This window comes from Zeugodacus cucurbitae, chromosome 3 (assembly GCF_028554725.1).
Source record: "Zeugodacus cucurbitae isolate PBARC_wt_2022May chromosome 3, idZeuCucr1.2, whole genome shotgun sequence".
Taxonomy (NCBI): Eukaryota; Metazoa; Arthropoda; class Insecta; order Diptera; family Tephritidae; genus Zeugodacus; species Zeugodacus cucurbitae.
Window position 1 is genome coordinate 48,548,530 of NC_071668.1, and position 144,179 is coordinate 48,692,708.

Below are 144,179 nucleotides of genomic sequence, written 5' to 3' on the forward strand. Positions count from 1 at the left end.
TATAAATATATAAATGTAAAATGTGTAAAAATAAACAATCGCCTAGCGACTTCAGACGCATTCTGCAATTATTGCTGAGAAATGCCCTCCAATTCTAATGCTCGGAAAATCTTCGAAATCGAGTAAATAAAGGCGGCGGTGCGTAAATCATTGCAGTGGTGAATGCCACCAAAATTGGCGTAGTAAGTGGGTAGGGGTTTTTTTTTTAATTGTTAAACTGTTGCTGTCAAGAAGCCATTCTGTTTGTGTTTTTGTAAAGAAATATTTATTTAAAAATTTAAGAAAAATATACAAAAGGATATTACACTTTGGATCTTATAAATATATAAATGTAAAATTTGTAAAAATAAATAATCGCCAAGCGACTTCAGACGCATTCTGTAATTATTGTTGAGAAATGCCCTCCATTTCTAAGGCTCGGAAAATCTTAGAAATCGAGTAAATAAAGGCAGCGGTGCGTAAATCATTGCAGAGACCGAATTCATTGGCCACAATCTTAATGCCTGCCCCCGCAGTTTCCATAACTGTTTGTAGTCCTGCGTCTACAATATCCGCCTCCTTCGTACAGTCTCTTATGAGCTTTAACTTTTTGTTTGGCTTGAACTTATCCTAAATAAATAAATTAAAAAAATTCATATTAACAAATTAACTTATTTGCACGGTGGTCAAAGTTCACTTACCTCGCACTCATTCATGGAGTTAAAGATCTCGTTGATTATGGCTTTCTCGCGTTTAACATTCATTTTGCCATAAGATACATGATTGATATTCTTTAAGTACTCAAAGTAGGATACCGTTACACCGCCAGCATTGCAAAACAAATCCGGTATAATGAGTACATTCTTTTTACGTAATATTTCATCGGCAGCTGGCGTCGAAGGACCATTAGCGCCTTCTAAAATCATCTTGGCTTGTACACTGTTAGCATTTTCGACAGTGAGAACCTTTTGCGTAGAGCAAGGCATTAGTATATCGCATTTTTCACCCAACAAACTGCCCACTTTTTCGGTGGCTTTGGTATAGCCCTTGATTGATTTATTATTTTTTGCATAATACTCCATTAAGTCCTAAGTATATGAAGAAAATTAAAAAAATATTATCATGGAGATATTTATTTTCAATACGCCACATACCTTTGGATCAATGCCATTCTCATTTACTAGAGACACGTCAAATTCTTGAACACCGATCAGTTTGGCACCGGCTTCCACTACAAAAACGGATGCATGGGAACCGACATTGCCAAACCCTTGTACGATCACGGTTTTATCTTTCCAACCAGTCTTCCAGCCTAATAAATCCATCCAATCTTTATCCATAGTAAAACATTCAGCCGCCTTAAATAGACCACGTCCCGTGGCGGCGGTGCGACCATTTATACCGCCTATTTCTACTGGCTTACCAGTCGTGATGGCCAATGCATCTACATCGTTATAGCCTAGAAGAACAATTTATTTGTCTATCAAGACGTTTTCTAATATTTCATAAAAAAAATTACCAAAAGTTTTAATATATTGATCCACCAACCAACTCATCTCGCGTTGGCTGGTATTCACATCTGGTGCCGGTATATCTATACCCGGACCTATCATATTGCGACGTAATAGCTCCATTGTATAGCGACGCGTAATTGTTTGCAATTCTTGTGCAGTATACTTCTTCGGGTCGATACGTATGCCACCCTTGGAACCACCAAACGGTACATTCACGCAAGCCGTCTTAAACGCCATCAGATAAGCCAAAGCGCGTATCTCATCGGCGTCGACGTCCATGGCAAAACGTATGCCTACAAAAGAGGAACGGATATGATCAGTCAGTTATATATATCATGCTAGACATCAGCAGTTGAAGCATTGAAAAGGAAGAACATTTTCTTGAAACACACAACTACATGCATATATTCTAGAAAATTCGTTGAGAAATTTTTTGAATATACCAGCTTTTCTAGAAAAATAATAGCCAATAATATAATTGAACCCACCGCCTTTGAGTGGTAATCTGTGTCTAGTGTGGTGTGCGCGATAGCCGTTGATTAGCTCGTAATTGCCATCACTTCTTATTATAGGGAAGGTAACTTCCAATAGATTTGTAGTGCAGCCCATCAATTTAAGCATGGCGGAAACACGTTGTTCACGCTGTTCCTTCTTCATGTAAGGATACTTTTCCAGCTCCTTTATCATCATCGGCTCCATTAGCTGAGCGGCCGAGTGATAATAATACTCAACCATGTGTGCAAATGGTGGGTCTTTGTCTTTATTGATTTTTTCCAAATGCTTGGGCATCACGTGCTTTTCACGCGTAGCCCCAAGTCCGGTCCAGTTTTAAACTGTCTTCGATAGTGAAGATCGTAAAAGTTTACCATTTAAAAGGAAGGACATATTGCCTTGCGATAATGCAATCCCAGTTATGATTTTTTTTGTGTGTTTTTGTAAGAAATTTTTTGCACTCACTTTTTCGGCAATTATTTTGGTATCCGCTGATTTTGTTGTATATTGTATATATACAATTGTATTACGAATATATAAATATTCCACAATATTCAGTAAGAAAATATTTTTTGTTTATTTATTATTTGCGTCAGGTTTTTTTTTGTAATTATTTTCTTCGAGAACAAATTCAAATCGCTCCGTTCAACACAACTGTTCTTATGAAAATCTCAATATCAACTGAACTGAGAAAAATAAATTTGACAATATTGACTGTTTATGTTTTGAAGTTTTGATTTTTTCTGTTGAAAATATGTTAATGTTAATGTTTTTTTAATGTTAATTATTTTATTCTGGCAAAAATTTTGGATTTTGGGGATCGTAAAAAATGACGAATAATGCATAATAACCCCTACCCACTTACTACGCTATTTTTGGTGCATTTGGTGGATGGATTTTTGGTACCATTCACCACTTTTTTGGTGCATTTTGGTGCATTTGATGCATTGGCGCGTGGTGAAAACCCGATTTTTTCACGGCGCGCAAATGGGGTTATACAGGTCGTATGAGTACCATATTACCAAAAACAGAAAAACAGATATAAGGGTACCAAAAACAGAGGTAAGTGGGTAGGGGTTTTGTTTTTTAATTGTAAAACTGTTGCTGTCAAGAAGCCATTTTGTTTGTGTTTGTGTAAAGAAATATTTATTTAAAAATTGAAGAAAAATATACAAAAGGATATTACACTTTGGATCTTATAAATATATAAATGTAAAATGTGTAAAAATAAACAATCGCCTAGCGACTTCAGACGCATTCTGCAATTATTGCTGAGAAATGCCCTCCAATTCTAATGCTCGGAAAATCTTCGAAATCGAGTAAATAAAGGCGGCGGTGCGTAAATCATTGCAGTGGTGAATGCCACCAAAATTGGCGTAGTAAGTGGGTAGGGGTTTTTTTTTTAATTGTTAAACTGTTGCTGTCAAGAAGCCATTCTGTTTGTGTTTTTGTAAAGAAATATTTATTTAAAAATTTAAGAAAAATATACAAAAGGATATTACACTTTGGATCTTATAAATATATAAATGTAAAATTTGTAAAAATAAATAATCGCCAAGCGACTTCAGACGCATTCTGTAATTATTGTTGAGAAATGCCCTCCATTTCTAAGGCTCGGAAAATCTTAGAAATCGAGTAAATAAAGGCAGCGGTGCGTAAATCATTGCAGAGACCGAATTCATTGGCCACAATCTTAATGCCTGCCCCCGCAGTTTCCATAACTGTTTGTAGTCCTGCGTCTACAATATCCGCCTCCTTCGTACAGTCTCTTATGAGCTTTAACTTTTTGTTTGGCTTGAACTTATCCTAAATAAATAAATTAAAAAAATTCATATTAACAAATTAACTTATTTGCACGGTGGTCAAAGTTCACTTACCTCGCACTCATTCATGGAGTTAAAGATCTCGTTGATTATGGCTTTCTCGCGTTTAACATTCATTTTGCCATAAGATACATGATTGATATTCTTTAAGTACTCAAAGTAGGATACCGTTACACCGCCAGCATTGCAAAACAAATCCGGTATAATGAGTACATTCTTTTTACGTAATATTTCATCGGCAGCTGGCGTCGAAGGACCATTAGCGCCTTCTAAAATCATCTTGGCTTGTACACTGTTAGCATTTTCGACAGTGAGAACCTTTTGCGTAGAGCAAGGCATTAGTATATCGCATTTTTCACCCAACAAACTGCCCACTTTTTCGGTGGCTTTGGTATAGCCCTTGATTGATTTATTATTTTTTGCATAATACTCCATTAAGTCCTAAGTATATGAAGAAAATTAAAAAAATATTATCATGGAGATATTTATTTTCAATACGCCACATACCTTTGGATCAATGCCATTCTCATTTACTAGAGACACGTCAAATTCTTGAACACCGATCAGTTTGGCACCGGCTTCCACTACAAAAACGGATGCATGGGAACCGACATTGCCAAACCCTTGTACGATCACGGTTTTATCTTTCCAACCAGTCTTCCAGCCTAATAAATCCATCCAATCTTTATCCATAGTAAAACATTCAGCCGCCTTAAATAGACCACGTCCCGTGGCGGCGGTGCGACCATTTATACCGCCTATTTCTACTGGCTTACCAGTCGTGATGGCCAATGCATCTACATCGTTATAGCCTAGAAGAACAATTTATTTGTCTATCAAGACGTTTTCTAATATTTCATAAAAAAAATTACCAAAAGTTTTAATATATTGATCCACCAACCAACTCATCTCGCGTTGGCTGGTATTCACATCTGGTGCCGGTATATCTATACCCGGACCTATCATATTGCGACGTAATAGCTCCATTGTATAGCGACGCGTAATTGTTTGCAATTCTTGTGCAGTATACTTCTTCGGGTCGATACGTATGCCACCCTTGGAACCACCAAACGGTACATTCACGCAAGCCGTCTTAAACGCCATCAGATAAGCCAAAGCGCGTATCTCATCGGCGTCGACGTCCATGGCAAAACGTATGCCTACAAAAGAGGAACGGATATGATCAGTCAGTTATATATATCATGCTAGACATCAGCAGTTGAAGCATTGAAAAGGAAGAACATTTTCTTGAAACACACAACTACATGCATATATTCTAGAAAATTCGTTGAGAAATTTTTTGAATATACCAGCTTTTCTAGAAAAATAATAGCCAATAATATAATTGAACCCACCGCCTTTGAGTGGTAATCTGTGTCTAGTGTGGTGTGCGCGATAGCCGTTGATTAGCTCGTAATTGCCATCACTTCTTATTATAGGGAAGGTAACTTCCAATAGATTTGTAGTGCAGCCCATCAATTTAAGCATGGCGGAAACACGTTGTTCACGCTGTTCCTTCTTCATGTAAGGATACTTTTCCAGCTCCTTTATCATCATCGGCTCCATTAGCTGAGCGGCCGAGTGATAATAATACTCAACCATGTGTGCAAATGGTGGGTCTTTGTCTTTATTGATTTTTTCCAAATGCTTGGGCATCACGTGCTTTTCACGCGTAGCCCCAAGTCCGGTCCAGTTTTAAACTGTCTTCGATAGTGAAGATCGTAAAAGTTTACCATTTAAAAGGAAGGACATATTGCCTTGCGATAATGCAATCCCAGTTATGATTTTTTTTTGTGTGTTTTTGTAAGAAATTTTTTGCACTCACTTTTTCGGCAATTATTTTGGTATCCGCTGATTTTGTTGTATATTGTATATATACAATTGTATTACGAATATATAAATATTCCACAATATTCAGTAAGAAAATATTTTTTGTTTATTTATTATTTGCGTCAGGTTTTTTTTTGTAATTATTTTCTTCGAGAACAAATTCAAATCGCTCCGTTCAACACAACTGTTCTTATGAAAATCTCAATATCAACTGAACTGAGAAAAATAAATTTGACAATATTGACTGTTTATGTTTTGAAGTTTTGATTTTTTCTGTTGAAAATATGTTAATGTTAATGTTTTTTTAATGTTAATTATTTTATTCTGGCAAAAATTTTGGATTTTGGGGATCGTAAAAAATGACGAATAATGCATAATAACCCCTACCCACTTACTACGCTATTTTTGGTGCATTTGGTGGATGGATTTTTGGTACCATTCACCACTTTTTTGGTGCATTTTGGTGCATTTGATGCATTGGCGCGTGGTGAAAACCCGATTTTTTCACGGCGCGCAAATGGGGTTATACAGGTCGTATGAGTACCATATTACCAAAAACAGAAAAACAGATATAAGGGTACCAAAAACAGAGGTAAGTGGGTAGGGGTTTTTTTTTTTTAATTGTTAAACTGTTGCTGTCAAGAAGCCATTCTGTTTGTGTTTTTGTAAAGAAATATTTATTTAAAAATTTAAGAAAAATATACAAAAGGATATTACACTTTGGATCTTATAAATATATAAATGTAAAATTTGTAAAAATAAATAATCGCCAAGCGACTTCAGACACATTCTGTAATTATTGTTGAGAAATGCCCTCCATTTCTAAGGCTCGGAAAATCTTAGAAATCGAGTAAATAAAGGCAGCGGTGCGTAAATCATTGCAGAGACCGAATTCATTGGCCACAATCTTAATGCCTGCCCCCGCAGTTTCCATAACTGTTTGTAGTCCTGCGTCTACAATATCCGCCTCCTTCGTACAGTCTCTTATGAGCTTTAACTTTTTGTTTGGCTTGAACTTATCCTAAATAAATAAATTAAAAAAATTCATATTAACAAATTAACTTATTTGCACGGTGGTCAAAGTTCACTTACCTCGCACTCATTCATGGAGTTAAAGATCTCGTTGATTATGGCTTTCTCGCGTTTAACATGCATTTTGCCATAAGATACATGATTGATATTCTTTAAGTACTCAAAGTAGGATACCGTTACACCGCCAGCATTGCAAAACAAATCCGGTATAATGAGTACATTCTTTTCACGTAATATTTCATCGGCAGCTGGCGTCGAAGGACCATTAGCGCCTTCTAAAATCATCTTGGCTTGTACACTGTTAGCATTTTCGACAGTGAGAACCTTTTGCGTAGAGCAAGGCATTAGTATATCGCATTTTTCACCCAACAAACTGCCCACTTTTTCGGTGGCTTTGGTATAGCCCTTGATTGATTTATTATTTTTTGCATAATACTCCATTAAGTCCTAAGTATATGAAGAAAATTAAAAAAATATTATCATGGAGATATTTATTTTCAATACGCCACATACCTTTGGATCAATGCCATTCTCATTTACTAGAGACACGTCAAATTCTTGAACACCGATCAGTTTGGCACCGGCTTCCACTACAAAAACGGATGCATGGGAACCGACATTGCCAAACCCTTGTACGATCACGGTTTTATCTTTCCAACCAGTCTTCCAGCCTAATAAATCCATCCAATCTTTATCCATAATAAAACATTCAGCCGCCTTAAATAGACCACGTCCCGTGGCGGCGGTGCGACCATTTATACCGCCTATTTCTACTGGCTTACCAGTCGTGATGGCCAATGCATCTACATCGTTATAGCCTAGAAGAACAATTTATTTGTCTATCAAGACGTTTTCTAATATTTCATAAAAAAAAATTACCAAAAGTTTTAATATATTGATCCACCAACCAACTCATCTCGCGTTGGCTGGTATTCACATCTGGTGCCGGTACATCTATACCCGGACCTATCATATTGCGACGTAATAGCTCCATTGTATAGCGACGCGTAATTGTTTGCAATTCTTGTGCAGTATACTTCTTCGGGTCGATACGTATGCCACCCTTGGAACCACCAAACGGTACATTCACGCAAGCCGTCTTAAACGCCATCAGATAAGCCAAAGCGCGTATCTCATCGGCGTCGACGTCCATGGCAAAACGTATGCCTACAAAAGAGGAACGGATATGATCAGTCAGTTATATATATCATGCTAGACATCAGCAGTTGAAGCATTGAAAAGGAAGAACATTTTCTTGAAACACACAACTACATGCATATATTCTAGAAAATTCGTTGAGAAATTTTTTGAATATACCAGCTTTTCTAGAAAAATAATAGCCAATAATATAATTGAACCCACCGCCTTTGAGTGGTAATCTGTGTCTAGTGTGGTGTGCGCGATAGCCGGTGATTAGCTCGTAATTGCCATCACTTCTTATTATAGGGAAGGTAACTTCCAATAGATTTGTAGTGCAGCCCATCAATTTAAGCATGGCGGAAACACGTTGTTCACGCTGTTCCTTCTTCATGTAAGGATACTTTTCCAGCTCCTTTATCATCATCGGCTCCATTAGCTGAGCGGCCGAGTGATAATAATACTCAACCATGTGTGCAAATGGTGGGTCTTTGTCTTTATTGATTTTTTCCAAATGCTTGGGCATCACGTGCTTTTCACGCGTAGCCCCAAGTCCGGTCCAGTTTAAAACTGTCTTCGATAGTGAATATCGTAAAAGTTTACCATTTAAAAGGAAGGACATATTGCCTTGCGATAATGCAATCCCAGTTATGATTTTTTTTTGTGTGTTTTTGTAAGAAATTTTTTGCACTCACTTTTTCGGCAATTATTTTGGTATCCGCTGATTTTGTTGTATATTGTATATATACAATTGTATTACGAATATATAAATATTCCACAATATTCAGTAAGAAAATATTTTTTGTTTATTTATTATTTGCGTCAGGTTTTTTTTTGTAATTATTTTCTTCGAGAACAAATTCAAATCGCTCCGTTCAACACAACTGTTCTTATGAAAATCTCAATATCAACTGAACTGAGAAAAATAAATTTGACAATATTGACTGTTTATGTTTTGAAGTTTTGATTTTTTCTGTTGAAAATATGTTAATGTTAATGTTTTTTTAATGTTAATTATTTTATTCTGGCAAAAATTTTGGATTTTGGGGATCGTAAAAAATGACGAATAATGCATAATAACCCCTACCCACTTACTACGCTATTTTTGGTGCATTTGGTGGATGGGTTTTTGGTACCATTCACCACTTTTTTGGTGCATTTTGGTGCATTTGATGCATTGACGCGTGGTGAAAAACCGATTTTTTCACGGCGCGCAAATGGGGTTATACAGGTCGTATGAGTACCATATTACCAAAAACAGAAAAACAGAAAAACAGATATAAGGGTACCAAAAACAGAGGTAAGTGGGTAGGGGTTTTGTTTTTTAATTGTAAAACTGTTGCTGTCAAGAAGCCATTTTGTTTGTGTTTGTGTAAAGAAATATTTATTTAAAAATTGAAGAAAAATATACAAAAGGATATTACACTTTGGATCTTATAAATATATAAATGTAAAATTTGTAAAAATAAATAATCGCCAAGCGACTTCAGACGCATTCTGTAATTATTGTTGAGAAATGCCCTCCAATTCTAATGCTCGGAAAATCTTCGAAATCGAGTAAATAAAGGCGGCGGTGCGTAAATCATTGCAGTGGTGAATGCCACCAAAATTGGCGTAGTAAGTGGGTAGGGGTTTTTTTTTAATTGTTAAACTGTTGCTGTCAAGAAGCCATTCTGTTTGTGTTTTTGTAAAGAAATATTTATTTAAAAATTTAAGAAAAATATACAAAAGGATATTACACTTTGGATCTTATAAATATATAAATGTAAAATTTGTAAAAATAAATAATCGCCAAGCGACTTCAGACGCATTCTGTAATTATTGTTGAGAAATGCCCTCCATTTCTAAGGCTCGGAAAATCTTAGAAATCGAGTAAATAAAGGCAGCGGTGCGTAAATCATTGCAGAGACCGAATTCATTGGCCACAATCTTAATGCCTGCCCCCGCAGTTTCCATAACTGTTTGTAGTCCTGCGTCTACACTATCCGCCTCCTTCGTACAGTCTCTTATGAGCTTTAACTTTTTGTTTGGCTTGAACTTATCCTAAATAAATAAATTAAAAAAATTCATATTAACAAATTAACTTATTTGCACGGTGGTCAAAGTTCACTTACCTCGCACTCATTAATGGAGTTAAAGATCTCGTTGATTATGGCTTTCTCGCGTTTAACATTCATTTTGCCATAAGATACATGATTGATATTCTTTAAGTACTCAAAGTAGGATACCGTTACACCGCCAGCATTGCAAAACAAATCCGGTATAATGAGTACATTCTTTTCACGTAATATTTCATCGGCAGCTGGCGTCGAAGGACCATTAGCGCCTTCTAAAATCATCTTGGCTTGTACACTGTTAGCATTTTCGACAGTGAGAACCTTTTGCGTAGAGCAAGGCATTAGTATATCGCATTTTTCACCCAACAAACTGCCCTCTTTTTCGGTGGCTTTGGTATAGCCCTTGATTGATTTATTATTTTTTGCATAATACTCCATTAAGTCCTAAGTATATGAAGAAAATTAAAAAAATATTATCATGGAGATATTTATTTTCAATACGCCACATACCTTTGGATCAATGCCATTCTCATTTACTAGAGACACGTCAAATTCTTGAACACCGATCAGTTTGGCACCGGCTTCCACTACAAAAACGGATGCATGGGAACCGACATTGCCAAACCCTTGTACGATCACGGTTTTATCTTTCCAACCAGTCTTCCAGCCTAATAAATCCATCCAATCTTTATCCATAATAAAACATTCAGCCGCCTTAAATAGACCACGTCCCGTGGCGGCGGTGCGACCATTTATACCGCCTATTTCTACTGGCTTACCAGTCGTGATGGCCAATGCATCTACATCGTTATAGCCTAGAAGAACAATTTATTTGTCTATCAAGACGTTTTCTAATATTTCATAAAAAAAAATTACCAAAAGTTTTAATATATAGATCCACCAACCAACTCATCTCGCGTTGGCTGGTATTCACATCTGGTGCCGGTACATCTATACCCGGACCTATCATATTGCGACGTAATAGCTCCATTGTATAGCGACGCGTAATTGTTTGCAATTCTTGTGCAGTATACTTCTTCGGGTCGATACGTATGCCACCCTTGGAACCACCAAACGGTACATTCACGCAAGCCGTCTTAAACGCCATCAGATAAGCCAAAGCGCGTATCTCATCGGCGTCGACGTCCATGGCAAAACGTATGCCTACAAAAGAGGAACGGATATGATCAGTCAGTTATATATATCATGCTAGACATCAGCAGTTGAAGCATTGAAAAGGAAGAACATTTTCTTGAAACACACAACTACATGCATATATTCTAGAAAATTCGTTGAGAAATTTTTTGAATATACCAGCTTTTCTAGAAAAATAATAGCCAATAATATAATTGAACCCACCGCCTTTGAGTGGTAATCTGTGTCTAGTGTGGTGTGCGCGATAGCCGGTGATTAGCTCGTAATTGCCATCACTTCTTATTATAGGGAAGGTAACTTCCAATAGATTTGTAGTGCAGCCCATCAATTTAAGCATGGCGGAAACACGTTGTTCACGCTGTTCCTTCTTCATGTAAGGATACTTTTCCAGCTCCTTTATCATCATCGGCTCCATTAGCTGAGCGGCCGAGTGATAATAATACTCAACCATGTGTGCAAATGGTGGGTCTTTGTCTTTATTGATTTTTTCCAAATGCTTGGGCATCACGTGCTTTTCACGCGTAGCCCCAAGTCCGGTCCAGTTTAAAACTGTCTTCGATAGTGAAGATAGTAAAAGTTTACCATTTAAAAGGAAGGACATATTGCCTTGCGATAATGCAATCCCAATTATGATTTTTTTTTGTGTGTTTTTGTAAGAAATTTTTTGCACTCACTTTTTCGGCAATTATTTTGGTATCCGCTGATTTTGTTGTATATTGTATATATACAATTGTATTACGAATATATAAATATTCCACAATATTCAGTAAGAAAATATTTTTTGTTTATTTATTATTTGCGTCAGGTTTTTTTTGTAATTATTTTCTTCGAGAACAAATTCAAATCGCTCCGTTCAACACAACTGTTCTTATGAAAATCTCAATATCAACTGAACTGAGAAAAATAAATTTGACAATATTGACTGTTTATGTTTTGAAGTTTTGATTTTTTCTGTTGAAAATATGTTAATGTTAATGTTTTTTTAATGTTAATTATTTTATTCTGGCAAAAATTTTGGATTTTGGGGATCGTAAAAAATGACGAATAATGCATAATAACCCCTACCCACTTACTACGCTATTTTTGGTGCATTTGGTGGATGGATTTTTGGTACCATTCACCACTTTTTTGGTGCATTTTGGTGCATTTGATGCATTGGCGCGTGGTGAAAACCCGATTTTTTCACGGCGCGCAAATGGGGTTATACAGGTCGTATGAGTACCATATTACCAAAAACAGAAAAACAGATATAAGGGTACCAAAAACAGAGGTAAGTGGGTAGGGGTTTTGTTTTTTAATTGTAAAACTGTTGCTGTCAAGAAGCCATTTTGTTTGTGTTTGTGTAAAGAAATATTTATTTAAAAATTGAAGAAAAATATACAAAAGGATATTACACTTTGGATCTTATAAATATATAAATGTAAAATGTGTAAAAATAAACAATCGCCTAGCGACTTCAGACGCATTCTGCAATTATTGCTGAGAAATGCCCTCCAATTCTAATGCTCGGAAAATCTTCGAAATCGAGTAAATAAAGGCGGCGGTGCGTAAATCATTGCAGTGGTGAATGCCACCAAAATTGGCGTAGTAAGTGGGTAGGGGTTTTTTTTTTAATTGTTAAACTGTTGCTGTCAAGAAGCCATTCTGTTTGTGTTTTTGTAAAGAAATATTTATTTAAAAATTTAAGAAAAATATACAAAAGGATATTACACTTTGGATCTTATAAATATATAAATGTAAAATGTGTAAAAATAAACAATCGCCTAGCGACTTCAGACGCATTCTGCAATTATTGCTGAGAAATGCCCTCCAATTCTAATGCTCGGAAAATCTTCGAAATCGAGTAAATAAAGGCGGCGGTGCGTAAATCATTGCAGTGGTGAATGCCACCAAAATTGGCGTAGTAAGTGGGTAGGGGTTTTTTTTTTAATTGTTAAACTGTTGCTGTCAAGAAGCCATTCTGTTTGTGTTTTTGTAAAGAAATATTTATTTAAAAATTTAAGAAAAATATACAAAAGGATATTACACTTTGGATCTTATAAATATATAAATGTAAAATGTGTAAAAATAAACAATCGCCTAGCGACTTCAGACGCATTCTGCAATTATTGCTGAGAAATGCCCTCCAATTCTAATGCTCGGAAAATCTTCGAAATCGAGTAAACAAAGGCAGCGGTGCGTAAATCATTGCAGAGACCGAATTCATTGGCCACAATCTTAATGCCTGCCCCCGCAGTTTCCATAACTGTTTGTAGTCCTGCGTCTACAATATCCGCCTCCTTCGTACAGTCTCTTATGAGCTATAACTTTTTGTTTGGCTTGAACTTATCCTAAATAAATAAATTAAAAAAATTCATATTAACAAATTAACTTATTTGCACGGTGGTCAAAGTTCACTTACCTCGCACTTATTCATGGAGTTAAAGATCTCGTTGATTATGGCTTTCTCGCGTTTAACATTCATTTTGCCATAAGATACATGATTGATATTCTTTAAGTACTCAAAGTAGGATACCGTTACACCGCCAGCATTGCAAAACAAATCCGGTATAATGAGTACATTCTTTTTACGTAATATTTCATCGGCAGCTGGCGTCGAAGGACCATTAGCGCCTTCTAAAATCATCTTGGCTTGTACACTGTTAGCATTTTCGACAGTGAAAACCTTTTGCGTATAGCAAGGCATTAGTATATCGCATTTTTCACCCAACAAACTGCCCTCTTTTTCGGTGGCTTTGGTATAGCCCTTGATTGATTTATTATTTTTTGCATAATACTCCATTAAGTCCTAAGTATATGAAGAAAATTAAAAAAATATTATCATGGAGATATTTATTTTCAATACGCCACATACCTTTGGATCAATGCCATTCTCATTTACTAGAGACACGTCAAATTCTTGAACACCGATCAGTTTGGCACCGGCTTCCACTACAAAAACGGATGCATGGGAACCGACATTGCCAAACCCTTGTACGATCACGGTTTTATCTTTCCAACCAGTCTTCCAGCCTAATAAATCCATCCAATCTTTATCCATAATAAAACATTCAGCCGCCTTAAATAGACCACGTCCCGTGGCGGCGGTGCGACCATTTATACCGCCTATTTCTACTGGCTTACCAGTCGTGATGGCCAATGCATCTACATCGTTATAGCCTAGAAGAACAATTTATTTGTCTATCAAGACGTTTTCTAATATTTCATAAAAAAAAATTACCAAAAGTTTTAATATATTGATCCACCAACCAACTCATCTCGCGTTGGCTGGTATTCACATCTGGTGCCGGTACATCTATACCCGGACCTATCATATTGCGACGTAATAGCTCCATTGTATAGCGACGCGTAATTGTTTGCAATTCTTGTGCAGTATACTTCTTCGGGTCGATACGTATGCCACCCTTGGAACCACCAAACGGTACATTCACGCAAGCCGTCTTAAACGCCATCAGATAAGCCAAAGCGCGTATCTCATCGGCGTCGACGTCCATGGCAAAACGTATGCCTACAAAAGAGGAACGGATATGATCAGTCAGTTATATATATCATGCTAGACATCAGCAGTTGAAGCATTGAAAAGGAAGAACATTTTCTTGAAACACACAACTACATGCATATATTCTAGAAAATTCGTTGAGAAATTTTTTGAATATACCAGCTTTTCTAGAAAAATAATAGCCAATAATATAATTGAACCCACCGCCTTTGAGTGGTAATCTGTGTCTAGTGTGGTGTGCGCGATAGCCGGTGATTAGCTCGTAATTGCCATCACTTCTTATTATAGGGAAGGTAACTTCCAATAGATTTGTAGTGCAGCCCATCAATTTAAGCATGGCGGAAACACGTTGTTCACGCTGTTCCTTCTTCATGTAAGGATACTTTTCCAGCTCCTTTATCATCATCGGCTCCATTAGCTGAGCGGCCGAGTGATAATAATACTCAACCATGTGTGCAAATGGTGGGTCTTTGTCTTTATTGATTTTTTCCAAATGCTTGGGCATCACGTGCTTTTCACGCGTAGCCCCAAGTCCGGTCCAGTTTAAAACTGTCTTCGATAGTGAAGATCGTAAAAGTTTACCATTTAAAAGGAAGGACATATTGCCTTGCGATAATGCAATCCCAGTTATGATTTTTTTTGTGTGTTTTTGTAAGAAATTTTTTGCACTCACTTTTTCGGCAATTATTTTGGTATCCGCTGATTTTGTTGTATATTGTATATATACAATTGTATTACGAATATATAAATATTCCACAATATTCAGTAAGAAAATATTTTTTGTTTATTTATTATTTGCGTCAGGTTTTTTTTTTGTAATTATTTTCTTCGAGAACAAATTCAAATCGCTCCGTTCAACACAACTGTTCTTATGAAAATCTCAATATCAACTGAACTGAGAAAAATAAATTTGACAAAATTGACTGTTTATGTTTTGAAGTTTTGATTTTTTCTGTTGAAAATATGTTAATGTTAATGTTTTTTTAATGTTAATTATTTTATTCTGGCAAAAATTTTGGATTTTGGGGATCGTAAAAAATGACGAATAATGCATAATAACCCCTACCCACTTACTACGCTATTTTTGGTGCATTTGGTGGATGGGTTTTTGGTACCATTCACCACTTTTTTGGTGCATTTTGGTGCATTTGATGCATTGGCGCGTGGTGAAAAACCGATTTTTTCACGGCGCGCAAATGGGATTATACAGGTCGTATGAGTACCATATTACCAAAAACAGAAAAACAGATATAAGGGTACCAAAAACAGAGGTAAGTGGGTAGGGGTTTTGTTTTTTAATTGTAAAACTGTTGCTGTCAAGAAGCCATTTTGTTTGTGTTTGTGTAAAGAAATATTTATTTAAAAATTGAAGAAAAATATACAAAAGGATATTACACTTTGGATCTTATAAATATATAAATGTAAAATTTGTAAAAATAAATAATCGCCAAGCGACTTCAGACGCATTCTGTAATTATTGTTGAGAAATGCCCTCCAATTCTAATGCTCGGAAAATCTTCGAAATCGAGTAAATAAAGGCGGCGGTGCGTAAATCATTGCAGTGGTGAATGCCACCAAAATTGGCGTAGTAAGTGGGTAGGGGTTTTTTTTTTAATTGTTAAACTGTTGCTGTCAAGAAGCCATTCTGTTTGTGTTTTTGTAAAGAAATATTTATTTAAAAATTTAAGAAAAATATACAAAAGGATATTACACTTTGGATCTTATAAATATATAAATTTAAAATTTGTAAAAATAAATAATCGCCAAGCGACTTCAGACGCATTCTGTAATTATTGTTGAGAAATGCCCTCCATTTCTAAGGCTCGGAAAATCTTAGAAATCGAGTAAATAAAGGCAGCGGTGCGTAAATCATTGCAGAGACCGAATTCATTGGCCACAATCTTAATGCCTGCCCCCGCAGTTTCCATAACTGTTTGTAGTCCTGCGTCTACAATATCCGCCTCCTTCGTACAGTCTCTTATGAGCTTTAACTTTTTGTTTGGCTTGAACTTATCCTAAATAAATAAATTAAAAAAATTCATATTAACAAATTAACTTATTTGCACGGTGGTCAAAGTTCACTTACCTCGCACTCATTCATGGAGTTAAAGATCTCGTTGATTATGGCTTTCTCGCGTTTAACATTCATTTTGCCATAAGATACATGATTGATATTCTTTAAGTACTCAAAGTAGGATACCGTTACACCGCCAGCATTGCAAAACAAATCCGGTATAATGAGTACATTCTTTTCACGTAATATTTCATCGGCAGCTGGCGTCGAAGGACCATTAGCGCCTTCTAAAATCATCTTGGCTTGTACACTGTTAGCATTTTCGACAGTGAGAACCTTTTGCGTAGAGCAAGGCATTAGTATATCGCATTTTTCACCCAACAAACTGCCCACTTTTTCGGTGGCTTTGGTATAGCCCTTGATTGATTTATTATTTTTTGCATAATACTCCATTAAGTCCTAAGTATATGAAGAAAATTAAAAAAATATTATCATGGAGATATTTATTTTCAATACGCCACATACCTTTGGATCAATGCCATTCTCATTTACTAGAGACACGTCAAATTCTTGAACACCGATCAGTTTGGCACCGGCTTCCACTACAAAAACGGATGCATGGGAACCGACATTGCCAAACCCTTGTACGATCACGGTTTTATCTTTCCAACCAGTCTTCCAGCCTAATAAATCCATCCAATCTTTATCCATAATAAAACATTCAGCCGCCTTAAATAGACCACGTCCCGTGGCGGCGGTGCGACCATTTATACCGCCTATTTCTACTGGCTTACCAGTCGTGATGGCCAATGCATCTACATCGTTATAGCCTAGAAGAACAATTTATTTGTCTATCAAGACGTTTTCTAATATTTCATAAAAAAAAATTACCAAAAGTTTTAATATATTGATCCACCAACCAACTCATCTCGCGTTGGCTGGTATTCACATCTGGTGCCGGTACATCTATACCCGGACCTATCATATTGCGACGTAATAGCTCCATTGTATAGCGACGCGTAATTGTTTGCAATTCTTGTGCAGTATACTTCTTCGGGTCGATACGTATGCCACCCTTGGAACCACCAAACGGTACATTCACGCAAGCCGTCTTAAACGCCATCAGATAAGCCAAAGCGCGTATCTCATCGGCGTCGACGTCCATGGCAAAACGTATGCCTACAAAAGAGGAACGGATATGATCAGTCAGTTATATATATCATGCTAGACATCAGCAGTTGAAGCATTGAAAAGGAAGAACATTTTCTTGAAACACACAACTACATGCATATATTCTAGAAAATTCGTTGAGAAATTTTTTGAATATACCAGCTTTTCTAGAAAAATAATAGCCAATAATATAATTGAACCCACCGCCTTTGAGTGGTAATCTGTGTCTAGTGTGGTGTGCGCGATAGCCGTTGATTAGCTCGTAATTGCCATCACTTCTTATTATAGGGAAGGTAACTTCCAATAGATTTGTAGTGCAGCCCATCAATTTAAGCATGGCGGAAACACGTTGTTCACGCTGTTCCTTCTTCATGTAAGGATACTTTTCCAGCTCCTTTATCATCATCGGCTCCATTAGCTGAGCGGCCGAGTGATAATAATACTCAACCATGTGTGCAAATGGTGGGTCTTTGTCTTTATTGATTTTTTCCAAATGCTTGGGCATCACGTGCTTTTCACGCGTAGCCCCAAGTCCGGTCCAGTTTAAAACTGTCTTCGATAGTGAAGATCGTAAAAGTTTACCATTTAAAAGGAAGGACATATTGCCTTGCGATAATGCAATCCCAGTTATGATTTTTTTTTTGTGTGTTTTTGTAAGAAATTTTTTGCACTCACTTTTTCGGCAATTATTTTGGTATCCGCTGATTTTGTTGTATATTGTATATATACAATTGTATTACGAATATATAAATATTCCACAATATTCAGTAAGAAAATATTTTTTGTTTATTTATTATTTGCGTCAGGTTTTTTTTGTAATTATTTTCTTCGAGAACAAATTCAAATCGCTCCGTTCAACACAACTGTTCTTATGAAAATCTCAATATCAACTGAACTGAGAAAAATAAATTTGACAATATTGACTGTTTATGTTTTGAAGTTTTGATTTTTTCTGTTGAAAATATGTTAATGTTAATGTTTTTTTAATGTTAATTATTTTATTCTGGCAAAAATTTTGGATTTTGGGGATCGTAAAAAATGACGAATAATGCATAATAACCCCTACCCACTTACTACGCTATTTTTGGTGCATTTGGTGGATGGATTTTTGGTACCATTCACCACTTTTTTGGTGCATTTTGGTGCATTTGATGCATTGGCGCGTGGTGAAAAACCGATTTTTTCACGGCGCGCAAATGGGATTATACAGGTCGTATGAGTACCATATTACCAAAAACAGAAAAACAGATATAAGGGTACCAAAAACAGAGGTAAGTGGGTAGGGGTTTTGTTTTTTAATTGTAAAACTGTTGCTGTCAAGAAGCCATTTTGTTTGTGTTTGTGTAAAGAAATATTTATTTAAAAATTGAAGAAAAATATACAAAAGGATATTACACTTTGGATCTTATAAATATATAAATGTAAAATTTGTAAAAATAAATAATCGCCAAGCGACTTCAGACGCATTCTGTAATTATTGTTGAGAAATGCCCTCCATTTCTAAGGCTCGGAAAATCTTAGAAATCGAGTAAATAAAGGCAGCGGTGCGTAAATCATTGCAGAGACCGAATTCATTGGCCACAATCTTAATGCCTGCCCCCGCAGTTTCCATAACTGTTTGTAGTCCTGCGTCTACAATATCCGCCTCCTTCGTACAGTCTCTTATGAGCTTTAACTTTTTGTTTGGCTTGAACTTATCCTAAATAAATAAATTAAAAAAATTCATATTAACAAATTAACTTATTTGCACGGTGGTCAAAGTTCACTTACCTCGCACTCATTCATGGAGTTAAAGATCTCGTTGATTATGGCTTTCTCGCGTTTAACATTCATTTTGCCATAAGATACATGATTGATATTCTTTAAGTACTCAAAGTAGGATACCGTTACACCGCCAGCATTGCAAAACAAATCCGGTATAATGAGTACATTCTTTTCACGTAATATTTCATCGGCAGCTGGCGTCGAAGGACCATTAGCGCCTTCTAAAATCATCTTGGCTTGTACACTGTTAGCATTTTCGACAGTGAGAACCTTTTGCGTAGAGCAAGGCATTAGTATATCGCATTTTTCACCCAACAAACTGCCCACTTTTTCGGTGGCTTTGGTATAGCCCTTGATTGATTTATTATTTTTTGCATAATACTCCATTAAGTCCTAAGTATATGAAGAAAATTAAAAAAATATTATCATGGAGATATTTATTTTCAATACGCCACATACCTTTGGATCAATGCCATTCTCATTTACTAGAGACACGTCAAATTCTTGAACACCGATCAGTTTGGCACCGGCTTCCACTACAAAAACGGATGCATGGGAACCGACATTGCCAAACCCTTGTACGATCACGGTTTTATCTTTCCAACCAGTCTTCCAGCCTAATAAATCCATCCAATCTTTATCCATAATAAAACATTCAGCCGCCTTAAATAGACCACGTCCCGTGGCGGCGGTGCGACCATTTATACCGCCTATTTCTACTGGCTTACCAGTCGTGATGGCCAATGCATCTACATCGTTATAGCCTAGAAGAACAATTTCTTTGTCTATCAAGACGTTTTCTAATATTTCATAAAAAAAAATTACCAAAAGTTTTAATATATTGATCCACCAACCAACTCATCTCGCGTTGGCTGGTATTCACATCTGGTGCCGGTACATCTATACCCGGACCTATCATATTGCGACGTAATAGCTCCATTGTATAGCGACGCGTAATTGTTTGCAATTCTTGTGCAGTATACTTCTTCGGGTCGATACGTATGCCACCCTTGGAACCACCAAACGGTACATTCACGCAAGCCGTCTTAAACGCCATCAGATAAGCCAAAGCGCGTATCTCATCGGCGTCGACGTCCATGGCAAAACGTATGCCTACAAAAGAGGAACGGATATGATCAGTCAGTTATATATATCATGCTAGACATCAGCAGATGAAGCATTGAAAAGGAAGAACATTTTCTTGAAACACACAACTACATGCATATATTCTAGAAAATTCGTTGAGAAATTTTTTGAATATACCAGCTTTTCTAGAAAAATAATAGCCAATAATATAATTGAACCCACCGCCTTTGAGTGGTAATCTGTGTCTAGTGTGGTGTGCGCGATAGCCGGTGATTAGCTCGTAATTGCCATCACTTCTTATTATAGGGAAGGTAACTTCCAATAGATTTGTAGTGCAGCCCATCAATTTAAGCATGGCGGAAACACGTTGTTCACGCTGTTCCTTCTTCATGTAAGGATACTTTTCCAGCTCCTTTATCATCATCGGCTCCATTAGCTGAGCGGCCGAGTGATAATAATACTCAACCATGTGTGCAAATGGTGGGTCTTTGTCTTTATTGATTTTTTCCAAATGCTTGGGCATCACGTGCTTTTCACGCGTAGCCCCAAGTCCGGTCCAGTTTAAAACTGTCTTCGATAGTGAAGATCGTAAAAGTTTACCATTTAAAAGGAAGGACATATTGCCTTGCGATAATGCAATCCCAATTATGATTATTTTTTGTGTGTTTTTGTAAGAAATTTTTTGCACTCACTTTTTCGGCAATTATTTTGGTATCCGCTGATTTTGTTGTATATTGTATATATACAATTGTATTACGAATATATAAATATTCCACAATATTCAGTAAGAAAATATTTTTTGTTTATTTATTATTTGCGTCAGGTTTTTTTTGTAATTATTTTCTTCGAGAACAAATTCAAATCGCTCCGTTCAACACAACTGTTCTTATGAAAATCTCAATATCAACTGAACTGAGAAAAATAAATTTGACAATATTGACTGTTTATGTTTTGAAGTTTTGATTTTTTCTGTTGAAAATATGTTAATGTTAATGTTTTTTTAATGTTAATTATTTTATTCTGGCAAAAATTTTGGATTTTGGGGATCGTAAAAAATGACGAATAATGCATAATAACCCCTACCCACTTACTACGCTATTTTTGGTGCATTTGGTGGATGGATTTTTGGTACCATTCACCACTTTTTTGGTGCATTTTGGTGCATTTGATGCATTGGCGCGTGGTGAAAAACCGATTTTTTCACGGCGCGCAAATGGGATTATACAGGTCGTATGAGTACCATATTACCAAAAACAGAAAAACAGATATAAGGGTACCAAAAACAGAGGTAAGTGGGTAGGGGTTTTGTTTTTTAATTGTAAAACTGTTGCTGTCAAGAAGCCATTTTGTTTGTGTTTGTGTAAAGAAATATTTATTTAAAAATTGAAGAAAAATATACAAAAGGATATTACACTTTGGATCTTATAAATATATAAATGTAAAATTTGTAAAAATAAATAATCGCCAAGCGACTTCAGACGCATTCTGTAATTATTGTTGAGAAATGCCCTCCAATTCTAATGCTCGGAAAATCTTCGAAATCGAGTAAATAAAGGCGGCGGTGCGTAAATCATTGCAGTGGTGAATGCCACCAAAATTGGCGTAGTAAGTGGGTAGGGGTTTTTTTTTTAATTGTTAAACTGTTGCTGTCAAGAAGCCATTCTGTTTGTGTTTTTGTAAAGAAATATTTATTTAAAAATTTAAGAAAAATATACAAAAGGATATTACACTTTGGATCTTATAAATATATAAATGTAAAATTTGTAAAAATAAATAATCGCCAAGCGACTTCAGACGCATTCTGTAATTATTGTTGAGAAATGCCCTCCATTTCTAAGGCTCGGAAAATCTTAGAAATCGAGTAAATAAAGGCAGCGGTGCGTAAATCATTGCAGAGACCGAATTCATTGGCCACAATCTTAATGCCTGCCCCCGCAGTTTCCATAACTGTTTGTAGTCCTGCGTCTACAATATCCGCCTCCTTCGTACAGTCTCTTATGAGCTTTAACTTTTTGTTTGGCTTGAACTTATCCTAAATAAATAAATTAAAAAAATTCATATTAACAAATTAACTTATTTGCACGGTGGTCAAAGTTCACTTACCTCGCACTCATTCATGGAGTTAAAGATCTCGTTGATTATGGCTTTCTCGCGTTTAACATTCATTTTGCCATAAGATACATGATTGATATTCTTTAAGTACTCAAAGTAGGATACCGTTACACCGCCAGCATTGCAAAACAAATCCGGTATAATGAGTACATTCTTTTCACGTAATATTTCATCGGCAGCTGGCGTCGAAGGACCATTAGCGCCTTCTAAAATCATCTTGGCTTGTACACTGTTAGCATTTTCGACAGTGAGAACCTTTTGCGTAGAGCAAGGCATTAGTATATCGCATTTTTCACCCAACAAACTGCCCACTTTTTCGGTGGCTTTGGTATAGCCCTTGATTGATTTATTATTTTTTGCATAATACTCCATTAAGTCCTAAGTATATGAAGAAAATTAAAAAAATATTATCATGGAGATATTTATTTTCAATACGCCACATACCTTTGGATCAATGCCATTCTCATTTACTAGAGACACGTCAAATTCTTGAACACCGATCAGTTTGGCACCGGCTTCCACTACAAAAACGGATGCATGGGAACCGACATTGCCAAACCCTTGTACGATCACGGTTTTATCTTTCCAACCAGTCTTCCAGCCTAATAAATCCATCCAATCTTTATCCATAATAAAACATTCAGCCGCCTTAAATAGACCACGTCCCGTGGCGGCGGTGCGACCATTTATACCGCCTATTTCTACTGGCTTACCAGTCGTGATGGCCAATGCATCTACATCGTTATAGCCTAGAAGAACAATTTATTTGTCTATCAAGACGTTTTCTAATATTTCATAAAAAAAAATTACCAAAAGTTTTAATATATTGATCCACCAACCAACTCATCTCGCGTTGGCTGGTATTCACATCTGGTGCCGGTACATCTATACCCGGACCTATCATATTGCGACGTAATAGCTCCATTGTATAGCGACGCGTAATTGTTTGCAATTCTTGTGCAGTATACTTCTTCGGGTCGATACGTATGCCACCCTTGGAACCACCAAACGGTACATTCACGCAAGCCGTCTTAAACGCCATCAGATAAGCCAAAGCGCGTATCTCATCGGCGTCGACGTCCATGGCAAAACGTATGCCTACAAAAGAGGAACGGATATGATCAGTCCGTTATATATATCATGCTAGACATCAGCAGTTGAAGCATTGAAAAGGAAGAACATTTTCTTGAAACACACAACTACATGCATATATTCTAGAAAATTCGTTGAGAAATTTTTTGAATATACCAGCTTTTCTAGAAAAATAATAGCCAATAATATAATTGAACCCACCGCCTTTGAGTGGTAATCTGTGTCTAGTGTGGTGTGCGCGATAGCCGGTGATTAGCTCGTAATTGCCATCACTTCTTATTATAGGGAAGGTAACTTCCAATAGATTTGTAGTGCAGCCCATCAATTTAAGCATGGCGGAAACACGTTGTTCACGCTGTTCCTTCTTCATGTAAGGATACTTTTCCAGCTCCTTTATCATCATCGGCTCCATTAGCTGAGCGGCCGAGTGATAATAATACTCAACCATGTGTGCAAATGGTGGGTCTTTGTCTTTATTGATTTTTTCCAAATGCTTGGGCATCACGTGCTTTTCACGCGTAGCCCCAAGTCCGGTCCAGTTTAAAACTGTCTTCGATAGTGAAGATCGTAAAAGTTTACCATTTAAAAGGAAGGACATATTGCCTTGCGATAATGCAATCCCAATTATGATTTTTTTTTGTGTGTTTTTGTAAGAAATTTTTTGCACTCACTTTTTCGGCAATTATTTTGGTATCCGCTGATTTTGTTGTATATTGTATATATACAATTGTATTACGAATATATAAATATTCCACAATATTCAGTAAGAAAATATTTTTTGTTTATTTATTATTTGCGTCAGGTTTTTTTTGTAATTATTTTCTTCGAGAACAAATTCAAATCGCTCCGTTCAACACAACTGTTCTTATGAAAATCTCAATATCAACTGAACTGAGAAAAATAAATTTGACAATATTGACTGTTTATGTTTTGAAGTTTTGATTTTTTCTGTTGAAAATATGTTAATGTTAATGTTTTTTTAATGTTAATTATTTTATTCTGGCAAAAATTTTGGATTTTGGGGATCGTAAAAAATGACGAATAATGCATAATAACCCCTACCCACTTACTACGCTATTTTTGGTGCATTTGGTGGATGGATTTTTGGTACCATTCACCACTTTTTTGGTGCATTTTGGTGCATTTGATGCATTGGCGCGTGGTGAAAAACCGATTTTTTCACGGCGCGCAAATGGAGTACCATATTACCAAAAACAGAAAAACAGATATAAGGGTACCAAAAACAGAGGTAAGTGGGTAGGGGTTTTGTTTTTTAATTGTAAAACTGTTGCTGTCAAGAAGCCATTTTGTTTGTGTTTGTGTAAAGAAATATTTATTTAAAAATTGAAGAAAAATATACAAAAGGATATTACACTTTGGATCTTATAAATATATAAATGTAAAATTTGTAAAAATAAATAATCGCCAAGCGACTTCAGACGCATTCTGTAATTATTGTTGAGAAATGCCCTCCAATTCTAATGCTCGGAAAATCTTCGAAATCGAGTAAATAAAGGCGGCGGTGCGTAAATCATTGCAGTGGTGAATGCCACCAAAATTGGCGTAGTAAGTGGGTAGGGGTTTTTTTTTTAATTGTTAAACTGTTGCTGTCAAGAAGCCATTCTGTTTGTGTTTTTGTAAAGAAATATTTATTTAAAAATTTAAGAAAAATATACAAAAGGATATTACACTTTGGATCTTATAAATATATAAATGTAAAATTTGTAAAAATAAATAATCGCCAAGCGACTTCAGACGCATTCTGTAATTATTGTTGAGAAATGCCCTCCATTTCTAAGGCTCGGAAAATCTTAGAAATCGAGTAAATAAAGGCAGCGGTGCGTAAATCATTGCAGAGACCGAATTCATTGGCCACAATCTTAATGCCTGCCCCCGCAGTTTCCATAACTGTTTGTAGTCCTGCGTCTACAATATCCGCCTCCTTCGTACAGTCTCTTATGAGCTTTAACTTTTTGTTTGGCTTGAACTTATCCTAAATAAATAAATTAAAAAAATTCATATTAACAAATTAACTTATTTGCACGGTGGTCAAAGTTCACTTACCTCGCACTCATTCATGGAGTTAAAGATCTCGTTGATTATGGCTTTCTCGCGTTTAACATTCATTTTGCCATAAGATACATGATTGATATTCTTTAAGTACTCAAAGTAGGATACCGTTACACCGCCAGCATTGCAAAACAAATCCGGTATAATGAGTACATTCTTTTCACGTAATATTTCATCGGCAGCTGGCGTCGAAGGACCATTAGCGCCTTCTAAAATCATCTTGGCTTGTACACTGTTAGCATTTTCGACAGTGAGAACCTTTTGCGTAGAGCAAGGCATTAGTATATCGCATTTTTCACCCAACAAACTGCCCACTTTTTCGGTGGCTTTGGTATAGCCCTTGATTGATTTATTATTTTTTGCATAATACTCCATTAAGTCCTAAGTATATGAAGAAAATTAAAAAAATATTATCATGGAGATATTTATTTTCAATACGCCACATACCTTTGGATCAATGCCATTCTCATTTACTAGAGACACGTCAAATTCTTGAACACCGATCAGTTTGGCACCGGCTTCCACTACAAAAACGGATGCATGGGAACCGACATTGCCAAACCCTTGTACGATCACGGTTTTATCTTTCCAACCAGTCTTCCAGCCTAATAAATCCATCCAATCTTTATCCATAATAAAACATTCAGCCGCCTTAAATAGACCACGTCCCGTGGCGGCGGTGCGACCATTTATACCGCCTATTTCTACTGGCTTACCAGTCGTGATGGCCAATGCATCTACATCGTTATAGCCTAGAAGAACAATTTATTTGTCTATCAAGACGTTTTCTAATATTTCATAAAAAAAAATTACCAAAAGTTTTAATATATTGATCCACCAACCAACTCATCTCGCGTTGGCTGGTATTCACATCTGGTGCCGGTACATCTATACCCGGACCTATCATATTGCGACGTAATAGCTCCATTGTATAGCGACGCGTAATTGTTTGCAATTCTTGTGCAGTATACTTCTTCGGGTCGATACGTATGCCACCCTTGGAACCACCAAACGGTACATTCACGCAAGCCGTCTTAAACGCCATCAGATAAGCCAAAGCGCGTATCTCATCGGCGTCGACGTCCATGGCAAAACGTATGCCTACAAAAGAGGAACGGATATGATCAGTCAGTTATATATATCATGCTAGACATCAGCAGTTGAAGCATTGAAAAGGAAGAACATTTTCTTGATACCTTTGGATCAATGCCATTCTCATTTACTAGAGACACGTCAAATTCTTGAACACCGATCAGTTTGGCACCGGCTTCCACTACAAAAAACGGATGCATGGGAACCGACATTGCCAAACCCTTGTACGATCACGGTTTTATCTTTCCAACCAGTCTTCCAGCCTAATAAATCCATCCAATCTTTATCCATAATAAAACATTCAGCCGCCTTAAATAGACCACGTCCCGTGGCGGCGGTGCGACCATTTATACCGCCTATTTCTACTGGCTTACCAGTCGTGATGGCCAATGCATCTACATCGTTATAGCCTAGAAGAACAATTTATTTGTCTATCAAGACGTTTTCTAATATTTCATAAAAAAAAATTACCAAAAGTTTTAATATATTGATCCACCAACCAACTCATCTCGCGTTGGCTGGTATTCACATCTGGTGCCGGTACATCTATACCCGGACCTATCATATTGCGACGTAATAGCTCCATTGTATAGCGACGCGTAATTGTTTGCAATTCTTGTGCAGTATACTTCTTCGGGTCGATACGTATGCCACCCTTGGAACCACCAAACGGTACATTCACGCAAGCCGTCTTAAACGCCATCAGATAAGCCAAAGCGCGTATCTCATCGGCGTCGACGTCCATGGCAAAACGTATGCCTACAAAAGAGGAACGGATATGATCAGTCAGTTATATATATCATGCTAGACATCAGCAGTTGAAGCATTGAAAAGGAAGAACATTTTCTTGAAACACACAACTACATGCATATATTCTAGAAAATTCGTTGAGAAATTTTTTGAATATACCAGCTTTTCTAGAAAAATAATAGCCAATAATATAATTGAACCCACCGCCTTTGAGTGGTAATCTGTGTCTAGTGTGGTGTGCGCGATAGCCGGTGATTAGCTCGTAATTGCCATCACTTCTTATTATAGGGAAGGTAACTTCCAATAGATTTGTAGTGCAGCCCATCAATTTAAGCATGGCGGAAACACGTTGTTCACGCTGTTCCTTCTTCATGTAAGGATACTTTTCCAGCTCCTTTATCATCATCGGCTCCATTAGCTGAGCGGCCGAGTGATAATAATACTCAACCATGTGTGCAAATGGTGGGTCTTTGTCTTTATTGATTTTTTCCAAATGCTTGGGCATCACGTGCTTTTCACGCGTAGCCCCAAGTCCGGTCCAGTTTAAAACTGTCTTCGATAGTGAAGATCGTAAAAGTTTACCATTTAAAAGGAAGGACATATTGCCTTGCGATAATGCAATCCCAATTATGATTTTTTTTTGTGTGTTTTTGTAAGAAATTTTTTGCACTCACTTTTTCGGCAATTATTTTGGTATCCGCTGATTTTGTTGTATATTGTATATATACAATTGTATTACGAATATATAAATATTCCACAATATTCAGTAAGAAAATATTTTTTGTTTATTTATTATTTGCGTCAGGTTTTTTTTGTAATTATTTTCTTCGAGAACAAATTCAAATCGCTCCGTTCAACACAACTGTTCTTATGAAAATCTCAATATCAACTGAACTGAGAAAAATAAATTTGACAATATTGACTGTTTATGTTTTGAAGTTTTGATTTTTTCTGTTGAAAATATGTTAATGTTAATGTTTTTTTAATGTTAATTATTTTATTCTGGCAAAAATTTTGGATTTTGGGGATCGTAAAAAATGACGAATAATGCATAATAACCCCTACCCACTTACTACGCTATTTTTGGTGCATTTGGTGGATGGATTTTTGGTACCATTCACCACTTTTTTGGTGCATTTTGGTGCATTTGATGCATTGGCGCGTGGTGAAAACCCGATTTTTTCACGGCGCGCAAATGGGGTTATACAGGTCGTATGAGTACCATATTACCAAAAACAGAAAAACAGATATAAGGGTACCAAAAACAGAGGTAAGTGGGTAGGGGTTTTGTTTTTTAATTGTAAAACTGTTGCTGTCAAGAAGCCATTTTGTTTGTGTTTGTGTAAAGAAATATTTATTTAAAAATTGAAGAAAAATATACAAAAGGATATTACACTTTGGATCTTATAAATATATAAATGTAAAATGTGTAAAAATAAACAATCGCCTAGCGACTTCAGACGCATTCTGCAATTATTGCTGAGAAATGCCCTCCAATTCTAATGCTCGGAAAATCTTCGAAATCGAGTAAATAAAGGCGGCGGTGCGTAAATCATTGCAGTGGTGAATGCCACCAAAATTGGCGTAGTAAGTGGGTAGGGTTTTTTTTTTTAATTGTTAAACTGTTGCTGTCAAGAAGCCATTCTGTTTGTGTTTTTGTAAAGAAATATTTATTTAAAAATTTAAGAAAAATATACAAAAGGATATTACACTTTGGATCTTATAAATATATAAATGTAAAATTTGTAAAAATAAATAATCGCCAAGCGACTTCAGACACATTCTGTAATTATTGTTGAGAAATGCCCTCCATTTCTAAGGCTCGGAAAATCTTAGAAATCGAGTAAATAAAGGCAGCGGTGCGTAAATCATTGCAGAGACCGAATTCATTGGCCACAATCTTAATGCCTGCCCCCGCAGTTTCCATAACTGTTTGTAGTTCTGCGTCTACAATATCCGCCTCCTTCGTACAGTCTCTTATGAGCTTTAACTTTTTGTTTGGCTTGAACTTATCCTAAATAAATAAATTAAAAAAAATTCATATTAACAAATTAACTTATTTGCACGGTGGTCAAAGTTCACTTACCTCGCACTCATTCATGGAGTTAAAGATCTCGTTGATTATGGCTTTCTCGCGTTTAACATTCATTTTGCCATAAGATACATGATTGATATTCTTTAAGTACTCAAAGTAGGATACCGTTACACCGCCAGCATTGCAAAACAAATCCGGTATAATGAGTACATTCTTTTCACGTAATATTTCATCGGCAGCTGGCGTCGAAGGACCATTAGCGCCTTCTAAAATCATCTTGGCTTGTACACTGTTAGCATTTTCGACAGTGAGAACCTTTTGCGTAGAGCAAGGCATTAGTATATCGCATTTTTCACCCAACAAACTGCCCTCTTTTTCGGTGGCTTTGGTATAGCCCTTGATTGATTTATTATTTTTTGCATAATACTCCATTAAGTCCTAAGTATATGAAGAAAATTAAAAAAATATTATCATGGAGATATTTATTTTCAATACGCCACATACCTTTGGATCAATGCCATTCTCATTTACTAGAGACACGTCAAATTCTTGAACACCGATCAGTTTGGCACCGGCTTCCACTACAAAAACGGATGCATGGGAACCGACATTGCCAAACCCTTGTACGATCACGGTTTTATCTTTCCAACCAGTCTTCCAGCCTAATAAATCCATCCAATCTTTATCCATAATAAAACATTCAGCCGCCTTAAATAGACCACGTCCCGTGGCGGCGGTGCGACCATTTATACCGCCTATTTCTACTGGCTTACCAGTCGTGATGGCCAATGCATCTACATCGTTATAGCCTAGAAGAACAATTTATTTGTCTATCAAGACGTTTTCTAATATTTCATAAAAAAAAATTACCAAAAGTTTTAATATATTGATCCACCAACCAACTCATCTCGCGTTGGCTGGTATTCACATCTGGTGCCGGTACATCTATACCCGGACCTATCATATTGCGACGTAATAGCTCCATTGTATAGCGACGCGTAATTGTTTGCAATTCTTGTGCAGTATACTTCTTCGGGTCGATACGTATGCCACCCTTGGAACCACCAAACGGTACATTCACGCAAGCCGTCTTAAACGCCATCAGATAAGCCAAAGCGCGTATCTCATCGGCGTCGACGTCCATGGCAAAACGTATGCCTACAAAAGAGGAACGGATATGATCAGTCAGTTATATATATCATGCTAGACATCAGCAGTTGAAGCATTGAAAAGGAAGAACATTTTCTTGAAACACACAACTACATGCATATATTCTAGAAAATTCGTTGAGAAATTTTTTGAATATACCAGCTTTTCTAGAAAAATAATAGCCAATAATATAATTGAACCCACCGCCTTTGAGTGGTAATCTGTGTCTAGTGTGGTGTGCGCGATAGCCAGTGATTAGCTCGTAATTGCCATCACTTCTTATTATAGGGAAGGTAACTTCCAATAGATTTGTAGTGCAGCCCATCAATTTAAGCATGGCGGAAACACGTTGTTCACGCTGTTCCTTCTTCATGTAAGGATACTTTTCCAGCTCCTTTATCATCATCGGCTCCATTAGCTGAGCGGCCGAGTGATAATAATACTCAACCATGTGTGCAAATGGTGGGTCTTTGTCTTTATTGATTTTTTCCAAATGCTTGGGCATCACGTGCTTTTCACGCGTAGCCCCAAGTCCGGTCCAGTTTAAAACTGTCTTCGATAGTGAAGATCGTAAAAGTTTACCATTTAAAAGGAAGGACATATTGCCTTGCGATAATGCAATCCCAGTTATGATTTTTTTTGTGTGTTTTTGTAAGAAATTTTTTGCACTCACTTTTTCGGCAATTATTTTGGTATCCGCTGATTTTGTTGTATATTGTATATATACAATTGTATTACGAATATATAAATATTCCACAATATTCAGTAAGAAAATATTTTTTGTTTATTTATTATTTGCGTCAGGTTTTTTTTGTAATTATTTTCTTCGAGAACAAATTCAAATCGCTCCGTTCAACACAACTGTTCTTATGAAAATCTCAATATCAACTGAACTGAGAAAAATAAATTTGACAATATTGACTGTTTATGTTTTGAAGTTTTGATTTTTTCTGTTGAAAATATGTTAATGTTAATGTTTTTTTAATGTTAATTATTTTATTCTGGCAAAAATTTTGGATTTTGGGGATCGTAAAAAATGACGAATAATGCATAATAACCCCTACCCACTTACTACGCTATTTTTGGTGCATTTGGTGGATGGATTTTTGGTACCATTCACCACTTTTTTGGTGCATTTTGGTGCATTTGATGCATTGGCGCGTGGTGAAAAACCGATTTTTTCACGGCGCGCAAATGGGATTATACAGGTCGTATGAGTACCATATTACCAAAAACAGAAAAACAGATATAAGGGTACCAAAAACAGAGGTAAGTGGGTAGGGGTTTTGTTTTTTAATTGTAAAACTGTTGCTGTCAAGAAGCCATTTTGTTTGTGTTTGTGTAAAGAAATATTTATTTAAAAATTGAAGAAAAATATACAAAAGGATATTACACTTTGGATCTTATAAATATATAAATGTAAAATTTGTAAAAATAAATAATCGCCAAGCGACTTCAGACGCATTCTGTAATTATTGCTGAGAAATGCCCTCCAATTCTAATGCTCGGAAAATCTTCGAAATCGAGTAAATAAAGGCGGCGGTGCGTAAATCATTGCAGTGGTGAATGCCACCAAAATTGGCGTAGTAAGTGGGTAGGGGTTTTTTTTAATTGTTAAACTGTTGCTGTCAAGAAGCCATTCTGTTTGTGTTTTTGTAAAGAAATATTTATTTAAAAATTTAAGAAAAATATACAAAAGGATATTTGGATCTTATAAATATATAAATGTAAAATTTGTAAAAATAAATAATCGCCAAGCGACTTCAGACGCATTCTGTAATTATTGTTGAGAAATGCCCTCCATTTCTAAGGCTCGGAAAATCTTAGAAATCGAGTAAATAAAGGCAGCGGTGCGTAAATCATTGCAGAGACCGAATTCATTGGCCACAATCTTAATGCCTGCCCCCGCAGTTTCCATAACTGTTTGTAGTCCTGCGTCTACAATATCTGCCTCCTTCGTACAGTCTCTTATGAGCTTTAACTTTTTGTTTGGCTTGAACTTATCCTAAATAAATAAATTAAAAAAATTCATATTAACAAATTAACTTATTTGCACGGTGGTCAAAGTTCACTTACCTCGCACTCATTCATGGAGTTAAAGATCTCGTTGATTATGGCTTTCTCGCGTTTAACATTCATTTTGCCATAAGATACATGATTGATATTCTTTAAGTACTCAAAGTAGGATACCGTTACACCGCCAGCATTGCAAAACAAATCCGGTATAATGAGTACATTCTTTTTACGTAATATTTCATCGGCAGCTGGCGTCGAAGGACCATTAGCGCCTTCTAAAATCATCTTGGCTTGTACACTGTTAGCATTTTCGACAGTGAGAACCTTTTGCGTAGAGCAAGGCATTAGTATATCGCATTTTTCACCCAACAAACTGCCCTCTTTTTCGGTGGCTTTGGTATAGCCCTTGATTGATTTATTATTTTTTGCATAATACTCCATTAAGTCCTAAGTATATGAAGAAAATTAAAAAAATATTATCATGGAGATATTTATTTTCAATACGCCACATACCTTTGGATCAATGCCATTCTCATTTACTAGAGACACGTCAAATTCTTGAACACCGATCAGTTTGGCACCGGCTTCCACTACAAAAACGGATGCATGGGAACCGACATTGCCAAACCCTTGTACGATCACGGTTTTATCTTTCCAACCAGTCTTCCAGCCTAATAAATCCATCCAATCTTTATCCATAATAAAACATTCAGCCGCCTTAAATAGACCACGTCCCGTGGCGGCGGTGCGACCATTTATACCGCCTATTTCTACTGGCTTACCAGTCGTGATGGCCAATGCATCTACATCGTTATAGCCTAGAAGAACAATTTATTTGTCTATCAAGACGTTTTCTAATATTTCATAAAAAAAAATTACCAAAAGTTTTAATATATTGATCCACCAACCAACTCATCTCGCGTTGGCTGGTATTCACATCTGGTGCCGGTACATCTATACCCGGACCTATCATATTGCGACGTAATAGCTCCATTGTATAGCGACGCGTAATTGTTTGCAATTCTTGTGCAGTATACTTCTTCGGGTCGATACGTATGCCACCCTTGGAACCACCAAACGGTACATTCACGCAAGCCGTCTTAAACGCCATCAGATAAGCCAAAGCGCGTATCTCATCGGCGTCGACGTCCATGGCAAAACGTATGCCTACAAAAGAGGAACGGATATGATCAGTCAGTTATATATATCATGCTAGACATCAGCAGTTGAAGCATTGAAAAGGAAGAACATTTTCTTGAAACACACAACTACATGCATATATTCTAGAAAATTCGTTGAGAAATTTTTTGAATATACCAGCTTTTCTAGAAAAATAATAGCCAATAATATAATTGAACCCACCGCCTTTGAGTGGTAATCTGTGTCTAGTGTGGTGTGCGCGATAGCCGGTGATTAGCTCGTAATTGCCATCACTTCTTATTATAGGGAAGGTAACTTCCAATAGATTTGTAGTGCAGCCCATCAATTTAAGCATGGCGGAAACACGTTGTTCACGCTGTTCCTTCTTCATGTAAGGATACTTTTCCAGCTCCTTTATCATCATCGGCTCCATTAGCTGAGCGGCCGAGTGATAATAATACTCAACCATGTGTGTAAATGGTGGGTCTTTGTCTTTATTGATTTTTTCCAAATGCTTGGGCATCACGTGCTTTTCACGCGTAGCCCCAAGTCCGGTCCAGTTTAAAACTGTCTTCGATAGTGAAGATCGTAAAAGTTTACCATTTAAAAGGAAGGACATATTGCCTTGCGATAATGCAATCCCAGTTATGATTTTTTTTTGTGTGTTTTTGTAAGAAATTTTTTGCACTCACTTTTTCGGCAATTATTTTGGTATCCGCTGATTTTGTTGTATATTGTATATATACAATTGTATTACGAATATATAAATATTCCACAATATTCAGTAAGAAAATATTTTTTGTTTATTTATTATTTGCGTCAGGTTTTTTTTTGTAATTATTTTCTTCGAGAACAAATTCAAATCGCTCCGTTCAACACAACTGTTCTTATGAAAATCTCAATATCAACTGAACTGAGAAAAATAAATTTGACAATATTGACTGTTTATGTTTTGAAGTTTTGATTTTTTCTGTTGAAAATATGTTAATGTTAATGTTTTTTTAATGTTAATTATTTTATTCTGGCAAAAATTTTGGATTTTGGGGATCGTAAAAAATGACGAATAATGCATAATAACCCCTACCCACTTACTACGCTATTTTTGGTGCATTTGGTGGATGGATTTTTGGTACCATTCACCACTTTTTTGGTGCATTTTGGTGCATTTGATGCATTGACGCGTGGTGAAAAACCGATTTTTTCACGGCGCGCAAATGGGGTTATACAGGTCGTATGAGTACCATATTACCAAAAACAGAAAAACAGATATAAGGGTACCAAAAACAGAGGTAAGTGGGTAGGGGTTTTGTTTTTTAATTGTAAAACTGTTGCTGTCAAGAAGCCATTTTGTTTGTGTTTGTGTAAAGAAATATTTATTTAAAAATTGAAGAAAAATATACAAAAGGATATTACACTTTGGATCTTATAAATATATAAATGTAAAATGTGTAAAAATAAACAATCGCCTAGCGACTTCAGACGCATTCTGCAATTATTGCTGAGAAATGCCCTCCAATTCTAATGCTCGGAAAATCTTCGAAATCGAGTAAATAAAGGCGGCGGTGCGTAAATCATTGCAGTGGTGAATGCCACCAAAATTGGCGTAGTAAGTGGGTAGGGGGTTTTTTTTTTTAATTGTTAAACTGTTGCTGTCAAGAAGCCATTCTGTTTGTGTTTTTGTAAAGAAATATTTATTTAAAAATTTAAGAAAAATATACAAAAGGATATTACACTTTGGATCTTATAAATATATAAATGTAAAATTTGTAAAAATAAATAATCGCCAAGCGACTTCAGACGCATTCTGTAATTATTGTTGAGAAATGCCCTCCATTTCTAAGGCTCGGAAAATCTTAGAAATCGAGTAAATAAAGGCAGCGGTGCGTAAATCATTGCAGAGACCGAATTCATTGGCCACAATCTTAATGCCTGCCCCCGCAGTTTCCATAACTGTTTGTAGTCCTGCGTCTACAATATCCGCCTCCTTCGTACAGTCTCTTATGAGCTTTAACTTTTTGTTTGGCTTGAACTTATCCTAAATAAATAAATTAAAAAAATTCATATTAACAAATTAACTTATTTGCACGATGGTCAAAGTTCACTTACCTCGCACTCATTCATGGAGTTAAAGATCTCGTTGATTATGGCTTTCTCGCGTTTAACATTCATTTTGCCATAAGATACATGATTGATATTCTTTAAGTACTCAAAGTAGGATACCGTTACACCGCCAGCATTGCAAAACTAATCCGGTATAATGAGTACATTCTTTTTACGTAATATTTCATCGGCAGCTGGCGTCGAAGGACCATTAGCGCCTTCTAAAATCATCTTGGCTTGTACACTGTTAGCATTTTCGACAGTGAGAACCTTTTGCGTAGAGCAAGGCATTAGTATATCGCATTTTTCACCCAACAAACTGCCCTCTTTTTCGGTGGCTTTGGTATAGCCCTTGATTGATTTATTATTTTTTGCATAATACTCCATTAAGTCCTAAGTATATGAAGAAAATTAAAAAAATATTATCATGGAGATATTTATTTTCAATACGCCACATACCTTTGGATCAATGCCATTCTCATTTACTAGAGACACGTCAAATTCTTGAACACCGATCAGTTTGGCACCGGCTTCCACTACAAAAACGGATGCATGGGAACCGACATTGCCAAACCCTTGTACGATCACGGTTTTATCTTTCCAACCAGTCTTCCAGCCTAATAAATCCATCCAATCTTTATCCATAATAAAACATTCAGCCGCCTTAAATAGACCACGTCCCGTGGCGGCGGTGCGACCATTTATACCGCCTATTTCTACTGGCTTACCAGTCGTGATGGCCAATGCATCTACATCGTTATAGCCTAGAAGAACAATTTATTTGTCTATCAAGACGTTTTCTAATATTTCATAAAAAAATTACCAAAAGTTTTAATATATTGATCCACCAACCAACTCATCTCGCGTTGGCTGGTATTCACATCTGGTGCCGGTACATCTATACCCGGACCTATCATATTGCGACGTAATAGCTCCATTGTATAGCGACGCGTAATTGTTTGCAATTCTTGTGCAGTATACTTCTTCGGGTCGATACGTATGCCACCCTTGGAACCACCAAACGGTACATTCACGCAAGCCGTCTTAAACGCCATCAGATAAGCCAAAGCGCGTATCTCATCGGCGTCGACGTCCATGGCAAAACGTATGCCTACAAAAGAGGAACGGATATTATCAGTCAGTTATATATATCATGCTAGACATCAGCAGTTGAAGCATTGAAAAGGAAGAACATTTTCTTGAAACACACAACTACATGCATATATTCTAGAAAATTCGTTGAGAAATTTTTTGAATATACCAGCTTTTCTAGAAAAATAATAGCCAATAATATAATTGAACCCACCGCCTTTGAGTGGTAATCTGTGTCTAGTGTGGTGTGCGCGATAGCCGGTGATTAGCTCGTAATTGCCATCACTTCTTATTATAGGGAAGGTAACTTCCAATAGATTTGTAGTGCAGCCCATCAATTTAAGCATGGCGGAAACACGTTGTTCACGCTGTTCCTTCTTCATGTAAGGATACTTTTCCAGCTCCTTTATCATCATCGGCTCCATTAGCTGAGCGGCCGAGTGATAATAATACTCAACCATGTGTGCAAATGGTGGGTCTTTGTCTTTATTGATTTTTTCCAAATGCTTGGGCATCACGTGCTTTTCACGCGTAGCTCCAAGTCCGGTCCAGTTTAAAACTGTCTTCGATAGTGAAGATCGTAAAAGTTTACCATTTAAAAGGAAGGACATATTGCCTTGCGATAATGCAATCCCAGTTATGATTTTTTTTGTGTGTTTTTGTAAGAAATTTTTTGCACTCACTTTTTCGGCAATTATTTTGGTATCCGCTGATTTTGTTGTATATTGTATATATACAATTGTATTACGAATATATAAATATTCCACAATATTCAGTAAGAAAATATTTTTTGTTTATTTATTATTTGCGTCAGGTTTTTTTTTGTAATTATTTTCTTCGAGAACAAATTCAAATCGCTCCGTTCAACACAACTGTTCTTATGAAAATCTCAATATCAACTGAACTGAGAAAAATAAATTTGACAATATTGACTGTTTATGTTTTGAAGTTTTGATTTTTTCTGTTGAAAATATGTTAATGTTAATGTTTTTTTAATGTTAATTATTTTATTCTGGCAAAAATTTTGGATTTTGGGGATTGTAAAAAATGACGAATAATGCATAATAACCCCTACCCACTTACTACGCTATTTTTGGTGCATTTGGTGGATGGATTTTTGGTACCATTCACCACTTTTTTGGTGCATTTTGGTGCATTTGATGCATTGGCGCGTGGTGAAAAACCGATTTTTTCACGGCGCGCAAATGGGGTTATACAGGTCGTATGAGTACCATATTACCAAAAACAGAAAAACAGATATAAGGGTACCAAAAACAGAGGTAAGTGGGTAGGGGTTTTGTTTTTTAATTGTAAAACTGTTGCTGTCAAGAAGCCATTTTGTTTGTGTTTGTGTAAAGAAATATTTATTTAAAAATTGAAGAAAAATATACAAAAGGATATTACACTTTGGATCTTATAAATATATAAATGTAAAATGTGTAAAAATAAACAATCGCCTAGCGACTTCAGACGCATTCTGCAATTATTGCTGAGAAATGCCCTCCAATTCTAATGCTCGGAAAATCTTCGAAATCGAGTAAATAAAGGCGGCGGTGCGTAAATCATTGCAGTGGTGAATGCCACCAAAATTGGCGTAGTAAGTGGGTAGGGGTTTTTTTTTTAATTGTTAAACTGTTGCTGTCAAGAAGCCATTCTGTTTGTGTTTTTGTAAAGAAATATTTATTTAAAAATTTAAGAAAAATATACAAAAGGATATTACACTTTGGATCTTATAAATATATAAATGTAAAATTTGTAAAAATAAATAATCGCCAAGCGACTTCAGACGCATTCTGTAATTATTGTTGAGAAATGCCCTCCATTTCTAAGGCTCGGAAAATCTTAGAAATCGAGTAAATAAAGGCAGCGGTGCGTAAATCATTGCAGAGACCGAATTCATTGGCCACAATCTTAATGCCTGCCCCCGCAGTTTCCATAACTGTTTGTAGTCCTGCGTCTACAATATCCGCCTCCTTCGTACAGTCTCTTATGAGCTTTAACTTTTTGTTTGGCTTGAACTTATCCTAAATAAATAAATTAAAAAAATTCATATTAACAAATTAACTTATTTGCACGGTGGTCAAAGTTCACTTACCTCGCACTCATTCGTGGAGTTAAAGATCTCGTTGATTATGGCTTTCTCGCGTTTAACATTCATTTTGCCATAAGATACATGATTGATATTCTTTAAGTACTCAAAGTAGGATACCGTTACACCGCCAGCATTGCAAAACAAATCCGGTATAATGAGTACATTCTTTTTACGTAATATTTCATCGGCAGCTGGCGTCGAAGGACCATTAGCGCCTTTAAAATCATCTTGGCTTGTACACTGTTAGCATTTTCGACAGTGAGAACCTTTTGCGTAGAGCAAGGCATTAGTATATCGCATTTTTCACCCAACAAACTGCCCTCTTTTTCGGTGGCTTTGGTATAGCCCTTGATTGATTTATTATTTTTTGCATAATACTCCATTAAGTCCTAAGTATATGAAGAAAATTAAAAAAATATTATCATGGAGATATTTATTTTCAATACGCCACATACCTTTGGATCTATGCCATTCTCATTCACTAGAGACACGTCAAATTCTTGAACACCGATCAGTTTGGCACCGGCTTCCACTACAAAAACGGATGCATGGGAACCGACATTGCCAAACCCTTGTACGATCACGGTTTTATCTTTCCAACCAGTCTTCCAGCCTAATAAATCCATCCAATCTTTATCCATAATAAAACATTCAGCCGCCTTAAATAGACCACGTCCCGTGGCGGCGGTGCGACCATTTATACCGCCTATTTCTACTGGCTTACCAGTCGTGATGGCCAATGCATCTACATCGTTATAGCCTAGAAGAAGAATTTATTTGTCTATCAAGACGTTTTCTAATATTTCATAAAAAAAATTACCAAAAGTTTTAATATATTGATCCACCAACCAACTCATCTCGCGTTGGCTGGTATTCACATCTGGTGCCGGTACATCTATACCCGGACCTATCATATTGCGACGTAATAGCTCCATTGTATAGCGACGCGTAATTGTTTGCAATTCTTGTGCAGTATACTTCTTCGGGTCGATACGTATGCCACCCTTGGAACCACCAAACGGTACATTCACGCAAGCCGTCTTAAACGCCATCAGATAAGCCAAAGCGCGTATCTCATCGGCGTCGACGTCCATGGCAAAACGTATGCCTACAAAAGAGGAACGGATATTATCAGTCAGTTATATATATCATGCTAGACATCAGCAGTTGAAGCATTGAAAAGGAAGAACATTTTCTTGAAACACACAACTACATGCATATATTCTAGAAAATTCGTTGAGAAATTTTTTGAATATACCAGCTTTTCTAGAAAAATAATAGCCAATAATATAATTGAACCCACCGCCTTTGAGTGGTAATCTGTGTCTAGTGTGGTGTGCGCGATAGCCGGTGATTAGCTCGTAATTGCCATCACTTCTTATTATAGGGAAGGTAACTTCCAATAGATTTGTAGTGCAGCCCATCAATTTAAGCATGGCGGAAACACGTTGTTCACGCTGTTCCTTCTTCATGTAAGGATACTTTTCCAGCTCCTTTATCATCATCGGCTCCATTAGCTGAGCGGCCGAGTGATAATAATACTCAACCTTGTGTGCAAATGGTGGGTCTTTGTCTTTATTGATTTTTTCCAAATGCTTGGGCATCACGTGCTTTTCACGCGTAGCCCCAAGTCCGGTCCAGTTTAAAACTGTCTTCGATAGTGAAGATCGTAAAAGTTTACCATTTAAAAGGAAGGACATATTGCCTTGCGATAATGCAATCCCAGTTATGATTTTTTTTTGTGTGTTTTTGTAAGAAATTTTTTGCACTCACTTTTTCGGCAATTATTTTGGTATCCGCTGATTTTGTTGTATATTGTATATATACAATTGTATTACGAATATATAAATATTCCACAATATTCAGTAAGAAAATATTTTTTGTTTATTTATTATTTGCGTCAGGTTTTTTTTTGTAATTATTTTCTTCGAGAACAAATTCAAATCGCTCCGTTCAACACAACTGTTCTTATGAAAATCTCAATATCAACTGAACTGAGAAAAATAAATTTGACAATATTGACTGTTTATGTTTTGAAGTTTTGATTTTTTCTGTTGAAAATATGTTAATGTTAATGTTTTTTTAATGTTAATTATTTTATTCTGGCAAAAATTTTGGATTTTGGGGATCGTAAAAAATGACGAATAATGCATAATAACCCCTACCCACTTACTACGCTATTTTTGGTGCATTTGGTGGATGGATTTTTGGTACCATTCACCACTTTTTTGGTGCATTTTGGTGCATTTGATGCATTGACGCGTGGTGAAAAACCGATTTTTTCACGGCGCGCAAATGGGGTTATACAGGTCGTATGAGTACCATATTACCAAAAACAGAAAAACAGATATAAGGGTACCAAAAACAGAGGTAAGTGGGTAGGGGTTTTGTTTTTTAATTGTAAAACTGTTGCTGTCAAGAAGCCATTTTGTTTGTGTTTGTGTAAAGAAATATTTATTTAAAAATTGAAGAAAAATATACAAAAGGATATTACACTTTGGATCTTATAAATATATAAATGTAAAATGTGTAAAAATAAACAATCGCCTAGCGACTTCAGACGCATTCTGCAATTATTGCTGAGAAATGCCCTCCAATTCTAATGCTCGGAAAATCTTCGAAATCGAGTAAATAAAGGCGGCGGTGCGTAAATCATTGCAGTGGTGAATGCCACCAAAATTGGCGTAGTAAGTGGGTAGGGTTTTTTTTTTTAATTGTTAAACTGTTGCTGTCAAGAAGCCATTCTGTTTGTGTTTTTGTAAAGAAATATTTATTTAAAAATTTAAGAAAAATATACAAAAGGATATTACACTTTGGATCTTATAAATATATAAATGTAAAATTTGTAAAAATAAATAATCGCCAAGCGACTTCAGACGCATTCTGTAATTATTGTTGAGAAATGCCCTCCATTTCTAAGGCTCGGAAAATTTTAGAAATCGAGTAAATAAGGGCAGCGGTGCGTAAATCATTGCAGAGACCGAATTCATTGGCCACAATCTTAATGCCTGCCCCCGCAGTTTCCATAACTGTTTGTAGTCCTGCGTCTACAATATCCACCTCCTTCGTACAGTCTCTTATGAGCTTTAACTTTTTGTTTGGCTTGAACTTATCCTAAATAAATAAATTAAAAAAATTCATATTAACAAATTAACTTATTTGCACGGTGGTCAAAGTTCACTTACCTCGCACTCATTCATGGAGTTAAAGATCTCGTTGATTATGGCTTTCTCGCGTTTAACATTCATTTTGCCATAAGATACATGATTGATATTCTTTAAGTACTCAAAGTAGGATACCGTTACACCGCCAGCATTGCAAAACAAATCCGGTATAATGAGTACATTCTTTTTACGTAATATTTCATCGGCAGCTGGCGTCGAAGGACCATTAGCGCCTTCTAAAATCATCTTGGCTTGTACACTGTTAGCATTTTCGACAGTGAGAACCTTTTGCGTAGAGCAAGGCATTAGTATATCGCATTTTTCACCCAACAAACTGCCCTCTTTTTCGGTGGCTTTGGTATAGCCCTTGATTGATTTATTATTTTTTGCATAATACTCCATTAAGTCCTAAGTATATGAAGAAAATTAAAAAAATATTATCATGGAGATATTTATTTTCAATACGCCACATACCTTTGGATCAATGCCATTCTCATTTACTAGAGACACGTCAAATTCTTGAACACCGATCAGTTTGGCACCGGCTTCCACTACAAAAACGGATGCATGGGAACCGACATTGCCAAACCCTTGTACGATCACGGTTTTATCTTTCCAACCAGTCTTCCAGCCTAATAAATCCATCTAATCTTTATCCATAATAAAACATTCAGCCGCCTTAAATAGACCACGTCCCGTGGCGGCGGTGCGACCATTTATACCGCCTATTTTTACTGGCTTACCAGTCGTGATGGCCAATGCATCTACATCGTTATAGCCTAGAAGAACAATTTATTTGTCTATCAAGACGTTTTCTAATATTTCATAAAAAAATTACCAAAAGTTTTAATATATTGATCCACCAACCAACTCATCTCGCGTTGGCTGGTATTCACATCTGGTGCCGGTACATCTATACCCGGACCTATCATATTGCGACGTAATAGCTCCATTGTATAGCGACGCGTAATTGTTTGCAATTCTTGTGCAGTATACTTCTTCGGGTCGATACGTATGCCACCCTTGGAACCACCAAACGGTACATTCACGCAAGCCGTCTTAAACGCCATCAGATAAGCCAAAGCGCGTATCTCATCGGCGTCGACGTCCATGGCAAAACGTATGCCTACAAAAGAGGAACGGATATGATCAGTCAGTTATATATATCATGCTAGACATCAGCAGTTGAAGCATTGAAAAGGAAGAACATTTTCTTGAAACACACAACTACATGCATATATTCTAGAAAATTCGTTGAGAAATTTTTTGAATATACCAGCTTTTCTAGAAAAATAATAGCCAATAATATAATTGAACCCACCGCCTTTGAGTGGTAATCTGTGTCTAGTGTGGTGTGCGCGATAGCCGGTGATTAGCTCGTAATTGCCATCACTTCTTATTATAGGGAAGGTAACTTCCAATAGATTTGTAGTGCAGCCCATCAATTTAAGCATGGCGGAAACACGTTGTTCACGCTGTTCCTTCTTCATGTAAGGATACTTTTCCAGCTCCTTTATCATCATCGGCTCCATTAGCTGAGCGGCCGAGTGATAATAATACTCAACCATGTGTGCAAATGGTGGGTCTTTGTCTTTATTGATTTTTTCCAAATGCTTGGGCATCACGTGCTTTTCACGCGTAGCCCCAAGTCCGGTCCAGTTTAAAACTGTCTTCGATAGTGAAGATCGTAAAAGTTTACCATTTAAAAGGAAGGACATATTGCCTTGCGATAATGCAATCCCAGTTATGATTTTTTTTGTGTGTTTTTGTAAGAAATTTTTTGCACTCACTTTTTCGGCAATTATTTTGGTATCCGCTGATTTTGTTGTATATTGTATATATACAATTGTATTACGAATATATAAATATTCCACAATATTCAGTAAGAAAATATTTTTTGTTTATTTATTATTTGCGTCAGGTTTTTTTTTGTAATTATTTTCTTCGAGAACAAATTCAAATCGCTCCGTTCAACACAACTGTTCTTATGAAAATCTCAATATCAACTGAACTGAGAAAAATAAATTTGACAATATTGACTGTTTATGTTTTGAAGTTTTGATTTTTTCTGTTGAAAATATGTTAATGTTAATGTTTTTTTAATGTTAATTATTTTATTCTGGCAAAAATTTTGGATTTTGGGGATCGTAAAAAATGACGAATAATGCATAATAACCCCTACCCACTTACTACGCTATTTTTGGTGCATTTGGTGGATGAATTTTTGGTACCATTCACCACTTTTTTGGTGCATTTTGGTGCATTTGATGCATTGACGCGTGGTGAAAAACCGATTTTTTCACGGCGCGCAAATGGGGTTATACAGGTCGTATGAGTACCATATTACCAAAAACAGAAAAACAGATATAAGGGTACCAAAAACAGAGGTAAGTGGGTAGGGGTTTTGTTTTTTAATTGTAAAACTGTTGCTGTCAAGAAGCCATTTTGTTTGTGTTTGTGTAAAGAAATATTTATTTAAAAATTGAAGAAAAATATACAAAAGGATATTACACTTTGGATCTTATAAATATATAAATGTAAAATGTGTAAAAATAAACAATCGCCTAGCGACTTCAGACGCATTCTGCAATTATTGCTGAGAAATGCCCTCCAATTCTAATGCTCGGAAAATCTTCGAAATCGAGTAAATAAAGGCGGCGGTGCGTAAATCATTGCAGTGGTGAATGCCACCAAAATTGGCGTAGTAAGTGGGTAGGGGGTTTTTTTTTTAATTGTTAAACTGTTGCTGTCAAGAAGCCATTCTGTTTGTGTTTTTGTAAAGAAATATTTATTTAAAAATTTAAGAAAAATATACAAAAGGATATTACACTTTGGACCTTATAAATATATAACTGTAAAATTTGTAAAAATAAATAATCGCCAAGCGACTTCAGACGCATTCTGTAATTATTGTTGAGAAATGCCCTCCATTTCTAAGGCTCGGAAAATCTTAGAAATCGAGTAAATAAAGGCAGCGGTGCGTAAATCATTGCAGAGACCGAATTCATTGGCCACAATCTTAATGCCTGCCCCCGCAGTTTCCATAACTGTTTGTAGTCCTGCGTCTACAATATCCGCCTCCTTCGTACAGTCTCTTATGAGCTTTAACTTTTTGTTTGGCTTGAACTTATCCTAAATAAATAAATTAAAAAAATTCATATTAACAAATTAACTTATTTGCACGGTGGTCAAAGTTCACTTACCTCGCACTCATTCATGGAGTTAAAGATCTCGTTGATTATGGCTTTCTCGCGTTTAACATTCATTTTGCCATAAGATACATGATTGATATTCTTTAAGTACTCAAAGTAGGATACCGTTACACCGCCAGCATTGCAAAACAAATCCGGTATAATGAGTACATTCTTTTTACGTAATATTTCATCGGCAGCTGGCGTCGAAGGACCATTAGCGCCTTCTAAAATCATCTTGGCTTGTACACTGTTAGCATTTTCGACAGTGAGAACCTTTTGCGTAGAGCAAGGCATTAGTATATCGCATTTTTCACCCAACAAACTGCCCTCTTTTTCGGTGGCTTTGGTATAGCCCTTGATTGATTTATTATTTTTTGCATAATACTCCATTAAGTCCTAAGTATATGAAGAAAATTAAAAAAATATTATCATGGAGATATTTATTTTCAATACGCCACATACCTTTGGATCAATGCCATTCTCATTTACTAGAGACACGTCAAATTCTTGAACACCGATCAGTTTGGCACCGGCTTCCACTACAAAAACGGATGCATGGGAACCGACATTGCCAAACCCTTGTACGATCACGGTTTTATCTTTCCAACCAGTCTTCCAGCCTAATAAATCCATCCAATCTTTATCCATAATAAAACATTCAGCCGCCTTAAATAGACCACGTCCCGTGGCGGCGGTGCGACCATTTATACCGCCTATTTCTACTGGCTTACCAGTCGTGATGGCCAATGCATCTACATCGTTATAGCCTAGAAGAACAATTTATTTGTCTATCAAGACGTTTTCTAATATTTCATAAAAAAAAATTACCAAAAGTTTTAATATATTGATCCACCAACCAACTCATCTCGCGTTGGCTGGTATTCACATCTGGTGCCGGTACATCTATACCCGGACCTATCATATTGCGACGTAATAGCTCCATTGTATAGCGACGCGTAATTGTTTGCAATTCTTGTGCAGTATACTTCTTCGGGTCGATACGTATGCCACCCTTGGAACCACCAAACGGTACATTCACGCAAGCCGTCTTAAACGCCATCAGATAAGCCAAAGCGCGTATCTCATCGGCGTCGACGTCCATGGCAAAACGTATGCCTACAAAAGAGGAACGGATATTATCAGTCAGTTATATATATCATGCTAGACATCAGCAGTTGAAGCATTGAAAAGGAAGAACATTTTCTTGAAACACACAACTACATGCATATATTCTAGAAAATTCGTTGAGAAATTTTTTGAATATACCAGCTTTTCTAGAAAAATAATAGCCAATAATATAATTGAACCCACCGCCTTTGAGTGGTAATCTGTGTCTAGTGTGGTGTGCGCGATAGCCGGTGATTAGCTCGTAATTGCCATCACTTCTTATTATAGGGAAGGTAACTTCCAATAGATTTGTAGTGCAGCCCATCAATTTAAGCATGGCGGAAACACGTTGTTCACGCTGTTCCTTCTTCATGTAAGGATACTTTTCCAGCTCCTTTATCATCATCGGCTCCATTAGCTGAGCGGCCGAGTGATAATAATACTCAACCATGTGTGCAAATGGTGGGTCTTTGTCTTTATTGATTTTTTCCAAATGCTTGGGCATCACGTGCTTTTCACGCGTAGCTCCAAGTCCGGTCCAGTTTAAAACTGTCTTCGATAGTGAAGATCGTAAAAGTTTACCATTTAAAAGGAAGGACATATTGCCTTGCGATAATGCAATCCCAGTTATGATTTTTTTTGTGTGTTTTTGTAAGAAATTTTTTGCACTCACTTTTTCGGCAATTATTTTGGTATCCGCTGATTTTCTTGTATATTGTATATATACAATTGTATTACGAATATATAAATATTCCACAATATTCAGTAAGAAAATATTTTTTGTTTATTTATTATTTGCGTCAGGTTTTTTTTTTGTAATTATTTTCTTCGAGAACAAATTCAAATCGCTCCGTTCAACACAACTGTTCTTATGAAAATCTCAATATCAACTGAACTGAGAAAAATAAATTTGACAATATTGACTGTTTATGTTTTGAAGTTTTGATTTTTTCTGTTGAAAATATGTTAATGTTAATGTTTTTTTAATGTTAATTATTTTATTCTGGCAAAAATTTTGGATTTTGGGGATCGTAAAAAATGACGAATAATGCATAATAACCCCTACCCACTTAATACGCTATTTTTGGTGCATTTGGTGGATGGATTTTTGGTACCATTCACCACTTTTTTGGTGCATTTTGGTGCATTTGATGCATTGACGCGTGGTGAAAAACCGATTTTTTCACGGCGCGCAAATGGGGTTATACAGGTCGTATGAGTACCATATTACCAAAAACAGAAAAACAGATATAAGGGTACCAAAAACAGAGGTAAGTGGGTAGGGGTTTTGTTTTTTAATTGTAAAACTGTTGCTGTCAAGAAGCCATTTTGTTTGTGTTTGTGTAAAGAAATATTTATTTAAAAATTGAAGAAAAATATACAAAAGGATATTACACTTTGGATCTTATAAATATATAAATGTAAAATGTGTAAAAATAAACAATCGCCTAGCGACTTCAGACGCATTCTGCAATTATTGCTGAGAAATGCCCTCCAATTCTAATGCTCGGAAAATCTTCGAAATCGAGTAAATAAAGGCGGCGGTGCGTAAATCATTGCAGTGGTGAATGCCACCAAAATTGGCGTAGTAAGTGGGTAGGGGGTTTTTTTTTTAATTGTTAAACTGTTGCTGTCAAGAAGCCATTCTGTTTGTGTTTTTGTAAAGAAATATTTATTTAAAAATTTAAGAAAAATATACAAAAGGATATTACACTTTGGACCTTATAAATATATAAATGTAAAATTTGTAAAAATAAATAATCGCCAAGCGACTTCAGACGCATTCTGTAATTATTGTTGAGAAATGCCCTCCATTTCTAAGGCTCGGAAAATCTTAGAAATCGAGTAAATAAAGGCAGCGGTGCGTAAATCATTGCAGAGACCGAATTCATTGGCCACAATCTTAATGCCTGCCCCCGCAGTTTCCATAACTGTTTGTAGTCCTGCGTCTACAATATCCGCCTCCTTCGTACAGTCTCTTATGAGCTTTAACTTTTTGTTTGGCTTGAACTTATCCTAAATAAATAAATTAAAAAAATTCATATTAACAAATTAACTTATTTGCACGGTGGTCAAAGTTCACTTACCTCGCACTCATTCATGGAGTTAAAGATCTCGTTGATTATGGCTTTCTCGCGTTTAACATTCATTTTGCCATAAGATACATGATTGATATTCTTTAAGTACTCAAAGTAGGATACCGTTACACCGCCAGCATTGCAAAACAAATCCGGTATAATGAGTACATTCTTTTTACGTAATATTTCATCGGCAGCTGGCGTCGAAGGACCATTAGCGCCTTCTAAAATCATCTTGGCTTGTACACTGTTAGCATTTTCGACAGTGAGAACCTTTTGCGTAGAGCAAGGCATTAGTATATCGCATTTTTCACCCAACAAACTGCCCTCTTTTTCGGTGGCTTTGGTATAGCCCTTGATTGATTTATTATTTTTTGCATAATACTCCATTAAGTCCTAAGTATATGAAGAAAATTAAAAAAATATTATCATGGAGATATTTATTTTCAATACGCCACATACCTTTGGATCAATGCCATTCTCATTTACTAGAGACACGTCAAATTCTTGAACACCGATCAGTTTGGCACCGGCTTCCACTACAAAAACGGATGCATGGGAACCGACATTGCCAAACCCTTGTACGATCACGGTTTTATCTTTCCAACCAGTCTTCCAGCCTAATAAATCCATCCAATCTTTATCCATAATAAAACATTCAGCCGCCTTAAATAGACCACGTCCCGTGGCGGCGGTGCGACCATTTATACCGCCTATTTCTACTGGCTTACCAGTCGTGATGGCCAATGCATCTACATCGTTATAGCCTAGAAGAACAATTTATTTGTCTATCAAGACGTTTTCTAATATTTCATAAAAAAAAATTACCAAAAGTTTTAATATATTGATCCACCAACCAACTCATCTCGCGTTGGCTGGTATTCACATCTGGTGCCGGTACATCTATACCCGGACCTATCATATTGCGACGTAATAGCTCCATTGTATAGCGACGCGTAATTGTTTGCAATTCTTGTGCAGTATACTTCTTCGGGTCGATACGTATGCCACCCTTGGAACCACCAAACGGTACATTCACGCAAGCCGTCTTAAACGCCATCAGATAAGCCAAAGCGCGTATCTCATCGGCGTCGACGTCCATGGCAAAACGTATGCCTACAAAAGAGGAACGGATATTATCAGTCAGTTATATATATCATGCTAGACATCAGCAGTTGAAGCATTGAAAAGGAAGAACATTTTCTTGAAACACACAACTACATGCATATATTCTAGAAAATTCGTTGAGAAATTTTTTGAATATACCAGCTTTTCTAGAAAAATAATAGCCAATAATATAATTGAACCCACCGCCTTTGAGTGGTAATCTGTGTCTAGTGTGGTGTGCGCGATAGCCGGTGATTAGCTCGTAATTGCCATCACTTCTTATTATAGGGAAGGTAACTTCCAATAGATTTGTAGTGCAGCCCATCAATTTAAGCATGGCGGAAACACGTTGTTCACGCTGTTCCTTCTTCATGTAAGGATACTTTTCCAGCTCCTTTATCATCATCGGCTCCATTAGCTGAGCGGCCGAGTGATAATAATACTCAACCATGTGTGCAAATGGTGGGTCTTTGTCTTTATTGATTTTTTCCAAATGCTTGGGCATCACGTGCTTTTCACGCGTAGCTCCAAGTCCGGTCCAGTTTAAAACTGTCTTCGATAGTGAAGATCGTAAAAGTTTACCATTTAAAAGGAAGGACATATTGCCTTGCGATAATGCAATCACAGTTATGATTTTTTTTGTGTGTTTTTGTAAGAAATTTTTTGCACTCACTTTTTCGGCAATTATTTTGGTATCCGCTGATTTTGTTGTATATTGTATATATACAATTGTATTACGAATATATAAATATTCCACAATATTCAGTAAGAAAATATTTTTTGTTTATTTATTATTTGCGTCAGGTTTTTTTTTGTAATTATTTTCTTCGAGAACAAATTCAAATCGCTCCGTTCAACACAACTGTTCTTATGAAAATCTCAATATCAACTGAACTGAGAAAAATAAATTTGACAATATTGACTGTTTATGTTTTGAAGTTTTGATTTTTTCTGTTGAAAATATGTTAATGTTAATGTTTTTTTAATGTTAATTATTTTATTCTGGCAAAAATTTTGGATTTTGGGGATCGTAAAAAATGACGAATAATGCATAATAACCCCTACCCACTTAATACGCTATTTTTGGTGCATTTGGTGGATGGATTTTTGGTACCATTCACCACTTTTTTGGTGCATTTTGGTGCATTTGATGCATTGACGCGTGGTGAAAAACCGATTTTTTCACGGCGCGCAAATGGGGTTATACAGGTCGTATGAGTACCATATTACCAAAAACAGAAAAACAGATATAAGGGTACCAAAAACAGAGGTAAGTGGGTAGGGGTTTTGTTTTTTAATTGTAAAACTGTTGCTGTCAAGAAGCCATTTTGTTTGTGTTTGTGTAAAGAAATATTTATTTAAAAATTGAAGAAAAATATACAAAAGGATATTACACTTTGGATCTTATAAATATATAAATGTAAAATGTGTAAAAATAAACAATCGCCTAGCGACTTCAGACGCATTCTGCAATTATTGCTGAGAAATGCCCTCCAATTCTAATGCTCGGAAAATCTTCGAAATCGAGTAAATAAAGGCGGCGGTGCGTAAATCATTGCAGTGGTGAATGCCACCAAAATTGGCGTAGTAAGTGGGTAGGGGTTTTTTTTTTAATTGTTAAACTGTTGCTGTCAAGAAGCCATTCTGTTTGTGTTTTTGTAAAGAAATATTTATTTAAAAATTTAAGAAAAATATACAAAAGGATATTACACTTTGGATCTTATAAATATATAAATGTAAAATTTGTAAAAATAAATAATCGCCAAGCGACTTCAGACGCATTCTGTAATTATTGTTGAGAAATGCCCTCCATTTCTAAGGCTCGGAAAATTTTAGAAATCGAGTAAATAAAGGCAGCGGTGCGTAAATCATTGCAGAGACCGAATTCATTGGCCACAATCTTAATGCCTGCCCCCGCAGTTTCCATAACTGTTTGTAGTCCTGCGTCTACAATATCCGCCTCCTTCGTACAGTCTCTTATGAGCTTTAACTTTTTGTTTGGCTTGAACTTATCCTAAATAAATAAATTAAAAAAATTCATATTAACAAATTAACTTATTTGCACGGTGGTCAAAGTTCACTTACCTCGCACTCATTCATGGAGTTAAAGATCTCGTTGATTATGGCTTTCTCGCGTTTAACATTCATTTTGCCATAAGATACATGATTGATATTCTTTAAGTACTCAAAGTAGGATACCGTTACACCGCCAGCATTGCAAAACAAATCCGGTATAATGAGTACATTCTTTTTACGTAATATTTCATCGGCAGCTGGCGTCGAAGGACCATTAGCGCCTTCTAAAATCATCTTGGCTTGTACACTGTTAGCATTTTCGACAGTGAGAACCTTTTGCGTAGAGCAAGGCATTAGTATATCGCATTTTTCACCCAACAAACTGCCCTCTTTTTCGGTGGCTTTGGTATAGCCCTTGATTGATTTATTATTTTTTGCATAATACTCCATTAAGTCCTAAGTATATGAAGAAAATTAAAAAAATATTATCATGGAGATATTTATTTTCAATACGCCACATACCTTTGGATCTATGCCATTCTCATTCACTAGAGACACGTCAAATTCTTGAACACCGATCAGTTTGGCACCGGCTTCCACTACAAAAACGGATGCATGGGAACCGACATTGCCAAACCCTTGTACGATCACGGTTTTATCTTTCCAACCAGTCTTCCAGCCTAATAAATCCATCCAATCTTTATCCATAATAAAACATTCAGCCGCCTTAAATAGACCACGTCCCGTGGCGGCGGTGCGACCATTTATACCGCCTATTTCTACTGGCTTACCAGTCGTGATGGCCAATGCATCTACATCGTTATAGCCTAGAAGAACAATTTATTTGTCTATCAAGACGTTTTCTAATATTTCATAAAAAAAATTACCAAAAGTTTTAATATATTGATCCACCAACCAACTCATCTCGCGTTGGCTGGTATTCACATCTGGTGCCGGTACATCTATACCCGGACCTATCATATTGCGACGTAATAGCTCCATTGTATAGCGACGCGTAATTGTTTGCAATTCTTGTGCAGTATACTTCTTCGGGTCGATACGTATGCCACCCTTGGAACCACCAAACGGTACATTCACGCAAGCCGTCTTAAACGCCATCAGATAAGCCAAAGCGCGTATCTCATCGGCGTCGACGTCCATGGCAAAACGTATGCCTACAAAAGAGGAACGGATATGATCAGTCAGTTATATATATCATGCTAGACATCAGCAGTTGAAGCATTGAAAAGGAAGAACATTTTCTTGAAACACACAACTACATGCATATATTCTAGAAAATTCGTTGAGAAATTTTTTGAATATACCAGCTTTTCTAGAAAAATAATAGCCAATAATATAATTGAACCCACCGCCTTTGAGTGGTAATCTGTGTCTAGTGTGGTGTGCGCGATAGCCGGTGATTAGCTCGTAATTGCCATCACTTCTTATTATAGGGAAGGTAACTTCCAATAGATTTGTAGTGCAGCCCATCAATTTAAGCATGGCGGAAACACGTTGTTCACGCTGTTCCTTCTTCATGTAAGGATACTTTTCCAGCTCCTTTATCATCATCGGCTCCATTAGCTGAGCGGCCGAGTGATAATAATACTCAACCATGTGTGCAAATGGTGGGTCTTTGTCTTTATTGATTTTTTCCAAATGCTTGGGCATCACGTGCTTTTCACGCGTAGCCCCAAGTCCGGTCCAGTTTAAAACTGTCTTCGATAGTGAAGATCGTAAAAGTTTACCATTTAAAAGGAAGGACATATTGCCTTGCGATAATGCAATCACAGTTATGATTTTTTTTTGTGTGTTTTTGTAAGAAATTTTTTGCACTCACTTTTTCGGCAATTATTTTGGTATCCGCTGATTTTGTTGTATATTGTATATATACAATTGTATTACGAATATATAAATATTCCACAATATTCAGTAAGAAAATATTTTTTGTTTATTTATTATTTGCGTCAGGTTTTTTTTTGTAATTATTTTCTTCGAGAACAAATTCAAATCGCTCCGTTCAACACAACTGTTCTTATGAAAATCTCAATATCAACTGAACTGAGAAAAATAAATTTGACAATATTGACTGTTTATGTTTTGAAGTTTTGATTTTTTCTGTTGAAAATATGTTAATGTTAATGTTTTTTTAATGTTAATTATTTTATTCTGGCAAAAATTTTGGATTTTGGGGATCGTAAAAAATGACGAATAATGCATAATAACCCCTACCCACTTACTACGCTATTTTTGGTGCATTTGGTGGATGAATTTTTGGTACCATTCACCACTTTTTTGGTGCATTTTGGTGCATTTGATGCATTGACGCGTGGTGAAAAACCGATTTTTTCACGGCGCGCAAATGGGGTTATACAGGTCGTATGAGTACCATATTACCAAAAACAGAAAAACAGATATAAGGGTACCAAAAACAGAGGTAAGTGGGTAGGGGTTTTGTTTTTTAATTGTAAAACTGTTGCTGTCAAGAAGCCATTTTGTTTGTGTTTGTGTAAAGAAATATTTATTTAAAAATTGAAGAAAAATATACAAAAGGATATTACACTTTGGATCTTATAAATATATAAATGTAAAATGTGTAAAAATAAACAATCGCCTAGCGACTTCAGACGCATTCTGCAATTATTGCTGAGAAATGCCCTCCAATTCTAATGCTCGGAAAATCTTCGAAATCGAGTAAATAAAGGCGGCGGTGCGTAAATCATTGCAGTGGTGAATGCCACCAAAATTGGCGTAGTAAGTGGGTAGGGGTTTTTTTTTTTAATTGTTAAACTGTTGCTGTCAAGAAGCCATTCTGTTTGTGTTTTTGTAAAGAAATATTTATTTAAAAATTTAAGAAAAATATACAAAAGGATATTACACTTTGGACCTTATAAATATATAAATGTAAAATTTGTAAAAATAAATAATCGCCAAGCGACTTCAGACGCATTCTGTAATTATTGTTGAGAAATGCCCTCCATTTCTAAGGCTCGGAAAATCTTAGAAATCGAGTAAATAAAGGCAGCGGTGCGTAAATCATTGCAGAGACCGAATTCATTGGCCACAATCTTAATGCCTGCCCCCGCAGTTTCCATAACTGTTTGTAGTCCTGCGTCTACAATATCCGCCTCCTTCGTACAGTCTCTTATGAGCTTTAACTTTTTGTTTGGCTTGAACTTATCCTAAATAAATAAATTAAAAAAATTCATATTAACAAATTAACTTATTTGCACGGTGGTCAAAGTTCACTTACCTCGCACTCATTCATGGAGTTAAAGATCTCGTTGATTATGGCTTTCTCGCGTTTAACATTCATTTTGCCATAAGATACATGATTGATATTCTTTAAGTACTCAAAGTAGGATACCGTTACACCGCCAGCATTGCAAAACAAATCCGGTATAATGAGTACATTCTTTTTACGTAATATTTCATCGGCAGCTGGCGTCGAAGGACCATTAGCGCCTTCTAAAATCATCTTGGCTTGTACACTGTTAGCATTTTCGACAGTGAGAACCTTTTGCGTAGAGCAAGGCATTAGTATATCGCATTTTTCACCCAACAAACTGCCCTCTTTTTCGGTGGCTTTGGTATAGCCCTTGATTGATTTATTATTTTTTGCATAATACTCCATTAAGTCCTAAGTATATGAAGAAAATTAAAAAAATATTATCATGGAGATATTTATTTTCAATACGCCACATACCTTTGGATCAATGCCATTCTCATTTACTAGAGACACGTCAAATTCTTGAACACCGATCAGTTTGGCACCGGCTTCCACTACAAAAACGGATGCATGGGAACCGACATTGCCAAACCCTTGTACGATCACGGTTTTATCTTTCCAACCAGTCTTCCAGCCTAATAAATCCATCCAATCTTTATCCATAATAAAACATTCAGCCGCCTTAAATAGACCACGTCCCGTGGCGGCGGTGCGACCATTTATACCGCCTATTTCTACTGGCTTACCAGTCGTGATGGCCAATGCATCTACATCGTTATAGCCTAGAAGAACAATTTATTTGTCTATCAAGACGTTTTCTAATATTTCATAAAAAAAAATTACCAAAAGTTTTAATATATTGATCCACCAACCAACTCATCTCGCGTTGGCTGGTATTCACATCTGGTGCCGGTACATCTATACCCGGACCTATCATATTGCGACGTAATAGCTCCATTGTATAGCGACGCGTAATTGTTTGCAATTCTTGTGCAGTATACTTCTTCGGGTCGATACGTATGCCACCCTTGGAACCACCAAACGGTACATTCACGCAAGCCGTCTTAAACGCCATCAGATAAGCCAAAGCGCGTATCTCATCGGCGTCGACGTCCATGGCAAAACGTATGCCTACAAAAGAGGAACGGATATTATCAGTCAGTTATATATATCATGATGTCAGCAGTTGAAGCATTGAAAAGGAAGAACATTTTCTTGAAACACACAACTACATGCATATATTCTAGAAAATTCGTTGAGAAATTTTTTGAATATACCAGCTTTTCTAGAAAAATAATAGCCAATAATATAATTGAACCCACCGCCTTTGAGTGGTAATCTGTGTCTAGTGTGGTGTGCGCGATAGCCGGTGATTAGCTCGTAATTGCCATCACTTCTTATTATAGGGAAGGTAACTTCCAATAGATTTGTAGTGCAGCCCATCAATTTAAGCATGGCGGAAACACGTTGTTCACGCTGTTCCTTCTTCATGTAAGGATACTTTTCCAGCTCCTTTATCATCATCGGCTCCATTAGCTGAGCGGCCGAGTGATAATAATACTCAACCATGTGTGCAAATGGTGGGTCTTTGTCTTTATTGATTTTTTCCAAATGCTTGGGCATCACGTGCTTTTCACGCGTAGCTCCAAGTCCGGTCCAGTTTAAAACTGTCTTCGATAGTGAAGATCGTAAAAGTTTACCATTTAAAAGGAAGGACATATTGCCTTGCGATAATGCAATCCCAGTTATGATTTTTTTTGTGTGTTTTTGTAAGAAATTTTTTGCACTCACTTTTTCGGCAATTATTTTGGTATCCGCTGATTTTGTTGTATATTGTATATATACAATTGTATTACGAATATATAAATATTCCACAATATTCAGTAAGAAAATATTTTTTGTTTATTTATTATTTGCGTCAGGTTTTTTTTTGTAATTATTTTCTTCGAGAACAAATTCAAATCGCTCCGTTCAACACAACTGTTCTTATGAAAATCTCAATATCAACTGAACTGAGAAAAATAAATTTGTCAATATTGACTGTTTATGTTTTGAAGTTTTGATTTTTTCTGTTGAAAATATGTTAATGTTAATGTTTTTTTAATGTTAATTATTTTATTCTGGCAAAAATTTTGGATTTTGGGGATCGTAAAAAATGACGAATAATGCATAATAACCCCTACCCACTTACTACGCTATTTTTGGTGCATTTGGTGGATGGATTTTTGGTACCATTCTCCACTTTTTTGGTGCATTTTGGTGCATTTGATGCATTGGCGCGTGGTGAAAAACCGATTTTTTCACGGCGCGCAAATGGGGTTATACAGGTCGTATGAGTACCATATTACCAAAAACAGAAAAACAGATATAAGGGTACCAAAAACAGAGGTAAGTGGGTAGGGGTTTTGTTTTTTAATTGTAAAACTGTTGCGGTCAAGAAGCCATTTTGTTTGTGTTTGTGTAAAGAAATATTTATTTAAAAATTGAAGAAAAATATACAAAAGGATATTACACTTTGGATCTTATAAATATATAAATGTAAAATGTGTAAAAATAAACAATCGCCTAGCGACTTCAGACGCATTCTGCAATTATTGCTGAGAAATGCCCTCCAATTCTAATGCTCGGAAAATCTTCGAAATCGAGTAAATAAAGGCGGCGGTGCGTAAATCATTGCAGTGGTGAATGCCACCAAAATTGGCGTAGTAAGTGGGTAGGGGGTTTTTTTTTTAATTGTTAAACTGTTGCTGTCAAGAAGCCATTCTGTTTGTGTTTTTGTAAAGAAATATTTATTTAAAAATTTAAGAAAAATATACAAAAGGATATTACACTTTGGACCTTATAAATATATAAATGTAAAATTTGTAAAAATAAATAATCGCCAAGCGACTTCAGACGCATTCTGTAATTATTGTTGAGAAATGCCCTCCATTTCTAAGGCTCGGAAAATCTTAGAAATCGAGTAAATAAAGGCAGCGGTGCGTAAATCATTGCAGAGACCGAATTCATTGGCCACAATCTTAATGCCTGCCCCCGCAGTTTCCATAACTGTTTGTAGTCCTGCGTCTACAATATCCGCCTCCTTCGTACAGTCTCTTATGAGCTTTAACTTTTTGTTTGGCTTGAACTTATCCTAAATAAATAAATTAAAAAAATTCATATTAACAAATTAACTTATTTGCACGGTGGTCAAAGTTCACTTACCTCGCACTCATTCATGGAGTTAAAGATCTCGTTGATTATGGCTTTCTCGCGTTTAACATTCATTTTGCCATAAGATACATGATTGATATTCTTTAAGTACTCAAAGTAGGATACCGTTACACCGCCAGCATTGCAAAACAAATCCGGTATAATGAGTACATTCTTTTTACGTAATATTTCATCGGCAGCTGGCGTCGAAGGACCATTAGCGCCTTCTAAAATCATCTTGGCTTGTACACTGTTAGCATTTTCGACAGTGAGAACCTTTTGCGTAGAGCAAGGCATTAGTATATCGCATTTTTCACCCAACAAACTGCCCTCTTTTTCGGTGGCTTTGGTATAGCCCTTGATTGATTTATTATTTTTTGCATAATACTCCATTAAGTCCTAAGTATATGAAGAAAATTAAAAAAATATTATCATGGAGATATTTATTTTCAATACGCCACATACCTTTGGATCAATGCCATTCTCATTTACTAGAGACACGTCAAATTCTTGAACACCGATCAGTTTGGCACCGGCTTCCACTACAAAAACGGATGCATGGGAACCGACATTGCCAAACCCTTGTACGATCACGGTTTTATCTTTCCAACCAGTCTTCCAGCCTAATAAATCCATCCAATCTTTATCCATAATAAAACATTCAGCCGCCTTAAATAGACCACGTCCCGTGGCGGCGGTGCGACCATTTATACCGCCTATTTCTACTGGCTTACCAGTCGTGATGGCCAATGCATCTACATCGTTATAGCCTAGAAGAACAATTTATTTGTCTATCAAGACGTTTTCTAATATTTCATAAAAAAAAATTACCAAAAGTTTTAATATATTGATCCACCAACCAACTCATCTCGCGTTGGCTGGTATTCACATCTGGTGCCGGTACATCTATACCCGGACCTATCATATTGCGACGTAATAGCTCCATTGTATAGCGACGCGTAATTGTTTGCAATTCTTGTGCAGTATACTTCTTCGGGTCGATACGTATGCCACCCTTGGAACCACCAAACGGTACATTCACGCAAGCCGTCTTAAACGCCATCAGATAAGCCAAAGCGCGTATCTCATCGGCGTCGACGTCCATGGCAAAACGTATGCCTACAAAAGAGGAACGGATATTATCAGTCAGTTATATATATCATGCTAGACATCAGCAGTTGAAGCATTGAAAAGGAAGAACATTTTCTTGAAACACACAACTACATGCATATATTCTAGAAAATTCGTTGAGAAATTTTTTGAATATACCAGCTTTTCTAGAAAAATAATAGCCAATAATATAATTGAACCCACCGCCTTTGAGTGGTAATCTGTGTCTAGTGTGGTGTGCGCGATAGCCGGTGATTAGCTCGTAATTGCCATCACTTCTTATTATAGGGAAGGTAACTTCCAATAGATTTGTAGTGCAGCCCATCAATTTAAGCATGGCGGAAACACGTTGTTCACGCTGTTCCTTCTTCATGTAAGGATACTTTTCCAGCTCCTTTATCATCATCGGCTCCATTAGCTGAGCGGCCGAGTGATAATAATACTCAACCATGTGTGCAAATGGTGGGTCTTTGTCTTTATTGATTTTTTCCAAATGCTTGGGCATCACGTGCTTTTCACGCGTAGCTCCAAGTCCGGTCCAGTTTAAAACTGTCTTCGATAGTGAAGATCGTAAAAGTTTACCATTTAAAAGGAAGGACATATTGCCTTGCGATAATGCAATCCCAGTTATGATTTTTTTTGTGTGTTTTTGTAAGAAATTTTTTGCACTCACTTTTTCGGCAATTATTTTGGTATCCGCTGATTTTGTTGTATATTGTATATATACAATTGTATTACGAATATATAAATATTCCACAATATTCAGTAAGAAAATATTTTTTGTTTATTTATTATTTGCGTCAGGTTTTTTTTTGTAATTATTTTCTTCGAGAACAAATTCAAATCGCTCCGTTCAACACAACTGTTCTTATGAAAATCTCAATATCAACTGAACTGAGAAAAATAAATTTGTCAATATTGACTGTTTATGTTTTGAAGTTTTGATTTTTTCTGTTGAAAATATGTTAATGTTAATGTTTTTTTAATGTTAATTATTTTATTCTGGCAAAAATTTTGGATTTTGGGGATCGTAAAAAATGACGAATAATGCATAATAACCCCTACCCACTTACTACGCTATTTTTGGTGCATTTGGTGGATGGATTTTTGGTACCATTCACCACTTTTTTGGTGCATTTTGGTGCATTTGATGCATTGGCGCGTGGTGAAAAACCGATTTTTTCACGGCGCGCAAATGGGGTTATACAGGTCGTATGAGTACCATATTACCAAAAACAGAAAAACAGATATAAGGGTACCAAAAACAGAGGTAAGTGGGTAGGGGTTTTGTTTTTTAATTGTAAAACTGTTGCTGTCAAGAAGCCATTTTGTTTGTGTTTGTGTAAAGAAATATTTATTTAAAAATTGAAGAAAAATATACAAAAGGATATTACACTTTGGACCTTATAAATATATAAATGTAAAATTTGTAAAAATAAATAATCGCCAAGCGACTTCAGACGCATTCTGTAATTATTGTTGAGAAATGCCCTCCATTTCTAAGGCTCGGAAAATCTTAGAAATCGAGTAAATAAAGGCAGCGGTGCGTAAATCATTGCAGAGACCGAATTCATTGGCCACAATCTTAATGCCTGCCCCCGCAGTTTCCATAACTGTTTGTAGTCCTGCGTCTACAATATCCGCCTCCTTCGTACAGTCTCTTATGAGCTTTAACTTTTTGTTTGGCTTGAACTTATCCTAAATAAATAAATTAAAAAAATTCATATTAACAAATTAACTTATTTGCACGGTGGTCAAAGTTCACTTACCTCGCACTCATTCATGGAGTTAAAGATCTCGTTGATTATGGCTTTCTCGCGTTTAACATTCATTTTGCCATAAGATACATGATTGATATTCTTTAAGTACTCAAAGTAGGATACCGTTACACCGCCAGCATTGCAAAACAAATCCGGTATAATGAGTACATTCTTTTTACGTAATATTTCATCGGCAGCTGGCGTCGAAGGACCATTAGCGCCTTCTAAAATCATCTTGGCTTGTACACTGTTAGCATTTTCGACAGTGAGAACCTTTTGCGTAGAGCAAGGCATTAGTATATCGCATTTTTCACCCAACAAACTGCCCTCTTTTTCGGTGGCTTTGGTATAGCCCTTGATTGATTTATTATTTTTTGCATAATACTCCATTAAGTCCTAAGTATATGAAGAAAATTAAAAAAATATTATCATGGAGATATTTATTTTCAATACGCCACATACCTTTGGATCAATGCCATTCTCATTTACTAGAGACACGTCAAATTCTTGAACACCGATCAGTTTGGCACCGGCTTCCACTACAAAAACGGATGCATGGGAACCGACATTGCCAAACCCTTGTACGATCACGGTTTTATCTTTCCAACCAGTCTTCCAGCCTAATAAATCCATCCAATCTTTATCCATAATAAAACATTCAGCCGCCTTAAATAGACCACGTCCCGTGGCGGCGGTGCGACCATTTATACCGCCTATTTCTACTGGCTTACCAGTCGTGATGGCCAATGCATCTACATCGTTATAGCCTAGAAGAACAATTTATTTGTCTATCAAGACGTTTTCTAATATTTCATAAAAAAAAATTACCAAAAGTTTTAATATATTGATCCACCAACCAACTCATCTCGCGTTGGCTGGTATTCACATCTGGTGCCGGTACATCTATACCCGGACCTATCATATTGCGACGTAATAGCTCCATTGTATAGCGACGCGTAATTGTTTGCAATTCTTGTGCAGTATACTTCTTCGGGTCGATACGTATGCCACCCTTGGAACCACCAAACGGTACATTCACGCAAGCCGTCTTAAACGCCATCAGATAAGCCAAAGCGCGTATCTCATCGGCGTCGACGTCCATGGCAAAACGTATGCCTACAAAAGAGGAACGGATATTATCAGTCAGTTATATATATCATGCTAGACATCAGCAGTTGAAGCATTGAAAAGGAAGAACATTTTCTTGAAACACACAACTACATGCATATATTCTAGAAAATTCGTTGAGAAATTTTTTGAATATACCAGCTTTTCTAGAAAAATAATAGCCAATAATATAATTGAACCCACCGCCTTTGAGTGGTAATCTGTGTCTAGTGTGGTGTGCGCGATAGCCGGTGATTAGCTCGTAATTGCCATCACTTCTTATTATAGGGAAGGTAACTTCCAATAGATTTGTAGTGCAGCCCATCAATTTAAGCATGGCGGAAACACGTTGTTCACGCTGTTCCTTCTTCATGTAAGGATACTTTTCCAGCTCCTTTATCATCATCGGCTCCATTAGCTGAGCGGCCGAGTGATAATAATACTCAACCATGTGTGCAAATGGTGGGTCTTTGTCTTTATTGATTTTTTCCAAATGCTTGGGCATCACGTGCTTTTCACGCGTAGCTCCAAGTCCGGTCCAGTTTAAAACTGTCTTCGATAGTGAAGATCGTAAAAGTTTACCATTTAAAAGGAAGGACATATTGCCTTGCGATAATGCAATCCCAGTTATGATTTTTTTTGTGTGTTTTTGTAAGAAATTTTTTGCACTCACTTTTTCGGCAATTATTTTGGTATCCGCTGATTTTGTTGTATATTGTATATATACAATTGTATTACGAATATATAAATATTCCACAATATTCAGTAAGAAAATATTTTTTGTTTATTTATTATTTGCGTCAGGTTTTTTTTTGTAATTATTTTCTTCGAGAACAAATTCAAATCGCTCCGTTCAACACAACTGTTCTTATGAAAATCTCAATATCAACTGAACTGAGAAAAATAAATTTGTCAATATTGACTGTTTATGTTTTGAAGTTTTGATTTTTTCTGTTGAAAATATGTTAATGTTAATGTTTTTTTAATGTTAATTATTTTATTCTGGCAAAAATTTTGGATTTTGGGGATCGTAAAAAATGACGAATAATGCATAATAACCCCTACCCACTTACTACGCTATTTTTGGTGCATTTGGTGGATGGATTTTTGGTACCATTCACCACTTTTTTGGTGCATTTTGGTGCATTTGATGCATTGGCGCGTGGTGAAAAACCGATTTTTTCACGGCGCGCAAATGGGGTTATACAGGTCGTATGAGTACCATATTACCAAAAACAGAAAAACAGATATAAGGGTACCAAAAACAGAGGTAAGTGGGTAGGGGTTTTGTTTTTTAATTGTAAAACTGTTGCTGTCAAGAAGCCATTTTGTTTGTGTTTGTGTAAAGAAATATTTATTTAAAAATTGAAGAAAAATATACAAAAGGATATTACACTTTGGATCTTATAAATATATAAATGTAAAATGTGTAAAAATAAACAATCGCCTAGCGACTTCAGACGCATTCTGCAATTATTGCTGAGAAATGCCCTCCAATTCTAATGCTCGGAAAATCTTCGAAATCGAGTAAATAAAGGCGGCGGTGCGTAAATCATTGCAGTGGTGAATGCCACCAAAATTGGCGTAGTAAGTGGGTAGGGGGTTTTTTTTTTAATTGTTAAACTGTTGCTGTCAAGAAGCCATTCTGTTTGTGTTTTTGTAAAGAAATATTTATTTAAAAATTTAAGAAAAATATACAAAAGGATATTACACTTTGGACCTTATAAATATATAAATGTAAAATTTGTAAAAATAAATAATCGCCAAGCGACTTCAGACGCATTCTGTAATTATTGTTGAGAAATGCCCTCCATTTCTAAGGCTCGGAAAATCTTAGAAATCGAGTAAATAAAGGCAGCGGTGCGTAAATCATTGCAGAGACCGAATTCATTGGCCACAATCTTAATGCCTGCCCCCGCAGTTTCCATAACTGTTTGTAGTCCTGCGTCTACAATATCCGCCTCCTTCGTACAGTCTCTTATGAGCTTTAACTTTTTGTTTGGCTTGAACTTATCCTAAATAAATAAATTAAAAAAATTCATATTAACAAATTAACTTATTTGCACGGTGGTCAAAGTTCACTTACCTCGCACTCATTCATGGAGTTAAAGATCTCGTTGATTATGGCTTTCTCGCGTTTAACATTCATTTTGCCATAAGATACATGATTGATATTCTTTAAGTACTCAAAGTAGGATACCGTTACACCGCCAGCATTGCAAAACAAATCCGGTATAATGAGTACATTCTTTTTACGTAATATTTCATCGGCAGCTGGCGTCGAAGGACCATTAGCGCCTTCTAAAATCATCTTGGCTTGTACACTGTTAGCATTTTCGACAGTGAGAACCTTTTGCGTAGAGCAAGGCATTAGTATATCGCATTTTTCACCCAACAAACTGCCCTCTTTTTCGGTGGCTTTGGTATAGCCCTTGATTGATTTATTATTTTTTGCATAATACTCCATTAAGTCCTAAGTATATGAAGAAAATTAAAAAAATATTATCATGGAGATATTTATTTTCAATACGCCACATACCTTTGGATCAATGCCATTCTCATTTACTAGAGACACGTCAAATTCTTGAACACCGATCAGTTTGGCACCGGCTTCCACTACAAAAACGGATGCATGGGAACCGACATTGCCAAACCCTTGTACGATCACGGTTTTATCTTTCCAACCAGTCTTCCAGCCTAATAAATCCATCCAATCTTTATCCATAATAAAACATTCAGCCGCCTTAAATAGACCACGTCCCGTGGCGGCGGTGCGACCATTTATACCGCCTATTTCTACTGGCTTACCAGTCGTGATGGCCAATGCATCTACATCGTTATAGCCTAGAAGAAGAATTTATTTGTCTATCAAGACGTTTTCTAATATTTCATAAAAAAAATTACCAAAAGTTTTAATATATTGATCCACCAACCAACTCATCTCGCGTTGGCTGGTATTCACATCTGGTGCCGGTACATCTATACCCGGACCTATCATATTGCGACGTAATAGCTCCATTGTATAGCGACGCGTAATTGTTTGCAATTCTTGTGCAGTATACTTCTTCGGGTCGATACGTATGCCACCCTTGGAACCACCAAACGGTACATTCACGCAAGCCGTCTTAAACGCCATCAGATAAGCCAAAGCGCGTATCTCATCGGCGTCGACGTCCATGGCAAAACGTATGCCTACAAAAGAGGAACGGATATTATCAGTCAGTTATATATATCATGCTAGACATCAGCAGTTGAAGCATTGAAAAGGAAGAACATTTTCTTGAAACACACAACTACATGCATATATTCTAGAAAATTCGTTGAGAAATTTTTTGAATATACCAGCTTTTCTAGAAAAATAATAGCCAATAATATAATTGAACCCACCGCCTTTGAGTGGTAATCTGTGTCTAGTGTGGTGTGCGCGATAGCCGGTGATTAGCTCGTAATTGCCATCACTTCTTATTATAGGGAAGGTAACTTCCAATAGATTTGTAGTGCAGCCCATCAATTTAAGCATGGCGGAAACACGTTGTTCACGCTGTTCCTTCTTCATGTAAGAATACTTTTCCAGCTCCTTTATCATCATCGGCTCCATTAGCTGAGCGGCCGAGTGATAATAATACTCAACCATGTGTGCAAATGGTGGGTCTTTGTCTTTATTGATTTTTTCCAAATGCTTGGGCATCACGTGCTTTTCACGCGTAGCTCCAAGTCCGGTCCAGTTTAAAACTGTCTTCGATAGTGAAGATCGTAAAAGTTTACCATTTAAAAGGAAGGACATATTGCCTTGCGATAATGCAATCCCAGTTATGATTTTTTTTGTGTGTTTTTGTAAGAAATTTTTTGCACTCACTTTTTCGGCAATTATTTTGGTATCCGCTGATTTTGTTGTATATTGTATATATACAATTGTATTACGAATATATAAATATTCCACAATATTCAGTAAGAAAATATTTTTTGTTTATTTATTATTTGCGTCAGGTTTTTTTTTGTAATTATTTTCTTCGAGAACAAATTCAAATCGCTCCGTTCAACACAACTGTTCTTATGAAAATCTCAATATCAACTGAACTGAGAAAAATAAATTTGTCAATATTGACTGTTTATGTTTTGAAGTTTTGATTTTTTCTGTTGAAAATATGTTAATGTTAATGTTTTTTTAATGTTAATTATTTTATTCTGGCAAAAATTTTGGATTTTGGGGATCGTAAAAAATGACGAATAATGCATAATAACCCCTACCCACTTACTACGCTATTTTTGGTGCATTTGGTGGATGGATTTTTGGTACCATTCACCACTTTTTTGGTGCATTTTGGTGCATTTGATGCATTGGCGCGTGGTGAAAAACCGATTTTTTCACGGCGCGCAAATGGGGTTATACAGGTCGTATGAGTACCATATTACCAAAAACAGAAAAACAGATATAAGGGTACCAAAAACAGAGGTAAGTGGGTAGGGGTTTTGTTTTTTAATTGTAAAACTGTTGCTGTCAAGAAGCCATTTTGTTTGTGTTTGTGTAAAGAAATATTTATTTAAAAATTGAAGAAAAATATACAAAAGGATATTACACTTTGGATCTTATAAATATATAAATGTAAAATGTGTAAAAATAAACAATCGCCTAGCGACTTCAGACGCATTCTGCAATTATTGCTGAGAAATGCCCTCCAATTCTAATGCTCGGAAAATCTTCGAAATCGAGTAAATAAAGGAGGCGGTGCGTAAATCATTGCAGTGGTGAATGCCACCAAAATTGGCGTAGTAAGTGGGTAGGGGGTTTTTTTTTTAATTGTTAAACTGTTGCTGTCAAGAAGCCATTCTGTTTGTGTTTTTGTAAAGAAATATTTATTTAAAAATTTAAGAAAAATATACAAAAGGATATTACACTTTGGACCTTATAAATATATAAATGTAAAATTTGTAAAAATAAATAATCGCCAAGCGACTTCAGACGCATTCTGTAATTATTGTTGAGAAATGCCCTCCATTTCTAAGGCTCGGAAAATCTTAGAAATCGAGTAAATAAAGGCAGCGGTGCGTAAATCATTGCAGAGACCGAATTCATTGGCCACAATCTTAATGCCTGCCCCCGCAGTTTCCATAACTGTTTGTAGTCCTGCGTCTACAATATCCGCCTCCTTCGTACAGTCTCTTATGAGCTTTAACTTTTTGTTTGGCTTGAACTTATCCTAAATAAATAAATTAAAAAAATTCATATTAACAAATTAACTTATTTGCACGGTGGTCAAAGTTCACTTACCTCGCACTCATTCATGGAGTTAAAGATCTCGTTGATTATGGCTTTCTCGCGTTTAACATTCATTTTGCCATAAGATACATGATTGATATTCTTTAAGTACTCAAAGTAGGATACCGTTACACCGCCAGCATTGCAAAACAAATCCGGTATAATGAGTACATTCTTTTTACGTAATATTTCATCGGCAGCTGGCGTCGAAGGACCATTAGCGCCTTCTAAAATCATCTTGGCTTGTACACTGTTAGCATTTTCGACAGTGAGAACCTTTTGCGTAGAGCAAGGCATTAGTATATCGCATTTTTCACCCAACAAACTGCCCTCTTTTTCGGTGGCTTTGGTATAGCCCTTGATTGATTTATTATTTTTTGCATAATACTCCATTAAGTCCTAAGTATATGAAGAAAATTAAAAAAATATTATCATGGAGATATTTATTTTCAATACGCCACATACCTTTGGATCAATGCCATTCTCATTTACTAGAGACACGTCAAATTCTTGAACACCGATCAGTTTGGCACCGGCTTCCACTACAAAAACGGATGCATGGGAACCGACATTGCCAAACCCTTGTACGATCACGGTTTTATCTTTCCAACCAGTCTTCCAGCCTAATAAATCCATCCAATCTTTATCCATAATAAAACATTCAGCCGCCTTAAATAGACCACGTCCCGTGGCGGCGGTGCGACCATTTATACCGCCTATTTCTACTGGCTTACCAGTCGTGATGGCCAATGCATCTACATCGTTATAGCCTAGAAGAACAATTTATTTGTCTATCAAGACGTTTTCTAATATTTCATAAAAAAAAAATTACCAAAAGTTTTAATATATTGATCCACCAACCAACTCATCTCGCGTTGGCTGGTATTCACATCTGGTGCCGGTACATCTATACCCGGACCTATCATATTGCGACGTAATAGCTCCATTGTATAGCGACGCGTAATTGTTTGCAATTCTTGTGCAGTATACTTCTTCGGGTCGATACGTATGCCACCCTTGGAACCACCAAACGGTACATTCACGCAAGCCGTCTTAAACGCCATCAGATAAGCCAAAGCGCGTATCTCATCGGCGTCGACGTCCATGGCAAAACGTATGCCTACAAAAGAGGAACGGATATTATCAGTCAGTTATATATATCATGCTAGACATCAGCAGTTGAAGCATTGAAAAGGAAGAACATTTTCTTGAAACACACAACTACATGCATATATTCTAGAAAATTCGTTGAGAAATTTTTTGAATATACCAGCTTTTCTAGAAAAATAATAGCCAATAATATAATTGAACCCACCGCCTTTGAGTGGTAATCTGTGTCTAGTGTGGTGTGCGCGATAGCCGGTGATTAGCTCGTAATTGCCATCACTTCTTATTATAGGGAAGGTAACTTCCAATAGATTTGTAGTGCAGCCCATCAATTTAAGCATGGCGGAAACACGTTGTTCACGCTGTTCCTTCTTCATGTAAGGATACTTTTCCAGCTCCTTTATCATCATCGGCTCCATTAGCTGAGCGGCCGAGTGATAATAATACTCAACCATGTGTGCAAATGGTGGGTCTTTGTCTTTATTGATTTTTTCCAAATGCTTGGGCATCACGTGCTTTTCACGCGTAGCCCCAAGTCCGGTCCAGTTTAAAACTGTCTTCGATAGTGAAGATCGTAAAAGTTTACCATTTAAAAGGAAGGACATATTGCCTTGCGATAATGCAATCCCAGTTATGATTTTTTTTTTTGTGTGTTTTTGTAAGAAATTTTTTGCACTCACTTTTTCGGCAATTATTTTGGTATCCGCTGATTTTGTTGTATATTGTATATATACAATTGTATTACGAATATATAAATATTCCACAATATTCAGTAAGAAAATATTTTTTGTTTATTTATTATTTGCGTCAGGTTTTTTTTTGTAATTATTTTCTTCGAGAACAAATTCAAATCGCTCCGTTCAACACAACTGTTCTTATGAAAATCTCAATATCAACTGAACTGAGAAAAATAAATTTGACAATATTGACTGTTTATGTTTTGAAGTTTTGATTTTTTCTGTTGAAAATATGTTAATGTTAATGTTTTTTTAATGTTAATTATTTTATTCTGGCAAAAATTTTGGATTTTGGGGATCGTAAAAAATGACGAATAATGCATAATAACCCCTACCCACTTACTACGCTATTTTTGGTGCATTTGGTGGATGGATTTTTGGTACCATTCACCACTTTTTTGGTGCATTTTGGTGCATTTGATGCATTGGCGCGTGGTGAAAAACCGATTTTTTCACGGCGCGCAAATGGGGTTATTCAGGTCGTATGAGTACCATATTACCAAAAACAGAAAAACAGATATAAGGGTACCAAAAACAGAGGTAAGTGGGTAGGGGTTTTGTTTTTTAATTGTAAAACTGTTGCTGTCAAGAAGCCATTTTGTTTGTGTTTGTGTAAAGAAATATTTATTTAAAAATTGAAGAAAAATATACAAAAGGATATTACACTTTGGATCTTATAAATATATAAATGTAAAATGTGTAAAAATAAACAATCGCCTAGCGACTTCAGACGCATTCTGCAATTATTGCTGAGAAATGCCCTCCAATTCTAATGCTCGGAAAATCTTCGAAATCGAGTAAATAAAGGCGGCGGTGTGTAAATCATTGCAGTGGTGAATACCACCAAAATTGGCGTAGTAAGTGGTGCCATCTGCCACATCAGCTGTTAGCAGCACATGTGTAATAATGTACGGGTACCTCCATCTATATGTGAAAAATCCATCCACCAATCATCTCAATGATCATGCATAAACGCATGCCATATGCCATCTGCCACATCAGCTGTTAGCAGCACATGTGTAACATTGTATGGGTATCCATCTATATGTGAAAATTCTATCATAATCATATGTTGATAAATGTATAACAAATTCTATCATATGTTGATAAATGTATAACAAATTCAATAATCATATGTGAAACAATGTGTACACTTGAACACATATATATGTATGATGGGGTACAAAAGTATGTACACTTTAAAACGCTATGCTATTGGGTGCATCCGGTTGGTGGCTCAAACGCTTTGGGCCACCTAGTAGGTTCCATTGGCTATCATTTGAGCCATTGGTAGCGAACCTAGCGTCACCAGGAGCGCGACAATCGCACGTGTACTATATGTCGATGGTCACCCAATGACGCACATTTGGTGGTCACTGGCGGATGGAACGGATGCACTAGGTGGATGGAATTCTATTTATAAATGTTGGTGCTATCGAGCACTAACTTTTTCATCCATCCACCATCACTCCAGTATAACCAGGAGCGCGACAATCACAAAAAATCGATTTTTTCACGACGCGCCAATGTGACAAAAAATACCAAAAAACACCAAAAATCGCCAAAAAAACATAAAAAGCACCAAAAATGTGGTGAATGGTACCAAAATCCATCCACCAAACAACACCAAAAATCGCCAAAAAACATCAAAACCAAAAAAGTGGTGAATGGTATCAAAATCCATCAACAAAAAAAAAAAAAAAAAAAATCGCCAAAAACACCAAAAAAGGGGTGAATGGTACCAAAATCCATCCACCAAAATGCATCAAAAAACAACAAAAAAGTGGTGAATGCCACCAAAATTGGCGTACTACGCTATTTTTGGTGCATTTAGTGGATGGATTTTTGGTACCATTCACCACTTTTTTGGTGCATTTTGGTGCATTTGATGCATTGGCGCGTGGTGAAAAACCGATTTTTTCACGGCGCGCAAATGGGGTTATACAGGTCGTATGAGTACCATATTACCAAAAACAGAAAAACAGATATAAGGGTACCAAAAACAGAGGTAAGTGGGTAGGGGTTTTGTTTTTTAATTGTAAAACTGTTGCTGTCAAGAAGCCATTTTGTTTGTGTTTGTGTAAAGAAATATTTATTTAAAAATTGAAGAAAAATATACAAAAGGATATTACACTTTGGATCTTATAAATATATAAATGTAAAATGTGTAAAAATAAACAATCGCCTAGCGACTTCAGACGCATTCTGCAATTATTGCTGAGAAATGCCCTCCAATTCTAATGCTCGGAAAATCTTCGAAATCGAGTAAATAAAGGCGGCGGTGCGTAAATCATTGCAGTGGTGAATGCCACCAAAATTGGCGTAGTAAGTGGGTAGGGGTTTTTTTTTTAATTGTTAAACTGTTGCTGTCAAGAAGCCATTCTGTTTGTGTTTTTGTAAAGAAATATTTATTTAAAAATTTAAGAAAAATATACAAAAGGATATTACACTTTGGATCTTATAAATATATAAATGTAAAATTTGTAAAAATAAATAATCGCCAAGCGACTTCAGACGCATTCTGTAATTATTGTTGAGAAATGCCCTCCATTTCTAAGGCTCGGAAAATCTTAGAAATCGAGTAAATAAAGGCAGCGGTGCGTAAATCATTGCAGAGACCGAATTCATTGGCCACAATCTTAATGCCTGCCCCCGCAGTTTCCATAACTGTTTGTAGTCCTGCGTCTACAATATCCGCCTCCTTCGTACAGTCTCTTATGAGCTTTAACTTTTTGTTTGGCTTGAACTTATCCTAAATAAATAAATTAAAAAAATTCATATTAACAAATTAACTTATTTGCACGGTGGTCAAAGTTCACTTACCTCGCACTCATTCATGGAGTTAAAGATCTCGTTGATTATGGCTTTCTCGCGTTTAACATTCATTTTGCCATAAGATACATGATTGATATTCTTTAAGTACTCAAAGTAGGATACCGTTACACCGCCAGCATTGCAAAACAAATCCGGTATAATGAGTACATTCTTTTTACGTAATATTTCATCGGCAGCTGGCGTCGAAGGACCATTAGCGCCTTCTAAAATCATCTTGGCTTGTACACTGTTAGCATTTTCGACAGTGAGAACCTTTTGCGTAGAGCAAGGCATTAGTATATCGCATTTTTCACCCAACAAACTGCCCTCTTTTTCGGTGGCTTTGGTATAGCCCTTGATTGATTTATTATTTTTTGCATAATACTCCATTAAGTCCTAAGTATATGAAGAAAATTAAAAAAATATTATCATGGAGATATTTATTTTCAATACGCCACATACCTTTGGATCAATGCCATTCTCATTTACTAGAGACACGTCAAATTCTTGAACACCGATCAGTTTGGCACCGGCTTCCACTACAAAAACGGATGCATGGGAACCGACATTGCCAAACCCTTGTACGATCACGGTTTTATCTTTCCAACCAGTCTTCCAGCCTAATAAATCCATCCAATCTTTATCCATAATAAAACATTCAGCCGCCTTAAATAGACCACGTCCCGTGGCGGCGGTGCGACCATTTATACCGCCTATTTCTACTGGCTTACCAGTCGTGATGGCCAATGCATCTACATCGTTATAGCCTAGAAGAACAATTTATTTGTCTATCAAGACGTTTTCTAATATTTCATAAAAAAAAATTACCAAAAGTTTTAATATATTGATCCACCAACCAACTCATCTCGCGTTGGCTGGTATTCACATCTGGTGCCGGTACATCTATACCCGGACCTATCATATTGCGACGTAATAGCTCCATTGTATAGCGACGCGTAATTGTTTGCAATTCTTGTGCAGTATACTTCTTCGGGTCGATACGTATGCCACCCTTGGAACCACCAAACGGTACATTCACGCAAGCCGTCTTAAACGCCATCAGATAAGCCAAAGCGCGTATCTCATCGGCGTCGACGTCCATGGCAAAACGTATGCCTACAAAAGAGGAACGGATATTATCAGTCAGTTATATATATCATGCTAGACATCAGCAGTTGAAGCATTGAAAAGGAAGAACATTTTCTTGAAACACACAACTACATGCATATATTCTAGAAAATTCGTTGAGAAATTTTTTGAATATACCAGCTTTTCTAGAAAAATAATAGCCAATAATATAATTGAACCCACCGCCTTTGAGTGGTAATCTGTGTCTAGTGTGGTGTGCGCGATAGCCGGTGATTAGCTCGTAATTGCCATCACTTCTTATTATAGGGAAGGTAACTTCCAATAGATTTGTAGTGCAGCCCATCAATTTAAGCATGGCGGAAACACGTTGTTCACGCTGTTCCTTCTTCATGTAATGATACTTTTCCAGCTCCTTTATCATCATCGGCTCCATTAGCTGAGCGGCCGAGTGATAATAATACTCAACCTTGTGTGCAAATGGTGGGTCTTTGTCTTTATTGATTTTTTCCAAATGCTTGGGCATCACGTGCTTTTCACGCGTAGCCCCAAGTCCGGTCCAGTTTAAAACTGTCTTCGATAGTGAAGATCGTAAAAGTTTACCATTTAAAAGGAAGGACATATTGCCTTGCGATAATGCAATCCCAGTTATGATTTTTTTTTGTGTGTTTTTGTAAGAAATTTTTTGCACTCACTTTTTCGGCAATTATTTTGGTATCCGCTGATTTTGTTGTATATTGTATATATACAATTGTATTACGAATATATAAATATTCCACAATATTCAGTAAGAAAATATTTTTTGTTTATTTATTATTTGCGTCAGGTTTTTTTTTGTAATTATTTTCTTCGAGAACAAATTCAAATCGCTCCGTTCAACACAACTGTTCTTATGAAAATCTCAATATCAACTGAACTGAGAAAAATAAATTTGACAATATTGACTGTTTATGTTTTGAAGTTTTGATTTTTTCTGTTGAAAATATGTTAATGTTAATGTTTTTTTAATGTTAATTATTTTATTCTGGCAAAAATTTTGGATTTTGGGGATCGTAAAAAATGCCGAATAATGCATAATAACCCCTACCCACTTACTACGCTATTTTTGGTGCATTTGGTGGATGGATTTTTGGTACCATTCACCACTTTTTTGGTGCATTTTGGTGCATTTGATGCATTGACGCGTGGTGAAAACCCGATTTTTTCACGGCGCGCAAATGGGGTTATACAGGTCGTATGAGTACCATATTACCAAAAACAGAAAAACAGATATAAGGGTACCAAAAACAGAGGTAAGTGGGTAGGGGTTTTGTTTTTTAATTGTAAAACTGTTGCTGTCAAGAAGCCATTTTGTTTGTGTTTGTGTAAAGAAATATTTATTTAAAAATTGAAGAAAAATATACAAAAGGATATTACACTTTGGATCTTATAAATATATAAATGTAAAATGTGTAAAAATAAACAATCGCCTAGCGACTTCAGACGCATTCTGCAATTATTGCTGAGAAATGCCCTCCAATTCTAATGCTCGGAAAATCTTCGAAATCGAGTAAATAAAGGCGGCGGTGCGTAAATCATTGCAGTGGTGAATGCCACCAAAATTGGCGTAGTAAGTGGGTAGGGGTTTTTTTTTTAATTGTTAAACTGTTGCTGTCAAGAAGCCATTCTGTTTGTGTTTTTGTAAAGAAATATTTATTTAAAAATTTAAGAAAAATATACAAAAGGATATTACACTTTGGATCTTATAAATATATAAATGTAAAATTTGTAAAAATAAATAATCGCCAAGCGACTTCAGACGCATTCTGTAATTATTGTTGAGAAATGCCCTCCATTTCTAAGGCTCGGAAAATCTTAGAAATCGAGTAAATAAAGGCAGCGGTGCGTAAATCATTGCAGAGACCGAATTCATTGGCCACAATCTTAATGCCTGCCCCCGCAGTTTCCATAACTGTTTGTAGTCCTGCGTCTACAATATCCGCCTCCTTCGTACAGTCTCTTATGAGCTTTAACTTTTTGTTTGGCTTGAACTTATCCTAAATAAATAAATTAAAAAAATTCATATTAACAAATTAACTTATTTGCACGGTGGTCAAAGTTCACTTACCTCGCACTCATTCATGGAGTTAAAGATCTCGTTGATTATGGCTTTCTCGCGTTTAACATTCATTTTGCCATAAGATACATGATTGATATTCTTTAAGTACTCAAAGTAGGATACCGTTACACCGCCAGCATTGCAAAACAAATCCGGTATAATGAGTACATTCTTTTTACGTAATATTTCATCGGCAGCTGGCGTCGAAGGACCATTAGCGCCTTCTAAAATCATCTTGGCTTGTACACTGTTAGCATTTTCGACAGTGAGAACCTTTTGCGTAGAGCAAGGCATTAGTATATCGCATTTTTCACCCAACAAACTGCCCTCTTTTTCGGTGGCTTTGGTATAGCCCTTGATTGATTTATTATTTTTTGCATAATACTCCATTAAGTCCTAAGTATATGAAGAAAATTAAAAAAATATTATCATGGAGATATTTATTTTCAATACGCCACATACCTTTGGATCAATGCCATTCTCATTTACTAGAGACACGTCAAATTCTTGAACACCGATCAGTTTGGCACCGGCTTCCACTACAAAAACGGATGCATGGGAACCAACATTGCCAAACCCTTGTACGATCACGGTTTTATCTTTCCAACCAGTCTTCCAGCCTAATAAATCCATCCAATCTTTATCCATAATAAAACATTCAGCCGCCTTAAATAGACCACGTCCCGTGGCGGCGGTGCGACCATTTATACCGCCTATTTCTACTGGCTTACCAGTCGTGATGGCCAATGCATCTACATCGTTATAGCCTAGAAGAACAATTTATTTGTCTATCAAGACGTTTTCTAATATTTCATAAAAAAAAATTACCAAAAGTTTTAATATATTGATCCACCAACCAACTCATCTCGCGTTGGCTGGTATTCACATCTGGTGCCGGTACATCTATACCCGGACCTATCATATTGCGACGTAATAGCTCCATTGTATAGCGACGCGTAATTGTTTGCAATTCTTGTGCAGTATACTTCTTCGGGTCGATACGTATGCCACCCTTGGAACCACCAAACGGTACATTCACGCAAGCCGTCTTAAACGCCATCAGATAAGCCAAAGCGCGTATCTCATCGGCGTCGACGTCCATGGCAAAACGTATGCCTACAAAAGAGGAACGGATATTATCAGTCAGTTATATATATCATGCTAGACATCAGCAGTTGAAGCATTGAAAAGGAAGAACATTTTCTTGAAACACACAACTACATGCATATATTCTAGAAAATTCGTTGAGAAATTTTTTGAATATACCAGCTTTTCTAGAAAAATAATAGCCAATAATATAATTGAACCCACCGCCTTTGAGTGGTAATCTGTGTCTAGTGTGGTGTGCGCGATAGCCGGTGATTAGCTCGTAATTGCCATCACTTCTTATTATAGGGAAGGTAACTTCCAATAGATTTGTAGTGCAGCCCATCAATTTAAGCATGGCGGAAACACGTTGTTCACGCTGTTCCTTCTTCATGTAAGGATACTTTTCCAGCTCCTTTATCATCATCGGCTCCATTAGCTGAGCGGCCGAGTGATAATAATACTCAACCATGTGTGCAAATGGTGGGTCTTTGTCTTTATTGATTTTTTCCAAATGCTTGGGCATCACGTGCTTTTCACGCGTAGCTCCAAGTCCGGTCCAGTTTAAAACTGTCTTCGATAGTGAAGATCGTAAAAGTTTACCATTTAAAAGGAAGGACATATTGCCTTGCGATAATGCAATCCCAGTTATGATTTTTTTTGTGTGTTTTTGTAAGAAATTTTTTGCACTCACTTTTTCGGCAATTATTTTGGTATCCGCTGATTTTGTTGTATATTGTATATATACAATTGTATTACGAATATATAAATATTCCACAATATTCAGTAAGAAAATATTTTTTGTTTATTTATTATTTGCGTCAGGTTTTTTTTTGTAATTATTTTCTTCGAGAACAAATTCAAATCGCTCCGTTCAACACAACTGTTCTTATGAAAATCTCAATATCAACTGAACTGAGAAAAATAAATTTGACAATATTGACTGTTTATGTTTTGAAGTTTTGATTTTTTCTGTTGAAAATATGTTAATGTTAATGTTTTTTTAATGTTAATTATTTTATTCTGGCAAAAATTTTGGATTTTGGGGATCGTAAAAAATGACGAATAATGCATAATAACCCCTACCCACTTACTACGCTATTTTTGGTGCATTTGGTGGATGGATTTTTGGTACCATTCACCACTTTTTTGGTGCATTTTGGTGCATTTGATGCATTGGCGCGTGGTGAAAAACCGAGTTTTTCACGGCGCGCAAATGGGGTTATACAGGTCGTATGAGTACCATATTACCAAAAACAGAAAAACAGATATAAGGGTACCAAAAACAGAGGTAAGTGGGTAGGGGTTTTGTTTTTTAATTGTAAAACTGTTGCTGTCAAGAAGCCATTTTGTTTGTGTTTGTGTAAAGAAATATTTATTTAAAAATTGAAGAAAAATATACAAAAGGATATTACACTTTGGATCTTATAAATATATAAATGTAAAATGTGTAAAAATAAACAATCGCCTAGCGACTTCAGACGCATTCTGCAATTATTGCTGAGAAATGCCCTCCAATTCTAATGCTCGGAAAATCTTCGAAATCGAGTAAATAAAGGCGGCGGTGCGTAAATCATTGCAGTGGTGAATGCCACCAAAATTGGCGTAGTAAGTGGGTAGGGGTTTTTTTTTTTAATTGTTAAACTGTTGCTGTCAAGAAGCCATTCTGTTTGTGTTTTTGTAAAGAAATATTTATTTAAAAATTTAAGAAAAATATACAAAAGGATATTACACTTTGGATCTTATAAATATATAAATGTAAAATTTGTAAAAATAAATAATCGCCAAGCGACTTCAGACGCATTCTGTAATTATTGTTGAGAAATGCCCTCCATTTCTAAGGCTCGGAAAATCTTAGAAATCGAGTAAATAAAGGCAGCGGTGCGTAAATCATTGCAGAGACCGAATTCATTGGCCACAATCTTAATGCCTGCCCCCGCAGTTTCCATAACTGTTTGTAGTCCTGCGTCTACAATATCCGCCTCCTTCGTACAGTCTCTTATGAGCTTTAACTTTTTGTTTGGCTTGAACTTATCCTAAATAAATAAATTAAAAAAATTCATATTAACAAATTAACTTATTTGCACGGTGGTCAAAGTTCACTTACCTCGCACTCATTCATGGAGTTAAAGATCTCGTTGATTATGGCTTTCTCGCGTTTAACATTCATTTTGCCATAAGATACATGATTGATATTCTTTAAGTACTCAAAGTAGGATACCGTTACACCGCCAGCATTGCAAAACAAATCCGGTATAATGAGTACATTCTTTTTACGTAATATTTCATCGGCAGCTGGCGTCGAAGGACCATTAGCGCCTTCTAAAATCATCTTGGCTTGTACACTGTTAGCATTTTCGACAGTGAGAACCTTTTGCGTAGAGCAAGGCATTAGTATATCGCATTTTTCACCCAACAAACTGCCCTCTTTTTCGGTGGCTTTGGTATAGCCCTTGATTGATTTATTATTTTTTGCATAATACTCCATTAAGTCCTAAGTATATGAAGAAAATTAAAAAAATATTATCATGGAGATATTTATTTTCAATACGCCACATACCTTTGGATCAATGCCATTCTCATTTACTAGAGACACGTCAAATTCTTGAACACCGATCAGTTTGGCACCGGCTTCCACTACAAAAACGGATGCATGGGAACCGACATTGCCAAACCCTTGTACGATCACGGTTTTATCTTTCCAACCAGTCTTCCAGCCTAATAAATCCATCCAATCTTTATCCATAATAAAACATTCAGCCGCCTTAAATAGACCACGTCCCGTGGCGGCGGTGCGACCATTTATACCGCCTATTTCTACTGGCTTACCAGTCGTGATGGCCAATGCATCTACATCGTTATAGCCTAGAAGAACAATTTATTTGTCTATCAAGACGTTTTCTAATATTTCATAAAAAAAAATTACCAAAAGTTTTAATATATTGATCCACCAACCAACTCATCTCGCGTTGGCTGGTATTCACATCTGGTGCCGGTACATCTATACCCGGACCTATCATATTGCGACGTAATAGCTCCATTGTATAGCGACGCGTAATTGTTTGCAATTCTTGTGCAGTATACTTCTTCGGGTCGATACGTATGCCACCCTTGGAACCACCAAACGGTACATTCACGCAAGCCGTCTTAAACGCCATCAGATAAGCCAAAGCGCGTATCTCATCGGCGTCGACGTCCATGGCAAAACGTATGCCTACAAAAGAGGAACGGATATTATCAGTCAGTTATATATATCATGCTAGACATCAGCAGTTGAAGCATTGAAAAGGAAGAACATTTTCTTGAAACACACAACTACATGCATATATTCTAGAAAATTCGTTGAGAAATTTTTTGAATATACCAGCTTTTCTAGAAAAATAATAGCCAATAATATAATTGAACCCACCGCCTTTGAGTGGTAATCTGTGTCTAGTGTGGTGTGCGCGATAGCCGGTGATTAGCTCGTAATTGCCATCACTTCTTATTATAGGGAAGGTAACTTCCAATAGATTTGTAGTGCAGCCCATCAATTTAAGCATGGCGGAAACACGTTGTTCACGCTGTTCCTTCTTCATGTAAGGATACTTTTCCAGCTCCTTTATCATCATCGGCTCCATTAGCTGAGCGGCCGAGTGATAATAATACTCAACCATGTGTGCAAATGGTGGGTCTTTGTCTTTATTGATTTTTTCCAAATGCTTGGGCATCACGTGCTTTTCACGCGTAGCTCCAAGTCCGGTCCAGTTTAAAACTGTCTTCGATAGTGAAGATCGTAAAAGTTTACCATTTAAAAGGAAGGACATATTGCCTTGCGATAATGCAATCCCAGTTATGATTTTTTTTGTGTGTTTTTGTAAGAAATTTTTTGCACTCACTTTTTCGGCAATTATTTTGGTATCCGCTGATTTTGTTGTATATTGTATATATACAATTGTATTACGAATATATAAATATTCCACAATATTCAGTAAGAAAATATTTTTTGTTTATTTATTATTTGCGTCAGGTTTTTTTTTGTAATTATTTTCTTCGAGAACAAATTCAAATCGCTCCGTTCAACACAACTGTTCTTATGAAAATCTCAATATCAACTGAACTGAGAAAAATAAATTTGACAATATTGACTGTTTATGTTTTGAAGTTTTGATTTTTTCTGTTGAAAATATGTTAATGTTAATGTTTTTTTAATGTTAATTATTTTATTCTGGCAAAAATTTTGGATTTTGGGGATCGTAAAAAATGACGAATAATGCATAATAACCCCTACCCACTTACTACGCTATTTTTGGTGCATTTGGTGGATGGATTTTTGGTACCATTCACCACTTTTTTGGTGCATTTTGGTGCATTTGATGCATTGGCGCGTGGTGAAAAACCGATTTTTTCACGGCGCGCAAATGGGGTTATACAGGTCGTATGAGTACCATATTACCAAAAACAGAAAAACAGATATAAGGGTACCAAAAACAGAGGTAAGTGGGTAGGGGTTTTGTTTTTTAATTGTAAAACTGTTGCTGTCAAGAAGCCATTTTGTTTGTGTTTGTGTAAAGAAATATTTATTTAAAAATTGAAGAAAAATATACAAAAGGATATTACACTTTGGATCTTATAAATATATAAATGTAAAATGTGTAAAAATAAACAATCGCCTAGCGACTTCAGACGCATTCTGCAATTATTGCTGAGAAATGCCCTCCAATTCTAATGCTCGGAAAATCTTCGAAATCGAGTAAATAAAGGCGGCGGTGCGTAAATCATTGCAGTGGTGAATGCCACCAAAATTGGCGTAGTAAGTGGGTAGGGGTTTTTTTTTTAATTGTTAAACTGTTGCTGTCAAGAAGCCATTCTGTTTGTGTTTTTGTAAAGAAATATTTATTTAAAAATTTAAGAAAAATATACAAAAGGATATTACACTTTGGATCTTATAAATATATAAATGTAAAATTTGTAAAAATAAATAATCGCCAAGCGACTTCAGACGCATTCTGTAATTATTGTTGAGAAATGCCCTCCATTTCTAAGGCTCGGAAAATCTTAGAAATCGAGTAAATAAAGGCAGCGGTGCGTAAATCATTGCAGAGACCGAATTCATTGGCCACAATCTTAATGCCTGCCCCCGCAGTTTCCATAACTGTTTGTAGTCCTGCGTCTACAATATCCGCCTCCTTCGTACAGTCTCTTATGAGCTTTAACTTTTTGTTTGGCTTGAACTTATCCTAAATAAATAAATTAAAAAAATTCATATTAACAAATTAACTTATTTGCACGGTGGTCAAAGTTCACTTACCTCGCACTCATTCATGGAGTTAAAGATCTCGTTGATTATGGCTTTCTCGCGTTTAACATTCATTTTGCCATAAGATACATGATTGATATTCTTTAAGTACTCAAAGTAGGATACCGTTACACCGCCAGCATTGCAAAACAAATCCGGTATAATGAGTACATTCTTTTTACGTAATATTTCATCGGCAGCTGGCGTCGAAGGACCATTAGCGCCTTCTAAAATCATCTTGGCTTGTACACTGTTAGCATTTTCGACAGTGAGAACCTTTTGCGTAGAGCAAGGCATTAGTATATCGCATTTTTCACCCAACAAACTGCCCTCTTTTTCGGTGGCTTTGGTATAGCCCTTGATTGATTTATTATTTTTTGCATAATACTCCATTAAGTCCTAAGTATATGAAGAAAATTAAAAAAATATTATCATGGAGATATTTATTTTCAATACGCCACATACCTTTGGATCAATGCCATTCTCATTTACTAGAGACACGTCAAATTCTTGAACACCGATCAGTTTGGCACCGGCTTCCACTACAAAAACGGATGCATGGGAACCGACATTGCCAAACCCTTGTACGATCACGGTTTTATCTTTCCAACCAGTCTTCCAGCCTAATAAATCCATCCAATCTTTATCCATAATAAAACATTCAGCCGCCTTAAATAGACCACGTCCCGTGGCGGCGGTGCGACCATTTATACCGCCTATTTCTACTGGCTTACCAGTCGTGATGGCCAATGCATCTACATCGTTATAGCCTAGAAGAACAATTTATTTGTCTATCAAGACGTTTTCTAATATTTCATAAAAAAAAATTACCAAAAGTTTTAATATATTGATCCACCAACCAACTCATCTCGCGTTGGCTGGTATTCACATCTGGTGCCGGTACATCTATACCCGGACCTATCATATTGCGACGTAATAGCTCCATTGTATAGCGACGCGTAATTGTTTGCAATTCTTGTGCAGTATACTTCTTCGGGTCGATACGTATGCCACCCTTGGAACCACCAAACGGTACATTCACGCAAGCCGTCTTAAACGCCATCAGATAAGCCAAAGCGCGTATCTCATCGGCGTCGACGTCCATGGCAAAACGTATGCCTACAAAAGAGGAACGGATATTATCAGTCAGTTATATATATCATGCTAGACATCAGCAGTTGAAGCATTGAAAAGGAAGAACATTTTCTTGAAACACACAACTACATGCATATATTCTAGAAAATTCGTTGAGAAATTTTTTGAATATACCAGCTTTTCTAGAAAAATAATAGCCAATAATATAATTGAACCCACCGCCTTTGAGTGGTAATCTGTGTCTAGTGTGGTGTGCGCGATAGCCGGTGATTAGCTCGTAATTGCCATCACTTCTTATTATAGGGAAGGTAACTTCCAATAGATTTGTAGTGCAGCCCATCAATTTAAGCATGGCGGAAACACGTTGTTCACGCTGTTCCTTCTTCATGTAAGGATACTTTTCCAGCTCCTTTATCATCATCGGCTCCATTAGCTGAGCGGCCGAGTGATAATAATACTCAACCATGTGTGCAAATGGTGGGTCTTTGTCTTTATTGATTTTTTCCAAATGCTTGGGCATCACGTGCTTTTCACGCGTAGCTCCAAGTCCGGTCCAGTTTAAAACTGTCTTCGATAGTGAAGATCGTAAAAGTTTACCATTTAAAAGGAAGGACATATTGCCTTGCGATAATGCAATCCCAGTTATGATTTTTTTTGTGTGTTTTTGTAAGAAATTTTTTGCACTCACTTTTTCGGCAATTATTTTGGTATCCGCTGATTTTGTTGTATATTGTATATATACAATTGTATTACGAATATATAAATATTCCACAATATTCAGTAAGAAAATATTTTTTGTTTATTTATTATTTGCGTCAGGTTTTTTTTTGTAATTATTTTCTTCGAGAACAAATTCAAATCGCTCCGTTCAACACAACTGTTCTTATGAAAATCTCAATATCAACTGAACTGAGAAAAATAAATTTGACAATATTGACTGTTTATGTTTTGAAGTTTTGATTTTTTCTGTTGAAAATATGTTAATGTTAATGTTTTTTTAATGTTAATTATTTTATTCTGGCAAAAATTTTGGATTTTGGGGATCGTAAAAAATGACGAATAATGCATAATAACCCCTACCCACTTACTACGCTATTTTTGGTGCATTTGGTGGATGGATTTTTGGTACCATTCACCACTTTTTTGGTGCATTTTGGTGCATTTGATGCATTGGCGCGTGGTGAAAAACCGATTTTTTCACGGCGCGCAAATGGGGTTATACAGGTCGTATGAGTACCATATTACCAAAAACAGAAAAACAGATATAAGGGTACCAAAAACAGAGGTAAGTGGGTAGGGGTTTTGTTTTTTAATTGTAAAACTGTTGCTGTCAAGAAGCCATTTTGTTTGTGTTTGTGTAAAGAAATATTTATTTAAAAATTGAAGAAAAATATACAAAAGGATATTACACTTTGGATCTTATAAATATATAAATGTAAAATGTGTAAAAATAAACAATCGCCTAGCGATTTCAGACGCATTCTGCAATTATTGCTGAGAAATGCCCTCCAATTCTAATGCTCGGAAAATCTTCGAAATCGAGTAAATAAAGGCGGCGGTGCGTAAATCATTGCAGTGGTGAATGCCACCAAAATTGGCGTAGTAAGTGGGTAGGGGTTTTTTTTTTAATTGTTAAACTGTTGCTGTCAAGAAGCCATTCTGTTTGTGTTTTTGTAAAGAAATATTTATTTAAAAATTTAAGAAAAATATACAAAAGGATATTACACTTTGGATCTTATAAATATATAAATGTAAAATTTGTAAAAATAAATAATCGCCAAGCGACTTCAGACGCATTCTGTAATTATTGTTGAGAAATGCCCTCCATTTCTAAGGCTCGGAAAATCTTAGAAATCGAGTAAATAAAGGCAGCGGTGCGTAAATCATTGCAGAGACCGAATTCATTGGCCACAATCTTAATGGCTGCCCCCGCAGTTTCCATAACTGTTTGTAGTCCTGCGTCTACAATATCCGCCTCCTTCGTACAGTCTCTTATGAGCTTTAACTTTTTGTTTGGCTTGAACTTATCCTAAATAAATAAATTAAAAAAATTCATATTAACAAATTAACTTATTTGCACGGTGGTCAAAGTTCACTTACCTCGCACTCATTCATGGAGTTAAAGATCTCGTTGATTATGGCTTTCTCGCGTTTAACATTCATTTTGCCATAAGATACATGATTGATATTCTTTAAGTACTCAAAGTAGGATACCGTTACACCGCCAGCATTGCAAAACAAATCCGGTATAATGAGTACATTCTTTTTACGTAATATTTCATCGGCAGCTGGCGTCGAAGGACCATTAGCGCCTTCTAAAATCATCTTGGCTTGTACACTGTTAGCATTTTCGACAGTGAGAACCTTTTGCGTAGAGCAAGGCATTAGTATATCGCATTTTTCACCCAACAAACTGCCCTCTTTTTCGGTGGCTTTGGTATAGCCCTTGATTGATTTATTATTTTTTGCATAATACTCCATTAAGTTCTAAGTATATGAAGAAAATTAAAAAAATATTATCATGGAGATATTTATTTTCAATACGCCACATACCTTTGGATCAATGCCATTCTCATTTACTAGAGACACGTCAAATTCTTGAACACCGATCAGTTTGGCACCGGCTTCCACTACAAAAACGGATGCATGGGAACCGACATTGCCAAACCCTTGTACGATCACGGTTTTATCTTTCCAACCAGTCTTCCAGCCTAATAAATCCATCCAATCTTTATCCATAATAAAACATTCAGCCGCCTTAAATAGACCACGTCCCGTGGCGGCGGTGCGACCATTTATACCGCCTATTTCTACTGGCTTACCAGTCGTGATGGCCAATGCATCTACATCGTTATAGCCTAGAAGAAGAATTTATTTGTCTATCAAGACGTTTTCTAATATTTCATAAAAAAAATTACCAAAAGTTTTAATATATTGATCCACCAACCAACTCATCTCGCGTTGGCTGGTATTCACATCTGGTGCCGGTACATCTATACCCGGACCTATCATATTGCGACGTAATAGCTCCATTGTATAGCGACGCGTAATTGTTTGCAATTCTTGTGCAGTATACTTCTTCGGGTCGATACGTATGCCACCCTTGGAACCACCAAACGGTACATTCACGCAAGCCGTCTTAAACGCCATCAGATAAGCCAAAGCGCGTATCTCATCGGCGTCGACGTCCATGGCAAAACGTATGCCTACAAAAGAGGAACGGATATGATCAGTCAGTTATATATATCATGCTAGACATCAGCAGTTGAAGCATTGAAAAGGAAGAACATTTTCTTGAAACACACAACTACATGCATATATTCTAGAAAATTCGTTGAGAAATTTTTTGAATATACCAGCTTTTCTAGAAAAATAATAGCCAATAATATAATTGAACCCACCGCCTTTGAGTGGTAATCTGTGTCTAGTGTGGTGTGCGCGATAGCCGGTGATTAGCTCGTAATTGCCATCACTTCTTATTATAGGGAAGGTAACTTCCAATAGATTTGTAGTGCAGCCCATCAATTTAAGCATGGCGGAAACACGTTGTTCACGCTGTTCCTTCTTCATGTAAGGATACTTTTCCAGCTCCTTTATCATCATCGGCTCCATTAGCTGAGCGGCCGAGTGATAATAATACTCAACCATGTGTGCAAATGGTGGGTCTTTGTCTTTATTGATTTTTTCCAAATGCTTGGGCATCACGTGCTTTTCACGCGTAGCTCCAAGTCCGGTCCAGTTTAAAACTGTCTTCGATAGTGAAGATCGTAAAAGTTTACCATTTAAAAGGAAGGACATATTGCCTTGCGATAATGCAATCCCAGTTATGATTTTTTTTGTGTGTTTTTGTAAGAAATTTTTTGCACTCACTTTTTCGGCAATTATTTTGGTATCCGCTGATTTTGTTGTATATTGTATATATACAATTGTATTACGAATATATAAATATTCCACAATATTCAGTAAGAAAATATTTTTTGTTTATTTATTATTTGCGTCAGGTTTTTTTTTTTGTAATTATTTTCTTCGAGAACAAATTCAAATCGCTCCGTTCAACACAACTGTTCTTATGAAAATCTCAATATCAACTGAACTGAGAAAAATAAATTTGACAATATTGACTGTTTATGTTTTGAAGTTTTGATTTTTTCTGTTGAAAATATGTTAATGTTAATGTTTTTTTAATGTTAATTATTTTATTCTGGCAAAAATTTTGGATTTTGGGGATCGTAAAAAATGACGAATAATGCATAATAACCCCTACCCACTTACTACGCTATTTTTGGTGCATTTGGTGGATGGATTTTTGGTACCATTCACCACTTTTTTGGTGCATTTTGGTGCATTTGATGCATTGGCGCGTGGTGAAAAACCGATTTTTTCACGGCGCGCAAATGGAGTACCATATTACCAAAAACAGAAAAACAGATATAAGGGTACCAAAAACAGAGGTAAGTGGGTAGGGGTTTTGTTTTTTAATTGTAAAACTGTTGCTGTCAAGAAGCCATTTTGTTTGTGTTTGTGTAAAGAAATATTTATTTAAAAATTGAAGAAAAATATACAAAAGGATATTACACTTTGGATCTTATAAATATATAAATGTAAAATGTGTAAAAATAAACAATCGCCTAGCGACTTCAGACGCATTCTGCAATTATTGCTGAGAAATGCCCTCCAATTCTAATGCTCGGAAAATCTTCGAAATCGAGTAAATAAAGGCGGCGGTGCGTAAATCATTGCAGTGGTGAATGCCACCAAAATTGGCGTAGTAAGTGGGTAGGGGTTTTTTTTTTTAATTGTTAAACTGTTGCTGTCAAGAAGCCATTCTGTTTGTGTTTTTGTAAAGAAATATTTATTTAAAAATTTAAGAAAAATATACAAAAGGATATTACACTTTGGATCTTATAAATATATAAATGTAAAATTTGTAAAAATAAATAATCGCCAAGCGACTTCAGACGCATTCTGTAATTATTGTTGAGAAATGCCCTCCATTTCTAAGGCTCGGAAAATCTTAGAAATCGAGTAAATAAAGGCAGCGGTGCGTAAATCATTGCAGAGACCGAATTCATTGGCCACAATCTTAATGCCTGCCCCCGCAGTTTCCATAACTGTTTGTAGTCCTGCGTCTACAATATCCGCCTCCTTCGTACAGTCTCTTATGAGCTTTAACTTTTTGTTTGGCTTGAACTTATCCTAAATAAATAAATTAAAAAAATTCATATTAACAAATTAACTTATTTGCACGGTGGTCAAAGTTCACTTACCTCGCACTCATTCATGGAGTTAAAGATCTCGTTGATTATGGCTTTCTCGCGTTTAACATTCATTTTGCCATAAGATACATGATTGATATTCTTTAAGTACTCAAAGTAGGATACCGTTACACCGCCAGCATTGCAAAACAAATCCGGTATAATGAGTACATTCTTTTTACGTAATATTTCATCGGCAGCTGGCGTCGAAGGACCATTAGCGCCTTCTAAAATCATCTTGGCTTGTACACTGTTAGCATTTTCGACAGTGAGAACCTTTTGCGTAGAGCAAGGCATTAGTATATCGCATTTTTCACCCAACAAACTGCCCTCTTTTTCGGTGGCTTTGGTATAGCCCTTGATTGATTTATTATTTTTTGCATAATACTCCATTAAGTCCTAAGTATATGAAGAAAATTAAAAAAATATTATCATGGAGATATTTATTTTCAATACGCCACATACCTTTGGATCAATGCCATTCTCATTTACTAGAGACACGTCAAATTCTTGAACACCGATCAGTTTGGCACCGGCTTCCACTACAAAAACGGATGCATGGGAACCGACATTGCCAAACCCTTGTACGATCACGGTTTTATCTTTCCAACTAGTCTTCCAGCCTAATAAATCCATCCAATCTTTATCCATAATAAAACATTCAGCCGCCTTAAATAGACCACGTCCCGTGGCGGCGGTGCGACCATTTATACCGCCTATTTCTACTGGCTTACCAGTCGTGATGGCCAATGCATCTACATCGTTATAGCCTAGAAGAAGAATTTATTTGTCTATCAAGACGTTTTCTAATATTTCATAAAAAAAAATTACCAAAAGTTTTAATATATTGATCCACCAACCAACTCATCTCGCGTTGGCTGGTATTCACATCTGGTGCCGGTACATCTATACCCGGACCTATCATATTGCGACGTAATAGCTCCATTGTATAGCGACGCGTAATTGTTTGCAATTCTTGTGCAGTATACTTCTTCGGGTCGATACGTATGCCACCCTTGGAACCACCAAACGGTACATTCACGCAAGCCGTCTTAAACGCCATCAGATAAGCCAAAGCGCGTATCTCATCGGCGTCGACGTCCATGGCAAAACGTATGCCTACAAAAGAGGAACGGATATGATCAGTCAGTTATATATATCATGCTAGACATCAGCAGTTGAAGCATTGAAAAGGAAGAACATTTTCTTGAAACACACAACTACATGCATATATTCTAGAAAATTCGTTGAGAAATTTTTTGAATATACCAGCTTTTCTAGAAAAATAATAGCCAATAATATAATTGAACCCACCGCCTTTGAGTGGTAATCTGTGTCTAGTGTGGTGTGCGCGATAGCCGGTGATTAGCTCGTAATTGCCATCACTTCTTATTATAGGGAAGGTAACTTCCAATAGATTTGTAGTGCAGCCCATCAATTTAAGCATGGCGGAAACACGTTGTTCACGCTGTTCCTTCTTCATGTAAGGATACTTTTCCAGCTCCTTTATCATCATCGGCTCCATTAGCTGAGCGGCCGAGTGATAATAATACTCAACCATGTGTGCAAATGGTGGGTCTTTGTCTTTATTGATTTTTTCCAAATGCTTGGGCATCACGTGCTTTTCACGCGTAGCTCCAAGTCCGGTCCAGTTTAAAACTGTCTTCGATAGTGAAGATCGTAAAAGTTTACCATTTAAAAGGAAGGACATATTGCCTTGCGATAATGCAATCCCAGTTATGATTTTTTTTGTGTGTTTTTGTAAGAAATTTTTTGCACTCACTTTTTCGGCAATTATTTTGGTATCCGCTGATTTTGTTGTATATTGTATATATACAATTGTATTACGAATATATAAATATTCCACAATATTCAGTAAGAAAATATTTTTTGTTTATTTATTATTTGCGTCAGGTTTTTTTTTGTAATTATTTTCTTCGAGAACAAATTCAAATCGCTCCGTTCAACACAACTGTTCTTATGAAAATCTCAATATCAACTGAACTGAGAAAAATAAATTTGACAATATTGACTGTTTATGTTTTGAAGTTTTGATTTTTTCTGTTGAAAATATGTTAATGTTAATGTTTTTTTAATGTTAATTATTTTATTCTGGCAAAAATTTTGGATTTTGGGGATCGTAAAAAATGACGAATAATGCATAATAACCCCTACCCACTTACTACGCTATTTTTGGTGCATTTGGTGGATGGATTTTTGGTACCATTCACCACTTTTTTGGTGCATTTTGGTGCATTTGATGCATTGGCGCGTGGTGAAAAACCGATTTTTTCACGGCGCGCAAATGGGGTTATACAGGTCGTATGAGTACCATATTACCAAAAACAGAAAAACAGATATAAGGGTACCAAAAACAGAGGTAAGTGGGTAGGGGTTTTGTTTTTTAATTGTAAAACTGTTGCTGTCAAGAAGCCATTTTGTTTGTGTTTGTGTAAAGAAATATTTATTTAAAAATTGAAGAAAAATATACAAAAGGATATTACACTTTGGATCTTATAAATATATAAATGTAAAATGTGTAAAAATAAACAATCGCCTAGCGACTTCAGACGCATTCTGCAATTATTGCTGAGAAATGCCCTCCAATTCTAATGCTCGGAAAATCTTCGAAATCGAGTAAATAAAGGCGGCGGTGCGTAAATCATTGCAGTGGTGAATGCCACCAAAATTGGCGTAGTAAGTGGGTAGGGGTTTTTTTTTTAATTGTTAAACTGTTGCTGTCAAGAAGCCATTCTGTTTGTGTTTTTGTAAAGAAATATTTATTTAAAAATTTAAGAAAAATATACAAAAGGATATTACACTTTGGATCTTATAAATATATAAATGTAAAATTTGTAAAAATAAATAATCGCCAAGCGACTTCAGACGCATTCTGTAATTATTGTTGAGAAATGCCCTCCATTTCTAAGGCTCGGAAAATCTTAGAAATCGAGTAAATAAAGGCAGCGGTGCGTAAATCATTGCAGAGACCGAATTCATTGGCCACAATCTTAATGCCTGCCCCCGCAGTTTCCATAACTGTTTGTAGTCCTGCGTCTACAATATCCGCCTCCTTCGTACAGTCTCTTATGAGCTTTAACTTTTTGTTTGGCTTGAACTTATCCTAAATAAATAAATTAAAAAAATTCATATTAACAAATTAACTTATTTGCACGGTGGTCAAAGTTCACTTACCTCGCACTCATTCATGGAGTTAAAGATCTCGTTGATTATGGCTTTCTCGCGTTTAACATTCATTTTGCCATAAGATACATGATTGATATTCTTTAAGTACTCAAAGTAGGATACCGTTACACCGCCAGCATTGCAAAACAAATCCGGTATAATGAGTACATTCTTTTTACGTAATATTTCATCGGCAGCTGGCGTCGAAGGACCATTAGCGCCTTCTAAAATCATCTTGGCTTGTACACTGTTAGCATTTTCGACAGTGAGAACCTTTTGCGTAGAGCAAGGCATTAGTATATCGCATTTTTCACCCAACAAACTGCCCTCTTTTTCGGTGGCTTTGGTATAGCCCTTGATTGATTTATTATTTTTTGCATAATACTCCATTAAGTCCTAAGTATATGAAGAAAATTAAAAAAATATTATCATGGAGATATTTATTTTCAATACGCCACATACCTTTGGATCAATGCCATTCTCATTTACTAGAGACACGTCAAATTCTTGAACACCGATCAGTTTGGCACCGGCTTCCACTACAAAAACGGATGCATGGGAACCGACATTGCCAAACCCTTGTACGATCACGGTTTTATCTTTCCAACCAGTCTTCCAGCCTAATAAATCCATCCAATCTTTATCCATAATAAAACATTCAGCCGCCTTAAATAGACCACGTCCCGTGGCGGCGGTGCGACCATTTATACCGCCTATTTCTACTGGCTTACCAGTCGTGATGGCCAATGCATCTACATCGTTATAGCCTAGAAGAACAATTTATTTGTCTATCAAGACGTTTTCTAATATTTCATAAAAAAAAATTACCAAAAGTTTTAATATATTGATCCACCAACCAACTCATCTCGCGTTGGCTGGTATTCACATCTGGTGCCGGTACATCTATACCCGGACCTATCATATTGCGACGTAATAGCTCCATTGTATAGCGACGCGTAATTGTTTGCAATTCTTGTGCAGTATACTTCTTCGGGTCGATACGTATGCCACCCTTGGAACCACCAAACGGTACATTCACGCAAGCCGTCTTAAACGCCATCAGATAAGCCAAAGCGCGTATCTCATCGGCGTCGACGTCCATGGCAAAACGTATGCCTACAAAAGAGGAACGGATATGATCAGTCAGTTATATATATCATGCTAGACATCAGCAGTTGAAGCATTGAAAAGGAAGAACATTTTCTTGAAACACACAACTACATGCATATATTCTAGAAAATTCGTTGAGAAATTTTTTGAATATACCAGCTTTTCTAGAAAAATAATAGCCAATAATATAATTGAACCCACCGCCTTTGAGTGGTAATCTGTGTCTAGTGTGGTGTGCGCGATAGCCGGTGATTAGCTCGTAATTGCCATCACTTCTTATTATAGGGAAGGTAACTTCCAATAGATTTGTAGTGCAGCCCATCAATTTAAGCATGGCGGAAACACGTTGTTCACGCTGTTCCTTCTTCATGTAAGGATACTTTTCCAGCTCCTTTATCATCATCGGCTCCATTAGCTGAGCGGCCGAGTGATAATAATACTCAACCATGTGTGCAAATGGTGGGTCTTTGTCTTTATTGATTTTTTCCAAATGCTTGGGCATCACGTGCTTTTCACGCGTAGCTCCAAGTCCGGTCCAGTTTAAAACTGTCTTCGATAGTGAAGATCGTAAAAGTTTACCATTTAAAAGGAAGGACATATTGCCTTGCGATAATGCAATCCCAGTTATGATTTTTTTTGTGTGTTTTTGTAAGAAATTTTTTGCACTCACTTTTTCGGCAATTATTTTGGTATCCGCTGATTTTGTTGTATATTGTATATATACAATTGTATTACGAATATATAAATATTCCACAATATTCAGTAAGAAAATATTTTTTGTTTATTTATTATTTGCGTCAGGTTTTTTTTGTAATTATTTTCTTCGAGAACAAATTCAAATCGCTCCGTTCAACACAACTGTTCTTATGAAAATCTCAATATCAACTGAACTGAGAAAAATAAATTTGACAATATTGACTGTTTATGTTTTGAAGTTTTGATTTTTTCTGTTGAAAATATGTTAATGTTAATGTTTTTTTAATGTTAATTATTTTATTCTGGCAAAAATTTTGGATTTTGGGGATCGTAAAAAATGACGAATAATGCATAATAACCCCTACCCACTTACTACGCTATTTTTGGTGCATTTGGTGGATGGATTTTTGGTACCATTCACCACTTTTTTGGTGCATTTTGGTGCATTTGATGCATTGGCGCGTGGTGAAAAACCGATTTTTTCACGGCGCGCAAATGGGGTTATACAGGTCGTATGAGTACCATATTACCAAAAACAGAAAAACAGATATAAGGGTACCAAAAACAGAGGTAAGTGGGTAGGGGTTTTGTTTTTTAATTGTAAAACTGTTGCTGTCAAGAAGCCATTTTGTTTGTGTTTGTGTAAAGAAATATTTATTTAAAAATTGAAGAAAAATATACAAAAGGATATTACACTTTGGATCTTATAAATATATAAATGTAAAATGTGTAAAAATAAACAATCGCCTAGCGACTTCAGACGCATTCTGCAATTATTGCTGAGAAATGCCCTCCAATTCTAATGCTCGGAAAATCTTCGAAATCGAGTAAATAAAGGCGGCGGTGCGTAAATCATTGCAGTGGTGAATGCCACCAAAATTGGCGTAGTAAGTGGGTAGGGGTTTTTTTTTTAATTGTTAAACTGTTGCTGTCAAGAAGCCATTCTGTTTGTGTTTTTGTAAAGAAATATTTATTTAAAAATTTAAGAAAAATATACAAAAGGATATTACACTTTGGACCTTATAAATATATAAATGTAAAATTTGTAAAAATAAATAATCGCCAAGCGACTTCAGACGCATTCTGTAATTATTGTTGAGAAATGCCCTCCATTTCTAAGGCTCGGAAAATCTTAGAAATCGAGTAAATAAAGGCAGCGGTGCGTAAATCATTGCAGAGACCGAATTCATTGGCCACAATCTTAATGCCTGCCCCCGCAGTTTCCATAACTGTTTGTAGTCCTGCGTCTACAATATCCGCCTCCTTCGTACAGTCTCTTATGAGCTTTAACTTTTTGTTTGGCTTGAACTTATCCTAAATAAATAAATTAAAAAAAAATCATATTAACAAATTAACTTATTTGCACGGTGGTCAAAGTTCACTTACCTCGCACTCATTCATGGAGTTAAAGATCTCGTTGATTATGGCTTTCTCGCGTTTAACATTCATTTTGCCATAAGATACATGATTGATATTCTTTAAGTACTCAAAGTAGGATACCGTTACACCGCCAGCATTGCAAAACAAATCCGGTATAATGAGTACATTCTTTTTACGTAATATTTCATCGGCAGCTGGCGTCGAAGGACCATTAGCGCCTTCTAAAATCATCTTGGCTTGTACACTGTTAGCATTTTCGACAGTGAGAACCTTTTGCGTAGAGCAAGGCATTAGTATATCGCATTTTTCACCCAACAAACTGCCCTCTTTTTCGGTGGCTTTGGTATAGCCCTTGATTGATTTATTATTTTTTGCATAATACTCCATTAAGTCCTAAGTATATGAAGAAAATTAAAAAAATATTATCATGGAGATATTTATTTTCAATACGCCACATACCTTTGGATCAATGCCATTCTCATTTACTAGAGACACGTCAAATTCTTGAACACCGATCAGTTTGGCACCGGCTTCCACTACAAAAACGGATGCATGGGAACCGACATTGCCAAACCCTTGTACGATCACGGTTTTATCTTTCCAACCAGTCTTCCAGCCTAATAAATCCATCCAATCTTTATCCATAATAAAACATTCAGCCGCCTTAAATAGACCACGTCCCGTGGCGGCGGTGCGACCATTTATACCGCCTATTTCTACTGGCTTACCAGTCGTGATGGCCAATGCATCTACATCGTTATAGCCTAGAAGAACAATTTATTTGTCTATCAAGACGTTTTCTAATATTTCATAAAAAAAAATTACCAAAAGTTTTAATATATTGATCCACCAACCAACTCATCTCGCGTTGGCTGGTATTCACATCTGGTGCCGGTACATCTATACCCGGACCTATCATATTGCGACGTAATAGCTCCATTGTATAGCGACGCGTAATTGTTTGCAATTCTTGTGCAGTATACTTCTTCGGGTCGATACGTATGCCACCCTTGGAACCACCAAACGGTACATTCACGCAAGCCGTCTTAAACGCCATCAGATAAGCCAAAGCGCGTATCTCATCGGCGTCGACGTCCATGGCAAAACGTATGCCTACAAAAGAGGAACGGATATGATCAGTCAGTTATATATATCATGCTAGACATCAGCAGTTGAAGCATTGAAAAGGAAGAACATTTTCTTGAAACACACAACTACATGCATATATTCTAGAAAATTCGTTGAGAAATTTTTTGAATATACCAGCTTTTCTAGAAAAATAATAGCCAATAATATAATTGAACCCACCGCCTTTGAGTGGTAATCTGTGTCTAGTGTGGTGTGCGCGATAGCCGGTGATTAGCTCGTAATTGCCATCACTTCTTATTATAGGGAAGGTAACTTCCAATAGATTTGTAGTGCAGCCCATCAATTTAAGCATGGCGGAAACACGTTGTTCACGCTGTTCCTTCTTCATGTAAGGATACTTTTCCAGCTCCTTTATCATCATCGGCTCCATTAGCTGAGCGGCCGAGTGATAATAATACTCAACCATGTGTGCAAATGGTGGGTCTTTGTCTTTATTGATTTTTTCCAAATGCTTGGGCATCACGTGCTTTTCACGCGTAGCCCCAAGTCCGGTCCAGTTTAAAACTGTCTTCGATAGTGAAGATCGTAAAAGTTTACCATTTAAAAGGAAGGACATATTGCCTTGCGATAATGCAATCCCAGTTATGATTTTTTTTTTGTGTGTTTTTGTAAGAAATTTTTTGCACTCACTTTTTCGGCAATTATTTTGGTATCCGCTGATTTTGTTGTATATTGTATATATACAATTGTATTACGAATATATAAATATTCCACAATATTCAGTAAGAAAATATTTTTTGTTTATTTATTATTTGCGTCAGGTTTTTTTTTGTAATTATTTTCTTCGAGAACAAATTCAAATCGCTCCGTTCAACACAACTGTTCTTATGAAAATCTCAATATCAACTGAACTGAGAAAAATAAATTTGACAATATTGACTGTTTATGTTTTGAAGTTTTGATTTTTTCTGTTGAAAATATGTTAATGTTAATGTTTTTTTAATGTTAATTATTTTATTGTGGCAAAAATTTTGGATTTTGGGGATCGTAAAAAATGACGAATAATGCATAATAACCCCTACCCACTTACTACGCTATTTTTGGTGCATTTGGTGGATGGATTTTTGGTACCATTCACCACTTTTTTGGTGCATTTTGGTGCATTTGATGCATTGGCGCGTGGTGAAAAACCGATTTTTTCACGGCGCGCAAATGGGGTTATACAGGTCGTATGAGTACCATATTACCAAAAACAGAAAAACAGATATAAGGGTACCAAAAACAGAGGTAAGTGGGTAGGGGTTTTGTTTTTTAATTGTTAAACTGTTGCTGTCAAGAAGCCATTCTGTTTGTGTTTTTGTAAAGAAATATTTATTTAAAAATTTAAGAAAAATATACAAAAGGATATTACACTTTGGACCTTATAAATATATAAATGTAAAATTTGTAAAAATAAATAATCGCCAAGCGACTTCAGACGCATTCTGTAATTATTGTTGAGAAATGCCCTCCATTTCTAAGGCTCGGAAAATCTTAGAAATCGAGTAAATAAAGGCAGCGGTGCGTAAATCATTGCAGAGACCGAATTCATTGGCCACAATCTTAATGCCTGCCCCCGCAGTTTCCATAACTGTTTGTAGTCCTGCGTCTACAATATCCGCCTCCTTCGTACAGTCTCTTATGAGCTTTAACTTTTTGTTTGGCTTGAACTTATCCTAAATAAATAAATTAAAAAAATTCATATTAACAAATTAACTTATTTGCACGGTGGTCAAAGTTCACTTACCTCGCACTCATTCATGGAGTTAAAGATCTCGTTGATTATGGCTTTCTCGCGTTTAACATTCATTTTGCCATAAGATACATGATTGATATTCTTTAAGTACTCAAAGTAGGATACCGTTACACCGCCAGCATTGCAAAACAAATCCGGTATAATGAGTACATTCTTTTTACGTAATATTTCATCGGCAGCTGGCGTCGAAGGACCATTAGCGCCTTCTAAAATCATCTTGGCTTGTACACTGTTAGCATTTTCGACAGTGAGAACCTTTTGCGTAGAGCAAGGCATTAGTATATCGCATTTTTCACCCAACAAACTGCCCTCTTTTTCGGTGGCTTTGGTATAGCCCTTGATTGATTTATTATTTTTTGCATAATACTCCATTAAGTCCTAAGTATATGAAGAAAATTAAAAAAATATTATCATGGAGATATTTATTTTCAATACGCCACATTCCTTTGGATCAATGCCATTCTCATTTACTAGAGACACGTCAAATTCTTGAACACCGATCAGTTTGGCACCGGCTTCCACTACAAAAACGGATGCATGGGAACCGACATTGCCAAACCCTTGTACGATCACGGTTTTATCTTTCCAACCAGTCTTCCAGCCTAATAAATCCATCCAATCTTTATCCATAATAAAACATTCAGCCGCCTTAAATAGACCACGTCCCGTGGCGGCGGTGCGACCATTTATACCGCCTATTTCTACTGGCTTACCAGTCGTGATGGCCAATGCATCTACATCGTTATAGCCTAGAAGAACAATTTATTTGTCTATCAAGACGTTTTCTAATATTTCATAAAAAAATTACCAAAAGTTTTAATATATTGATCCACCAACCAACTCATCTCGCGTTGGCTGGTATTCACATCTGGTGCCGGTACATCTATACCCGGACCTATCATATTGCGACGTAATAGCTCCATTGTATAGCGACGCGTAATTGTTTGCAATTCTTGTGCAGTATACTTCTTCGGGTCGATACGTATGCCACCCTTGGAACCACCAAACGGTACATTCACGCAAGCCGTCTTAAACGCCATCAGATAAGCCAAAGCGCGTATCTCATCGGCGTCGACGTCCATGGCAAAACGTATGCCTACAAAAGAGGAACGGATATTATCAGTCAGTTATATATATCATGCTAGACATCAGCAGTTGAAGCATTGAAAAGGAAGAACATTTTCTTGAAACACACAACTACATGCATATATTCTAGAAAATTCGTTGAGAAATTTTTTGAATATACCAGCTTTTCTAGAAAAATAATAGCCAATAATATAATTGAACCCACCGCCTTTGAGTGGTAATCTGTGTCTAGTGTGGTGTGCGCGATAGCCGGTGATTAGCTCGTAATTGCCATCACTTCTTATTATAGGGAAGGTAACTTCCAATAGATTTGTAGTGCAGCCCATCAATTTAAGCATGGCGGAAACACGTTGTTCACGCTGTTCCTTCTTCATGTAAGGATACTTTTCCAGCTCCTTTATCATCATCGGCTCCATTAGCTGAGCGGCCGAGTGATAATAATACTCAACCATGTGTGCAAATGGTGGGTCTTTGTCTTTATTGATTTTTTCCAAATGCTTGGGCATCACGTGCTTTTCACGCGTAGCTCCAAGTCCGGTCCAGTTTAAAACTGTCTTCGATAGTGAAGATCGTAAAAGTTTACCATTTAAAAGGAAGGACATATTGCCTTGCGATAATGCAATCCCAGTTATGATTTTTTTTGTGTGTTTTTGTAAGAAATTTTTTGCACTCACTTTTTCGGCAATTATTTTGGTATCCGCTGATTTTGTTGTATATTGTAGTTACAATTGTATTACGAATATATAAATATTCCACAATATTCAGTAAGAAAATATTTTTTGTTTATTTATTATTTGCGTCAGGTTTTTTTTTGTAATTATTTTCTTCGAGAACAAATTCAAATCGCTCCGTTCAACACAACTGTTCTTATGAAAATCTCAATATCAACTGAACTGAGAAAAATAAATTTGTCAATATTGACTGTTTATGTTTTGAAGTTTTGATTTTTTCTGTTGAAAATATGTTAATGTTAATGTTTTTTTAATGTTAATTATTTTATTCTGGCAAAAATTTTGGATTTTGGGGATCGTAAAAAATGACGAATAATGCATAATAACCCCTACCCACTTACTACGCTATTTTTGGTGCATTTGGTGGATGGATTTTTGGTACCATTCACCACTTTTTTGGTGCATTTTGGTGCATTTGATGCATTGGCGCGTGGTGAAAAACCGATTTTTTCACGGCGCGCAAATGGGGTTATACAGGTCGTATGAGTACCATATTACCAAAAACAGAAAAACAGATATAAGGGTACCAAAAACAGAGGTAAGTGGGTAGGGGTTTTGTTTTTTAATTGTAAAACTGTTGCTGTCAAGAAGCCATTTTGTTTGTGTTTGTGTAAAGAAATATTTATTTAAAAATTGAAGAAAAATATACAAAAGGATATTACACTTTGGATCTTATAAATATATAAATGTAAAATGTGTAAAAATAAACAATCGCCTAGCGACTTCAGACGCATTCTGCAATTATTGCTGAGAAATGCCCTCCAATTCTAATGCTCGGAAAATCTTCGAAATCGAGTAAATAAAGGCGGCGGTGCGTAAATCATTGCAGTGGTGAATGCCACCAAAATTGGCGTAGTAAGTGGGTAGGGGGTTTTTTTTTAATTGTTAAACTGTTGCTGTCAAGAAGCCATTCTGTTTGTGTTTTTGTAAAGAAATATTTATTTAAAAATTTAAGAAAAATATACAAAAGGATATTACACTTTGGACCTTATAAATATATAAATGTAAAATTTGTAAAAATAAATAATCGCCAAGCGACTTCAGACGCATTCTGTAATTATTGTTGAGAAATGCCCTCCTTTTCTAAGGCTCGGAAAATCTTAGAAATCGAGTAAATAAAGGCAGCGGTGCGTAAATCATTGCAGAGACCGAATTCATTGGCCACAATCTTAATGCCTGCCCCCGCAGTTTCCATAACTGTTTGTAGTCCTGCGTCTACAATATCCGCCTCCTTCGTACAGTCTCTTATGAGCTTTAACTTTTTGTTTGGCTTGAACTTATCCTAAATAAATAAATTAAAAAAATTCATATTAACAAATTAACTTATTTGCACGGTGGTCAAAGTTCACTTACCTCGCACTCATTCATGGAGTTAAAGATCTCGTTGATTATGGCTTTCTCGCGTTTAACATTCATTTTGCCATAAGATACATGATTGATATTCTTTAAGTACTCAAAGTAGGATACCGTTACACCGCCAGCATTGCAAAACAAATCCGGTATAATGAGTACATTCTTTTTACGTAATATTTCATCGGCAGCTGGCGTCGAAGGACCATTAGCGCCTTCTAAAATCATCTTGGCTTGTACACTGTTAGCATTTTCGACAGTGAGAACCTTTTGCGTAGAGCAAGGCATTAGTATATCGCATTTTTCACCCAACAAACTGCCCTCTTTTTCGGTGGCTTTGGTATAGCCCTTGATTGATTTATTATTTTTTGCATAATACTCCATTAAGTCCTAAGTATATGAAGAAAATTAAAAAAATATTATCATGGAGATATTTATTTTCAATACGCCACATACCTTTGGATCAATGCCATTCTCATTTACTAGAGACACGTCAAATTCTTGAACACCGATCAGTTTGGCACCGGCTTCCACTACAAAAACGGATGCATGGGAACCGACATTGCCAAACCCTTGTACGATCACGGTTTTATCTTTCCAACCAGTCTTCCAGCCTAATAAATCCATCCAATCTTTATCCATAATAAAACATTCAGCCGCCTTAAATAGACCACGTCCCGTGGCGGCGGTGCGACCATTTATACCGCCTATTTCTACTGGCTTACCAGTCGTGATGGCCAATGCATCTACATCGTTATAGCCTAGAAGAACAATTTATTTGTCTATCAAGACGTTTTCTAATATTTCATAAAAAAAATTACCAAAAGTTTTAATATATTGATCCACCAACCAACTCATCTCGCGTTGGCTGGTATTCACATCTGGTGCCGGTACATCTATACCCGGACCTATCATATTGCGACGTAATAGCTCCATTGTATAGCGACGCGTAATTGTTTGCAATTCTTGTGCAGTATACTTCTTCGGGTCGATACGTATGCCACCCTTGGAACCACCAAACGGTACATTCACGCAAGCCGTCTTAAACGCCATCAGATAAGCCAAAGCGCGTATCTCATCGGCGTCGACGTCCATGGCAAAACGTATGCCTACAAAAGAGGAACGGATATTATCAGTCAGTTATATATATCATGCTAGACATCAGCAGTTGAAGCATTGAAAAGGAAGAACATTTTCTTGAAACACACAACTACATGCATATATTCTAGAAAATTCGTTGAGAAATTTTTTGAATATACCAGCTTTTCTAGAAAAATAATAGCCAATAATATAATTGAACCCACCGCCTTTGAGTGGTAATCTGTGTCTAGTGTGGTGTGCGCGATAGCCGGTGATTAGCTCGTAATTGCCATCACTTCTTATTATAGGGAAGGTAACTTCCAATAGATTTGTAGTGCAGCCCATCAATTTAAGCATGGCGGAAACACGTTGTTCACGCTGTTCCTTCTTCATGTAAGGATACTTTTCCAGCTCCTTTATCATCATCGGCTCCATTAGCTGAGCGGCCGAGTGATAATAATACTCAACCATGTGTGCAAATGGTGGGTCTTTGTCTTTATTGATTTTTTCCAAATGCTTGGGCATCACGTGCTTTTCACGCGTAGCTCCAAGTCCGGTCCAGTTTAAAACTGTCTTCGATAGTGAAGATCGTAAAAGTTTACCATTTAAAAGGAAGGACATATTGCCTTGCGATAATGCAATCCCAGTTATGATTTTTTTTGTGTGTTTTTGTAAGAAATTTTTTGCACTCACTTTTTCGGCAATTATTTTGGTATCCGCTGATTTTGTTGTATATTGTATATATACAATTGTATTACGAATATATAAATATTCCACAATATTCAGTAAGAAAATATTTTTTGTTTATTTATTATTTGCGTCAGGTTTTTTTTTGTAATTATTTTCTTCGAGAACAAATTCAAATCGCTCCGTTCAACACAACTGTTCTTATGAAAATCTCAATATCAACTGAACTGAGAAAAATAAATTTGTCAATATTGACTGTTTATGTTTTGAAGTTTTGATTTTTTCTGTTGAAAATATGTTAATGTTAATGTTTTTTTAATGTTAATTATTTTATTCTGGCAAAAATTTTGGATTTTGGGGATCGTAAAAAATGACGAATAATGCATAATAACCCCTACCCGCTTACTACGCTATTTTTGGTGCATTTGGTGGATGGATTTTTGGTACCATTCACCACTTTTTTGGTGCATTTTGGTGCATTTGATGCATTGGCGCGTGGTGAAAAACCGATTTTTTCACGGCGCGCAAATGGGGTTATACAGGTCGTATGAGTACCATATTACCAAAAACAGAAAAACAGATATAAGGGTACCAAAAACAGAGGTAAGTGGGTAGGGGTTTTGTTTTTTAATTGTAAAACTGTTGCTGTCAAGAAGCCATTTTGTTTGTGTTTGTGTAAAGAAATATTTATTTAAAAATTGAAGAAAAATATACAAAAGGATATTACACTTTGGATCTTATAAATATATAAATGTAAAATGTGTAAAAATAAACAATCGCCTAGCGACTTCAGACGCATTCTGCAATTATTGCTGAGAAATGCCCTCCAATTCTAATGCTCGGAAAATCTTCGAAATCGAGTAAATAAAGGCGGCGGTGCGTAAATCATTGCAGTGGTGAATGCCACCAAAATTGGCGTAGTAAGTGGGTAGGGGGTTTTTTTTTTAATTGTTAAACTGTTGCTGTCAAGAAGCCATTCTGTTTGTGTTTTTGTAAAGAAATATTTATTTAAAAATTTAAGAAAAATATACAAAAGGATATTACACTTTGGACCTTATAAATATATAAATGTAAAATTTGTAAAAATAAATAATCGCCAAGCGACTTCAGACGCATTCTGTAATTATTGTTGAGAAATGCCCTCCATTTCTAAGGCTCGGAAAATCTTAGAAATCGAGTAAATAAAGGCAGCGGTGCGTAAATCATTGCAGAGACCGAATTCATTGGCCACAATCTTAATGCCTGCCCCCGCAGTTTCCATAACTGTTTGTAGTCCTGCGTCTACAATATCCGCCTCCTTCGTACAGTCTCTTATGAGCTTTAACTTTTTGTTTGGCTTGAACTTATCCTAAATAAATAAATTAAAAAAATTCATATTAACAAATTAACTTATTTGCACGGTGGTCAAAGTTCACTTACCTCGCACTCATTCATGGAGTTAAAGATCTCGTTGATTATGGCTTTCTCGCGTTTAACATTCATTTTGCCATAAGATACATGATTGATATTCTTTAAGTACTCAAAGTAGGATACCGTTACACCGCCAGCATTGCAAAACAAATCCGGTATAATGAGTACATTCTTTTTACGTAATATTTCATCGGCAGCTGGCGTCGAAGGACCATTAGCGCCTTCTAAAATCATCTTGGCTTGTACACTGTTAGCATTTTCGACAGTGAGAACCTTTTGCATAGAGCAAGGCATTAGTATATCGCATTTTTCACCCAACAAACTGCCCTCTTTTTCGGTGGCTTTGGTATAGCCCTTGATTGATTTATTATTTTTTGCATAATACTCCATTAAGTCCTAAGTATATGAAGAAAATTAAAAAAATATTATCATGGAGATATTTATTTTCAATACGCCACATACCTTTGGATCAATGCCATTCTCATTTACTAGAGACACGTCAAATTCTTGAACACCGATCAGTTTGGCACCGGCTTCCACTACAAAAACGGATGCATGGGAACCGACATTGCCAAACCCTTGTACGATCACGGTTTTATCTTTCCAACCAGTCTTCCAGCCTAATAAATCCATCCAATCTTTATCCATAATAAAACATTCAGCCGCCTTAAATAGACCACGTCCCGTGGCGGCGGTGCGACCATTTATACCGCCTATTTCTACTGGCTTACCAGTCGTGATGGCCAATGCATCTACATCGTTATAGCCTAGAAGAACAATTTATTTGTCTATCAAGACGTTTTCTAATATTTCATAAAAAAAAATTACCAAAAGTTTTAATATATTGATCCACCAACCAACTCATCTCGCGTTGGCTGGTATTCACATCTGGTGCCGGTACATCTATACCCGGACCTATCATATTGCGACGTAATAGCTCCATTGTATAGCGACGCGTAATTGTTTGCAATTCTTGTGCAGTATACTTCTTCGGGTCGATACGTATGCCACCCTTGGAACCACCAAACGGTACATTCACGCAAGCCGTCTTAAACGCCATCAGATAAGCCAAAGCGCGTATCTCATCGGCGTCGACGTCCATGGCAAAACGTATGCCTACAAAAGAGGAACGGATATTATCAGTCAGTTATATATATCATGCTAGACATCAGCAGTTGAAGCATTGAAAAGGAAGAACATTTTCTTGAAACACACAACTACATGCATATATTCTAGAAAATTCGTTGAGAAATTTTTTGAATATACCAGCTTTTCTAGAAAAATAATAGCCAATAATATAATTGAACCCACCGCCTTTGAGTGGTAATCTGTGTCTAGTGTGGTGTGCGCGATAGCCGGTGATTAGCTCGTAATTGCCATCACTTCTTATTATAGGGAAGGTAACTTCCAATAGATTTGTAGTGCAGCCCATCAATTTAAGCATGGCGGAAACACGTTGTTCACGCTGTTCCTTCTTCATGTAAGGATACTTTTCCAGCTCCTTTATCATCATCGGCTCCATTAGCTGAGCGGCCGAGTGATAATAATACTCAACCATGTGTGCAAATGGTGGGTCTTTGTCTTTATTGATTTTTTCCAAATGCTTGGGCATCACGTGCTTTTCACGCGTAGCTCCAAGTCCGGTCCAGTTTAAAACTGTCTTCGATAGTGAAGATCGTAAAAGTTTACCATTTAAAAGGAAGGACATATTGCCTTGCGATAATGCAATCCCAGTTATGATTTTTTTTTGTGTGTTTTTGTAAGAAATTTTTTGCACTCACTTTTTCGGCAATTATTTTGGTATCCGCTGATTTTGTTGTATATTGTATATATACAATTGTATTACGAATATATAAATATTCCACAATATTCAGTAAGAAAATATTTTTTGTTTATTTATTATTTGCGTCAGGTTTTTTTTTGTAATTATTATTGTATTGTATTGTATTTTGTATTGTATTGTATTGACTGTTTATGTTTTGCAGTTTTGATTTTTTCTGTTGAAAATATGTTAATGGTAATGTTTTTTTAATGTTAATTATTTTATTCTGGCAAAAATTTTGGATTTTGGGGATCGTAAAAAATGACGAATAATGCATAATAACCCCTACCCACTTACTACGCTATTTTTGGTGCATTTGGTGGATGGATTTTTGGTACCATTCACCACTTTTTTGGTGCATTTTGGTGCATGTGATGCATTGACGCGTGGTGAAAAACCGATTTTTTCACGGCGCGCAAATGGGGTTATACAGGTCGTATGAGTACCATATTACCAAAAACAGAAAAACAGATATAAGGGTACCAAAAACAGAGGTAAGTGGGTAGGGGTTTTGATTTTTAATTGTAAAACTGTTGCTGTCAAGAAGCCATTTTGTTTGTGTTTGTGTAAAGAAATATTTATTTAAAAATTGAAGAAAAATATACAAAAGGATATTACACTTTGGATCTTATAAATATATAAATGTAAAATGTGTAAAAATAAACAATCGCCTAGCGACTTCAGACGCATTCTGCAATTATTGCTGAGAAATGCCCTCCAATTCTAATGCTCGGAAAATCTTCGAAATCGAGTAAATAAAGGCGGCGGTGCGTAAATCATTGCAGTGGTGAATGCCACCAAAATTGGCGTAGTAAGTGGGTAGGGGTTTTTTTTTTAATTGGTAAACTGTTGCTGTCAAGAAGCCATTCTGTTTGTGTTTTTGTAAAGAAATATTTATTTAAAAATTTAAGAAAAATATACAAAAGGATATTACACTTTGGATCTTATAAATATATAAATGTAAAATTTGTAAAAATAAATAATCGCCAAGCGACTTCAGACGCATTCTGTAATTATTGTTGAGAAATGCCCTCCATTTCTAAGGCTCGGAAAATCTTAGAAATCGAGTAAATAAAGGCAGCGGTGCGTAAATCATTGCAGAGACCGAATTCATTGGCCACAATCTTAATGCCTGCCCCCGCAGTTTCCATAACTGTTTGTAGTCCTGCGTCTACAATATCCGCCTCCTTCGTACAGTCTCTTATGAGCTTTAACTTTTTGTTTGGCTTGAACTTATCCTAAATAAATAAATTAAAAAAATTCATATTAATAAATTAACTTATTTGCACGGTGGTCAAAGTTCACTTACCTCGCACTCATTCATGGAGTTAAAGATCTCGTTGATTATGGCTTTCTCGCGTTTAACATTCATTTTGCCATAAGATACATGATTGATATTCTTTAAGTACTCAAAGTAGGATACCGTTACACCGCCAGCATTGCAAAACAAATCCGGTATAATGAGTACATTCTTTTTACGTAATATTTCATCGGCAGCTGGCGTCGAAGGACCATTAGCGCCTTCTAAAATCATCTTGGCTTGTACACTGTTAGCATTTTCGACAGTGAGAACCTTTTGCGTAGAGCAAGGCATTAGTATATCGCATTTTTCACCCAACAAACTGCCCTCTTTTTCGGTGGCTTTGGTATAGCCCTTGATTGATTTATTATTTTTTGCATAATACTCCATTAAGTCCTAAGTATATGAAGAAAATTAAAAAAATATTATCATGGAGATATTTATTTTCAATACGCCACATACCTTTGGATCTATGCCATTCTCATTTACTAGAGACACGTCAAATTCTTGAACACCGATCAGTTTGGCACCGGCTTCCACTACAAAAACGGATGCATGGGAACCGACATTGCCAAACCCTTGTACGATCACGGTTTTATCTTTCCAACCAGTCTTCCAGCCTAATAAATCCATCCAATCTTTATCCATAATAAAACATTCAGCCGCCTTAAATAGACCACGTCCCGTGGCGGCGGTGCGACCATTTATACCGCCTATTTCTACTGGCTTACCAGTCGTGATGGCCAATGCATCTACATCGTTATAGCCTAGAAGAACAATTTATTTGTCTATCAAGACGTTTTCTAATATTTCATAAAAAAAAATTACCAAAAGTTTTAATATATTGATCCACCAACCAACTCATCTCGCGTTGGCTGGTATTCACATCTGGTGCCGGTACATCTATACCCGGACCTATCATATTGCGACGTAATAGCTCCATTGTATAGCGACGCGTAATTGTTTGCAATTCTTGTGCAGTATACTTCTTCGGGTCGATACGTATGCCACCCTTGGAACCACTAAATGGTACATTCACGCAAGCCGTCTTAAACGCCATCAGATAAGCCAAAGCGCGTATCTCATCGGCGTCGACGTCCATGGCAAAACGTATGCCTACAAAAGAGGAACGGATATGATCAGTCAGTTATATATATCATGCTAGACATCAGCAGTTGAAGCATTGAAAAGGAAGAACATTTTCTTGAAACACACAACTACATGCATATATTCTAGAAAATTCGTTGAGAAATTTTTTGAATATACCAGCTTTTCTAGAAAAATAATAGCCAATAATATAATTGAACCCACCGCCTTTGAGTGGTAATCTGTGTCTAGTGTGGTGTGCGCGATAGCCGGTGATTAGCTCGTAATTGCCATCACTTCTTATTATAGGGAAGGTAACTTCCAATAGATTTGTAGTGCAGCCCATCAATTTAAGCATGGCGGAAACACGTTGTTCACGCTGTTCCTTCTTCATGTAAGGATACTTTTCCAGCTCCTTTATCATCATCGGCTCCATTAGCTGAGCGGCCGAGTGATAATAATACTCAACCATGTGTGCAAATGGTGGGTCTTTGTCTTTATTGATTTTTTCCAAATGCTTGGGCATCACGTGCTTTTCACGCGTAGCCCCAAGTCCGGTCCAGTTTAAAACTGTCTTCGATAGTGAAGATCGTAAAAGTTTACCATTTAAAAGGAAGGACATATTGCCTTGCGATAATGCAATCCCAGTTATGATTTTTTTTGTGTGTTTTTGTAAGAAATTTTTTGCACTCACTTTTTCGGCAATTATTTTGGTATCCGCTGATTTTGTTGTATATTGTATATATACAATTGTATTACGAATATATAAATATTCCACAATATTCAGTAAGAAAATATTTTTTGTTTATTTATTATTTGCGTCAGGTTTTTTTTTGTAATTATTTTCTTCGAGAACAAATTCAAATCGCTCCGTTCAACACAACTGTTCTTATGAAAATCTCAATATCAACTGAACTGAGAAAAATAAATTTGACAATATTGACTGTTTATGTTTTGAAGTTTTGATTTTTTCTGTTGAAAATATGTTAATGTTAATGTTTTTTTAATGTTAATTATTTTATTCTGGCAAAAATTTTGGATTTTGGGGATCGTAAAAAATGACGAATAATGCATAATAACCCCTACCCACTTACTACGCTATTTTTGGTGCATTTGGTGGATGAATTTTTGGTACCATTCACCACTTTTTTGGTGCATTTTGGTGCATTTGATGCATTGACGCGTGGTGAAAAACCGATTTTTTCACGGCGCGCAAATGGGGTTATACAGGTCGTATGAGTACCATATTACCAAAAACAGAAAAACAGATATAAGGGTACCAAAAACAGAGGTAAGTGGGTAGGGGTTTTGTTTTTTAATTGTAAAACTGTTGCTGTCAAGAAGCCATTTTGTTTGTGTTTGTGTAAAGAAATATTTATTTAAAAATTGAAGAAAAATATACAAAAGGATATTACACTTTGGATCTTATAAATATATAAATGTAAAATGTGTAAAAATAAACAATCGCCTAGCGACTTCAGACGCATTCTGCAATTATTGCTGAGAAATGCCCTCCAATTCTAATGCTCGGAAAATCTTCGAAATCGAGTAAATAAAGGCGGCGGTGCGTAAATCATTGCAGTGGTGAATGCCACCAAAATTGGCGTAGTAAGTGGGTAGGGGTTTTTTTTTTTTAATTGTTAAACTGTTGCTGTCAAGAAGCCATTCTGTTTGTGTTTTTGTAAAGAAATATTTATTTAAAAATTTAAGAAAAATATACAAAAGGATATTACACTTTGGACCTTATAAATATATAAATGTAAAATTTGTAAAAATAAATAATCGCCAAGCGACTTCAGACGCATTCTGTAATTATTGTTGAGAAATGCCCTCCATTTCTAAGGCTCGGAAAATCTTAGAAATCGAGTAAATAAAGGCAGCGGTGCGTAAATCATTGCAGAGACCGAATTCATTGGCCACAATCTTAATGCCTGCCCCCGCAGTTTCCATAACTGTTTGTAGTCCTGCGTCTACAATATCCGCCTCCTTCGTACAGTCTCTTATGAGCTTTAACTTTTTGTTTGGCTTGAACTTATCCTAAATAAATAAATTAAAAAAATTCATATTAACAAATTAACTTATTTGCACGGTGGTCAAAGTTCACTTACCTCGCACTCATTCATGGAGTTAAAGATCTCGTTGATTATGGCTTTCTCGCGTTTAACATTCATTTTGCCATAAGATACATGATTGATATTCTTTAAGTACTCAAAGTAGGATACCGTTACACCGCCAGCATTGCAAAACAAATCCGGTATAATGAGTACATTCTTTTTACGTAATATTTCATCGGCAGCTGGCGTCGAAGGACCATTAGCGCCTTCTAAAATCATCTTGGCTTGTACACTGTTAGCATTTTCGACAGTGAGAACCTTTTGCGTAGAGCAAGGCATTAGTATATCGCATTTTTCACCCAACAAACTGCCCTCTTTTTCTGTGGCTTTGGTATAGCCCTTGATTGATTTATTATTTTTTGCATAATACTCCATTAAGTCCTAAGTATATGAAGAAAATTAAAAAAATATTATCATGGAGATATTTATTTTCAATACGCCACATACCTTTGGATCAATGCCATTCTCATTTACTAGAGACACGTCAAATTCTTGAACACCGATCAGTTTGGCACCGGCTTCCACTACAAAAACGGATGCATGGGAACCGACATTGCCAAACCCTTGTACGATCACGGTTTTATCTTTCCAACCAGTCTTCCAGCCTAATAAATCCATCCAATCTTTATCCATAATAAAACATTCAGCCGCCTTAAATAGACCACGTCCCGTGGCGGCGGTGCGACCATTTATACCGCCTATTTCTACTGGCTTACCAGTCGTGATGGCCAATGCATCTACATCGTTATAGCCTAGAAGAACAATTTATTTGTCTATCAAGACGTTTTCTAATATTTCATAAAAAAAAATTACCAAAAGTTTTAATATATTGATCCACCAACCAACTCATCTCGCGTTGGCTGGTATTCACATCTGGTGCCGGTACATCTATACCCGGACCTATCATATTGCGACGTAATAGCTCCATTGTATAGCGACGCGTAATTGTTTGCAATTCTTGTGCAGTATACTTCTTCGGGTCGATACGTATGCCACCCTTGGAACCACCAAACGGTACATTCACGCAAGCCGTCTTAAACGCCATCAGATAAGCCAAAGCGCGTATCTCATCGGCGTCGACGTCCATGGCAAAACGTATGCCTACAAAAGAGGAACGGATATGATCAGTCAGTTATATATATCATGCTAGACATCAGCAGTTGAAGCATTGAAAAGGAAGAACATTTTCTTGAAACACACAACTACATGCATATATTCTAGAAAATTCGTTGAGAAATTTTTTGAATATACCAGCTTTTCTAGAAAAATAATAGCCAATAATATAATTGAACCCACCGCCTTTGAGTGGTAATCTGTGTCTAGTGTGGTGTGCGCGATAGCCGGTGATTAGCTCGTAATTGCCATCACTTCTTATTATAGGGAAGGTAACTTCCAATAGATTTGTAGTGCAGCCCATCAATTTAAGCATGGCGGAAACACGTTGTTCACGCTGTTCCTTCTTCATGTAAGGATACTTTTCCAGCTCCTTTATCATCATCGGCTCCATTAGCTGAGCGGCCGAGTGATAATAATACTCAACCATGTGTGCAAATGGTGGGTCTTTGTCTTTATTGATTTTTTCCAAATGCTTGGGCATCACGTGCTTTTCACGCGTAGCTCCAAGTCCGGTCCAGTTTAAAACTGTCTTCGATAGTGAAGATCGTAAAAGTTTACCATTTAAAAGGAAGGACATATTGCCTTGCGATAATGCAATCCCAGTTATGATTTTTTTTTGTGTGTTTTTGTAAGAAATTTTTTGCACTCACTTTTTCGGCAATTATTTTGGTATCCGCTGATTTTGTTGTATATTGTATATATACAATTGTATTACGAATATATAAATATTCCACAATATTCAGTAAGAAAATATTTTTTGTTTATTTATTATTTGCGTCAGGTTTTTTTTTGTAATTATTTTCTTCGAGAACAAATTCAAATCGCTCCGTTCAACACAACTGTTCTTATGAAAATCTCAATATCAACTGAACTGAGAAAAATAAATTTGACAATATTGACTGTTTATGTTTTGAAGTTTTGATTTTTTCTGTTGAAAATATGTTAATGTTAATGTTTTTTTAATGTTAATTATTTTATTCTGGCAAAAATTTTGGATTTTGGGGATCGTAAAAAATGACGAATAATGCATAATAACCCCTACCCACTTACTACGCTATTTTTGGTGCATTTGGTGGATGGATTTTTGGTACCATTCACCACTTTTTTGGTGCATTTTGGTGCATTTGATGCATTGACGCGTGGTGAAAAACCGATTTTTTCACGGCGCGCAAATGGGGTTATACAGGTCGTATGAGTACCATATTACCAAAAACAGAAAAACAGATATAAGGGTACCAAAAACAGAGGTAAGTGGGTAGGGGTTTTGTTTTTTAATTGTAAAACTGTTGCTGTCAAGAAGCCATTTTGTTTGTGTTTGTGTAAAGAAATATTTATTTAAAAATTGAAGAAAAATATACAAAAGGATATTACACTTTGGATCTTATAAATATATAAATGTAAAATGTGTAAAAATAAACAATCGCCTAGCGACTTCAGACGCATTCTGCAATTATTGCTGAGAAATGCCCTCCAATTCTAATGCTCGGAAAATCTTCGAAATCGAGTAAATAAAGGCGGCGGTGCGTAAATCATTGCAGTGGTGAATGCCACCAAAATTGGCGTAGTAAGTGGGTAGGGGGTTTTTTTTTTTAATTGTTAAACTGTTGCTGTCAAGAAGCCATTCTGTTTGTGTTTTTGTAAAGAAATATTTATTTAAAAATTTAAGAAAAATATACAAAAGGATATTACACTTTGGATCTTATAAATATATAAATGTAAAATTTGTAAAAATAAATAATCGCCAAGCGACTTCAGACGCATTCTGTAATTATTGTTGAGAAATGCCCTCCATTTCTAAGGCTCGGAAAATCTTAGAAATCGAGTAAATAAAGCCAGCGGTGCGTAAATCATTGCAGAGACCGAATTCATTGGCCACAATCTTAATGCCTGCCCCCGCAGTTTCCATAACTGTTTGTAGTCCTGCGTCTACAATATCCGCCTCCTTCGTACAGTCTCTTATGAGCTTTAACTTTTTGTTTGGCTTGAACTTATCCTAAATAAATAAATTAAAAAAATTCATATTAACAAATTAACTTATTTGCACGATGGTCAAAGTTCACTTACCTCGCACTCATTCATGGAGTTAAAGATCTCGTTGATTATGGCTTTCTCGCGTTTAACATTCATTTTGCCATAAGATACATGATTGATATTCTTTAAGTACTCAAAGTAGGATACCGTTACACCGCCAGCATTGCAAAACAAATCCGGTATAATGAGTACATTCTTTTTACGTAATATTTCATCGGCAGCTGGCGTCGAAGGACCATTAGCGCCTTCTAAAATCATCTTGGCTTGTACACTGTTAGCATTTTCGACAGTGAGAACCTTTTGCGTAGAGCAAGGCATTAGTATATCGCATTTTTCACCCAACAAACTGCCCTCTTTTTCGGTGGCTTTGGTATAGCCCTTGATTGATTTATTATTTTTTGCATAATACTCCATTAAGTCCTAAGTATATGAAGAAAATTAAAAAAATATTATCATGGAGATATTTATTTTCAATACGCCACATACCTTTGGATCAATGCCATTCTCATTTACTAGAGACACGTCAAATTCTTGAACACCGATCAGTTTGGCACCGGCTTCCACTACAAAAACGGATGCATGGGAACCGACATTGCCAAACCCTTGTACGATCACGGTTTTATCTTTCCAACCAGTCTTCTAGCCTAATAAATCCATCCAATCTTTATCCATAATAAAACATTCAGCCGCCTTAAATAGACCACGTCCCGTGGCGGCGGTGCGACCATTTATACCGCCTATTTCTACTGGCTTACCAGTCGTGATGGCCAATGCATCTACATCGTTATAGCCTAGAAGAACAATTTATTTGTCTATCAAGACGTTTTCTAATATTTCATAAAAAAAAATTACCAAAAGTTTTAATATATTGATCCACCAACCAACTCATCTCGCGTTGGCTGGTATTCACATCTGGTGCCGGTACATCTATACCCGGACCTATCATATTGCGACGTAATAGCTCCATTGTATAGCGACGCGTAATTGTTTGCAATTCTTGTGCAGTATACTTCTTCGGGTCGATACGTATGCCACCCTTGGAACCACCAAACGGTACATTCACGCAAGCCGTCTTAAACGCCATCAGATAAGCCAAAGCGCGTATCTCATCGGCGTCGACGTCCATGGCAAAACGTATGCCTACAAAAGAGGAACGGATATTATCAGTCAGTTATATATATCATGCTAGACATCAGCAGTTGAAGCATTGAAAAGGAAGAACATTTTCTTGAAACACACAACTACATGCATATATTCTAGAAAATTCGTTGAGAAATTTTTTGAATATACCAGCTTTTCTAGAAAAATAATAGCCAATAATATAATTGAACCCACCGCCTTTGAGTGGTAATCTGTGTCTAGTGTGGTGTGCGCGATAGCCGGTGATTAGCTCGTAATTGCCATCACTTCTTATTATAGGGAAGGTAACTTCCAATAGATTTGTAGTGCAGCCCATCAATTTAAGCATGGCGGAAACACGTTGTTCACGCTGTTCCTTCTTCATGTAAGGATACTTTTCCAGCTCCTTTATCATCATCGGCTCCATTAGCTGAGCGGCCGAGTGATAATAATACTCAACCATGTGTGCAAATGGTGGGTCTTTGTCTTTATTGATTTTTTCCAAATGCTTGGGCATCACGTGCTTTTCACGCGTAGCTCCAAGTCCGGTCCAGTTTAAAACTGTCTTCGATAGTGAAGATCGTAAAAGTTTACCATTTAAAAGGAAGGACATATTGCCTTGCGATAATGCAATCCCAGTTATGATTTTTTTTTGTGTGTTTTTGTAAGAAATTTTTTGCACTCACTTTTTCGGCAATTATTTTGGTATCCGCTGATTTTGTTGTATATTGTATATATACAATTGTATTACGAATATATAAATATTCCACAATATTCAGTAAGAAAATATTTTTTGTTTATTTATTATTTGCGTCAGGTTTTTTTTTGTAATTATTTTCTTCGAGAACAAATTCAAATCGCTCCGTTCAACACAACTGTTCTTATGAAAATCTCAATATCAACTGAACTGAGAAAAATAAATTTGACAATATTGACTGTTTATGTTTTGAAGTTTTGATTTTTTCTGTTGAAAATATGTTAATGTTAATGTTTTTTTAATGTTAATTATTTTATTCTGGCAAAAATTTTGGATTTTGGGGATCGTAAAAAATGACGAATAATGCATAATAACCCCTACCCACTTACTACGCTATTTTTGGTGCATTTGGTGGATGGATTTTTGGTACCATTCACCACTTTTTTGGTGCATTTTGGTGCATTTGATGCATTGACGCGTGGTGAAAAACCGATTTTTTCACGGCGCGCAAATGGGGTTATACAGGTCGTATGAGTACCATATTACCAAAAACAGAAAAACAGATATAAGGGTACCAAAAACAGAGGTAAGTGGGTAGGGGTTTTGTTTTTTAATTGTAAAACTGTTGCTGTCAAGAAGCCATTTTGTTTGTGTTTGTGTAAAGAAATATTTATTTAAAAATTGAAGAAAAATATACAAAAGGATATTACACTTTGGATCTTATAAATATATAAATGTAAAATGTGTAAAAATAAACAATCGCCTAGCGACTTCAGACGCATTCTGCAATTATTGCTGAGAAATGCCCTCCAATTCTAATGCTCGGAAAATCTTCGAAATCGAGTAAATAAAGGCGGCGGTGCGTAAATCATTGCAGTGGTGAATGCCACCAAAATTGGCGTAGTAAGTGGGTAGGGGGTTTTTTTTTTTAATTGTTAAACTGTTGCTGTCAAGAAGCCATTCTGTTTGTGTTTTTGTAAAGAAATATTTATTTAAAAATTTAAGAAAAATATACAAAAGGATATTACACTTTGGATCTTATAAATATATAAATGTAAAATTTGTAAAAATAAATAATCGCCAAGCGACTTCAGACGCATTCTGTAATTATTGTTGAGAAATGCCCTCCATTTCTAAGGCTCGGAAAATCTTAGAAATCGAGTAAATAAAGGCAGCGGTGCGTAAATCATTGCAGAGACCGAATTCATTGGCCACAATCTTAATGCCTGCCCCCGCAGTTTCCATAACTGTTTGTAGTCCTGCGTCTACAATATCCGCCTCCTTCGTACAGTCTCTTATGAGCTTTAACTTTTTGTTTGGCTTGAACTTATCCTAAATAAATAAATTAAAAAAATTCATATTAACAAATTAACTTATTTGCACGGTGGTCAAAGTTCACTTACCTCGCACTCATTCATGGAGTTAAAGATCTCGTTGATTATAGCTTTCTCGCGTTTAACATTCATTTTGCCATAAGATACATGATTGATATTCTTTAAGTACTCAAAGTAGGATACCGTTACACCGCCAGCATTGCAAAACAAATCCGGTATAATGAGTACATTCTTTTTACGTAATATTTCATCGGCAGCTGGCGTCGAAGGACCATTAGCGCCTTCTAAAATCATCTTGGCTTGTACACTGTTAGCATTTTCGACAGTGAGAACCTTTTGCGTAGAGCAAGGCATTAGTATATCGCTTTTTTCACCCAACAAACTGCCCTCTTTTTTGGTGGCTTTGGTATAGCCCTTGATTGATTTATTATTTTTTGCATAATACTCCATTAAGTCCTAAGTATATGAAGAAAATTAAAAAAATATTATCATGGAGATATTTATTTTCAATACGCCACATACCTTTGGATCAATGCCATTCTCATTTACTAGAGACACGTCAAATTCTTGAACACCGATCAGTTTGGCACCGGCTTCCACTACAAAAACGGATGCATGGGAACCGACATTGCCAAACCCTTGTACGATCACGGTTTTATCTTTCCAACCAGTCTTCCAGCCTAATAAATCCATCCAATCTTTATCCATAATAAAACATTCAGCCGCCTTAAATAGACCACGTCCCGTGGCGGCGGTGCGACCATTTATACCGCCTATTTCTACTGGCTTACCAGTCGTGATGGCCAATGCATCTACATCGTTATAGCCTAGAAGAACAATTTATTTGTCTATCAAGACGTTTTCTAATATTTCATAAAAAAAATTACCAAAAGTTTTAATATATTGATCCACCAACCAACTCATCTCGCGTTGGCTGGTATTCACATCTGGTGCCGGTACATCTATACCCGGACCTATCATATTGCGACGTAATAGCTCCATTGTATAGCGACGCGTAATTGTTTGCAATTCTTGTGCAGTATACTTCTTCGGGTCGATACGTATGCCACCCTTGGAACCACCAAACGGTACATTCACGCAAGCCGTCTTAAACGCCATCAGATAAGCCAAAGCGCGTATCTTATCGGCGTCGACGTCCATGGCAAAACGTATGCCTACAAAAGAAGAACGGATATTATCAGTCAGTTATATATATCATGCTAGACATCAGCAGTTGAAGCATTGAAAAGGAAGAACATTTTCTTGAAACACACAACTACATGCATATATTCTAGAAAATTCGTTGAGAAATTTTTTGAATATACCAGCTTTTCTAGAAAAATAATAGCCAATAATATAATTGAACCCACCGCCTTTGAGTGGTAATCTGTGTCTAGTGTGGTGTGCGCGATAGCCGGTGATTAGCTCGTAATTGCCATCACTTCTTATTATAGGGAAGGTAACTTCCAATAGATTTGTAGTGCAGCCCATCAATTTAAGCATGGCGGAAACACGTTGTTCACGCTGTTCCTTCTTCATGTAAGGATACTTTTCCAGCTCCTTTATCATCATCGGCTCCATTAGCTGAGCGGCCGAGTGATAATAATACTCAACCATGTGTGCAAATGGTGGGTCTTTGTCTTTATTGATTTTTTCCAAATGCTTGGGCATCACGTGCTTTTCACGCGTAGCCCCAAGTCCGGTCCAGTTTAAAACTGTCTTCGATAGTGAAGATCGTAAAAGTTTACCATTTAAAAGGAAGGACATATTGCCTTGCGATAATGCAATCCCAGTTATGATTTTTTTTTGTGTGTTTTTGTAAGAAATTTTTTGCACTCACTTTTTCGGCAATTATTTTGGTATCCGCTGATTTTGTTGTATATTGTATATATACAATTGTATTACGAATATATAAATATTCCACAATATTCAGTAAGAAAATATTTTTTGTTTATTTATTATTTGCGTCAGGTTTTTTTTTGTAATTATTTTCTTCGAGAACAAATTCAAATCGCTCCGTTCAACACAACTGTTCTTATGAAAATCTCAATATCAACTGAACTGAGAAAAATAAATTTGACAATATTGACTGTTTATGTTTTGAAGTTTTGATTTTTTCTGTTGAAAATATGTTAATGTTAATGTTTTTTTAATGTTAATTATTTTATTCTGGCAAAAATTTTGGATTTTGGGGATCGTAAAAAATGACGAATAATGCATAATAACCCCTACCCACTTACTACGCTATTTTTGGTGCATTTGGTGGATGGATTTTTGGTACCATTCACCACTTTTTTGGTGCATTTTGGTGCATTTGATGCATTGACGCGTGGTGAAAAACCGATTTTTTCACGGCGCGCAAATGGGGTTATACAGGTCGTATGAGTACCATATTACCAAAAACAGAAAAACAGATATAAGGGTACCAAAAACAGAGGTAAGTGGGTAGGGGTTTTGTTTTTTAATTGTAAAACTGTTGCTGTCAAGAAGCCATTTTGTTTGTGTTTGTGTAAAGAAATATTTATTTAAAAATTGAAGAAAAATATACAAAAGGATATTACACTTTGGATCTTATAAATATATAAATGTAAAATGTGTAAAAATAAACAATCGCCTAGCGACTTCAGACGCATTCTGCAATTATTGCTGAGAAATGCCCTCCAATTCTAATGCTCGGAAAATCTTCGAAATCGAGTAAATAAAGGCGGCGGTGCGTAAATCATTGCAGTGGTGAATGCCACCAAAATTGGCGTAGTAAGTGGGTAGGGGTTTTTTTTTAATTGTTAAACTGTTGCTGTCAAGAAGCCATTCTGTTTGTGTTTTTGTAAAGAAATATTTATTTAAAAATTTAAGAAAAATATACAAAAGGATATTACACTTTGGATCTTATAAATATATAAATGTAAAATTTGTAAAAATAAATAATCGCCAAGCGACTTCAGACGCATTCTGTAATTATTGTTGAGAAATGCCCTCCATTTCTAAGGCTCGGAAAATTTTAGAAATCGAGTAAATAAAGGCAGCGGTGCGTAAATCATTGCAGAGACCGAATTCATTGGCCACAATCTTAATGCCTGCCCCCGCAGTTTCCATAACTGTTTGTAGTCCTGCGTCTACAATATCCACCTCCTTCGTACAGTCTCTTATGAGCTTTAACTTTTTGTTTGGCTTGAACTTATCCTAAATAAATAAATTAAAAAAATTCATATTAACAAATTAACTTATTTGCACGGTGGTCAAAGTTCACTTACCTCGCACTCATTCATGGAGTTAAAGATCTCGTTGATTATGGCTTTCTCGCGTTTAACATTCATTTTGCCATAAGATACATGATTGATATTCTTTAAGTACTCAAAGTAGGATACCGTTACACCGCCAGCATTGCAAAACAAATCCGGTATAATGAGTACATTCTTTTTACGTAATATTTCATCGGCAGCTGGCGTCGAAGGACCATTAGCGCCTTCTAAAATCATCTTGGCTTGTACACTGTTAGCATTTTCGACAGTGAGAACCTTTTGCGTAGAGCAAGGCATTAGTATATCGCATTTTTCACCCAACAAACTGCCCTCTTTTTCGGTGGCTTTGGTATAGCCCTTGATTGATTTATTATTTTTTGCATAATACTCCATTAAGTCCTAAGTATATGAAGAAAATTAAAAAAATATTATCATGGAGATATTTATTTTCAATACGCCACATACCTTTGGATCAATGCCATTCTCATTTACTAGAGACACGTCAAATTCTTGAACACCGATCAGTTTGGCACCGGCTTCCACTACAAAAACGGATGCATGGCAACCGACATTGCCAAACCCTTGTACGATCACGGTTTTATCTTTCCAACCAGTCTTCCAGCCTAATAAATCCATCTAATCTTTATCCATAATAAAACATTCAGCCGCCTTAAATAGACCACGTCCCGTGGCGGCGGTGCGACCATTTATACCGCCTATTTCTACTGGCTTACCAGTCGTGATGGCCAATGCATCTACATCGTTATAGCCTAGAAGAACAATTTATTTGTCTATCAAGACGTTTTCTAATATTTCATAAAAAAAATTACCAAAAGTTTTAATATATTGATCCACCAACCAACTCATCTCGCGTTGGCTGGTATTCACATATGGTGCCGGTACATCTATACCCGGACCTATCATATTGCGACGTAATAGCTCCATTGTATAGCGACGCGTAATTGTTTGCAATTCTTGTGCAGTATACTTCTTCGGGTCGATACGTATGCCACCCTTGGAACCACCAAACGGTACATTCACGCAAGCCGTCTTAAACGCCATCAGATAAGCCAAAGCGCGTATCTCATCGGCGTCGACGTCCATGGCAAAACGTATGCCTACAAAAGAGGAACGGATATGATCAGTCAGTTATATATATCATGCTAGACATCAGCAGTTGAAGCATTGAAAAGGAAGAACATTTTCTTGAAACACACAACTACATGCATATATTCTAGAAAATTCGTTGAGAAATTTTTTGAATATACCAGCTTTTCTAGAAAAATAATAGCCAATAATATAATTGAACCCACCGCCTTTGAGTGGTAATCTGTGTCTAGTGTGGTGTGCGCGATAGCCGGTGATTAGCTCATAATTGCCATCACTTCTTATTATAGGGAAGGTAACTTCCAATAGATTTGTAGTGCAGCCCATCAATTTAAGCATGGCGGAAACACGTTGTTCACGCTGTTCCTTCTTCATGTAAGGATACTTTTCCAGCTCCTTTATCATCATCGGCTCCATTAGCTGAGCGGCCGAGTGATAATAATACTCAACCATGTGTGCAAATGGTGGGTCTTTGTCTTTATTGATTTTTTCCAAATGCTTGGGCATCACGTGCTTTTCACGCGTAGCCCCAAGTCCGGTCCAGTTTAAAACTGTCTTCGATAGTGAAGATCGTAAAAGTTTACCATTTAAAAGGAAGGACATATTGCCTTGCGATAATGCAATCCCAGTTATGATTTTTTTTTGTGTGTTTTTGTAAGAAATTTTTTGCACTCACTTTTTCGGCAATTATTTTGGTATCCGCTGATTTTGTTGTATATTGTATATATACAATTGTATTACGAATATATAAATATTCCACAATATTCAGTAAGAAAATATTTTTTGTTTATTTATTATTTGCGTCAGGTTTTTTTTTGTATTTATTATTGTATTGTATTGTATTTTGTATTGTATTGTATTGACTGTGTATGTTTTGCAGTTTTGATTTTTTCTGTTGAAAATATGTTAATGGTAATGTTTTTTTAATGTTAATTATTTTATTCTGGCAAAAATTTTGGATTTTGGGGATCGTAAAAAATGACGAATAATGCATAATAACCCCTACCCACTTACTACGCTATTTTTGGTGCATTTGGTGGATGGATTTTTGGTACCATTCACCACTTTTTTGGTGCATTTTGGTGCATGTGATGCATTGACGCGTGGTGAAAAACCGATTTTTTCACGGCGCGCAAATGGGGTTATACAGGTCGTATGAGTACCATATTACCAAAAACAGAAAAACAGATATAAGGGTACCAAAAACAGAGGTAAGTGGGTAGGGGTTTTGTTTTTTAATTGTAAAACTGTTGCTGTCAAGAAGCCATTTTGTTTGTGTTTGTGTAAAGAAATATTTATTTAAAAATTGAAGAAAAATATACAAAAGGATATTACACTTTGGATCTTATAAATATATAAATGTAAAATGTGTAAAAATAAACAATCGCCTAGCGACTTCAGACGCATTCTGCAATTATTGCTGAGAAATGCCCTCCAATTCTAATGCTCGGAAAATCTTCGAAATCGAGTAAATAAAGGCGGCGGTGCGTAAATCATTGCAGTGGTGAATGCCACCAAAATTGGCGTAGTAAGTGGGTAGGGGTTTTTTTTTTTTAATTGTTAAACTGTTGCTGTCAAGAAGCCATTCTGTTTGTGTTTTTGTAAAGAAATATTTATTTAAAAATTTAAGAAAAATATACAAAAGGATATTACACTTTGGATCTTATAAATATATAAATGTAAAATTTGTAAAAATAAATAATCGCCAAGCGACTTCAGACGCATTCTGTAATTATTGTTGAGAAATGCCCTCCATTTCTAAGGCTCGGAAAATCTTAGAAATCGAGTAAATAAAGGCAGCGGTGCGTAAATCATTGCAGAGACCGAATTCATTGGCCACAATCTTAATGCCTGCCCCCGCAGTTTCCATAACTGTTTGTAGTCCTGCGTCCACAATATCCGCCTCCTTCGTACAGTCTCTTATGAGCTTTAACTTTTTGTTTGGCTTGAACTTATCCTAAATAAATAAATTAAAAAAATTCATATTAATAAATTAACTTATTTGCACGGTGGTCAAAGTTCACTTACCTCGCACTCATTCATGGAGTTAAAGATCTCGTTGATTATGGCTTTCTCGCGTTTAACATTCATTTTGCCATAAGATACATGATTGATATTCTTTAAGTACTCAAAGTAGGATACCGTTACACCGCCAGCATTGCAAAACAAATCCGGTATAATGAGTACATTCTTTTTACGTAATATTTCATCGGCAGCTGGCGTCGAAGGACCATTAGCGCCTTCTAAAATCATCTTGGCTTGTACACTGTTAGCATTTTCGACAGTGAGAACCTTTTGCGTAGAGCAAGGCATTAGTATATCGCATTTTTCACCCAACAAACTGCCCTCTTTTTCGGTGGCTTTGGTATAGCCCTTGATTGATTTATTATTTTTTGCATAATACTCCATTAAGTCCTAAGTATATGAAGAAAATTAAAAAAATATTATCATGGAGATATTTATTTTCAATACGCCACATACCTTTGGATCAATGCCATTCTCATTTACTAGAGACACGTCAAATTCTTGAACACCGATCAGTTTGGCACCGGCTTCCACTACAAAAACGGATGCATGGGAACCGACATTGCCAAACCCTTGTACGATCACGGTTTTATCTTTCCAACCAGTCTTCCAGCCTAATAAATCCATCCAATCTTTATCCATAATAAAACATTCAGCCGCCTTAAATAGACCACGTCCCGTGGCGGCGGTGCGACCATTTATACCGCCTATTTCTACTGGCTTACCAGTCGTGATGGCCAATGCATCTACATCGTTATAGCCTAGAAGAACAATTTATTTGTCTATCAAGACGTTTTCTAATATTTCATAAAAAAAAATTACCAAAAGTTTTAATATATTGATCCACCAACCAACTCATCTCGCGTTGGCTGGTATTCACATCTGGTGCCGGTACATCTATACCCGGACCTATCATATTGCGACGTAATAGCTCCATTGTATAGCGACGCGTAATTGTTTGCAATTCTTGTGCAGTATACTTCTTCGGGTCGATACGTATGCCACCCTTGGAACCACCAAACGGTACATTCACGCAAGCCGTCTTAAACGCCATCAGATAAGCCAAAGCGCGTATCTCATCGGCGTCGACGTCCATGGCAAAACGTATGCCTACAAAAGAGGAACGGATATTATCAGTCAGTTATATATATCATGCTAGACATCAGCAGTTGAAGCATTGAAAAGGAAGAACATTTTCTTGAAACACACAACTACATGCATATATTCTAGAAAATTCGTTGAGAAATTTTTTGAATATACCAGCTTTTCTAGAAAAATAATAGCCAATAATATAATTGAACCCACCGCCTTTGAGTGGTAATCTGTGTCTAGTGTGGTGTGCGCGATAGCCGGTGATTAGCTCGTAATTGCCATCACTTCTTATTATAGGGAAGGTAACTTCCAATAGATTTGTAGTGCAGCCCATCAATTTAAGCATGGCGGAAACACGTTGTTCACGCTGTTCCTTCTTCATGTAAGGATACTTTTCCAGCTCCTTTATCATCATCGGCTCCATTAGCTGAGCGGCCGAGTGATAATAATACTCAACCATGTGTGCAAATGGTGGGTCTTTGTCTTTATTGATTTTTTCCAAATGCTTGGGCATCACGTGCTTTTCACGCGTAGCTCCAAGTCCGGTCCAGTTTAAAACTGTCTTCGATAGTGAAGATCGTAAAAGTTTACCATTTAAAAGGAAGGACATATTGCCTTGCGATAATGCAATCCCAGTTATGATTTTTTTTGTGTGTTTTTGTAAGAAATTTTTTGCACTCACTTTTTCGGCAATTATTTTGGTATCCGCTGATTTTGTTGTATATTGTATATATACAATTGTATTACGAATATATAAATATTCCACAATATTCAGTAAGAAAATATTTTTTGTTTATTTATTATTTGCGTCAGGTTTTTTTTTGTAATTATTTTCTTCGAGAACAAATTCAAATCGCTCCGTTCAACACAACTGTTCTTATGAAAATCTCAATATCAACTGAACTGAGAAAAATAAATTTGACAATATTGACTGTTTATGTTTTGAAGTTTTGATTTTTTCTGTTGAAAATATGTTAATGTTAATGTTTTTTTAATGTTTATTATTTTATTCTGGCAAAAATTTTGGATTTTGGGGATCGTAAAAAATGACGAATAATGCATAATAACCCCTACCCACTTACTACGCTATTTTTGGTGCATTTGTTGGATGGATTTTTGGTACCATTCACCACTTTTTTGGTGCATTTTGGTGCATTTGATGCATTGGCGCGTGGTGAAAAACCGATTTTTTCACGGCGCGCAAATGGGGTTATACAGGTCGTATGAGTACCATATTACCAAAAACAGAAAAACAGATATAAGGGTACCAAAAACAGAGGTAAGTGGGTAGGGGTTTTGTTTTTTAATTGTAAAACTGTTGCTGTCAAGAAGCCATTTTGTTTGTGTTTGTGTAAAGAAATATTTATTTAAAAATTGAAGAAAAATATACAAAAGGATATTACACTTTGGATCTTATAAATATATAAATGTAAAATGTGTAAAAATAAACAATCGCCTAGCGACTTCAGACGCATTCTGCAATTATTGCTGAGAAATGCCCTCCAATTCTAATGCTCGGAAAATCTTCGAAATCGAGTAAATAAAGGCGGCGGTGCGTAAATCATTGCAGTGGTGAATGCCACCAAAATTGGCGTAGTAAGTGGGTAGGGTTTTTTTTTTTAATTGTTAAACTGTTGCTGTCAAGAAGCCATTCTGTTTGTGTTTTTGTAAAGAAATATTTATTTAAAAATTTAAGAAAAATATACAAAAGGATATTACACTTTGGATCTTATAAATATATAAATGTAAAATTTGTAAAAATAAATAATCGCCAAGCGACTTCAGACGCATTCTGTAATTATTGTTGAGAAATGCCCTCCATTTCTAAGGCTCGGAAAATCTTAGAAATCGAGTAAATAAAGGCAGCGGTGCGTAAATCATTGCAGAGACCGAATTCATTGGCCACAATCTTAATGCCTGCCCCCGCAGTTTCCATAACTGTTTGTAGTCCTGCGTCTACAATATCCGCCTCCTTCGTACAGTCTCTTATGAGCTTTAACTTTTTGTTTGGCTTGAACTTATCCTAAATAAATAAATTAAAAAAAAATCATATTAACAAATTAACTTATTTGCACGGTGGTCAAAGTTCACTTACCTCGCACTCATTCGTGGAGTTAAAGATCTCGTTGATTATGACTTTCTCGCGTTTAACATTCATTTTGCCATAAGATACATGATTGATATTCTTTAAGTACTCAAAGTAGGATACCGTTACACCGCCAGCATTGCAAAACAAATCCGGTATAATGAGTACATTCTTTTTACGTAATATTTCATCGGCAGCTGGCGTCGAAGGACCATTAGCGCCTTCTAAAATCATCTTGGCTTGTACACTGTTAGCATTTTCGACAGTGAGAACCTTTTGCGTAGAGCAAGGCATTAGTATATCGCATTTTTCACCCAACAAACTGCCCTCTTTTTCGGTGGCTTTGGTATAGCCCTTGATTGATTTATTATTTTTTGCATAATACTCCATTAAGTCCTAAGTATATGAAGAAAATTAAAAAAATATTATCATGGAGATATTTATTTTCAATACGCCACATACCTTTGGATCTATGCCATTCTCATTCACTAGAGACACGTCAAATTCTTGAACACCGATCAGTTTGGCACCGGCTTCCACTACAAAAACGGATGCATGGGAACCGACATTGCCAAACCCTTGTACGATCACGGTTTTATCTTTCCAACCAGTCTTCCAGCCTAATAAATCCATCCAATCTTTATCCATAATAAAACATTCAGCCGCCTTAAATAGACCACGTCCCGTGGCGGCGGTGCGACCATTTATACCGCCTATTTCTACTGGCTTACCAGTCGTGATGGCCAATGCATCTACATCGTTATAGCCTAGAAGAACAATTTATTTGTCTATCAAGACGTTTTCTAATATTTCATAAAAAAAATTACCAAAAGTTTTAATATATTGATCCACCAACCAACTCATCTCGCGTTGGCTGGTATTCACATCTGGTGCCGGTACATCTATACCCGGACCTATCATATTGCGACGTAATAGCTCCATTGTATAGCGACGCGTAATTGTTTGCAATTCTTGTGCAGTATACTTCTTCGGGTCGATACGTATGCCACCCTTGGAACCACCAAACGGTACATTCACGCAAGCCGTCTTAAACGCCATCAGATAAGCCAAAGCGCGTATCTCATCGGCGTCGACGTCCATGGCAAAACGTATGCCTACAAAAGAGGAACGGATATTATCAGTCAGTTATATATATCATGCTAGACATCAGCAGTTGAAGCATTGAAAAGGAAGAACATTTTCTTGAAACACACAACTACATGCATATATTCTAGAAAATTCGTTGAGAAATTTTTTGAATATACCAGCTTTTCTAGAAAAATAATAGCCAATAATATAATTGAACCCACCGCCTTTGAGTGGTAATCTGTGTCTAGTGTGGTGTGCGCGATAGCCGGTGATTAGCTCGTAATTGCCATCACTTCTTATTATAGGGAAGGTAACTTCCAATAGATTTGTAGTGCAGCCCATCAATTTAAGCATGGCGGAAACACGTTGTTCACGCTGTTCCTTCTTCATGTAAGGATACTTTTCCAGCTCCTTTATCATCATCGGCTCCATTAGCTGAGCGGCCGAGTGATAATAATACTCAACCATGTGTGCAAATGGTGGGTCTTTGTCTTTATTGATTTTTTCCAAATGCTTGGGCATCACGTGCTTTTCACGCGTAGCTCCAAGTCCGGTCCAGTTTAAAACTGTCTTCGATAGTGAAGATCGTAAAAGTTTACCATTTAAAAGGAAGGACATATTGCCTTGCGATAATGCAATCCCAGTTATGATTTTTTTTTGTGTGTTTTTGTAAGAAATTTTTTGCACTCACTTTTTCGGCAATTATTTTGGTATCCGCTGATTTTGTTGTATATTGTATATATACAATTGTATTACGAATATATAAATATTCCACAATATTCAGTAAGAAAATATTTTTTGTTTATTTATTATTTGCGTCAGGTTTTTTTTTGTAATTATTTTCTTCGAGAACAAATTCAAATCGCTCCGTTCAACACAACTGTTCTTATGAAAATCTCAATATCAACTGAACTGAGAAAAATAAATTTGACAATATTGACTGTTTATGTTTTGAAGTTTTGATTTTTTCTGTTGAAAATATGTTAATGTTAATGTTTTTTTAATGTTTATTATTTTATTCTGGCAAAAATTTTGGATTTTGGGGATCGTAAAAAATGACGAATAATGCATAATAACCCCTACCCACTTACTACGCTATTTTTGGTGCATTTGTTGGATGGATTTTTGGTACCATTCACCACTTTTTTGGTGCATTTTGGTGCATTTGATGCATTGGCGCGTGGTGAAAAACCGATTTTTTCACGGCGCGCAAATGGGGTTATACAGGTCGTATGAGTACCATATTACCAAAAACAGAAAAACAGATATAAGGGTACCAAAAACAGAGGTAAGTGGGTAGGGGTTTTGTTTTTTAATTGTAAAACTGTTGCTGTCAAGAAGCCATTTTGTTTGTGTTTGTGTAAAGAAATATTTATTTAAAAATTGAAGAAAAATATACAAAAGGATATTACACTTTGGATCTTATAAATATATAAATGTAAAATGTGTAAAAATAAACAATCGCCTAGCGACTTCAGACGCATTCTGCAATTATTGCTGAGAAATGCCCTCCAATTCTAATGCTCGGAAAATCTTCGAAATCGAGTAAATAAAGGCGGCGGTGCGTAAATCATTGCAGTGGTGAATGCCACCAAAATTGGCGTAGTAAGTGGGTAGGGTTTTTTTTTTTAATTGTTAAACTGTTGCTGTCAAGAAGCCATTCTGTTTGTGTTTTTGTAAAGAAATATTTATTTAAAAATTTAAGAAAAATATACAAAAGGATATTACACTTTGGATCTTATAAATATATAAATGTAAAATTTGTAAAAATAAATAATCGCCAAGCGACTTCAGACGCATTCTGTAATTATTGTTGAGAAATGCCCTCCATTTCTAAGGCTCGGAAAATCTTAGAAATCGAGTAAATAAAGGCAGCGGTGCGTAAATCATTGCAGAGACCGAATTCATTGGCCACAATCTTAATGCCTGCCCCCGCAGTTTCCATAACTGTTTGTAGTCCTGCGTCTACAATATCCGCCTCCTTCGTACAGTCTCTTATGAGCTTTAACTTTTTGTTTGGCTTGAACTTATCCTAAATAAATAAATTAAAAAAATTCATATTAACAAATTAACTTATTTGCACGGTGGTCAAAGTTCACTTACCTCGCACTCATTCGTGGAGTTAAAGATCTCGTTGATTATGGCTTTCTCGCGTTTAACATTCATTTTGCCATAAGATACATGATTGATATTCTTTAAGTACTCAAAGTAGGATACCGTTACACCGCCAGCATTGCAAAACAAATCCGGTATAATGAGTACATTCTTTTTACGTAATATTTCATCGGCAGCTGGCGTCGAAGGACCATTAGCGCCTTCTAAAATCATCTTGGCTTGTACACTGTTAGCATTTTCGACAGTGAGAACCTTTTGCGTAGAGCAAGGCATTAGTATATCGCATTTTTCACCCAACAAACTGCCCTCTTTTTCGGTGGCTTTGGTATAGCCCTTGATTGATTTATTATTTTTTGCATAATACTCCATTAAGTCCTAAGTATATGAAGAAAATTAAAAAAATATTATCATGGAGATATTTATTTTCAATACGCCACATACCTTTGGATCTATGCCATTCTCATTCACTAGAGACACGTCAAATTCTTGAACACCGATCAGTTTGGCACCGGCTTCCACTACAAAAACGGATGCATGGGAACCGACATTGCCAAACCCTTGTACGATCACGGTTTTATCTTTCCAACCAGTCTTCCAGCCTAATAAATCCATCCAATCTTTATCCATAATAAAACATTCAGCCGCCTTAAATAGACCACGTCCCGTGGCGGCGGTGCGACCATTTATACCGCCTATTTCTACTGGCTTACCAGTCGTGATGGCCAATGCATCTACATCGTTATAGCCTAGAAGAACAATTTATTTGTCTATCAAGACGTTTTCTAATATTTCATAAAAAAAATTACCAAAAGTTTTAATATATTGATCCACCAACCAACTCATCTCGCGTTGGCTGGTATTCACATCTGGTGCCGGTACATCTATACCCGGACCTATCATATTGCGACGTAATAGCTCCATTGTATAACGACGCGTAATTGTTTGCAATTCTTGTGCAGTATACTTCTTCGGGTCGATACGTATGCCACCCTTGGAACCACCAAACGGTACATTCACGCAAGCCGTCTTAAACGCCATCAGATAAGCCAAAGCGCGTATCTCATCGGCGTCGACGTCCATGGCAAAACGTATGCCTACAAAAGAGGAACGGATATGATCAGTCAGTTATATATATCATGCTAGACATCAGCAGTTGAAGCATTGAAAAGGAAGAACATTTTCTTGAAACACACAACTACATGCATATATTCTAGAAAATTCGTTGAGAAATTTTTTGAATATACCAGCTTTTCTAGAAAAATAATAGCCAATAATATAATTGAACCCACCGCCTTTGAGTGGTAATCTGTGTCTAGTGTGGTGTGCGCGATAGCCGGTGATTAGCTCGTAATTGCCATCACTTCTTATTATAGGGAAGGTAACTTCCAATAGATTTGTAGTGCAGCCCATCAATTTAAGCATGGCGGAAACACGTTGTTCACGCTGTTCCTTCTTCATGTAAGGATACTTTTCCAGCTCCTTTATCATCATCGGCTCCATTAGCTGAGCGGCCGAGTGATAATAATACTCAACCATGTGTGCAAATGGTGGGTCTTTGTCTTTATTGATTTTTTCCAAATGCTTGGGCATCACGTGCTTTTCACGCGTAGCTCCAAGTCCGGTCCAGTTTAAAACTGTCTTCGATAGTGAAGATCGTAAAAGTTTACCATTTAAAAGGAAGGACATATTGCCTTGCGATAATGCAATCCCAGTTATGATTTTTTTTGTGTGTTTTTGTAAGAAATTTTTTGCACTCACTTTTTCGGCAATTATTTTGGTATCCGCTGATTTTGTTGTATATTGTATATATACAATTGTATTACGAATATATAAATATTCCACAATATTCAGTAAGAAAATATTTTTTGTTTATTTATTATTTGCGTCAGGTTTTTTTTTGTAATTATTTTCTTCGAGAACAAATTCAAATCGCTCCGTTCAACACAACTGTTCTTATGAAAATCTCAATATCAACTGAACTGAGAAAAATAAATTTGACAATATTGACTGTTTATGTTTTGAAGTTTTGATTTTTTCTGTTGAAAATATGTTAATGTTAATGTTTTTTTAATGTTTATTATTTTATTCTGGCAAAAATTTTGGATTTTGGGGATCGTAAAAAATGACGAATAATGCATAATAACCCCTACCCACTTACTACGCTATTTTTGGTGCATTTGGTGGATGGATTTTTGGTACCATTCACCACTTTTTTGGTGCATTTTGGTGCATTTGATGCATTGACGCGTGGTGAAAAACCGATTTTTTCACGGCGCGCAAATGGGGTTATACAGGTCGTATGAGTACCATATTACCAAAAACAGAAAAACAGATATAAGGGTACCAAAAACAGAGGTAAGTGGGTAGGGGTTTTGTTTTTTAATTGTAAAACTGTTGCTGTCAAGAAGCCATTTTGTTTGTGTTTGTGTAAAGAAATATTTATTTAAAAATTGAAGAAAAATATACAAAAGGATATTACACGTTGGATCTTATAAATATATAAATGTAAAATGTGTAAAAATAAACAATCGCCTAGCGACTTCAGACGCATTCTGCAATTATTGCTGAGAAATGCCCTCCAATTCTAATGCTCGGAAAATCTTCGAAATCGAGTAAATAAAGGCGGCGGTGCGTAAATCATTGCAGTGGTGAATGCCACCAAAATTGGCGTAGTAAGTGGGTAGGGGGTTTTTTTTTTAATTGTTAAACTGTTGCTGTCAAGAAGCCATTCTGTTTGTGTTTTTGTAAAGAAATATTTATTTAAAAATTTAAGAAAAATATACAAAAGGATATTACACTTTGGATCTTATAAATATATAAATGTAAAATTTGTAAAAATAAATAATCGCCAAGCGACTTCAGACGCATTCTGTAATTATTGTTGAGAAATGCCCTCCATTTCTAAGGCTCGGAAAATCTTAGAAATCGAGTAAATAAAGGCAGCGGTGCGTAAATCATTGCAGAGACCGAATTCATTGGCCACAATCTTAATGCCTGCCCCCGCAGTTTCCATAACTGTTTGTAGTCCTGCGTCTACAATATCCGCCTCCTTCGTACAGTCTCTTATGAGCTTTAACTTTTTGTTTGGCTTGAACTTATCCTAAATAAATAAATTAAAAAAATTCATATTAACAAATTAACTTATTTGCACGATGGTCAAAGTTCACTTACCTCGCACTCATTCATGGAGTTAAAGATCTCGTTGATTATGGCTTTCTCGCGTTTAACATTCATTTTGCCATAAGATACATGATTGATATTCTTTAAGTACTCAAAGTAGGATACCGTTACACCGCCAGCATTGCAAAACAAATCCGGTATAATGAGTACATTCTTTTTACGTAATATTTCATCGGCAGCTGGCGTCGAAGGACCATTAGCGCCTTCTAAAATCATCTTGGCTTGTACACTGTTAGCATTTTCGACAGTGAGAACCTTTTGCGTAGAGCAAGGCATTAGTATATCGCATTTTTCACCCAACAAACTGCCCTCTTTTTCGGTGGCTTTGGTATAGCCCTTGATTGATTTATTATTTTTTGCATAATACTCCATTAAGTCCTAAGTATATGAAGAAAATTAAAAAAATATTATCATGGAGATATTTATTTTCAATACGCCACATACCTTTGGATCAATGCCATTCTCATTTACTAGAGACACGTCAAATTCTTGAACACCGATCAGTTTGGCACCGGCTTCCACTACAAAAACGGATGCATGGGAACCGACATTGCCAAACCCTTGTACGATCACGGTTTTATCTTTCCAACCAGTCTTCCAGCCTAATAAATCCATCCAATCTTTATCCATAATAAAACATTCAGCCGCCTTAAATAGACCACGTCCCGTGGCGGCGATGCGACCATTTATACCGCCTATTTCTACTGGCTTACCAGTCGTGATGGCCAATGCATCTACATCGTTATAGCCTAGAAGAACAATTTATTTGTCTATCAAGACGTTTTCTAATATTTCATAAAAAAAATTACCAAAAGTTTTAATATATTGATCCACCAACCAACTCATCTCGCGTTGGCTGGTATTCACATCTGGTGCCGGTACATCTATACCCGGACCTATCATATTGCGACGTAATAGCTCCATTGTATAACGACGCGTAATTGTTTGCAATTCTTGTGCAGTATACTTCTTCGGGTCGATACGTATGCCACCCTTGGAACCACCAAACGGTACATTCACGCAAGCCGTCTTAAACGCCATCAGATAAGCCAAAGCGCGTATCTCATCGGCGTCGACGTCCATGGCAAAACGTATGCCTACAAAAGAGGAACGGATATGATCAGTCAGTTATATATATCATGCTAGACATCAGCAGTTGAAGCATTGAAAAGGAAGAACATTTTCTTGAAACACACAACTACATGCATATATTCTAGAAAATTCGTTGAGAAATTTTTTGAATATACCAGCTTTTCTAGAAAAATAATAGCCAATAATATAATTGAACCCACCGCCTTTGAGTGGTAATCTGTGTCTAGTGTGGTGTGCGCGATAGCCGGTGATTAGCTCGTAATTGCCATCACTTCTTATTATAGGGAAGGTAACTTCCAATAGATTTGTAGTGCAGCCCATCAATTTAAGCATGGCGGAAACACGTTGTTCACGCTGTTCCTTCTTCATGTAAGGATACTTTTCCAGCTCCTTTATCATCATCGGCTCCATTAGCTGAGCGGCCGAGTGATAATAATACTCAACCATGTGTGCAAATGGTGGGTCTTTGTCTTTATTGATTTTTTCCAAATGCTTGGGCATCACGTGCTTTTCACGCGTAGCTCCAAGTCCGGTCCAGTTTAAAACTGTCTTCGATAGTGAAGATCGTAAAAGTTTACCATTTAAAAGGAAGGACATATTGCCTTGCGATAATGCAATCCCAGTTATGATTTTTTTTGTGTGTTTTTGTAAGAAATTTTTTGCACTCACTTTTTCGGCAATTATTTTGGTATCCGCTGATTTTGTTGTATATTGTATATATACAATTGTATTACGAATATATAAATATTCCACAATATTCAGTAAGAAAATATTTTTTGTTTATTTATTATTTGCGTCAGGTTTTTTTTGTAATTATTTTCTTCGAGAACAAATTCAAATCGCTCCGTTCAACACAACTGTTCTTATGAAAATCTCAATATCAACTGAACTGAGAAAAATAAATTTGACAATATTGACTGTTTATGTTTTGAAGTTTTGATTTTTTCTGTTGAAAATATGTTAATGTTAATGTTTTTTTAATGTTTATTATTTTATTCTGGCAAAAATTTTGGATTTTGGGGATCGTAAAAAATGACGAATAATGCATAATAACCCCTACCCACTTACTACGCTATTTTTGGTGCATTTGGTGGATGGATTTTTGGTACCATTCACCACTTTTTTGGTGCATTTTGGTGCATTTGATGCATTGACGCGTGGTGAAAAACCGATTTTTTCACGGCGCGCAAATGGGGTTATACAGGTCGTATGAGTACCATATTACCAAAAACAGAAAAACAGATATAAGGGTACCAAAAACAGAGGTAAGTGGGTAGGGGTTTTGTTTTTTAATTGTAAAACTGTTGCTGTCAAGAAGCCATTTTGTTTGTGTTTGTGTAAAGAAATATTTATTTAAAAATTGAAGAAAAATATACAAAAGGATATTACACTTTGGATCTTATAAATATATAAATGTAAAATGTGTAAAAATAAACAATCGCCTAGCGACTTCAGACGCATTCTGCAATTATTGCTGAGAAATGCCCTCCAATTCTAATGCTCGGGAAATCTTCGAAATCGAGTAAATAAAGGCGGCGGTGCGTAAATCATTGCAGTGGTGAATGCCACCAAAATTGGCGTAGTAAGTGGGTAGGGGTTTTTTTTTTAATTGTTAAACTGTTGCTGTCAAGAAGCCATTCTGTTTGTGTTTTTGTAAAGAAATATTTATTTAAAAATTTAAGAAAAATATACAAAAGGATATTACACTTTGGATCTTATAAATATATAAATGTAAAATTTGTAAAAATAAATAATCGCCAAGCGACTTCAGACGCATTCTGTAATTATTGTTGAGAAATGCCCTCCATTTCTAAGGCTCGGAAAATCTTAGAAATCGAGTAAATAAAGGCAGCGGTGCGTAAATCATTGCAGAGACCGAATTCATTGGCCACAATCTTAATGCCTGCCCCCGCAGTTTCCATAACTGTTTGTAGTCCTGCGTCTACAATATCCGCCTCCTTCGTACAGTCTCTTATGAGCTTTAACTTTTTGTTTGGCTTGAACTTATCCTAAATAAATAAATTAAAAAAATTCATATTAACAAATTAACTTATTTGCACGATGGTCAAAGTTCACTTACCTCGCACTCATTCATGGAGTTAAAGATCCCGTTGATTATGGCTTTCTCGCGTTTAACATTCATTTTGCCATAAGATACATGATTGATATTCTTTAAGTACTCAAAGTAGGATACCGTTACACCGCCAGCATTGCAAAACAAATCCGGTATAATGAGTACATTCTTTTTACGTAATATTTCATCGGCAGCTGGCGTCGAAGGACCATTAGCGCCTTCTAAAATCATCTTGGCTTGTACACTGTTAGCATTTTCGACAGTGAGAACCTTTTGCGTAGAGCAAGGCATTAGTATATCGCATTTTTCACCCAACAAACTGCCCTCTTTTTCGGTGGCTTTGGTATAGCCCTTGATTGATTTATTATTTTTTGCATAATACTCCATTAAGTCCTAAGTATATGAAGAAAATTAAAAAAATATTATCATGGAGATATTTATTTTCAATACGCCACATACCTTTGGATCAATGCCATTCTCATTTACTAGAGACACGTCAAATTCTTGAACACCGATCAGTTTGGCACCGGCTTCCACTACAAAAACGGATGCATGGGAACCGACATTGCCAAACCCTTGTACGATCACGGTTTTATCTTTCCAACCAGTCTTCCAGCCTAATAAATCCATCCAATCTTTATCCATAATAAAACATTCAGCCGCCTTAAATAGACCACGTCCCGTGGCGGCGGTGCGACCATTTATACCGCCTATTTCTACTGGCTTACCAGTCGTGATGGCCAATGCATCTACATCGTTATAGCCTAGAAGAACAATTTATTTGTCTATCAAGACGTTTTCTAATATTTCATAAAAAAATTACCAAAAGTTTTAATATATTGATCCACCAACCAACTCATCTCGCGTTGGCTGGTATTCACATCTGGTGCCGGTACATCTATACCCGGACCTATCATATTGCGACGTAATAGCTCCATTGTATAGCGACGCGTAATTGTTTGCAATTCTTGTGCAGTATACTTCTTCGGGTCGATACGTATGCCACCCTTGGAACCACCAAACGGTACATTCACGCAAGCCGTCTTAAACGCCATCAGATAAGCCAAAGCGCGTATCTCATCGGCGTCGACGTCCATGGCAAAACGTATGCCTACAAAAGAGGAACGGATATTATCAGTCAGTTATATATATCATGCTAGACATCAGCAGTTGAAGCATTGAAAAGGAAGAACATTTTCTTGAAACACACAACTACATGCATATATTCTAGAAAATTCGTTGAGAAATTTTTTAAATATACCAGCTTTTCTAGAAAAATAATAGCCAATAATATAATTGAACCCACCGCCTTTGAGTGGTAATCTGTGTCTAGTGTGGTGTGCGCGATAGCCGGTGATTAGCTCGTAATTGCCATCACTTCTTATTATAGGGAAGGTAACTTCCAATAGATTTGTAGTGCAGCCCATCAATTTAAGCATGGCGGAAACACGTTGTTCACGCTGTTCCTTCTTCATGTAAGGATACTTTTCCAGCTCCTTTATCATCATCGGCTCCATTAGCTGAGCGGCCGAGTGATAATAATACTCAACCATGTGTGCAAATGGTGGGTCTTTGTCTTTATTGATTTTTTCCAAATGCTTGGGCATCACGTGCTTTTCACGCGTAGCTCCAAGTCCGGTCCAGTTTAAAACTGTCTTCGATAGTGAAGATCGTAAAAGTTTACCATTTAAAAGGAAGGACATATTGCCTTGCGATAATGCAATCCCAGTTATGATTTTTTTTGTGTGTTTTTGTAAGAAATTTTTTGCACTCACTTTTTCGGCAATTATTTTGGTATCCGCTGATTTTGTTGTATATTGTATATATACAATTGTATTACGAATATATAAATATTCCACAATATTCAGTAAGAAAATATTTTTTGTTTATTTATTATTTGCGTCAGGTTTTTTTTTGTAATTATTTTCTTCGAGAACAAATTCAAATCGCTCCGTTCAACACAACTGTTCTTATGAAAATCTCAATATCAACTGAACTGAGAAAAATAAATTTGACAATATTGACTGTTTATGTTTTGAAGTTTTGATTTTTTCTGTTGAAAATATGTTAATGTTAATGTTTTTTTAATGTTAATTATTTTATTCTGGCAAAAATTTTGGATTTTGGGGATCGTAAAAAATGACGAATAATGCATAATAACCCCTACCCACTTACTACGCTATTTTTGGTGCATTTGGTGGATGGATTTTTGGTACCATTCACCACTTTTTTGGTGCATTTTGGTGCATTTGATGCATTGGCGCGTGGTGAAAAACCGATTTTTTCACGGCGCGCAAATGGGGTTATACAGGTCGTATGAGTACCATATTACCAAAAACAGAAAAACAGATATAAGGGTACCAAAAACAGAGGTAAGTGGGTAGGGGTTTTGTTTTTTAATTGTAAAACTGTTGCTGTCAAGAAGCCATTTTGTTTGTGTTTGTGTAAAGAAATATTTATTTAAAAATTGAAGAAAAATATACAAAAGGATATTACACTTTGGATCTTATAAATATATAAATGTAAAATGTGTAAAAATAAACAATCGCCTAGCGACTTCAGACGCATTCTGCAATTATTGCTGAGAAATGCCCTCCAATTCTAATGCTCGGAAAATCTTCGAAATCGAGTAAATAAAGGCGGCGGTGCGTAAATCATTGCAGTGGTGAATGCCACCAAAATTGGCGTAGTAAGTGGGTAGGGGTTTTTTTTTTAATTGTTAAACTGTTGCTGTCAAGAAGCCATTCTGTTTGTGTTTTTGTAAAGAAATATTTATTTAAAAATTTAAGAAAAATATACAAAAGGATATTACACTTTGGATCTTATAAATATATAAATGTAAAATTTGTAAAAATAAATAATCGCCAAGCGACTTCAGACGCATTCTGTAATTATTGTTGAGAAATGCCCTCCATTTCTAAGGCTCGGAAAATTTTAGAAATCGAGTAAATAAAGGCAGCGGTGCGTAAATCATTGCAGAGACCGAATTCATTGGCCACAATCTTAATGCCTGCCCCCGCAGTTTCCATAACTGTTTGTAGTCCTGCGTCTACAATATCCACCTCCTTCGTACAGTCTCTTATGAGCTTTAACTTTTTGTTTGGCTTGAACTTATCCTAAATAAATAAATTAAAAAAATTCTTATTAACAAATTAACTTATTTGCACGGTGGTCAAAGTTCACTTACCTCGCACTCATTCATGGAGTTAAAGATCTCGTTGATTATGGCTTTCTCGCGTTTAACATTCATTTTGCCATAAGATACATGATTGATATTCTTTAAGTACTCAAAGTAGGATACCGTTACACCGCCAGCATTGCAAAACAAATCCGGTATAATGAGTACATTCTTTTTACGTAATATTTCATCGGCAGCTGGCGTCGAAGGACCATTAGCGCCTTCTAAAATCATCTTGGCTTGTACACTGTTAGCATTTTCGACAGTGAGAACCTTTTGCGTAGAGCAAGGCATTAGTATATCGCATTTTTCACCCAACAAACTGCCCTCTTTTTCGGTGGCTTTGGTATAGCCCTTGATTGATTTATTATTTTTTGCATAATACTCCATTAAGTCCTAAGTATATGAAGAAAATTAAAAAAATATTATCATGGAGATATTTATTTTCAATACGCCACATACCTTTGGATCAATGCCATTCTCATTTACTAGAGACACGTCAAATTCTTGAACACCGATCAGTTTGGCACCGGCTTCCACTACAAAAACGGATGCATGGGAACCGACATTGCCAAACCCTTGTACGATCACGGTTTTATCTTTCCAACCAGTCTTCCAGCCTAATAAATCCATCTAATCTTTATCCATAATAAAACATTCAGCCGCCTTAAATAGACCACGTCCCGTGGCGGCGGTGCGACCATTTATACCGCCTATTTCTACTGGCTTACCAGTCGTGATGGCCAATGCATCTACATCGTTATAGCCTAGAAGAACAATTTATTTGTCTATCAAGACGTTTTCTAATATTTCATAAAAAAAATTACCAAAAGTTTTAATATATTGATCCACCAACCAACTCATCTCGCGTTGGCTGGTATTCACATCTGGTGCCGGTACATCTATACCCGGACCTATCATATTGCGACGTAATAGCTCCATTGTATAGCGACGCGTAATTGTTTGCAATTCTTGTGCAGTATACTTCTTCGGGTCGATACGTATGCCACCCTTGGAACCACCAAACGGTACATTCACGCAAGCCGTCTTAAACGCCATCAGATAAGCCAAAGCGCGTATCTCATCGGCGTCGACGTCCATGGCAAAACGTATGCCTACAAAAGAGGAACGGATATGATCAGTCAGTTATATATATCATGCTAGACATCAGCAGTTGAAGCATTGAAAAGGAAGAACATTTTCTTGAAACACACAACTACATGCATATATTCTAGAAAATTCGTTGAGAAATTTTTTGAATATACCAGCTTTTCTAGAAAAATAATAGCCAATAATATAATTGAACCCACCGCCTTTGAGTGGTAATCTGTGTCTAGTGTGGTGTGCGCGATAGCCGGTGATTAGCTCGTAATTGCCATCACTTCTTATTATAGGGAAGGTAACTTCCAATAGATTTGTAGTGCAGCCCATCAATTTAAGCATGGCGGAAACACGTTGTTCACGCTGTTCCTTCTTCATGTAAGGATACTTTTCCAGCTCCTTTATCATCATCGGCTCCATTAGCTGAGCGGCCGAGTGATAATAATACTCAACCATGTGTGCAAATGGTGGGTCTTTGTCTTTATTGATTTTTTCCAAATGCTTGGGCATCACGTGCTTTTCACGCGTAGCCCCAAGTCCGGTCCAGTTTAAAACTGTCTTCGATAGTGAAGATCGTAAAAGTTTACCATTTAAAAGGAAGGACATATTGCCTTGCGATAATGCAATCCCAGTTATGATTTTTTTTTGTGTGTTTTTGTAAGAAATTTTTTGCACTCACTTTTTCGGCAATTATTTTGGTATCCGCTGATTTTGTTGTATATTGTATATATACAATTGTATTACGAATATATAAATATTCCACAATATTCAGTAAGAAAATATTTTTTGTTTATTTATTATTTGCGTCAGGTTTTTTTTTGTAATTATTTTCTTCGAGAACAAATTCAAATCGCTCCGTTCAACACAACTGTTCTTATGAAAATCTCAATATCAACTGAACTGAGAAAAATAAATTTGACAATATTGACTGTTTATGTTTTGAAGTTTTGATTTTTTCTGTTGAAAATATGTTAATGTTAATGTTTTTTTAATGTTAATTATTTTATTCTGGCAAAAATTTTGGATTTTGGGGATCGTAAAAAATGACGAATAATGCATAATAACCCCTACCCACTTACTACGCTATTTTTGGTGCATTTGGTGGATGAATTTTTGGTACCATTCACCACTTTTTTGGTGCATTTTGGTGCATTTGATGCATTGACGCGTGGTGAAAAACCGATTTTTTCACGGCGCGCAAATGGGGTTATACAGGTCGTATGAGTACCATATTACCAAAAACAGAAAAACAGATATAAGGGTACCAAAAACAGAGGTAAGTGGGTAGGGGTTTTGTTTTTTAATTGTAAAACTGTTGCTGTCAAGAAGCCATTTTGTTTGTGTTTGTGTAAAGAAATATTTATTTAAAAATTGAAGAAAAATATACAAAAGGATATTACACTTTGGATCTTATAAATATATAAATGTAAAATGTGTAAAAATAAACAATCGCCTAGCGACTTCAGACGCATTCTGCAATTATTGCTGAGAAATGCCCTCCAATTCTAATGCTCGGAAAATCTTCGAAATCGAGTAAATAAAGGCGGCGGTGCGTAAATCATTGCAGTGGTGAATGCCACCAAAATTGGCGTAGTAAGTGGGTAGGGGGTTTTTTTTTTAATTGTTAAACTGTTGCTGTCAAGAAGCCATTCTGTTTGTGTTTTTGTAAAGAAATATTTATTTAAAAATTTAAGAAAAATATACAAAAGGATATTACACTTTGGACCTTATAAATATATAAATGTAAAATTTGTAAAAATAAATAATCGCCAAGCGACTTCAGACGCATTCTGTAATTATTGTTGAGAAATGCCCTCCATTTCTAAGGCTCGGAAAATCTTAGAAATCGAGTAAATAAAGGCAGCGGTGCGTAAATCATTGCAGAGACCGAATTCATTGGCCACAATCTTAATGCCTGCCCCCGCAGTTTCCATAACTGTTTGTAGTCCTGCGTCTACAATATCCGCCTCCTTCGTACAGTCTCTTATGAGCTTTAACTTTTTGTTTGGCTTGAACTTATCCTAAATAAATAAATTAAAAAAATTCATATTAACAAATTAACTTATTTGCACGGTGGTCAAAGTTCACTTACCTCGCACTCATTCATGGAGTTAAAGATCTCGTTGATTATGGCTTTCTCGCGTTTAACATTCATTTTGCCATAAGATACATGATTGATATTCTTTAAGTACTCAAAGTAGGATACCGTTACACCGCCAGCATTGCAAAACAAATCCGGTATAATGAGTACATTCTTTTTACGTAATATTTCATCGGCAGCTGGCGTCGAAGGACCATTAGCGCCTTCTAAAATCATCTTGGCTTGTACACTGTTAGCATTTTCGACAGTGAGAACCTTTTGCGTAGAGCAAGGCATTAGTATATCGCATTTTTCACCCAACAAACTGCCCTCTTTTTCGGTGGCTTTGGTATAGCCCTTGATTGATTTATTATTTTTTGCATAATACTCCATTAAGTCCTAAGTATATGAAGAAAATTAAAAAAATATTATCATGGAGATATTTATTTTCAATACGCCACATACCTTTGGATCAATGCCATTCTCATTTACTAGAGACACGTCAAATTCTTGAACACCGATCAGTTTGGCACCGGCTTCCACTACAAAAACGGATGCATGGGAACCGACATTGCCAAACCCTTGTACGATCACGGTTTTATCTTTCCAACCAGTCTTCCAGCCTAATAAATCCATCCAATCTTTATCCATAATAAAACATTCAGCCGCCTTAAATAGACCACGTCCCGTGGCGGCGGTGCGACCATTTATACCGCCTATTTCTACTGGCTTACCAGTCGTGATGGCCAATGCATCTACATCGTTATAGCCTAGAAGAACAATTTATTTGTCTATCAAGACGTTTTCTAATATTTCATAAAAAAAAATTACCAAAAGTTTTAATATATTGATCCACCAACCAACTCATCTCGCGTTGGCTGGTATTCACATCTGGTGCCGGTACATCTATACCCGGACCTATCATATTGCGACGTAATAGCTCCATTGTATAGCGACGCGTAATTGTTTGCAATTCTTGTGCAGTATACTTCTTCGGGTCGATACGTATGCCACCCTTGGAACCACCAAACGGTACATTCACGCAAGCCGTCTTAAACGCCATCAGATAAGCCAAAGCGCGTATCTCATCGGCGTCGACGTCCATGGCAAAACGTATGCCTACAAAAGAGGAACGGATATTATCAGTCAGTTATATATATCATGCTAGACATCAGCAGTTGAAGCATTGAAAAGGAAGAACATTTTCTTGAAACACACAACTACATGCATATATTCTAGAAAATTCGTTGAGAAATTTTTTGAATATACCAGCTTTTCTAGAAAAATAATAGCCAATAATATAATTGAACCCACCGCCTTTGAGTGGTAATCTGTGTCTAGTGTGGTGTGCGCGATAGCCGGTGATTAGCTCGTAATTGCCATCACTTCTTATTATAGGGAAGGTAACTTCCAATAGATTTGTAGTGCAGCCCATCAATTTAAGCATGGCGGAAACACGTTGTTCACGCTGTTCCTTCTTCATGTAAGGATACTTTTCCAGCTCCTTTATCATCATCGGCTCCATTAGCTGAGCGGCCGAGTGATAATAATACTCAACCATGTGTGCAAATGGTGGGTCTTTGTCTTTATTGATTTTTTCCAAATGCTTGGGCATCACGTGCTTTTCACGCGTAGCTCCAAGTCCGGTCCAGTTTAAAACTGTCTTCGATAGTGAAGATCGTAAAAGTTTACCATTTAAAAGGAAGGACATATTGCCTTGCGATAATGCAATCCCAGTTATGATTTTTTTTGTGTGTTTTTGTAAGAAATTTTTTGCACTCACTTTTTCGGCAATTATTTTGGTATCCGCTGATTTTGTTGTATATTGTATATATACAATTGTATTACGAATATATAAATATTCCACAATATTCAGTAAGAAAATATTTTTTGTTTATTTATTATTTGCGTCAGGTTTTTTTTTTGTAATTATTTTCTTCGAGAACAAATTCAAATCGCTCCGTTCAACACAACTGTTCTTATGAAAATCTCAATATCAACTGAACTGAGAAAAATAAATTTGACAATATTGACTGTTTATGTTTTGAAGTTTTGATTTTTTCTGTTGAAAATATGTTAATGTTAATGTTTTTTTAATGTTAATTATTTTATTCTGGCAAAAATTTTGGATTTTGGGGATCGTAAAAAATGACGAATAATGCATAATAACCCCTACCCACTTACTACGCTATTTTTGGTGCATTTGGTGGATGGATTTTTGGTACCATTCACCACTTTTTTGGTGCATTTTGGTGCATTTGATGCATTGACGCGTGGTGAAAAACCGATTTTTTCACGGCGCGCAAATGGGGTTATACAGGTCGTATGAGTAC

General features: G+C 36.3%; 17 protein-coding genes across 17 annotated transcripts; all 17 read right to left on the minus strand.

Moving 5' to 3' along the window:
* Positions 1–12,985: 12,985 nt before the first annotated feature.
* LOC128920507 (glutamate dehydrogenase, mitochondrial-like) lies at positions 12,986–13,801 on the minus strand. The gene is made up of 2 exons (XM_054227885.1): positions 13,421–13,801; positions 12,986–13,349 (listed from the first exon to the last, which is right to left on the minus strand). The coding sequence occupies exons 1-2, from the start codon at positions 13,799–13,801 to the stop codon at positions 13,320–13,322; spliced, it is 411 nt and encodes a 136-aa protein (XP_054083860.1). The 3' UTR covers positions 12,986–13,319.
* A 15,421-nt stretch (positions 13,802–29,222) lies between these two features.
* On the minus strand, positions 29,223–30,336 carry LOC128920445 (glutamate dehydrogenase, mitochondrial-like; the record flags this gene model as incomplete). The annotated part of the gene is made up of 2 exons (XM_054227703.1): positions 29,223–30,141; positions 30,208–30,336. Coding segments are annotated over 2 exons (531 nt in total), but the record flags the coding sequence as incomplete, so codon positions are not given.
* A 2,685-nt stretch (positions 30,337–33,021) lies between these two features.
* On the minus strand, positions 33,022–33,510 carry LOC128920164 (glutamate dehydrogenase, mitochondrial-like; the record flags this gene model as incomplete). Its single annotated transcript, XM_054226754.1, has 2 exons — positions 33,022–33,315; positions 33,382–33,510. Coding segments are annotated over 2 exons (423 nt in total), but the record flags the coding sequence as incomplete, so codon positions are not given.
* A 9,060-nt stretch (positions 33,511–42,570) lies between these two features.
* LOC128920540 (glutamate dehydrogenase, mitochondrial-like) lies at positions 42,571–43,325 on the minus strand (the record flags this gene model as incomplete). Its single annotated transcript, XM_054228115.1, has 2 exons — positions 42,931–43,325; positions 42,571–42,864 (listed from the first exon to the last, which is right to left on the minus strand). Coding segments are annotated over exons 1-2 (465 nt in total), but the record flags the coding sequence as incomplete, so codon positions are not given.
* Positions 43,326–45,752: 2,427 nt separating this feature from the next.
* LOC128920163 (glutamate dehydrogenase, mitochondrial-like) lies at positions 45,753–46,241 on the minus strand (the record flags this gene model as incomplete). The annotated part of the gene is made up of 2 exons (XM_054226753.1): positions 45,753–46,046; positions 46,113–46,241. Coding segments are annotated over 2 exons (423 nt in total), but the record flags the coding sequence as incomplete, so codon positions are not given.
* Positions 46,242–48,937: 2,696 nt separating this feature from the next.
* LOC128920162 (glutamate dehydrogenase, mitochondrial-like) lies at positions 48,938–49,426 on the minus strand (the record flags this gene model as incomplete). Its single annotated transcript, XM_054226752.1, has 2 exons — positions 48,938–49,231; positions 49,298–49,426. Coding segments are annotated over 2 exons (423 nt in total), but the record flags the coding sequence as incomplete, so codon positions are not given.
* A 5,878-nt stretch (positions 49,427–55,304) lies between these two features.
* Positions 55,305–55,793, minus strand: LOC128920170 (glutamate dehydrogenase, mitochondrial-like; the record flags this gene model as incomplete). Its single annotated transcript, XM_054226760.1, has 2 exons — positions 55,305–55,598; positions 55,665–55,793. Coding segments are annotated over 2 exons (423 nt in total), but the record flags the coding sequence as incomplete, so codon positions are not given.
* Positions 55,794–58,484: 2,691 nt separating this feature from the next.
* Positions 58,485–58,973, minus strand: LOC128920168 (glutamate dehydrogenase, mitochondrial-like; the record flags this gene model as incomplete). The annotated part of the gene is made up of 2 exons (XM_054226758.1): positions 58,485–58,778; positions 58,845–58,973. Coding segments are annotated over 2 exons (423 nt in total), but the record flags the coding sequence as incomplete, so codon positions are not given.
* Positions 58,974–61,351: 2,378 nt separating this feature from the next.
* On the minus strand, positions 61,352–61,840 carry LOC128920161 (glutamate dehydrogenase, mitochondrial-like; the record flags this gene model as incomplete). Its single annotated transcript, XM_054226751.1, has 2 exons — positions 61,352–61,645; positions 61,712–61,840. Coding segments are annotated over 2 exons (423 nt in total), but the record flags the coding sequence as incomplete, so codon positions are not given.
* A 2,695-nt stretch (positions 61,841–64,535) lies between these two features.
* Positions 64,536–65,024, minus strand: LOC128920160 (glutamate dehydrogenase, mitochondrial-like; the record flags this gene model as incomplete). The annotated part of the gene is made up of 2 exons (XM_054226750.1): positions 64,536–64,829; positions 64,896–65,024. Coding segments are annotated over 2 exons (423 nt in total), but the record flags the coding sequence as incomplete, so codon positions are not given.
* A 2,694-nt stretch (positions 65,025–67,718) lies between these two features.
* Positions 67,719–68,207, minus strand: LOC128920167 (glutamate dehydrogenase, mitochondrial-like; the record flags this gene model as incomplete). The annotated part of the gene is made up of 2 exons (XM_054226757.1): positions 67,719–68,012; positions 68,079–68,207. Coding segments are annotated over 2 exons (423 nt in total), but the record flags the coding sequence as incomplete, so codon positions are not given.
* A 4,166-nt stretch (positions 68,208–72,373) lies between these two features.
* Positions 72,374–72,862, minus strand: LOC128920159 (glutamate dehydrogenase, mitochondrial-like; the record flags this gene model as incomplete). The annotated part of the gene is made up of 2 exons (XM_054226749.1): positions 72,374–72,667; positions 72,734–72,862. Coding segments are annotated over 2 exons (423 nt in total), but the record flags the coding sequence as incomplete, so codon positions are not given.
* A 2,695-nt stretch (positions 72,863–75,557) lies between these two features.
* Positions 75,558–76,157, minus strand: LOC128920567 (glutamate dehydrogenase, mitochondrial-like; the record flags this gene model as incomplete). The annotated part of the gene is made up of 2 exons (XM_054228263.1): positions 75,918–76,157; positions 75,558–75,851 (listed from the first exon to the last, which is right to left on the minus strand). Coding segments are annotated over exons 1-2 (480 nt in total), but the record flags the coding sequence as incomplete, so codon positions are not given.
* Positions 76,158–78,741: 2,584 nt separating this feature from the next.
* LOC128920225 (glutamate dehydrogenase, mitochondrial-like) lies at positions 78,742–79,152 on the minus strand (the record flags this gene model as incomplete). Its single annotated transcript, XM_054227078.1, has 2 exons — positions 78,742–79,035; positions 79,102–79,152. Coding segments are annotated over 2 exons (345 nt in total), but the record flags the coding sequence as incomplete, so codon positions are not given.
* Positions 79,153–97,509: 18,357 nt separating this feature from the next.
* Positions 97,510–97,998, minus strand: LOC128920557 (glutamate dehydrogenase, mitochondrial-like; the record flags this gene model as incomplete). Its single annotated transcript, XM_054228209.1, has 2 exons — positions 97,510–97,791; positions 97,861–97,998. Coding segments are annotated over 2 exons (420 nt in total), but the record flags the coding sequence as incomplete, so codon positions are not given.
* Positions 97,999–103,871: 5,873 nt separating this feature from the next.
* Positions 103,872–104,360, minus strand: LOC128920580 (glutamate dehydrogenase, mitochondrial-like; the record flags this gene model as incomplete). The annotated part of the gene is made up of 2 exons (XM_054228341.1): positions 103,872–104,165; positions 104,232–104,360. Coding segments are annotated over 2 exons (423 nt in total), but the record flags the coding sequence as incomplete, so codon positions are not given.
* Positions 104,361–119,732: 15,372 nt separating this feature from the next.
* Positions 119,733–120,651, minus strand: LOC128920533 (glutamate dehydrogenase, mitochondrial-like; the record flags this gene model as incomplete). Its single annotated transcript, XM_054228044.1, has 2 exons — positions 120,093–120,651; positions 119,733–120,026 (listed from the first exon to the last, which is right to left on the minus strand). Coding segments are annotated over exons 1-2 (465 nt in total), but the record flags the coding sequence as incomplete, so codon positions are not given.
* Between the last annotated feature and the right edge of the window lie 23,528 nt (positions 120,652–144,179).

Excerpts from the sequence above, each read along its gene's own strand:
- LOC128920507 (XM_054227885.1), bottom strand. The coding sequence starts at position 13,801 with ATGGAGTATTATGCAAAAAATAATAAATCAATCAAGGGCTATACCAAA. Across the intron at positions 13,350-13,420 it reads ACTCCATGAATAAGTGCGAG|GATAAGTTCAAGCCAAACAA; the intron begins GTAAGTGAACTT and ends TTATTTATTTAG.